This window comes from Rhyacophila brunnea, unplaced genomic scaffold (genome assembly GCF_057557595.1).
Source record: "Rhyacophila brunnea isolate RB1 unplaced genomic scaffold, BYU_Rbru_1.0 scaffold_134, whole genome shotgun sequence".
NCBI classification, from domain to species: domain Eukaryota; kingdom Metazoa; phylum Arthropoda; class Insecta; order Trichoptera; family Rhyacophilidae; genus Rhyacophila; species Rhyacophila brunnea.
Window position 1 is genome coordinate 204,968 of NW_028232790.1, and position 144,179 is coordinate 349,146.

The 144,179-nt window shown below is 34.3% G+C and overlaps 1 protein-coding gene across 1 annotated transcript; it reads left to right on the top strand.

The window, feature by feature from the left end:
* The first annotated feature begins 20,068 nt into the window (after positions 1-20,068).
* On the top strand, positions 20,069-77,752 carry LOC147076037 (cell cycle checkpoint protein RAD1-like). Its single transcript, XM_085941741.1, has 5 exons — positions 20,069-20,203; positions 23,474-23,715; positions 25,222-25,456; positions 31,023-31,186; positions 77,697-77,752. The coding sequence occupies exons 1-4, from the start codon at positions 20,090-20,092 to the stop codon at positions 31,167-31,169; spliced, it is 738 nt and encodes a 245-aa protein (XP_085797867.1). The 5' UTR covers positions 20,069-20,089; the 3' UTR covers positions 31,170-31,186; positions 77,697-77,752.
* The last annotated feature ends 66,427 nt before the right edge of the window (positions 77,753-144,179 follow it).

Here is a 144,179-nt window from a genome sequence, read left to right on the forward strand (position 1 = left end):
TAAAAAGCCAACATAGTGCAGGGTCCCATAGACTTTTCGTATACATAATATGCGGAACGAATTCTGACAATTGGAATAGGTTCTAGGGGTCACCAAGATATATAATGTCGATGTTGCCAGGCGATATTAGTGGTCAATTTTTTTTTATTGAGGTTTTAATTTTTTTTCTTATAACCCACCAAAAATTGTTCTGAGTTCTTCAATAAAACCATGACCGAATCAGTAATTGATTGAAAATGCAATAATTGTACCATGCCATCGGCATGGTCGTAGAACGGTTCGTCCCATTTGAAAAAATAAAAATAGCGGGTACTGCAATGTGTTCAAAATTATCGATTCTTAGGATCCTCCTTGGCTTAAATTATTTTATTTAGTAGTATTTTTGTATAGAATCACCCATATTGCTTTTTTACCATATTATATGCATATGACATTAGTTTTAGTATTATGGTTAATACAGAAACTTTGTAGGTTGCACATATAGATAGGTAGGTGAATAAATGAAATAACGATAACCACTTACCACACTACGTACACATTTATTTAAAAAAAAAGATACAAGTCAAGTGTTCAAACTGCTTTAAGTATCATGATCACAGTTTTTACAAACACTACTTACACATTTGCACAATGATATACATGTCAAAGCCGATTTCTTATAACTACATGATAATGTACGGCAGTTAGAATTACATTTGCATGGCCTAACTAAATAATTTGGTAGAGGTTCATTCGTCATTTTTCTTGGATACGAATTATTTACTCGTTACTCAAAGCCAAGTTGTAGGAAATCAGTAGGCTCAATAGTGTATCAGATGAGCTTTTCCATAAATAAACTTGTGTTGAAGCCCTTAAACAGCGTTAAAGATAAAGAAAGATCCTTGAAGATTTTCCCTTAGATGTTGTGGATTAATTGCAAAGATTATTTTGTGAGCCCTCAAAATAAATTACAGCTTGTTAAATTTATTTGCGAAAATGCTCCCACATTTGCAAAAATCAACGAAGAAAGTGAGCTGTAGATTTGTGGTGGATTTGACGACCCCACACAATGGTTTAAATTGTAGTGATCAATTTTTAATGACGCCATTGATTTAAAATCAAAATCATTAGATTCTAGAATGAACTCTAGATTCTAGAATGTTCTGTTATATATTTCATGCTGTAAAAAATGCAAAATTTGGAGATTAACACACTCCCGATACAGATGTTTTAATCTTAGGCATTTATTTCTGGAATAAACTTGCAACGATTGGTTGCCGTGGATTATGGTTTGAGGGATCTCAAAAGAAATCCCGTGTTTTAGGATGCCATTTGGCAGCTGAATCTCTTGGTGAAAATATTTGTAATATTTTGCCAGTATTACATTCTTTAACCGGCTACTACACCACTAGTTGCATAGGTACAAAAAAACAAGCTTTAACCATCTCGTCAAAGAGTTTTGTTCAGGATGCACTTTCAGCTTTAGGAAATGGTTTGTTGGAGACCACAGCAGTTTCAAGACCTGGAAAAAGTTTGCACTTACTTATTATGTAAACAAAAAACAACAGCGGATGAACTTCGATATAAATTTATTTCCCAAAATATTGGATTTAGTTTAAATTTGTCAAGAGTGATATGCACATATGATTCATTGTATTTACACTGTTAGGCTTCAGCACAAGTTAATTTATGGAAAAGCTCATCTGATCCACTATTTGTAATTCTAACAGCCGTACACTATCATGTAGCAGTCAGAGGTCGGCACCATGCCCAGAATTCATACCTATTTATGAAATGAGAGGTGAAATAGAGTATTTTAAATAAAATTGTCCTATATGGTATGTCACAATTATACACGTTGGTCCTTTTCTAACGCATGTTACAGTATTGCATAAGTCAATGAAGGAATAAGACAGAGATACGTATCGATGAAGAAATTTTCAAAGTCGAGTGTGAACACATGACGCATAACAGATAAGACGGGGTAACAAAAAAAGTATTCAAACCACAAAATTTATTCGTGTCTATCAATATAATATATTTAACTGCAAAATTCTTAAAGTAAAAAAAATAATTTGTCTGAACAAAAATTTATGTCAACAGCACTGGATCCGAGAGTATAGGTGTGGAAAACGTAACTTTTTCTGTCAAAAAAGCGAAATCATCTTATTTAAAACATATTCGCAAGTATTTGATATTGAATATACGTATTTGTTGTACCATAAAACTTATGTAGTTGCACTAAAAGCCGGCTGACAAGAACATGTTCAACTCGAAATTTGACGTAAATGAAAAATATTTGTCAAAATAATTGCTTATACTTAAGATTTAATATATAATTTTATTAAAATTGTAATTCTGACTTCCAACATTTGGCACAGAGGTGCGGAAGAAGTTCCCCAAGCTGGTCCAACTGGTAAGAAATAACTTCACATCGATTCGATATCTATTCATCATACAATCAACTCAAAATAAATTTTGAAGTGAATTAAAGATGTATAGCGAACAGTATATTATACTTGATACTCCTATATTAAAATTTGATACAACCTGTTCTATAATAATCGCTGTGCTTGATCGTACTTTGGTATATTGAGATTGTACACAATCTATTTTTGAATCAAAATCTTTGTCCACCTTGTCTTTTAAGGTGGTGCAATTAATCAACTACAAAAACTGTCAGACGTACACACGGCAATAGACCATATTTTGCTACCATCTTTAAGTAAAGGTTCACAGATCCCTGTAAAGTGAACAACCTTCTACAATACTGACACACTTTGCATTTACCTCAGGAACATCATTGTATGTTTTCTTCAACAAATAATGCACAAGAATTAAGAATGTAGTAATCTTTATTGAAAGTACAACATTGCGGGTGAGTTCATTTCCCACCCAGTATAAGTATTTTGTAAAAATCGTATGTTTCTAATTCTAACTCAAATTACGAAATTTTCAATCTAGAAAAGAACATAGGTAAGTAACAATGCCGTTAATACTTTTCGTTTTTATACTGCGTACTCTTGACTAAAAAAGCTGCAGCAGTAGCTCATTGAACATTAAATTTGATGAAACAACTTTACGAGCTCAAATAGTTACGCTAATCTAGAAATTGTCCACAGAATTTTCAGTAAACAAAATCATTCCGCTTGCAAGTGTTTAGTGGAGAGGGAAAACTGAAGTTGACAGTATTAGATGATTAGTGAGGTATCGAAACACAAACTTCTTTTAGATTCAATTAAAATTGTCATTATTCACATTTATAGCATCACGTTAATATGATTGTAATTACTTATTCCGTGTGATTCCTTTATAATGTTTTATTTCTGAGGAACATTATAGTATTTAATTATAATAGGTAGGTATACTAAAATAATTATAACAAGTATACGAAATACCGTAATTAAACATCATAAAATAGTTACCAAACAAAATAAATATGTATTTATTAGTTAGCACATTTTTTTTGTATATCGTCGCCACGCATATTCATTTTTTATGAGTAAGACATAAAATTTAAGTTAGCCTAAGAACAAAAGAAGTATTGTGTATTGAAATAGGCCAAATAGGGTAACCCCCCAGTGCAAAAATATATTGTTTGTGAGCAGTTCTGTTAAAAGTTAAATTCAGTTTATTTATACCGCATGTTACATAATCGGTATGCACTAATCCAGTGTTTCCCAACGTGGGGTGTACGCCCCACCGGGGGGCAATTTGAATGTTTTGCGGGGCAATGTGCAAATCATTAAATATTTGGTACATTTTTTTTTTGTTAAAAATGCATTTTCGAAAATATTTTTTTTATATTGCAACCATGACTTCTCGCGAAAATTACTGTTGCCATTCCCATCATAATATTTAGTTGAATGCGGCGCTTTAGCGCGGTTAATCATATGTTACCGAAAAAAATCGTTTTTTTCACAAACTGTGGAGATTTAAGATTAAAATTGACCAAATTAGTCCTCACATAAAAACTCTTTGCAGCTCACATCAAGCATAAGGATCGCACTATTTTTTTTCCGAGTTGTACATCTAATATAATATTTATTATACATAGGTAGGTACTTCCTTACGAAAGTAAAATTGTAAATAGTATTTATTACCTATGTGCATTTTTTTATTTTAAGCAATTCATTTTTTTCAGAATTTATTAGTTATAGTAACTATGAAATTTTGATAGGGGGAGCATGGAGATTTTTCGTATTTCTGCATTGAACGCGAAAACAATATAATATGTTTAAAATGTACATTAACAGTTATTTTAGGCTTTTAGGGAGTGCGTCCTAATAAACCATTACACAAAAAGGCACCCAGAATACGATCAAATTTACGCATACGCACAACAAACATTCCAGTACAATTTGAAACTTTAGGTTAGGTTAAATTGTATTGGTCTTAGTTAAGTGCATCTTTAAGAATTAATGACAGTGAATGAAATAGGTGTGGGGTTAAAGTGGTTAGACTCGTGTTAGATTGTTCGAAAAATTGGGATCGCAATTATGTAAGATATTATTGTGTCATGTTGTTTAATTTCGTGTGGTCACCAGAGTAATTATTATGTCCTGTATAGATTGCTCTGTTTGAAGACGGAGCGTTAAAAATACTCTCTTCTATATTTTAGAAGTCGAAATCTTGGGCATGATGCCGACCCTTGAATTGTAGCTATAAGAAATCGGCTTTGACATGCATATCATTGTGCAAATGTGTAAGTAGTGTTAGAAAAACTGTGATCATGATACTTAAAGCAGTTTGAACACTTGACTTGTTTCTTTTTTTTATTAAGTGTTTACTTAGTGTGGTTAGTCGTTATCGTTATTTCATTTATTCACCAACCTATATGTGCAACCTACACTATTTCTGTATTAACCATAATACTAAAACAATGTCATATGCATATAACATAGTAAAGAAAGCAATCTGGGTGATTCTATACACAAATGCTACTAAAAATATAATTTAAGCCAAGGAGGATCCTAAGAATCGATAATTTTGAACACATTGCAGTACCCGCTATTTTTATTTTTTCAAATGGGACGAACCGTTCTACGACCATGCCGATGGCATGGTACAATTATTGCATTTTCAATCAATTACTGATTCGGCCATGGTTTTATTGAAGAACTCAGAACAATTTTTGGTGGGTTATAAGAAAAAAAATTAAAACCTCAATAAAAAAAAATTGACCACTAATATCGCCTGGCAACATCGACATTATATATCTTGGTGACCCCTAGAACCTATTCCAATTGTCAGAATGCGTTCCGCATATTATGTATACGACAAGTCTATGGGATCCTGCACTAACAGGTTCAGTTGGACTTCTTCTAACCAGAAACACATATTGTAATATTCCAAGTTTGCATTAGTAGGTATACGAGTAAAAGTGTTGAATGACTAACGTAGAAAATAAAATTTTATTGTCTGATTCAGATAAGTACCTATGTAAATAAAAGAGAATTCAACGAACGCACATGTTTAAGATTATACTAGCCGTAAATTAAAATTCAATCGAATTATGTAAAAAGTATATTATTTATTATTCTTTTGAATGTTTGATGTCGCTAGGTGTCCTTAACAGGGCTCGAAATGGACAGGAGCGCACCGGAGCGCCGTTCCGATTCATAAAATCCTCAAAATTATCGCTCCATCTCGTGAGAAAAATAAATTGACCGTCTGAGCTAGGTAGGCCATATAACGAAAAATCAAACAAACTAATTTTTATAAAATACATATAAAATTAGATAACTCTGCTGATATTTTTGTAAAATTATCACGCGCTCCGGTTCGTAAAATTTTCCAATTCGAGCGCTGGTCCTTAACAGAAATGTAATATTGGACTGAAGTAACACAATTAAACTGATACGAAATTGTATAAATATACTTGAATAATAATATACGATTGTAAATTCTGCATTTTAACTGTTTTCAACATTAAGTACCTAGGTACTTATATAAATCTGTAAGGCCTTTGGACTCGCACGTAAAAACTCGCGCACATTAGTATTACATGTGACCTCATTGAGCCGTCCATAATATGTAATCACAGTGTGTCACTTTTCGCGCGCGGTTGAGGTGCAGGTGACCTCATTGAGCTGTCCACGTGCACTCTAAGCGAGACACGCGTCATCTGGACAAGCTCTAAACTAAACGAAGCCTCATTTTTAGATAATCTGTATTAGGTATTATATAATAATATGTATTAAATATTGATATTTCTGTGTATAACATTAATGTATTTAGTGACTGGGGCAAGTCAAAACATTCAAATCACCTACGGTTGCTATGAAAAAATACTTAACTACATTGAGAATATGTTTTATCATAAAACTCCATCTATATTTTATATATAACATATTTTATCATAAAACTCCATCTCAGAAATATCTCGATTCAAACTAACGTTTTCAATATTCAGGACTTAGCTTTTGGGTGAATCAAAAATTATCGTGGTAGATACCTACCTATTTTAATTTTTAAATAGATAGTGATTATTTAACCCTTTAACAGCCACTGACGAGTGGTTCTCGTCATGGGCGTCTACTTTCGTGCGCCCGTGACGAGCGAAACTCGTCGCGCCGTTTTTGAGCCTAATATGAGTCATATATTTATTTTTTCAATTTTAATACGTGTATTGACATCTATGGGCAAGCTCTGCAGGCAGAAACGTTTAAAAAGTCAAATACATCGCGAGAATAAAGGGGATTCCCGAGAGGCCCATTCAGGGTTATCGATTTCTTCCCATGTACTGAGAAATTGTTGACTCATTAGTTCGCCCCGCGATCGCGTAATAATTGGTCGTCGGGATGATAGTCTGATTTGCGTTCTAATTGAAAGATTTTGCATTTTTTCTAATTGAAATTTAATTTGTGTTGAGTTACGAAGTGTTGTGAGTATTTATATTTGTATTTTGCGTACGATTTGCGTATACAAGTGTTATATTTACGAGTTTACTTTTAGATTGAATTGAAACATTTTCGATATTTTCAGATTGAAAATTTTATTTGTGTCGAATGACTAAGTACTGTGACTATTTTTATTTATATTTTGCATTCAATTTGGACAAACATAAGTGTTATATTTACGAGTTTAGTTTACCAATTTTTCCAATTCAAAATGGATGAATATCGTGAAGATGGTGAAATTGACAATCTTTTAGAAACGATTGAATCTGAAGACGATAGTGATGATTCCGAAGTTGGTGAAGTTGACGATACTTTGGAAGTTGAAGAAAATGAACCAACTACATCCGAAGCTACTGAAAGGCCGACATTTGAGTGGAAATCGGATTTATTTGACCCGCGCGCATTTTTATTCGATGATACTGAATCGGGATGCAAAGCAGATAGTTTAGCTTCGGATGGTTTTATCCACATTTCCTTTATTGAAATGATAGTGCGAGAGACAAATAAACAATTTAAATTTGCTACAAAAAATATCACGGTTCTGAGTGGGTAGACTGCACAACCGATGATATATACACATTTTTGGGAGTGTGCATGCTCATGTCACGTAATTCTCGCAACAAAATTACCGAACACTGGTCTATCAAAAATATAATATCAAAAATAATACCGATATTGCAAAAAAATGTGTATTTGTAAAATTTATAAATTTTATAATTTTTTTTTTTGAATTTTTTAAAAATATTTTTGAACTATTTCTTGTAAATTCGCAGTGTTGTGATAACCCTAACCTTGGTGCAAATTTTCCGACATTTTCATGAAATTATGAATGAAAAACGCTTTCGATGAACTTCAAATGATGTCTCATCATATGTAAGTGCTAGATATAAAATTTTCCACTGGTAATTTATTTTTTTATATATTATTTAATTCTTGGGCCCTGGAGATTATACCTAGTATTATCAGCTGGGCTGCTAAAAGGTTAAGATAGTTTAATTTAAAAATCGCGATATGCTATTATTAAGAAGTGTAAGTAGCTTAATTATATTACAATAAACACATTTAGGTACAAAATTAGTTCATGCGTTGCTTAGCAACAGCTAAATTGTTTTCATTTTCAATACCATTACAAAACTGACATGTTGTGTATGTTGTCATGTTAACCATGGCCCCCACATCCTGAAGCGGGCCCTCAAACTAGGATCTTTGGTGGACCCCCTTACCTATGGTTAAGGATAAAGGCAGTGTGACGCTCTACAGTAGCGTTTTCCAAAAATGGTGTACGCGGTAAAATTAATATATTTAGTGTTTTTTCTTGTATATTTTAATACATCCATTTGAATTATGGAGTTGTCGGGTATCGATACTCAATTAAACATTGCGTCGTCCAACCACCTTATTTTAAATAATAACATTATTGAAGGAAAATAGCAAGGCAGGCTACTTTTTTTACTATTAGAGCAAATTTGAGATGTGTGTTTATCTCACTTACTTGGTCGACTTGCCACGCCGGGCCCCCAGACTAGAGCCCTGTCAGCCCCCCCACCCCTTGTGGGGGCCATGATGTTACCTATATATCCACTTTGAATTGAAAATCGCATGTCAATGTTGGTAATATTAAAATCTAAATTTGTTTAGATTTGTTTAGTTTGTTAAAAAAACCGACAAGAACCGTGAACCCAAAAAGCTTGGACGGTCATATATTTCCGATAGAACATTTCACGTTGAAGTGTGTGATACGGCGAACTGCATACGTACAAGTATCCGGATACGAAATTTTTTATTCTATAATATTCAATCAATATTAAGGAAATCAAGTACTTAACTATATAATAGTTCATTACTAACGCTAAAAGAAGTCGAAGTACACAAAATCATTTTGTAATGGTCACCCTATTCAGACTGCACACTGCAGTGTTGCCAACTAAAATGTTCAGAATTCAGTAGATTTTTTCTTCGAAATATCGGTAGATTGACAAAAATGTATGAAATTCAACGATTGTTTTTGGTGAAAGCGTGCATATTGACATAATCTCACAAGCGTCTTTTAAAAGATCATGTAAAAAGTGATCACAAATATCATAATCTCTTCTTTTCCTGACCAAAATTTCAGTAGATCTACTGAAATTTCAGTAGACATGGCAACACTGTGAGTGAGTGCACAGCGGCGGTCTATCCCCTCCCCATAATTGCAAATGGCAATAAAAAATCCTTAAAATATTTAGTTGCACTACGCACTTCGGATTGGTTGGTTGTTTTTGAAAACAAATTTTCTTTTCTATCATAGAACATACTAGAAGCCTACATACATTTTTTAATTTGTGTACCGAACAGGACAGGACCATCAATCCTTCGGATTTCGATAAATCAGTTACTGTGCCATCGTTTGTTTGTACTTGTGTGTGTTTTTAAATTGATGTACCTATTGATAATAATATGTAGGTATTGTTACATTGATTCCTGAATTGCCTCAGGAGCACAATTATTAACCAGAAACGAATCTGAATAATGTGACAGGCCTAATAATATGTAGGTAGGTACTAAAGCTTATTACTAATTCGCATTTTGATGCAGAGTATTAATATGACCCACGGTGGCCGCGCGGCTTAATCGTTGAACTATCACGCCGTGGGTCCCAGGTTCGAATCCTGGGTCTGTTTTTCAATCTGTGGGTGAGTCAGGGTATGGACCTAATAGGTCGAGCAAGTGGCTGACATCCATTTCTCGTAAAAAACAAAAATCTGTTAATACAAACTTCTACTCTGTGGAGGCCCATATGATCCTATTAGGATCGGACATGGTCGGAAAAAAAATGATTAGCACTAAGCTCTTGCAAGCTAGCTTCAAATTTTTGCTATGTTCTGGAAAACCTCGGTACTTACTTTTAAATATATCAACTATTTATCATCGTGTGGACATAATACTTTCAATTTTATTGTCTTGGTTTACTGCTTGTGTGAAATTTTCAAAGGCGGGAATTATCCATAATCCGGTTAATAAACGATTTGCGGTTTGTATTTGGATGTTAATTCCGCTTATTTTAATATAAAATACTTTAATAATTCATATATTATGATAATATATAATATTTAATACAAAATATCTCGTGAACTCTCTTGTAGGACTGTTTTTAAAATTCTGGATTGTCACATGTTCCTACTATTTTCTTTCATATACCTACCTGCATATTAACTGTCTGGGTATGTTGGTTTTGTACAATTTTGACATTTAATAGAAGGGGCCTTAATACATTATTTGAAATTATCTCATGAAGCATGGTAAAGTTGGTAAATTCAGCTATCAATATGGCCATCGGTTCAGTCGCCATTTCGAGTTCTTTTTATACAAAATGGATGCCATTTTGTAAAGTGTTGCCAACCGTACTATAATTATAGTATTTGTACTATAATATCGTCACTGTTCTGGCAGAAGACACTAATTCGAAAAAATGACATATTGAGTTAGTTATACCAAAACGTTCCCTATGTAAAACTTTACCGTCTGGAAACCTTCTTAATAAATAAACAGTCTTTATTTTAAAGTTATCCTTTTTACGATTACTTAATAAACTCACATGATAGACCATTTCAAACATTTTAACAACTTCAAAGTCAAATTACTCAAAACTAGTATTCTCCAGTTAGTGTGTTCTGCCAGAACAGAGACGATATTGGTCCGCGTAAAATGTACAGGTACATAATATATACAAAATACTATAATTTTGAATATCGGAAAAAATATATATATATAAGTACTAAAATTTCGATATTTTCATTCGATAAATTGCTGCAAAATATGTACTATAATTTCGCAATATGAGAAGATTTAGAGAACTTGGAAAAAAAATGCTTGAAAAACGTAAAAAAAATCCCTTGACTTTGCCTTAAATTTAAAATGAAATTTCTTGAATTCTTCGGTAAGCATTTTTGATTGGAAGAGGTACCTAAATAAAAAGGGGACTCGGGAGTTTCTCAAATTCTCCATTATTTTTTTTTCTGGGAAACAAAAAACCTATACATTTTCAACAGATGCCAAGGCATACTATATTTTTTCCCCAAATACTATAATTTTGGAGGCTCTACTATAATTCCACTTTGAAAAGATGGCAACGCTGTTTTGTATGTTCATTGTGATGACCATGTCTCCCACATCCTGAAGCGGGCCCCAAGGCTAAGATCTTCTCGGGCCCCCCTACCTATCGCCAAGTATAAAGGCAACGTGGCACTCTACAGTAGCGTTTTCCAAATGGCGTTCACGGTTTAGTATTTTAATACTTACATCAACTTGAATTTTGGAGTTATCAAGTAATGAGATAATTAAAAATTACACCACAGAATCACATATTTTAAAATATAAACCAAAATTGAAGGAAAATGGCGCCGCAGCCGACTTTTTTACTTTTAGAGCAAATTTGTGTGTTTATATCACTTATTTGGTCGACTCGCCACGCCTGGCCCCCAGGCTAGAGCCCTGTCAGTCCCCCTCTTGTGGGGCCATGCAGATAACTATAAAGAATCTAATGCCATCGTAATGCAAAGGCTCTCAATTGCTGCCATTTTGTTTCATCTGTCGCGCTTGTTTTAAAATTGAAAGTGCACTAAAAACCCATGCGTCGTTTGCTTCAATTTTTGACTTGATGTAAAATTATACACAAGATACTTTGTTAATTTTATGTTCTTACCTAAAATGAATTTCCAGGTCAAATAACACTCAACACATAATATTCTGACATTCCAAATCTGTACCAACAACGGTTTCTTCAATAAATTTATTGTATTTTTAATAGGATCCATAATATGTACTTATTACTAATTTACATATTTCCTCCCCAAATTCTATTCTAAGAATTAAGGCTATACCTCAGCTGAGGCATGGTCTAAAACTCTAAAATGATCATGATTAGTGCAAATGAAGCAAGCCAAACGAAATATAATTTGTCATAAAAATTCAACATGCGTCCTTTTAAGTTGTGTTTATTATTATATTCGTAATAATAATAGTATATTCATATGTTTTCTTATTCAAGTACATGCGGAACGTTTTTTAGTCATCTTTCACGATTTAATAATATATTCCTCTGACGCCATCACAAAACAAATTGACGTGCTCGCAGGTCGACTATCGCTCTCCGACTGGCAACGCGGCCGAAATTACCTTGAAATTAAATTACGTTGAAAATTATTTGCCGTTTTACTTATGTACGCTCTTAATAAAATAGAGAGCTTGAAAAATCGAAAAACCTATACATAGGAACGACAATCCATAAAAGATCTCAGTATCCATGGATCCACAAACTGACAGCATATATTATGTAATTCTATGATTCATAAGTAGGTTAGCGTTTCTATAAATAAAGGCGACTTCGATGAATCTAAATAGTCATCGACTATTATAAATAAACCAACCTGCAGAATTTAATACAATAATTTATATTATAATCATTTTGTAAAATGTTACCAAATTTTTTAAACATTAAATGCAGCTTTGGAGGTAGAATTTGTATTGGCAATATATTTTTTAATTTACTTAATTTAAACCGAGCACAAGGTTGGTATTAGGTAATATTGGTAAAAAAAATATAGTCTGCACGATACTGTCATATAATGCTACAAAGCGAGACAGGCATTTACCTACCTTTAGAGAGCCAACGAACTTCTGTGTGTAAAAGTAGCCTGATTAATTGCTCATCATTGTCCTCGCACAAAAGTCAAAATTGCATTAGATTTAATCTTATTAACCGCCTTAATTATTATATTTAACGATGAGTGTAGACTTGCACTTAAATTCTTAGCCACAAGATGTTGTCTGTGCACCACACAATGAACACATAAAAACGTTTGTCACTTCTTTCTTCTTTATCATCGTATTGAATTAAGGAAGAGGACAACAAATATTGCCTGGTCGAAAACAGCTGCACATCTGTGGGCATTATCTTAGCACTTTTTGCAAAGATAAAGCATCATTTCAGCCTGCATTTGGTTCCCAGAATGAAATTCTAAGAATTTGCAATTAGGCAAGTGTTACTTTCTAAATGCAGCAATGAAAAAAGTTAATCCGATCACAATGTGTTTAAAGCTATGCCGAAAAACAAAAATTGTGAAGCCAAATTTTCAAAAAAAGCAAAAATCACCCACCGCCCACCACGGAAGCCTTACTGCCCACTAGTGGGCGGTACGGACCCGGTTGACAACCCGTGCTACTTACTGTATAATAAAAAATAGTTACAGCTAACTCCCCATTATCCGGTTTGCGGATTATCGGTGCATGAATTTTATTTAAAAAGAAACGCTCGCTTTCGTTAACATAAGGATTGGTTCAAAGCTCGGAATTTAAACAGGTATTAGAAAATCATTAAAAGAATCCGGTAAACAAACTAAAATCACATATTTCTTTAATAAATAATCATCATCCATCAGCCTGAATCTATCCACTCCTTCCACTTCTCTCGGTCCTGTGCGTTGCGTTGCCATGTACTTCCGCAGAACTTTTATCATTTCATTGATCCAGCGGCCTCTAGGTCTACCTTGCGGACGTTTTGTACTTCTTGGATGCCACTGGATGGCTAGATTTGTCCAACGATTGTCTCTTCTTCGAGCTATGTGTCCAGCCCATCTCTATTTAAGGCTTTTAATAAACTCTATTACATCGCAAACTCTCCTCAAAAATTCCTCTTTTTGTCCTTTCGCGTTGTGCTCAGCATTGAGATCCTCCATACCACGTTGTGCTACTCTAAGTTTCTGGATCTATCTTTTACTTAGGGTCCATATTTCATACGCATACGTGATCACGGGAAGCACACACTGGTTGAACACTTTGCGCTTTAGGCACAGTGGAAGGTCACTTTTGAAGACCTAATTCAGGCGGCCAAAAGCACTCCAGCCTAGTTTGACTCTGCGAACAATTTCATCAAATATACATCCATATGTAGACACTTTTTGTCGCAGATAGATGTAGCTTTTCACCTGTTCGAGCTGAGTGGCATTGATGAGGATCTCTTTTTGGCACGCAAAGCCGTTGAACATGACTTTCGTCTTTGTTAAATTTATTTTCAAACATACTTTGTTGCTTACTTCAGCGAGTTCCTGCATTCTGCTTTGGAAGTCTTCTGAGTCTTGCGAGAAAATTACTATCTCATCGGCAAAGCGCAGATGACTCAGGTATTCTCCATTTCCAAAAAATATGTAGCATTGATCTATGCATTACATTATTGTAGAAGGTGTGTTTATGCTAGTGTATTATGTATCATGTATCACTTATCTATTCAAATCAAACCATTCCCTGTGTGAACATGACAGACACGTCAGGATGAGCACTCTATACAATAATGACAAGCAATGAAGCAACAGTTCATACATAGACAACGGGAGGGGCTGAAAAAGTAGGACCGGTCATTGTAAATGTATCGGCTTTCTACTTGAGTCAGCAATGGTCTGACCCATATCCTATTTCTGAGATCAAAGAATGTTTCAATGAGAGTAAATATAACTCATACTTTATCATATTTAGAAGTATTTTTATTAACATGAAAAGAAGGCTTTGAATTTAAAACTTATCTAATGTGAAGATTGAATCTGATACGTTTCAACAAGTTTGTTTAATATCAGGCTCGAATTAACATTAAAACAGCAAAACAGCCATAAGTCGCCACATTCAGTAACTTGCAGCCGAATTCTCTTTTTAGTTAGCAACGTTGCTACATCACTAAATCCACGTTCACACAAATACGACGATGGGAATGCTATCAGAAATCGTTGGACAACCGACCATAACCCAGGGTACAGAGAGATTCGCTTCTGCAGCCAAAATTCTTGGTAGCCATTCTAGAATTTAATTTTTAATTCTTCGTTTGTTATCAGTTCTATAAGTTCTTCTAACTGGGATGATCCTGCTGTGTTGACATTTGAAAAAGGATCCAACATCCAGTCTGGTATGTATCTCAAGTGGAGTCGTGTCTAGATTCCGTCGGATTTTTATAGATAGAATTTGTTTGGCGTCGCCCCTCTAGATTTCCTTAACGCCCCCTAATTTTCTTTGAGCCTTCTACTGCTCCCCTGAAAGCCTCCAGCGCCCACTTTGAGAAAGAATGGTCTAAAACGTAAACTATTTATAGGTATATTAACTTCTAATAAACCCAGTTTAAATGTAAATATGAGAATGATCCCGCCTGTACTGTAGACTGTAAACAGTTATTAGTGCCAATAAATCCGTGCACGTGTACAGGTGCTATTAAAACCAGCACATCTATTCTATACACAAGACTGCTATCGGCAGCTATCGAGGGTAGTTTTTCATGTTTGTATTAGGTAGGTATATCGAAGTATTATAATTGTTAGAATAAGTTAGCCTTCTTCACCAGGGGTACCCAACCCAAATGGTTTTTTGACAATTTTTTGGTAATACCTATGTGTATTCAAGAAAACACGCATTCATAATTTTTATTTATTACATATAATGAAAAGAACAGGAATGAACACGTGAAAATAAATAATTTGTGTGATCTTATATTTTTGTGAGGACTAAAAGTATGCTTAAGTTTATCTGGTTTTGATTTCAAATAAGAATGAAATTCTTTGCAGAACTTCTTAAAATCTACCTACTTTGGTAATTAACATTGCTTTAAGAACTGCGACTTGCAATTGTGTTTTTTTTAATCATCCACAAGTTATTTATAAGACAAAATACTCTTTCTACCAGTGCAGTAGTGCTGGGCGGACATAGAATGTATTAATAATTATACGAAAGTTCTTATGATTCAAATTATTGGTGGGAACGTGTTTGAGCAATTCCACCCAACGACTTCCGGTTGAAACGTTCCCAGTGTTCCATTCTGTCACTTTTTGCGGTGTAATGTAGTTAGAAATAAGTGAATAAGCGTTAAAAACTTCTTGTATCTTGGATACAATAGTTTTATTAATAAATCCTTTTTAAATCAAGACATCCATTGGTTAAATTCGCCTATTCAAATATGTCCCAATTGTTTCTGTGGGTTGCTCTCTTTCTTAAAATGGGACATTTCGGATTCCCGAAGCTGTGCTTGGGGACAACGGGATGGGCTACCTAAAAACGCGACGTATGGTCACTTAGGTAGGTAGGTATATCAAGAAATTTCAAGCAGCAAAGATTGGTTTGACAAATTTATACTGAGGCATTCTTTACAGGTATAAGTAATATTAAATTCCGAGTAAACTGCCCATGCAGATAAAGATGATGCAATTGAATTTATTTGTTCATAGTCTCTTATCTACTTTTGTATATTCAACATTCTTTCATATTTTCTGGAGACAAATTATGTACTATGTAGGTAGGACTGCTTGTATATTTTTTATTCATAATTCATTCAAATTGGTTTGGAGCATATTAATATGTTTACATTTATGTAGGTACATGTTCTTTCACTCTTTTTCGAGAATGTTCTTATTTTATTTTGAAAAAACAATGCTTTCTCTGCTCAGACCATTCCAATGGGTATAAGTAAAAAAAAAACGGCAAACTTTAGTCTGAGACCTGCATCACATCTATAAATAGAACATATTGTTTGGAATTCATTTCAATGATGTCATGCCATTGTATAAAATGAATTTGTTTCAATACAATATACCTAGGTGCCTATTGGGTTTTTAAAATAATTCTAGTACCTAATCTGTATTATATTATAAACTGGCATCACACAGAAAGCATTGTGCCATCACATCACCTTCAACTGTTGCAAGTTTTCAATGGGAGGGAACGAGATGGATGCTGAAGCGTGGGGGGGGGGAGAATCGCACGCCAGTTTATAGAAGATGGACTCTAAGAATTTCTAATGCCAATACCACAATCAAAATTATTCCACTGTTTACAAATTCTAGAACATAGGATTAAGGAACTTAGGATTAACTAGGATTAGGTACATGTAAATTGTATACCTACATTACATTTCGCCAGAGCACAGTTCACTGTGAGCTGTCTTACCAGAAAGTGATGGAATTGAGACTTTTATGCATTCTTCTTATGAGTATTGCACAGTTGCGATTTTATTAGATTCAATAAGAACATTAATTTATTATTTATTTGTAGGTAGGTAGCAAATATATTCTGATACACTGTCATTATCAGATATTTGATACTCAAGTACAACTTGATACTTATGAGCACCTACCAGAATTTTATGTAAATTTATGTATTATTGTACAGTACTCTCTCAGTAATCCGCCACCTCAAAAACCAGACAAGTGCCCAATTAGTGAAAGCAGCGGATTATAGTGCATACATACAAAATATGGTAACAATTAAAACAGGTAGGTATTTCGTAAAAATAGTTTTTTTTTAGAAATTTCTACTAGCAAATTACGGTTTTATTTATAATCACAATCAAGTATTTACTAAATTATACATATTTATAAACTAAGTTTATTAACTAAATATTAAACAGTAAATCACTTGACACATCCAGTTGTTCAGTGAGGCAGATATTCTTGAATGACTTTGGATTCCTGTCCTTCCCTATGACCAAAAGCTTCATTTTGTGTGTCCAGTTTGCATTGGAGCACGGCATAATTATTGTAATGCGGTCCTTGGACACTTTCCTACCTGGTACATTACTTTCTTCGCGATAAACATACATTTTACAAAGGAGAAGTTTCCAAAATAAACCCGTCTCATCTGCGTTGTATACTTGTACGTGGCGGACTACTGAATTTGACAATCGAATACCGGCGAATTATAGAGCTTGATTTTTGCTTTCAACTAGTAAAAATAACGGCGGATTATAGTAGTTGTCGGATAATCGAGTGGCGGATTACTGAGAGTGTACTGTAATCCGACATCTACTTATCTACCTATTTTCTTTTGTTTTTCCATTTTATTACAGTTTTGATCTTTACTATAGTCATCTATTTCCGATACAATGCCGGGTCCACACTGGCAACATGTCTCGCGACAACCTCGTTCAATTTTACAATAATTATCATAATTGCGTAAGAAATTTTACGATAATTATCATACTTATTGTAAAATTTAATGAGGTTGTCGCGCGACATGTTGCCAGTGTGGACCCGGCATAATATCTCACAGTAAATTGCGATACGGCCAACTGCATACATAAAAATTTCCCAATTGTGTGTAGGTGTGTAGAAGCTAATTTGGATTTGTTTCATTTTTTTTCAGTATCTGATGACGATGTCCTTCTGTGTTCTATTCAACATTCGCAAGCATATTTGAACGCGGGTGCGAGATCATCGATAGACCCGACGCAATCACTTTTTATTCGCTAGAAGACAGCCTACGTATCGCTGCCGAAATCAAGGGACACTCAGACCAAATCTACCGATTTGTTCCGAAGATAAACAACTGTCCGTGTCCCGCGCTTCAATACAAAGTGTTGACGTCTGTGCTCGCCTCGAGCCATTCGCTGACTGGCACTCGCCGAGACCAGTCGCACGACAAACGCTCCTGACCGCTCCGTGTGAACTACCAAATCACTCTGACTCGACCGACATTTCGCCCTCGGTCAAGCTGCCCTCGCACCATTCTGTAAGCAGCTCCACCACAAGTGAAAAATCAGCCCGATACTTCGCTCACTGTCTGACACCGCCTTCTTCGATCTTCCACCTGGATTGAAAGGCCGCTCAATACACAGCGACTCTACAAAAAGACCATCACTACCAGTGAACCTAACTACCACTGACCACCAGCCGCGAATCTTCTTCCACCTACCTACCATGGATCAAACCACTACCGACATCAGGGCGGAGCTCCGCAAGCTGTCTAGCAAAAAAGCGCCATTGCTCCATGAATACCTGCCGCTTCATATCTTGTTTGCTGGCGGCGTTTCAAGAGCACGCTCAAACAGTCTTGAAAGCCCAAGCCTCCGCCCCTGCCCACGCTGACGACCACAAAGCGAATGAAGATGATGAAGACCTAGAAGCCCTCAGGGAAATGGCCATCAAATCAAAAGCGCCAAAAACCCCAAGCAAGGATATACAGCCCCAGTCTCATCGGTCGGCGGCGGGGAATGCTGACTTTCAATCGAAGAAGGTACCCTCGCTGCCGCCCGTCAAGAAGGAAGCATACAAGATCCCAGCCCTTCGCAAGTCATCAGCCCTGACACCTAAGGAAGACAAATTTCTGAAGGTCTCCGTCAGGGGTATTCCGTCTCATGCTAGGACGGATGACATCACTGACGACCTTCTCGAGAAAAAACTGCCGATAATTTCAACAACACGCATGACCCAAGGGACGAGCAAGCATCCAATGCCTCTAGTCCTTGTTAAGCTCTTATCAACCGACAAAGGGCTGAAAATATTTGCAACCCAACGAGTCATGCAGATAAGGGTGTCAATTGAAACACCTCGACGCAATTTCCCGGATGGACAATGCGTGCGCTGTCAGAAATACAATCACCTGACACGCGACCGCCCAGCCCTATCAAGACGTCAAACCCAGATGGAAAACCAGCCCACACTGCCAAGTCTCAACCCAGACTAAATAAAACCACTTGGAATCGAATCACCCAGACTCCAAACAAGCCAGACACACCTGAACCATCAGAGGACATCAGCCAGATTCAACATCAGTCGACCATCGCCGTTGATCTGGCTAACAAGAAAATGAAGATCTTCCTCGAAGAGCTGCTCGCCCAAGCCAAAGAGACCCTCCAAAAAACCGAAGAGATCTACATGCGGATCACTCTGCGAGAAATCGCCGCCGAATCGGGACCGAAACCCTCCCCTGCCAACTGCCAAGAAGCAGAGTTTTGAGCCGTGATACTCAAAACTCTTCCAGGCTATGGCGGGTGCCAGGAAGTGAAGACAACGGACTGAAGAGGAAGCGAGCCGGCCGGAAGTTGACGGACGCGTGCGTAAAGTTTGATCTACTTTTTTATACCACTCCAGACCACACCCCTGAGATCTCCAACCCGGCCTCGCTCAGTCGCGAAGCCACCAAGGCCGGGCCTCACAGACAAAATCATGCTTACCTACAGACAGCTACTCCATATAACGGGAATAGGCCACAAAGCTCGCCTAGGAGTCCCAAATCTGTAAGCACATTACCCCAAGTAAGTCGCCTCCAGTATTTCGCGGGTGCTTGGGAAGTGCGTGGAGCAGAGCGTTACGCAGATCCAGTACGGTACCATAACGAATTCTATATATTATGCAATTGATGATTTGCTTCAGAATTAAATAAAACACTGATAATAATAATGGACAATTAATTTATAAAACATCAAGATGGTGTTTGATACGCAAGATGAATTTCTGGGAGGTTCTGAATACATTTTTACTGCGCTTCTCAACAATGTGAAGATGCTCTGCTCTGTTCTGAAGGTCATCAATTTTCAAGAGGTCAGTAAATATTCAATATTATATTACAGTCGAACTTGGTTATTACGAGAAAGATGGGACTGACTGAATTTGCTCATTGTAAGCGTTACTCATTATATCAGAGAATAGTTATTTTTAAATGAGGGGTCACATTACACAAAAAGTAAAAAAAAGTCGAAAATAAAAAATCCCCGAAACAAGCATGGCATTCATAAACTACAAAAGAAGTTTATTGCACCTACTGACTTCACAAACCTGGGATTTTTTTACTTATTTCAACATTTTTGTCAGCGAAAACACCATTTAGGTAGCTAATTAGACACTAATCTAATGTCATAAACGTAATGCGATCCCGGCAGCACCTTGTCAGTTTATATTTTATTGCTTAGGGTCGAAATGTTTTTAAACGATTGACACATTAACAGTTTGAAGAAAATTTTTGACGATATTTTAGCTCGGTATAAGCTCCGATAAATTGCTCATTATAACAGTGAACCAAAATGTCAACATAGTTTCCTCATTACACCCGAGATCTTGCGATGTCCGAGATCGTAATAACCGAGTTCGACTGTATATTAAATGGGCAGTTTTCATGTGTGTATTGATCAGGATTCAAACATTAAACTGCTTTGTATGAAAGGATATAGGTTACTTAGGCATTTTAGCTACCTTGGAGTATATCCTATGGACCATGTATTATAAGTGTCATTACTATTTTCATAAAAACAGGTTGGACTAATTAATGGGTATAAATTATTGTTCCTCGTAGAAAAAGTTTTAATACAATCTCCAACCTGTGGAGGACCATTTGCTCCGCTTAGGATCTATCATGGCAATTTATTTTTACTGTCCTTTGAACAAAACTTATCAATAATTTGTTCGGGAATAGAAATAAATGATCATTTGTGAATGAAACCTCATCTGCCGAATATTGAATATAAGGGGGGTAGGCTTCTGCGTGTGACTGTAAGTAGGTGCGATTCTCGAGTGTGGAGAAATTTAAATACGTGTTAGAGAATATCATGTTATTTATTTTCAATGCATTAAAGTCATGTCACGTAAATGAAACTGTATATTAGTAATATTTGAAGACATTCGCGTTTTATGGCCGGATTGTCATAAAATAATAAACCGAATCTGGCTTCAAACCGTTTCACATTTCTGTCATATTTAAGTTGAAATTTTACTCAACTTAGTCACCAATGCCCTCGTATCTGTTCAATTTTCAACACTCATTTTAAAGATAAATTTGGTATTTAGTGAAGAATTAGGACTATCATGGAAGGTTGGCCGTTCAGCAAAATGCACTAGAGCCCCGATTTTATTATTATGAACTTAACTATGTAACGTTATACCATTGTGTTGCTTCTCAGTATGACTACCAAATTTAAACACATTATAGTAAACCATATTTTCTACTAAAATAACTAAAAATGTATACCACCAACTTTATTTTTAACACAAAAACAATAAATTTCAGCAACACAAGCTCGCAGTTTTTAAATGAATGTAATCAGTTAAATCTATATTTACTGGCGACGTTTACAAAGAATATAATTCAGCCTTAGAAATTCTACCTTACTCTAACGCATTATGCGGAGCTATAAGCATGCTGAATGCTTACTCACTCGCACTTATGGTTCGTTTTTGTTCAGGCCTTGATTCCAATTTTAGAAGATAAAAAATACTAATAAAATTACATCCATTTTTCATCAGGATCAATTTTAAGTAGGATGTTCATTGCTTTGAAATATGCGGTTATATTTTTAGAAATTTTTCAATTACATCCCATTACAAAAATAAATTTATTTCTCTGATGCCAGAATACTGTTCAGTGGTTTCCAAACTTTTATGTTACTACGCCTCCCTTTAAAAAAAAACTGATCTCGGCGCCTCCCCCCCTTTTGTTTCATTAAATAATACAGACACCTTTTTAATTAGTTAAGAATGTACTAATACAAAAATGAAATAATTACAAGATAAAAAGAACTTTTTATAAACAACGTTTTTAATTTTCTGTTGAATCATATAAACTTGACTTGACTAGCTTAAATGATCAAAAAAATTTGTACTTGATAAAAATAATACTGAAATGTCATTTTGATATGTCATATTGATTTCCATAGTAACACACGTATATATTAATAATTTAGTTGCTAGGACCCCAGACCCCTAGCAACCAATAATAGTGGATTGGATTACGGATTTCTTCCGAAATAACTTTTCATACAAAACAGAATTGACTGAAAATGAATTCAATTCTACTTAAAGATGGCTAAAAGTATTAATAGTATATAAAGCATTGGCATCGTGTTCTGATATATTCAAAAAGTTTCAAATGTCTAGCTAGTCGGGAAGTTAGTAAAAACTCGATTGCAAGATTTGTACTAAATAAACAACCACCGGACAAATAAGAATACGACTTAATAAAACGTAAAAAGATAATTATAAAAATAAACAATGTTTTACTAACTACCTATATTATATGAATTTTTAAATTAATTTGTTTTTCATGCGATGAATGTGCGTGTTCATTAGCACAATCAATTTCAATCGAAATTCATCTTCGTTGACAAATGGATTCTATCGTGGGCCCCACATCCTGAAGCAGGCAGCCAGGCCAGGATCTTTGGCGGGCCCACCTACCTATCGCTGAGGTTAAGGGCAGTGTGGTGCACTAATGTGTACCTAAATTATATACGGGAGTTATCATTTAAGTGTATCATTTTTACTATTAATGAAATAATGTAAAAAGTGCATTAGAAAATTAACCATGAACTCGGTAAATAGATTTTTGTTTGCTTCAATATATCTGGTGCAGAAATCATTTAAAAGTGGAAACATGGCGAACTTATTTTTTCGAAAGCTCCATTTTTTTATGAATACCTTCACTTTGTCTTTTTAATTCAATGAAAGCATTAGTGGTCCTTTCATTGATTTATATTTATAACAAATTTGCCTCAAATTTCAACATTACGATTTGACCCTTTTATTTCATTTTATCACGAAATAGCCAGCGCGCTTCACAATAGTATTGAAGTGAGCTATTATAAAATTAGATTCCATATTTTCAGACAGGTTTGCAAACAACCTTTTATAGGACTGTTTTTTATGTAGTTTATAACTAGCGGCCGTTTTATAAACTATGTATTTGCAAACTGCAAGCCTGTGGCTACATTAATTGTGTTAAACTTTTCGCGCCTCCCGTTGCTACCCTCCGCGCTTCCCAGCTTGGAAATCGCTGGTTTATGCCATTAACACTACAATAATTATTTTTTTAATCCTCTACAGTGGGCCACGTTCTGTGCTTCGCAACAAGGCCTCAAGTTCACGGTCGAGCAGAGCAAGTGCGTGCAGGCCTCCGCGTACATCTCTGTGGCCAACTTCAGCCAGTACCGAGTGCCCGAGAAGTACAATGTGGACTTCAAAGTCAACGTGACAGTGCTAACGGAATGTCCCAACATCTTCGGATCGTCCGAGGACTGCAGTCTCAAGATGTACTACAAGGGCAACAGGGAACCTCTCTTCCTTTTGTAAGTCTTCTTCACCGATTCTTTGGCATATGATTTAACTAAGAAAGATTTCAATTTATTTACATGTGTGAACATATATCAAGATAGAAGTTTTAAACGTTCGACATTATATGAAACAATATACTTAACTGAAAATAAGTTATCTTACATTGGTGCAATTAGTGAGGTTATACGGAAAGTATACAATCCAAAATTTGGGCAAAAATGAATCATGTTTGGCGATATTTTTGATTGGACTCTATTATTTGAGGAAGCTGTAGTTTTGTGGAGAATAGAGAACACAGGGATGTATTCTAGGCACTAATATTTTCATGATTGACTGCTGGGTTACAGGAGCGCTCCCGGTGGATACCGAATCACGCACTCGTACTCTTGTTTTGATTTTTGTTATGTTTATCGCTTTCGCGGCGAGTCACCCTGCACTTGTTTCTGCCAATTGTTAATGAGTTTATCTTCTTCTTCGTGTCGGGTCTTCACTAGCTACAATGTGTCGCTCCAGAAGTTACCAAAGGCAACACCATTTTCTTCGGCTTGTAGGATCTCGTCGAAGTTGTAGCTTACAGGGCAAGCCTTGCATGAAAATAGGTGCTCCACGCTTTGCATTTCACCTCACTCGCTGGTTTGATCATCAAAGAACCCCCATTTCACCATGTCTCGGGTGCGCCTTACCATGGTTCTCAGTCTGTTCTGAGACTGGCTCCAGGTGGAATATGATGCTCTTCTGGCTTTACCCAATTTTCGAGGCCGTCAGATGCTAGGTTCGCCTCCCATGCGGATAGTCTATCATCTACGGGTGGGACCATGGCCCCCATAAGGGGGGGACTGACAGGGCTCTAGTCTGGGGGCCCGGGCTTCGGGAGGGCCCGGCCTGGTGGATTGATCAAATAAGTGAGATAAATATACATTATAAATTAGAGTTAATAGTTTTAAAAAAAAGTCGCCATTATCGTTCATGGACATTAACATTTTAATTTATATAATTGTGTGATTTAATTTTTAATAGTGTGTGTCGATACTCGACAACTTCATGATTAAAGTAGATGTAATAAAAATCGCTAATAATACACTGTAAAAGTACCTTTAATTTGACCTAAAACACAATTTGAAAAATGTTAATATAGTGCGTGACACTGCTTTTAAGAGGGTAGGGGTGCCGCCAAAGATCCTAGCCTGAGGGCCCGCTTTAGGATGTGGGGGCCATGGGTGGGACAGTCAATGGTGTAGATGTCGCCATAAAGTTTTTTCTGGAAAAAACATGCAATGAGTTTATGATTGAAAACTGTAAACGCGGCAGCGGTTGAATTGTAACTAAACAATTATTGGTGATGTGTCTTTTGACATTAACAATTGGAGGGGTATATGGTCGGGAATGTTTGGTAAAAGTTTTATGAGAATATTGGCGCAAACAATGTTTATTTAAAATTTTGCATAAATAGTCGAAAGTCCCTTTTCAAAAAAAAGAATATAAATGCCAATCTACATGCTAAGTAAATCTTGTTTGTTTAGGTTGGAACCTCTGACCGGTGACGATGTGGTGACAGACTGTGAAATAAAAACGCAAGAAGCGAATGAGTTGATGTACTTCAAAGGGGACGAGGACGTGTCAGAGCAAGCCACTCAGCTGGTGAAAGGACCACAGCTGCTGGTCGTGCTCAGCGACCTGGAGAAGTCTTCCGAGGTCATCCAGATGCGAATATCTTCTGACTATCTGCATTTCACCTTTACCACAGTTGAGCCTCAGGTAAGAGATATTTTAATTCATCTAATTCAGGAATCGGGGAATGAGGTAAAAATTTGATTGCCCAAAACAATGCAAATTGACGTCTACTATATAGGTATTGGAAATATGTATCTGTCCAACTTTTAAAGTTGTACGTGTCATGTGAAAATGACTGAGATGCTGCTGCCTTTTGCAAATAACCTACCTACCTCTGTATACAACAGAGGCGGGCAAACTTTTTGGATGGAGGGCCAAATTCAAGAATTCAAAATGAGCGGCGAGCCGCAAGTAAAATACGATTTTTAGATACACACTATTTATTATCACGAAAAATAAACATTACAAAAAATTAATGAGATGAATGAAACTGTTGTACATTTTTTAACATTTAGTTGATATTCTCAAAACTGCTTGTAAATGAGCATCGGAGATATTTGATCGTAAAGAATTTTTATTGAGGTTCATGATCTAAAATGTTTGTTCACATATATAGGTAGATCCAAAAATAACGAACATTTTTCCTGCATAATCTTTAAGTTGGCCGAATTTGTCTGAATTAAGGGCATTCCAAAATTTGGAGATTTCTTCACGACGATGCGATTCTCTTAAATCAGTGTCACACTGCAGATCAATAAAAAGGAAAATGGATTGCGTACTATTGCTAAACTTGTCTCAATTTTTCGGAAGTCACCAAATCTTTGTGTCGTCATTCAGAGCTTTAATAATTTTACCATATTCTTTAAATTTATATTCTGGTATATTCAGAAACTTCAAAGTAGGAAAGTGGTCCACGTTATTATTCGATATTTGTCGAAGGAATAACTTGAGTTTTAATTGAAATCCATTCAAACTTTTTACCATATCATGTGCATATATTTTTTTCCTTGCAACGTGGAGTTAAAAGTATTTAAATGTGTCACGATGTTCAACGAAGAAAATAGTGGTTACATAGTATGAGACGAGACGCAAGGAAGACGTACTGAGATAATACATTTACGAAACAACAAATTCTTCAAATTTTAATTTATTGTCAATATTTTTTAAAAAATATATAAAAAAGTTATTCGTAATCAGAAGTACAATTAATGATGGCGGGCTGCAAAAAAATACCCGGCGGGCCGCAGTTTGCCCCCCCTGGTGTACAATATCTTTTCCCTTTGAAAACAAAGAACAGAAATCGCTAGATCTCGAAGACAGCATCCGAGTTGCAACACATAAAAACCAAAAACTATAGATACATATTAATATTACTGTATCAATGTAGTTTTTATCAGACACTATTCTTCAAAAGCCTGGAGTGAGATGTTTCTGGAGTTTATAATATCTAGTTTTGTGAAAAATTGATGACGCCCTACAGAATATATTAGTATTAACATTGATGATAATTTTGTCTCGTTTCCTTGATATCGGACACATTGCACAGTTTTTTCTGCGAGGTTGGCGAAGTCGTCAACCTTCTTTATAAGTTCTCTCACCTCCAGGTCATCATGAGGGCCCTCGATGGCTTCCCAGGTTTGTAATTGTACTTCGATCTACTTCAGTGGCGAAGGGTGGAGGTAGGCTGTTAAAATCTGACATAAATAGTGCACACTAAATTTTGTCAGTCATATGTATGTTTTCATTACCACAAATTGCAAATAGTGTTGGTCTTAGACTATATATACATCTAGACGCCACCCGTTGCATTGCTAAATGAAGCCGCGTGCCTTGCGTTTGGTTTGTGGGCGAGCGAACGCATTCGTCTACAATGTTCGAGACCATAGACCATTTCGCTAGTGCTCGCCCAAAGTGCTCGCACTAGACGCTCAGAATAAAATATAATTTTCTTTTTTTTACGTTATATAGTATTTTTAAGCGGTCAAAATGCAACCATTAGATGAAGATATCCATAATTTAAGTTATTTTAAAGAAACACTAGGTCACTGATATTAAAATGTATAATAATATACAAATAAATTATCACGAACATGTATCAACTTACCTATGAAACGTAATACCATCTTCTTGCTTATCAGTACGGCTACCACATTTTAAGACAACACACAGAACCATCTTTTCTACTTAACAAAAAATAACAATTTTAGCAACACGAGCTCGCAGGTTATCGACGCTATGTGATGCGTTTCGCCCCGATTTGCCGGCGATACTTTTGGAAACTAGCTCACACATATGTAGACCTTTTATCTTCCTCTAGCGCGTTTCGCAGAGATTGTAAGGGTGCCGAATACGGCTCAATTTACCGAGAGTACACCGCAGTGAAACGTCAGATTTTTTTACTCAATACTTGAAAGCATCTAAGCGACACTTTTTGAGCATAGACAATCATCGGAAAAATTGCTATTATATGGTTTAAACGCTATTATAAGCATAGACAATAAGAACAAATATAAAAATCTTTTACAATGAATAAAATTCAAACATTTTCAATTACCTAATAAAATTCGCCATTTTCAAAAATCAGTATAGCATATTAGAGTTCGCCAATGCATTTCATAAAATTTAAATAATTATAAAGTAACCTTTGAGACAAAGACACTCGTGCTTAAACCTTCGTATAAAAACGCTCTAAATAGGTAGGTAAGTATGCGAAAATAAGGAACATTTTTCAAAATAATGTTATAGATAACAATATTTTTTATATAAAGCGATATTGTTATTATTTCAGATAATTCCGACTCAAATTTAATCAATAAAATAAGAAATACGAGTGAAAATGGCTTGAATTGTTCTTATTTACTCTTTGATTAGTGATTGTTTTTATAAGATAATAATATTTATCCATAGTCAGTATTCCGTATTTATTTTGTATTCATTTAATTAAATGTATAATAAATAAAACAGGCTCCAGTTTATGATATTTAACATTTCGCTTCCACAAACAAATGGCCCGGTCAAATAGCCTCGATAAAACGGCTCACACTGATTGAAATTAAACGTCACTGGTTTTCATTAAAATGCCACTTTTCCTACTTAAAACTTACCTTTCGGCATAATATACATATAATAAATATGCATGAAGCGTGTTATCTTTCATATTAAATATTATACCAAACTAACCTCGTATTTTTTTTAATCTTAATTTTCTCGGTTACGGAATACTGACTATGGATATAAATATTACAATCTTATAAGAACAATCACTAATCAAAGAGTAAATAAAAGCTATTAAAGAAATTATAACAATGTCGTTTAGTTAACACGGCTCAATTTTATATATAAAATATTGTTATCTATAACGTTATTTTGAAAAATGTTCCTTATTTTCGTATACCTACTTACCTATTTAGAGCGTTTTTAAATGAAGGTTTAAGGCTCGCACAAACCAACGCGAATATTCACCAAGTACTCCGTCAAAATATCCCGAAAAAAGCACCCACCATCGGTACGGAAGGTCCGGTCAAAAGAGTCTCAAAAAAAGCCAATGCCGCTGTAATGCTCCCTACTTACGTGTTGTTAATGAACAAACGTAACATTTATTCACGCAGAGGATCAAAAGATACAATGAAAGCCATCAATTTGTCATATATTTGGCTATTTTTTGAGACTCTTTTGACCGGACCTTCCATATCGATGCGGGTGCTTTTTTCGGGTTATTTTAATGTGGTAAATGCGAATGGATGGCAGTGTCGGAGACAAATAATTGTATCAATGATAATATAAAATTATTGATATATTATTTGAATGCTCGATACCAAAACGTCAAACAATCGCAGCGCTCCATATTGAACTTTGTAAGATAATAACTTAATTCCCTTCCGAAATCTGAACGTCGCGTGCTCTTTCCCGTAAGCCAATACGAGCTTGATTGGCGAATATTCGCTGCGAATAGTTCGCTTTGGTGAGTGCACGAATGTCTTAGGTTACTGATACACCCCTGTTACAGGCGGGCTTCTCCCGGTGTAAAATAATCATTTAGTAGCTCAAGTCGAAACGTAACCCTGACCTCTAGAAACGGCTTCATAAAACATCTAATCTGATTCCTTGCTCAACCACGTAAGTATTTTTTTTAATTTAAAAAGTAAAAATGATGATGGATGAAAGAGATAATTTTAAGACTAAATATAAGGATTCAAAAATAATAAATTTTGCCGCGCTTGTCGGCAACGTCCAAATTTCGACGCGCCTGCGCCAGGGTCAGGCTCGTGATTCGCCGAATCAAAGATCACGCGATAAAATTTGGCCAATCACGAGAGTCCTTTTTGCTGGAATGGCGTGGGTACGCGAAGTTTGAAAAATAAAAAAAGTAATTAGTAAGCGTCCCCTTTCCGATAGAATAGGACCTGCGAAACTTATTGTTAAAACAAAATATGTAAACGTTTAAAGAAAATGTAAAATATAAGAAGACCACGTTACGAGCACGAAAGACCGTGTTTTATTTACACTCCAACCGTTTGAATTACTCTTGTTTTTTTTGTGAATCCGGGGTTCGATGGACTCCTGAGCTAGCCGCTGGAACCCCGGGTTCTCATTACTTTATAAATATTTAAAATTTATGAAATGCATTGGGGAACTCTATTATGCTATACTGATTTTTGAAAACGGGGAATTTTATTAATTTAAAATGTTTGAATTTTATACTTACATTGTAAATAATTTTTATATTTTTACTTATTGTCTACGCTTATAATAGCGTTTTCGCCATATAATAGCGGTTTTTTCGATGATTGTCTATGCTCAAAAAATCTTGCTTAGATGCTTTCAAGTATTGAAAAAAGAAATCTGACGTTTATCCAGGGTGTGCGGTCGTAATATAGAGCCCCAAATACTTTCTCACTCGCACTCATGCATCGTTTTTGTTCAGGCCTTGGTGTTGGTTAATTTTTAAAATTCAATTAAACCTGCCTTAGACAAAATACGTAATTCTAAAAATATTCGTCTATTTACAAAATATCTGCCAATAAAATTATACATAATTTTAGATATTTTATAGATTCAAAAATATTTTTTTTTTTAATCTACTTAATGAATTTACAAAAACTAACTATGCATGTACCATCTGTAATATTATGTATTCTTAATTCAATGAAAACAAATAATTACGACTGAAAAAATGTGTATTATTTTTGTCTGATTGTCCATAGCGTATCCAAACTGTTATGGTTTGGTTAATTGAAGAGTGTGAACGAACAACGATGAATAGCACATTTGCAAAATGTTAAGGAATAAATAAAGCAAATAAAATTATTATTTTATTTCAAAGATGTAGTTATTCATACAGGGTACACGGTTGAATAATAATTTATTATAAAAATAATCCTTAATTAAAAAATCAATAAGCAATAATTCCTGTAGGATAATAATGATGAACAGCGTAGCATGTATGTGCCTTATACCGTTTTTCTTGCGAATAAAATTTTTATACGAGAACAACGAAGAACAGCATGTGCCGTACAGCATTGTTCTTGTGCATGATTAATCAACTAAGAATATTAGTCTAAGAAAATAGGTCATGTATTTGTGCCATTCATCATTATTCTACTCTACTTTTGGCGGCTATATCCCTGGAGTTGACTTCTTTCTTAGAAATATCTTGGTACATTATATCTTAGTATGTATCCTAGTCTTTGAGCTTTTTGTTTACTTTCAGGTGGCTATGAAGTGTGACTCTCGAGGAGTGTTGCTGGTGCAGGAGATGATTGAAAAGGAAGGGCAGCATCAGATGTTCATCCAGTACCACATAATCCCACTCGTTCTGGACTGCGATGACGACACAGAGGAAGCAGAAGCGGACTAATGCATCTATTCATACAAGTTTGTGAAATAAATGTGGATTTAATGTCTGACTGACGATATTGTGTCACTGCTTTGGAATTACAAGGTTGTATAGTACCTACCCATGTCATGTTGGTTCAAAAGGTTATGTAAGGATCTTTAGGCGATAAGATTAGTAATATTGCTGATTACAATGATACAAGCTGATTGCATTCCTCTCGGTTGTGTGCGTTGGACTGGCGCTTATTTAAGCAAACTATCTTGTTGATCGTTACGTCTAGCTTTCGAAGAAGTAGATTTGTCTAATGTTTTTTCTTCCTGTCCTGCATTTATGATTATTAGTAAATTTACATCAAACATTCTTGTTTGTCGCCTTGTCCACTTATTTCGTTTTTTTGTCCTCTACGGGCTATGCCCACCATGCACCTCTCCATACCGTGGTGTGTTATCTCAAGTGTCTGGACTTCTTGTTTACTGAGAGTCCATATTATTTTTAATGACTAGATCCTTTCATTTATGTTCATATGATAACGCCAAGAAAAATGGGAGGTCACTAATGAGAATTGGTTCATACAATCTTGTGATATATTCCTTGCAGTGAAACTAGTCTAAAGTTAATGAACACCTTGTGCGCCTAACATGTTTATAATATATGTTTTTGTCATATTTTCTTATGTTATCTATATATATATATTTATGTAAACCAGGGGTTGACAAATGTTTTAATAATTGTGTGTTAAGCTCTAATGAATAATCTGCGTTGTCGTATTTACAGGTTGTTTTACATTCAGAAAGACATACTTTTTTTAAGTTAGTCAAGCCTACCGATTATGTATCATCAATCTCTGTTTTCATTATTATCCGAAAAATGAAGGCATCATCATTATCAGTTTGTAAAAGAAATCGTAATGTATAGAATTTACTTTGTATGGCTGTCTAGGCCGAGCTAAATGCATTCTCGCAATGTAATCGGAAGGTGAGAAAATCGGCGGCTTAAAATAATGTTCTAAAGTTTTTTATTTTTTATTATTGGGGAAATTACAAGTTAAGGAAGTTGCCTCATTTACAACGGCAACATTAGTTAGAACAATAATAATTCTCCTTAAACAATATATTCATTATTTGGTCAAGTCCAAGTCAAGTTGAATGCACAGCGTCTGCCTCTATCTCTATCATTGTGTGCCATTTTTCTACAACTGTTTTATCACTTTATTGTAGGATTTTGCGAAATCGCTCAATGCACTCCCGAGAACCTTGTTCCTATTTTGATAGTTACAACCGTCCGATATCATTACAATTTCTTTGTATTCGTGGGACAATTTTCTTAAATAGTCAATAATTGTAAGATGTGAATTCATTGTGTGACCGTTATATACAAATGTTCCATTTGGGTATTTTCTGGATTTCGGTTAATAAAGAATATCCTTGGATTTCCGACAAGGCTATCGCAGTTCAGCTCCCATTTTATACGACATATACCTCTATTTGAGCAACTTTTTTCAACTCAAGCTATAATTAAAAATGATAATCAGTCATACTTGACGGGTGATAAGAACTTCGGGTTTCTCTTTCGTCAAAGCTCTGGTCTGGGGGGCCAGGCTCAGGGGGGGCATAGCAGATCAACCATATAAGTGAAATAATCACAAATTACAAATTTTCCCTAATGGTTAAAAAAAATTCGCCTGCGGTGCTATATTACTACGCTAATACTAATATTTTTAAATATGTGATTGTGGAGTGTTTGTATTAATTAATACAAAAAATAGCTAAACATACAATGAATACCATTAATTTTATCTCGAACACCATTTGAAAAACACTACCTACTTAAGAGTACCACACTGTCTTTAACCTCAGCGATAGATAGGGGGCCCGCTTCAGCATGTGGGGTCAGCATATTTTTATGTATAGATTGTTTTACCTGTGATGTGCCGCGGAATTCTGGGAATACCTTTGGTGTGCCATGGGTGAGAAAAGGTTGCGGAGCACTGGCGTAGGGCACCCAACATTTCTGAATTGCTTTCCATTCAGCTTATCCAGTAATGTCCTCCTGTCCCCATCAATTCAATTTCATCGGCAATATATTCCTGTCAATTCAACGTGAACGTGCGCCTAATAGATAATTAAATACTTATTGAGTGAAAAAATAAACATGTATTGCTCTTACATAAATGCATCAGAGTAACTGTTCTGAACATGATCATTTCGTGTGTCAATCTTTGGGGAAGCAGTCCTGTCTGTTATTCTCATCAGTACTCTTCTTCGCTTTGGGTATTTTAATCTTCGAAGCGGAGCCTTTTTTATTCACTTGTGATGTTTTCTTCTTGGCTTGAATAATTTTAGTCTGGCTGTATAATGTACAGCCATTATGTCATAATATACAGTCGCACTCGGTTATTAGAATCACGTATATAGCGAGATCTCGGATGTGACGAGGAAATAATCGTTGACATTTTAGTTTATGATTTTCTTCATACATTTATTCACCTTTGTAACGAGCTACTTATCGGGTATACTGAGCTAAAATATCGTCAAAATTTTTCTTAAAACTGTTAATGTGTGATCGTTCAAAAGCATTTCGACCATAAGCAATAAAATCCGACCGGACAGGATGTCACCGGAATCGGATTACGTTTATTACACTAGTTAAGTGTCTAAGTACCTACCTAATTGGTGTTTTCACAGACAATATTGAAAAAGTATACACTCATATGGTTGAAATTGCTTGTAAAAAATCTAAGGTGTGTGAAGTTCGTAGGTACCTACCAGCGTTCATTACAATAAACAACTTCTTTTGTAGTTTATGAATGCCATGCTTGTTTCGGGGAAAAATTCTAAGTGTGTATTTTTGTTTGAATTGCTCAGTGTTGTTGCTGAATTGTTCAGTGGCATTGTGCAGTTCGATGCTGTTCTGTTCTTCAATAGTATTACATTGTTTAATGGTATTCTAGCTACAGGTAGCTCGCGAACGACTGTTGGCGATCGCTGCCCTAATGTAATCATGCGGAGTATACATTCTCTTCTGGTGTTTTACTGAGCTTTCAATGTCACTAAAGTCCTTATTATCTGGCAAAAAACTGTGGCCGGAATATAATTTTAATTATAAGATAAGATTAGAAGTAGTACATAGAGGTACCAGCCGTTGACTGATTTCAAGGAACTTTACAAAGAAAATCCATTCACTACGACCAGATTATAAGCACTGTTCATTATATCATTTTCATGAATTCCATGGCTGTTGTATTGATAAAGTCAATTCCATCAACTAATAATCACTATCGTTAAAACTACTGTCAGATTGATAAATATTATTTAAATCTACAGAAACTTCTTTTGAAAACATTTCTCTTATCATAAAATTTTATGAGTTTATAGTCAGATACAACTATATGACCTAAAATTAAATGCCGAAGGTTTTGATACATGAGAAGTGTATCAAAATTTCGGAGAGACATATTATCGCACATTCTTAAAGTGTTCAATAGTGGAAATCTACTGAAATCAATCTCTGCAACATTAAAAAGCAAGTTGCCAGTTAAAAAAGTCAACTCTTCCAAATCACGAAGAGAATGAATATTGTGCAATATTAGGTTATCTCTACGTAAAAAACCACCAGTCACAAGTTTATTGATTTTAGGACAGTTGCTAAAAATATATTCCATGTGTTTTACATACGAAATCGTGTTGAATTGAACGAATCTAATAAGATTGAAATGGCCTCTATATTTTCTTATAAATTTTTGCAAGTGGGGTTCATTACGTCTTTCAAAAGGATCCCAATTGTAATTGATCAGCATCCGATCCCAAATTCCAGGACTCGTGCTGACCTCTTTCCATCGCTTACAAACTTGTTCTACGCAAATAATATCATCGAATGAGAGGTAAGTGAAGATCTCGATTAATATTTCTGGTGGAAGACTATTAATATCCATGGTATACTTGTTTGAGGTGTAGATCATATTTGAGAATTGGAGAAATCTGGAAAAACAAAAAACCACAATTAATAATAATTATCAAAAGTCACATGAGCATTTCAAGAATGTATGATGGCTGATTGTTGGATCAATGATCTCCTGTAATGGGTTTGTGCAATGACATCCCGTAAAGCAGTTACGTCCTGTGGGGGTAGACTGGTCATGCGTTGCATAGGGGGGGCGGCAAATAAAGAAACAAACACAAATACAACTTTTAAGAGCAGTGGTGGTTATACATGAGGCAGACGAAGCAGTTACTTCAATTTGAAGAACAAAAATCCCGACAACATAACTATTTTTGTAATATATATTGTTATGGCGGCATATCGCATGGGCAAATGTAAATGCAAATACTGGGTTTCTTATCCTTTTGATTGATGAGGACTTCATCTTTAATCTTTTGGCCAACAACTAATTTTAATTTTGGTAACTTAGCAGCCGAACGCTTAGCAATAGAAGCTTCAAGATCAATTTTGAAAGGTCTTGCGGTTATTTCAGCAGCTTTCTGAGCAGTTCGCTTATTTTTGGTCCCCTTATTCTTTGGAATAGGAAAATCTCATGAATTGAGACTTGAAAATCTTTAGTCAATGTTGGTTGCTTGGATGTAGATAGAGTCAGGTCCGATAGTTGCTCTAATGATCCAGGCAATGCTCCTGGCTGTGGTTCTGAACTACTTAAAGCTTCAGATGCAATGAAGAGGTGGTCTTGAAGGATATGTCTATTTGGTGGCCAAATACCCGAACTTTTGAAACCATTAACAGCATTTCCAATAGTTGCTGAACGTTCGTAGCTCTCGTTTAGTAATTGCGAAACCTGGTATTGTGTTACTGGCTGTCCAGCCAGCATTTGCCCGCGGCCATTTTTCCATAGCTTGTGTGTAGTAAGCACTCAAAGGTTCATATGGATAAAGGAAAAAACACAAGTAGGCGGTGCGGCATGACATTTGTAGGTATTTACTCGGCAGTTCTTAGTAATAACAGATAATGAGTATAATTTAGATACATTCGTAATAATCTTACACACTTTTACACAATTTCAAAGATTGAAACAGATGAGGAACATCGCCAAAGAGCATATCATTCTTCACAGAGACAACACAAGATGCTATCAATCCGGCTCTCCGTTGACATCATAACGCAGAAGAATGAATTGTAGGAAGATCGATTGAGGTGATATAGTTCGCGTTCGCTGCATCAAGTTCCTCTCTTCCAAAGTGAAGCAGCTCGGAAAGGAGTACATCAACAAGGAGACAGAGGATTATATAATTGCTGAATGCAAAAAAGTTCTCGAGGATGTAAATGCGGAAGAGTTTGATCAAATAATGGATTTCTTGGGCTGGACACGTTTGGGACGGACATGGACCGGACACCGTGAGTTGATTGACACCGTAACAATACTCCCTGCAGGCGCGCCTTATTGAAGCTGTGGATTCATGCGCATTCTTTTAAAGATAATCATTGGTGGAACATAATGACCAGCAGCGCTAACAGCACAGACCACTGTTGTGTTGACACCTCGCTCTGCGCTTGTAATATTGCCAATTTGTTTCTTACCTCTCTGCCCGATAATTTTCTGGGGCCTTTTCTGCTCCGTGGAAAATCCTGATTCATCCATATTGTAGATGGCACTGGCGGTAATTTCATTTTCATCGATGACTTTCCAACAAGTCGAAGAAATGAGTAATATTTTCTCGATTAAACCCTTTGGCCCGGTTTAACGATGTCGATTCTGGCTGTCGGATGCTCTATTCTGGATGGCGTTTCATAAATGTATAAAACCAACAATTACCTGCCATTTTATTAATTTTGCTGAAAGTATGTGAAATACCGTTTTTCTCAGCAACTTGATAAGCTAATCGACGGACATCACTGATGGTCAAACCAAGCATATGAGCCTCAAGTGCCAGTAAATGTTCAACAAGCTTATTTTCAAGCTCAGGTATAAAAATCATTTGCGTATAGGTACATTCCGTTTTTGCATATGTCTCTTGAGTGTAGGTGTAGAAACTTTAAATACTCGCGAAGCCTCATTTGGTCCCATTTCATTATTTTTGATTGCCGAAATTGCTGCAAGGAATCTGTATTAGTCCATTGGTAGTATTTTCTTGTCGATGTCATCTGAAATGATAACAGGAACACAGTTTTGTCACTAAACAACAACTAATGGTTTTATCGTGGTAAGGTAAATCGTACCGGTACGACTTAACAAACCATGGGTGGTACGATTTATCCAACTCTGAGTTTTTTAGAATTAATATCACCAAAACATAACCTATATGTTTGAAACATTTTTACCGTGACTCAATATTAAACTGTATGAACATGTTAGCAAAACTTTGTTTGAGAAAAAATTAAAAGACTTACCTTCACCCACGAAATCACCTTACGCAAGATACGAAAAAGTTATATGAAGAATGCAAAAAAGCGAAATAACTCGATAACAAACGCACGCGTGCATTAAACATAACACAAACATGACAGTAAAGTTCAACTATGAACTTGGCTACGCTTCGCCGAATGTTACTAGTCTTAGAAAATGTTGGCTAGTTTTAGAGATATTGAGGTGGTACGATTTATCTGACGTTACGATATAGCATACTTTCCCCTATATGTAAAGTTCCCCTATATGTGACATTCATTCTTACCGGTTTATCAAAATGACGCATGTAGACCAGCTGGCGCTTCTCAGGAAGGCATACAACACTCCCACAAATATTAATTATTCTAAAAGATTTTTTTATTCTTCTTTGTCAAGTAAAACAAATACAAAACATGTCTCTGAAGTTATATAATATATTTAATTATATACAATAATAATAATTAGCAGCTCGGAAAAGCTGAAAAAAGTTCAGCTGGCGCTTCTCTGAAATTCTCGATGTACTATCTGGGTATGCCTAGTTGATTTTTTTGCCCGAGATTGATGGTTGGGTCGCATTCAGGCCTGGAGGAGGTGACACTTGGCGTGGGTCACCACCTAATATTATTTTAGAAAATATTTACTCCAGATGCATTCATCGAATATGGTATGTAAATTATTACAGGTTCAAGTACGAAATAATTCTTGGATACATGGATGTTTTGATAGACTAAACCACAAATTTTCAAAAGCATCCCCCATCTCAGAATCCACTGTACCATCTCATACACGTGTCAGTTTCCAGCTGCTTAGTTAGCTGTTCGATTTTTGTGCTCAATTTAGGTTTTTTCCTTGCGAGAGATTAGACCTTCTCTTTACAATCAATTGAACTCCCTGTCCTCCACGAAGACGTGGTAGAAGGCTGTGAGAGGTACACGATTTCAGTGATGCTCTGAATCATCATGAAAACTGGTGATGTCTATTATAATAATACCAACTATAATATTAGGTATGAAATATGACACTAATTATAGTATAAGCTATATTTTCTCATGAGTATTTTCAGAATAACGTAAAATTTTGTGAATTATTCATTGAATAAAAGAAATAGTTTACGTATGACTTTACATCTACTGGCTACCCTAAGCGATACAAAGTTTATTTTATTGTGAATATAAACACATCTTGAAGAATGTATTATTTTCTATATTTATGTACGTCTGGATACATTAAAATTTGTCACGTAAACGAAACGCACCTTCTAATTGATTTGAAGACATTTCTTGGGTTTTATCATCTGATTTTCAAGTCATAAATGAAATCCCACTTCAAATTCTCAGTCCACGACGACCGGCTTGACATTAGGTACTATTTATTGATCTGTCATGTGACATTCATTCTTACCGGTTTATCAAAATGACGCATGTAGACCAGCTGGCGCTTCTCAGGAAGGCATACAACACTCCCACAAATATTAATTATTCTAAAAGATTTTTTTTATTCTTCTTCTTTGTCCATATCCGCCCCTTAACTGGAGCATTTGGACACCACGCGGCGCCTCCAAGAATCAATCCCTGTCGCTCGCCAGTGTTCTTGCTTCGTTCCAGGTCAAACCAGCATCCCAAACTGCTCGATTTGTTTCATAATCTACTGTGGCTTTTATTCTTTGTTTCGCAAAAATAAAACCAACTTTCTGCGACCTGGGGATTGTTTGACTCAATTAAATTTTTTCATTTGATCCACGCTTTCGATTTGTTCAGTTTTACGTTGAAATAATTAAACTTTTAACCTTTTTATCATTGAAGGAACATTCATGTTATTAAACTATTATAAATATAATCATTATATAAAGATAATTAAAAAAGCTTGTATAAAGATAATTGTTTATACAGGCTTTAGTGAGAACTAAGTGGTAGGTATGGCAAATCATTACCTGAAATGTATAGTACCTCGTAAGTGAATATACGTAATGTAGAACTTCTACTAGAAGGACCCAAGTGGTGTGCATATGTCATGCATAAGTAGAGATTAAGCCCCTTTTTTCAATATGAATACTAAGAAATTTATGCCGTTGATTATGTTTTGATTTGCGAGATTTGCGTCCTGTATGTCTTCAATGGAGGTCTTTCTGCCATCATTCAGGCTGATGAACACGCAACGCTATGCAGGCGCGCACAGAGGGGTTTGTTTTTGGGTCCGGACCCTACTCCAGAAACGAAAAATACAAATTATTTAGGTAAATGAAATATTTCTTCTTCGTCAGGATCTCATGACTGAGGATCGTGACGCGGGTGAATAAGACAGCCACTTCAGCCAAAGTCAATGAAACATCGTGCATACTTTTATGGTACTTCAAAATGTTTCCAGATGAAAAAATATATAACATACGATGCATACAACATTTCTGAGATAAAATAAAGTTCTGTTTAATCTCAGGCGGACTTCTTTTGCAGAAGCAAGCGCGACTTCTCTTTTGATGTCCAGTTCGTGAATTTCAATTTTATAAAATGGCTGTGCGGATTGTCCCTCAAAGATATTGTATTGTGCAATATTATGTGGAAAGAATATAGGAAAAGATATAAATTATAAGAACTGACTGGCGTTGTGCAGAAAGCAACCAACTGAAACTTTATCGCGAAATTAATAGCGTTATAATTTTTCATTTTATAATTGAACTGTTGTGTTTGTTCTTGAATCTCGATTCTTTTCTTAAGTTTTTGGACAAACACACTACACATCTCTTCATTGCTTTAGCTTTATCCTCTTTTGTAGGTAATTTACTCATAAAGTGCTGTCTGTGAGACGTGATGGCAATTCTGAGGGCACATCAGGTTTGTGTTCATGTATAAGTTGCTGAATTACTTCCAACTGAAACTGTGCTAGCGGCACCCGTTTTCCTGTTTTCTGACAGTGTATTATATGGGCATCTAATAAAGAAAGGTCCAACAGGTGGAAAAATATTTCTTTGTACTACCTCATCTTATAAAATTATAAATAAAAACATAATCTCTGGATTTTTGAAAATACCATAGGAAGTTTTTCGTAAACAAATTGTAATAAAATCATTTAAATCGGTATTATTTTACTCACATAATGCTTGTTATATCGTACATAAATGCATCAGAGTAACTGTTCTGAACATGATCCTTTCGTGTACGGTCAATCTTTGGGGAAGCAGATACAACAACCTGTCTTATTCTCACCAGTACTCTTCTTCGCTTTGGGTATTTTAATCTTCGAAGCGGAGACTTTTTTATTCACTTGTGATGTTTTCTTCTTGGCTTGAATAATTTTAGTCTGGCTGTATAATGTACAGCCATTATGTCATAATATACAGTCGCACTCGGTTATTAGAATCAGGTATATAGCGTGATCTCGGATGTGACGAGGAAATAATCGTTGACATTTTAGTTTATGATTTTCTTCATACATTTATTCACTTTTGTAACGAGCTACTTATCGGGTATACTGAGCTAAAATATCGTCAAAATTTTTCTTAAAACTGTTAATGTGTGATCGTTCAAAAGCATTTCGACCATAAGCAATAAAATCCGACCGGACAGGATGTCACCGGAATCGGATTACGTTTATTACACTAGTTAAGTGTCTAAGTACCTACCTAATTGGTGTTTTCACAGACAATATTGAAAAAGTATACACTCATATGGTTGAAATTGCTTGTAAAAAATCTAAGGTGTGTGAAGTTCGTAGGTACCTACCAGCGTTCATTACAATAAACAACTTCTTTTGTAGTTTATGAATGCCATGCTTGTTTCGGGGAAAAATTCTAAGTGTGTATTTTTGTTTGAATTGCAACTTTTTGTGTTATGTGACGGGTCATTTAAAAATACCTATTCTCTGATATAACGAGTAACGCTTATAATGAGAAAATTCAGTCGGTCACATTTTCCTCGTAATAACCATCATGTGAAGAATAAATTGTAAGCACTCCACTGCCTATTTGAAGCATTATTATTGTGCCCTACCTGTTAGGGATCTTAAATTTTATGTAAATTCAACATATTATTTTATTATATTGTATTGATTATAATATGGAGCATTTTTTTATATAATAATATATACTATAAAATAATATAAAACATAAAGTTTCTACTGCATTTGGCTATGAAACGACGAGCTGTAGAGTGAAGATTACACGACTAAAACACAGATCAACAGAAGAAAGATTAAATGAATGTGTAGTTTAATTCATGAGATATTAACAATAATTTGAAGTAGCTATCCTATATAATATAAATTGATAATATTATTATCAAAATTTGAATTTATAGACATTATCTACCTACTTCATTTTATATTTGTAATGTAATGTAAACCTTGGTAAAGGAACAAAATTCTGTAAAGACATTGTTCGATTAAAAATATATATCTAGGTTTTGATTTCAATTCAGAATTCGATGATTTCTACAATTTTACAATCAAGTACATAATAATAGATGACTATAGTTTATATGGAACCCCAATGTTTCCTTTGTCCCCAATGTCCCTTATTTAGAAAACCACACATTAATAATTATTGTCGATACGGAGAAAATATGTGTCACCCGCAAAGAAGGTCTGTTTTGGGGAAAATTAATTTTGGGATTAGGTACTTTCAAAAAAAAAGTACAAGTCGGTTATTATTTTATTATTATTATTTTATTATTTTTTTATTAAAACAATGCAGTATTTTAATAGTTACAAAGATTACTTTAATATCAATATCTCATAATTTCTTTATCAATTTTACCTATGGTATCATTACGACAAATTTCTCTGAACATCACCACCAGTATTCAATAATGGCAACATTGATCCCTGAACGTAAAATAGTTGTCAGAAATAGCGTCTTGTAAAAATAACATATCGGAGTTTTTTCAACGTGGGACAAATCAAATCAAATATGCATCACGATATTTCCTTGTTTATAAACATAGAAAAGCAATTAGTATTTATCTTAGCTTCTAATAATTTATAAATCACAGAAACGTAAGTGTAAGGGGAACTATTATGTAATCCACTAATGATAATTTTATAGCGTAAAAACAACTCATTCAGTAAATGACCGACTATCTTTCAAAGAGCTGCCAAAATTACTTTAAACATAATAAAAGTAAATAATTGATTGCATTCATCAAACAATTAAATTTAATAACCACTGCTCTAGGATTATTTTTCATTATTAACGAGATTCACTTTTTGTTATTTCAAATCCACACATATAGGTAAATTTACTATCATTCGGATCGTGTCCGGATACTTACGCAGTTCGTCGAATCACACTTCACTGTAAAATGTTGTATCGGAAATATATGGCCGTATATTAAAGACCTTCCAACCTCTTTGGGTTGATAAATTAATGATCGCTTGCTAATTTTGTAATGTCGCTATGTCTTACACAACAAATGTTATTCAAGACATGCAAAATAAAGTCCTAAGGCAAAGTCTAATCTAAGAATTTATTACGTGAAAGAATCCAAGGACGTGGTTGTTCGGTGAAGTCATACAAAAGGTGGAGATTACTTTGACAATAATTGCCGATGTTCGTAAAGAACACGGCACTTAAAATATGTAAAACAAATCCAACAAAAGTAAATTCTACATATAAATATTGGTGAATTATAGAGATGTATTCTTTAATTATTGTTACATTAATAATAATTTTATTATACATCCCTGTATCAATTGAACATTCAGATTAATTTTGGAATTACTTTCAGAGTTTAATTTCATTATTTAAGTCTATGATATGAAACCTTATCTTCCAACGTCAGTTGTAAAAATCAATGAGATAACAAAGATTTGTTCCAATATCACACATATGAGATTTAGAAACAGATTGTTTATGGTTTTGCTCAATGGTCATTATAAATTAAATACATACAGTTCAAACAGAATTTATCAACGGCTTTTTTTGTTTGGTGATTTACTATAATTTCTGAGCCCTGTATAAAAATACTTATTGTGTCCACTACATTATTTTACTTCAAAGTATACTAAATTTTGAATCAATAAACTGTTTGGAAAAGGACATAGCTTTGTCAATTATATAATAAATTTGGGTCCTTGTAAAGATAGTCAGAATTTGTGGACAGAATATATAAAAATTAATTATTTTTATGCTTCAAAGTTGAATCAAAGGTAAACTAGTTTTATATACCTGGTTATGTGGTTATGTGGAAGCCAGCAGCAAACACATTTTGGAAATAGACGGTATACTGGATTTTAGGTTGGGTTAGGTTAGGTTAGGTTTTCATTCTTGAATAATTCATGAATTTTGCCAAAATCGGCTATGAAAATAATTAGCGCGGTCCCGCCTGACTTCCCCATAACCGATTTGAACCGATTTTGTAATAAAAAAAAGGAACGCTATCAAAAGATCTCGACTTTAATTATTCTGGATGTTCAATTCAAGAATTGTACGGGAAAAAAATAATAGGTACATACAGTTGGCGGAGTATCCTCATTTGCTGTGTTTGCATGTGTTTTGAACGGAATCACGAAATTAGGCATCTTGGCGCTTTACTTAAATTTATAAATATGATAAAATATCCTAACCGAAAATGCCGCCGCGAGCTACAGGTAGCTCGCGAACGACTGTTTGGCGATCGCTGCCCTAATGTAATCATGCGGAGTATACATTCTCTTTTGGTGTTTTAACGAGCTTTCAATGTCACTAAAGTCTTTATTATTTGGCAAAAAACTGTGGCCGGAATATAATTTTAATTATAAGATAAGATTAGAAGTAGTCTTCTTACGTCGAGCAAAATTTTCGCCTCTACTGGGTTTCTTATCCTTTTGATTGATGAGGACTTCATCTTTAATCTTTTGGCCAACAACTAATTTTAATTTTGGTAACTTAGCAGCCAAACGCTTAGCAATAGAAGCTTCCAGATCAATTTTGAAAGGGCTTGCGGTTATTTCAGCAGCTTTCTGAGCAGTTCGCTTTTTTTTGGTCCCCTTATTCTTTGGAATAGGAAAATCTCATGAATTGAGACTTGAAAATCTTTAGTCAATGTTGGTTGCTTGGATGTAGATAGAGTCAGGTCCGATAGTTGCTCCAATGATCCAGGCAATGCTCCTGGCTGTGGTTCTGAACTACTTAAAGCTTCAGATGTAACGAAGAGGTGGTCTTGAAGGATATGTCTATTTGGTGGCCGAATACCCAAACTTTTGAAACCATTAACAGCATTTCCAATAGTTGCTGAACGTTCGTAGCTCTCGTTTAGTAATTGCGAAACCTGGTATTGTATTACTGGCTGTCCAGCCAGCATTTGCCCGCGGCCATTTTTCCATAGCTTGTGTGAAGTAGGCACTCAAAGGCTTAGAAAAAGACACATCCAAAGGTTGAAGTCGATGAGCGGTATGTCCAGGCATATTCAAAAGAATTATACCATGTTCTCTTGGAAGTAAAAGTGCATCTAAATTATCCTGGATGACAGACAGAATCAAAAAGCCCTGTTACTTCTTTAATTAGTAAATCTATATTTTTCACCCTTGACACACTATTGTATAACTCATAACGCTGAGGAATTATCACTCTCCCTGCTGCTGTATTATTGCTCTGGTTTGGAATGAATCTGAAATGTAAAAAACGCATGAGGAACGGAAGATAATAAAGGGAATAGCAATAGGAAATGTTACCATTAAGGAATATGGATATAGGAAAAAACACAAGTAGGCGGTGCGGCATGACATTTGTAGGTATTTACTCGGCAGTTCTTAGTAATAACAGATAATGAGTATAATTTAGATACATTCGTAATAATCTTACACACTTTTACACGATTTCAAAGATTGAAACAGATGAGGAACATCGCCAAAGAGCATATCATTCTTCACAGAGACAACACAAGATGCTATCAATCCGGCTCTCCGTTGACATCATAACGCAGAAGAATGAATTGTAGGAAGATCGATTGAGGTGATATAGTTCGCGTTCGCTGCATCAAGTTCCTCTCTTCCAAAGTGAAGCAGCTCGGAAAGGAGTACATCAACAAAGAGACAGAGGATTATATAATTGCTGAATGCAAAAAAGTTCTCGAGGATGTAAATGCGGAAGAGTTTGATCAAATAATGGATTTCTTGGGCTGGACACGTTTGGGACGGACATGGACCGGACACCGTGAGTTGATTGACACCGTAACAATACTCCCTGCAGGCGCGCCTTATTGAAGCTGTGGATTAATGCGCATTCTTTTAAAGATAATCATTGGTGGAACATAATGACCAGCAGCGCTAACAGCACAGACCACTGTTGTGTTGACACCTCGCTCTGCGCTTGTAATATTGCCAATTTGTTTCTTACCTCTCTGCCCGATAATTTTCTGGGGCCTTTTCTGCACCGTGGAAAATCCTGATTCATCCATATTGTAGATGGCACTGGCGGTAATTTCATTTTCATCGATGACTTTCCAACAAGTCGAAGAAATGAGTAATATTTTCTCGATTAAACCCTTTGGCCCGGTTTAACGATGTCGATTCTGGCTGTCGGATGCTCTATTCTGGATGGCGTTTCATAAATGTATAAAACCAACAATTACCTGCCATTTTATTAATTTTGCTGAAAGTATGTGAAATACCGTTTTTCTCAGCAACTTGATAGGCTAATCGACGGACATCACTGATGGTCAAACCAAACATATGAGCCTCAAGTGCCAGTAAATGTTCAACAAGCTTATTTTCAAGCTCAGGTATAAAAATTGTTGGTCTTCCCTTTTGCAAGATCAAATCATTTGCGTATAGGTACATTCCGTTTTTGCATAATGTCTCTTGAGTGTAGGTGTAGAAACTTTAAATACTCGCGAAGCCTCATTTGGTCCCATTTCATTATTTTTGATTGCCGAAATTACTGCAAGGAATCTGTATTAGTCCATTGGTTGTATTTTCTTGTCGATGTCATCTGAAATGATAACAGGAAAACAGTTTTGTCACTAAACAACAACTAATGGTTTTATCGTGGTAAGGTAAATCGTACCGGTACGACTTAACAAGCCATGGGTGGTACGATTTATCCAACATCACAACAACTATATGTTTGAAACATTTTTACCGTGACTCAATATTAAACTGTATGAACATGTTAGCAGAACTTTGTTTGAGAAAAAATTAAAAGACTTACCTTCACCCTCGAAATCACCTTACGCAAGATCCGTATAAGTTAGAATTGTTAGATGAAGAATGCAACAAAGCCAAATTACTCAATGACAAACGTACGCGTGCATTGAACAAAATCAAACATGACATGTCGACTATGAAGTTGGCTATGCTTCGCTGAATGTTGCTAGTCTCAAAAAATGTTGGCTAATTTTAGAGATATTGAGGTGGTACGATTTATCTGACTGTACGATATAGCATACTTTCCCCTATATGTAAAGTTTTTTAGTCATCTTTACATGATTTAAGAATATATTCATCCGATGCCATGACAAAACAAATCGACGTGCGCACACTTGACTGTCGGTCTCCGATTGGCGACGAGTGCCAAATTTCATCGTACTTACTGTTGAAAATTATTTGCCGTTTCACTGAAGTACGCTCTTAATCATTCTTAAATGTCATATTAATAATAATATTTTATATTATCGGCGAGCATAATTTTATTGTATGAGGATTTGAATAAAACAAATAATTTCCTATGTTCGCGGAGAATTGGTTTGCTGTTCCGCGATATGATGTCATGTTTGTTAGGCGAGGTGAAAGGCTGGAATTTCATGTTTTTGACTTTTGGACATTATGAGTTTATTTGAATAATACTTAGCCTTTCTTCCATGTTGTATCATTCTTATTCGCATTTTCATAAATTTTTCCATTTTGGATGAAAAATGGCAAATGCCGATCCTACGTTTTGGGTGAGGCTTTATACCTTACCGTAGCACGGGTATAGGCGCGTTTGTGGTCTACGTGATTTGGTTATCGTTTGTGTGCTACAGTCGGCCTGTAAGCATTTTTGTGTAGGTGGATTGGATATTTCTTGGCATTTATGCTGCGATGTACGATGGAGATTATACGATGTATTACGATGATAATCCTTGTGCTAATCTAGTATACAATTATTTGTTATACTATTTTTCTGTCTCGATTTGCTATTTGGATCCTATATGCCTAGTTGATATTTTTGCCTGAGTACTACCGGAGTGATAATAGCATTCGAGAAAATAACGCTAGTCAAATGCTGGCGTTATTCATTGTCCTCATACACAAATAGGTGTTTCAGCGTAATAATATCTATGGTGAACAGTGTGTGTTGGGCGGCTTGCCTCGAGCGTGTATTGGCTGACGTCATGTCGTCGGGTGACTTGATATCACTAGTTAGAACATAGGGCTGCAGAACCTAATACTATTTTAGAAAATATTTACTCCACATGCATTCATCGAATATGGTATTTAAATTATTAAAGGTTCAAGTATGAAATAATTCTTGGATACATGGATGTTTTGATAGACTAAACCGACAACCCGGTGTGGGTCTTGGCCTCCTTCAACAGCTCTCTCCACCTGTCCCTATTCAGTGCGGCCGCTTTTCAATTCTGTACCCCTAGAACACGGCAGTCACTGGCAGCTCCATCCAACCAGCGAATCTTTGGCCTGCCTCTTCTTTTACGTCCCATTGGATCGCCGGGCTTCACTCTCTTTGCCGGTTCATTGTCATCCGTACGGTGCACATGACCTAGCCATCGCAGTCTCCCAATCTTAATTGATTGAACTGCGCTGCAATCTTCGTATAGCCCATAGAGCTTAGCATTATATCTTCTCCAATTGGTGCCGTCCCTGATCGGTCCATATATACGGCGGAGAATTTTTCTTCCAAAAATGTTCAGGGCTCGTTCATTTTGCAGAGCTAATGTTCAGGTTTCCGATGCGTAGGTGAGAACTGGCTTTACAAGTCGGCCCCTTAGAGTCAAAGAAACGCATCCCATTTTCCTCTACTCTACAGGAGAGCCCAAAAACAGGTTTCCCCAGTAATCTTCTTCTTCTTCGATGGCTCTACAGCTCAAGTCGAGCCCTGGCCTCCTCCACCGATGTCCTCCAGCCGGAACGGTCCTCCACACGTCTTTTCCAGTTCTCGATTAGCAGCTGCTTCCCCAGTAATCAAGTTACCTCTTTTTAAATAGATGAATATTTTTTAAATTATCTTTTAATACCATTAAGGGGGGACATGCTCGTCGAAGGTCGAAATTGAGTTTTTATTGTATTTTCAAACCATGATCCTGGACACTCCTTAAACGTTGTAGATAATCTATTTATATAATTTTGAAGCCTTATTATCCTTTATAGTTATTTTTAACATTTGATGACTGCATAAAGTATTTTTGTTACATTAAATAGTATTCTTTTAAACCTCTCGCTCTAATGTTTTAGAATATAGTCATATTTCGGTACATAACTGTGCAGTGGTGTTAAGATTTTTTACATTTATTAATTTTTAAACGCATTTATAAAACCATTAGCTTAATTTATTACGAGATAATTTTTGTAAAATATTCACGATAAAAAATTATATTAATAATCTCTGTGATCCCAAATTTGACAAGAATTAGGCATTTTATTATTCAAAAAATCGGCAAGATTAACACATTTAAAGATAATTCTAAAGATACTTATTATAAGCTATGTTTTTGATCATTCAAGTGTGATAAACATCTTATGAATAATGATTGCTTTATAATAATTATTGACCTAAGAATAAGGTAATGTTTTTTTGAAATATGCCATTTCTTTTGTCATTCCCTAGTGGTTAAGCTACAACATACGGCCGTAGCCATAAATTGACAAACTATAATTAAAGTAGGAAGTAAAATTATGTTAACGCGCGTGTTTGAACATGTACCTAACCGATTTTTTTTTTTATTTTTTTTAAACGGTACATGTTCAAACACGCGCGTTAATATCATTTTACTCCCTACTTCAAATATAGTTTGTCAATTTATGGCTACGGCCGTAGGTTGTAGCTTAACCACTGGGGAATGACAAAAGAAATGGCGTATTTCAAAAAAACACTACCTTATTCTTAGGTCAATAATTATTATAAAGCAATCATTATTCATAAGATGTTTACCACACTTGAATGGCCAAAGACATAGCTTATAATAAGTATCTTTAGAATCATCTTCAAATGTGTTAATCTTGCCGATTTTTTGAATATTAAAATGCCTAATTCTTGTCAAATTTGGGATCACAGAGATTATCAATATAATTTTTTATCGTGAATATTTTACAAAAATTATCTCGTAATAAATTATGCTCATGGTTTTATAAATGCGTTTAAAAATTAATAAATGTAAAAAATCTTAACACCACTGCACAGTTATGTACCGAAATATGACTATATTCTAAAACATTAGAGCGAGAGGTTTAAAAGAATACTATTTAATGTAACAAAAATACTTTATGCAGTCATCAAATGTTAAAAATAACTATAAAGGATAATAAGGCTTCAAAATTATATAAATAGATTATCTACAACGTTTAAGGAGTGTCCAGGATCATGGTTTGAAAATACAATAAAAACTCAATTTTGACCTTCGACGAGCATGTCCCCCCTTAAAGGGCAGTGCTTTGGTTTTCTGGACACTTTTTAAAATTAAAAATATTAGTTTATTTTCATGTATTTTTTAATATTAAGTTCAGCTATGTCTGAGTTAAGTTTCTTTGATCCTAATGAAAGGATGAAATCAATAGATGAATCAAGTTCTAGTGACATGCATCAGTATTTGATTTATTTTGACAATTGATGATTGATATGGGTACATTAGAACATGATAGTGGAGGATGAGTAATAATTTTATTGTATTGCAAGCACAAAAAATATTTATTGATAAACTTTTATACTTCTTCTTCGATGGCGCTACAGCTCAAGTCGAGCCCTGGCCTCCTCTACCGCCCTCCTCCAGCCAGAACGGTCTTCCGCACGTCTTTTCCAGTTCATGATTTTTAGCAGTTGGCATCTTTTGTAATGTAGTCACCTTGTGGCTTGTTGTCATTTTATAGCACTATCTGACAGGTCGTATTGAAAATCGCTTAAGCTCAAAATGAGTAGTTTGTTTTTTTACGGATATGTTCACCAATATCGCTCTACCGTTTTATATGTTGCCGAGTAAAATCCACCATGTGCACTTGGTGTATTCTCTTTGAAATTATGTACTAATTTTGTGAAAGAAAATACACCAAGTGCACTTAATTGATTTTTATTGTTAACATTTCTGATAACATACGGATAGTGTGTTTTCATTTTCTTGTAGCGACGTTATTGAGCCCCTCAGCACATAGTGGATTTTACCTGCACTTGGTGGTATTATTAACTATAAATAAGCCGACGATATATGCACGTGTAAACGGGGTATAATGTTGCATTTTCTGTAACACTTTGTGCAATCTTTTGTATCTAGACACTGAAGAACTACTAGTTCTTGTCCCACTGAGCTCACACATGGTATTCCGGACTGTCTGGATTTTTTTAAAACATTCTTTTTCCATCTGGTTTGGCAATCTGTGTACAAATCAGCGACAAATGCACTTAGTGGATTTTAGTTGTAAGCCGACGATATATGCACGTGTAAACGGGGTATAATGTTGCATTTACTGCAGTGACGTTCCTAGACAAAATGCCGCCACATTTTTTTGTACAGTATTTTTATCATCCTTTCATGACTCCAATATCTAAGAAATGTGGTATATGGATACATTACTAAAGGTATACCACTTAATCTAATTTAAATGCCATTTCTGATTCTATAGACAATATTGCGAGTCTACGATTTTAGATAGGTACACTTAAAAATACACCTGACAACTTCCAAAACTCACTAGTGACTGGCAAACCTATTTGGTGTCATTGCTGTTCACGTGACGTCTAAGGACAACGAAAGTAAACTAGACATCGCGAACCCGATTAAAAATAAAAAATCCTGTTTAAACTTTTATTGTAGGTACCTAATTAATAGATATATTTTGTTTCCAACCAGTGAGCTGAATTTTTTAATGGAAAGACATTTCTTTTAAGATTAAGCCCCTTTTTTCAATATGAATACTACGAAATTTATGCCGTTGATTATGTTTTGATTTGCGAGATTTGCGTCCTGTATGTCTTCAATGGAGGTCTTTCTGCCATCATTCAGGCTGATGAACACGTAACGCTATTCAGGCGCGCACAGAGGGGTTTGTTTTTGGGTCCGGACCCTACCCTGGAAACGAAAAATACAAATTATTTAGGTAAATGAAATATTTCTTCTTCTTCTTCAGGATCTCATGACTGAGGATCGTGACGCGGGTGAATAGGACAGCCACTTCAGCCAAAGTCAATGATAAATCGTGCATACTTTTATGTTACTTCAAAATGTTTCCAGATGAAAAAAATATATAACATACATTGCATACAAAATTTCTGAGATAAAATAAAGTTCTGTTTAATCTCAGGCCGACTTCTTTTGCAGAAGCAAGCGCGACTTCTCTTTTGATGTCCAGTCTCGTGAATTTCAATTTTATAAAATGGATCTGCGGATTTTCCCTCAAAGATATTGTGTGCTTAGAATCCACGTTGCGGGTCTGTCAAAGTTTCCGAATATATCCGCATGAGAAATAATATGTGTTGTATATTTTTTAATATTACGTGGAAAGAGTATAGGAAAAGATATCAATTATAAGGACTGACTGGCGTTGTGCAGAAAGCAACCAATTGAAACTTTATCGCGAAATTAATAGCGTTATAATTTTTCATTTTATAATTAAACTATTGTGTTTGTTCTTGAATCTCGATTCTTTTCTTAACCTTTTGGACAAACACACTACACATCTCTTCATTGCTTTAGCTTTATCCTCTTTTGTAGGTAATTTACTCATAAAGTGCTCTCTGTGAGACGTGATGGCAATTCCGACTTCCTTTTCCTCAGTGCGGAATTGGAGGGCACATCAGGTTTGTGTTCATGTATAAGTTGTTGAATTACTTTCAACTGAAACTGTGCTAGCGGCACCCGTTTTCCTGTTTTCTGATATGGGCATATAATAAAGAAAGGTGGAAAACCTTTTTTCGTACACCTCATCGTTTTTGCAATGAGTGTCTACTTGACAGAGCCATGTCAAAAATTATTCAAATATCGGTGTCAAACAATATCGGAGTGAAAAAAGATATACAGCTAAAGATATACATAAAAAAGATATAAGCAATAAGTTGACAAAAGTTTTATCGCAATCGGATGAACGGTATGGCAGCGCATAAAATACGAATAAACAAACAAACAAATATTGATTTTTATAATATAGATTTACTGAAACGTAAACTTTATATATTTATGATTGTGTTTGTAGATTTTGCAAATGTTAAAATTACAAAACGTACTTGCTTTTCCAATAAGCTCAGCGATATTATATATTGTTATTGCCTTCCCTGGGGCGTGTCTCTCGCGATTAAGGCGCGTGGCATAGGAATCCTTCGGGCCGTGACGGCTGATTTTTGCCTATCCGAAGTTGCATTGGACAGATATGATGTTTGATATTCAATTCTCTGCAACACTTTCAATCTGTGCTCCAGAAAGTCAACCAATTCCACGTAGGAGGGGACCCGACGAGTCATCTCAAAGGACTTTGTAGTGTCCGGATCTAGTTTTGCCAATGCGAGGTGTAGGTTTATAAAATCATCCAGTAGTCGTACAATTTAAAAATTTTCAATGGTAATTGGGAGCAAAAGTTTTTCCTCGACTTTTGTACATGACTGGTGCCTGAAAATATGTACGAATGTTGAATGTACTGATACCGGCCATTCTCTGTCGAAGAGAATGGTGAAGGCCGTATTACTAGCCAGAAGCGGGGTGGAATTGAGAGAAACGCACGTTGTCGATGCTGGCAGGAGTTTATTATATCGTTATGCAGGGTATTGTCGTTGGCAGGGTTGGAAGGTTAACCTTTTCCACTCTGATCATTTTTTTTCAAAACGTATTAGCTACTCTGATCTAAATTCGGAACTTTCTTGTAGAAGTTTAAAGTAGAAAACTTGTGATGTTTATATTCAATAATAACTTAATACTGATACAGCGAGTGAAAATGTCAATAAATTTGTCTGTAGTACCTGAATATACAAGAAAAACTCATTTTTCTAAATTTGATATTAAAAAAAAAACTTCATTACATATTGGACACCGTGTTTGACGATTCGTATGACCATTACTGATGCAATGGGTTTTTGGTACGATTCGCAAAAAAAAAATGCTTTATTGGACTTAAATTTACTAAAAGTAATACGTATGCTTTAAATATGTTGTATAGTCATCTATTAATTACCAATATATTATGTTCATAGTTCAGAACACAGGTAATATAACCGTAAATGGTACTTAAATTCTTGGAGCAGTTTCTTTTTATTTATCCTGTGACTCATTGCAAATTTTTTCGCATGCAAACTATTTATTGGCTGTAATATTCAAAATGACGTCTGGTATTGATTTGTTTATAGGCTACTTACGTAAAAGGGGCGTATCTTTGGGTAGAAAGTATAAACAAGCTATTCCACTAGTTTTGATCACTGTACACGGTGTTTAACACATAACATTTACAATGCACTTAATTAATGATATTTATTTTGGGTAGAAAGTATAAACAAGCTATTCCACTAGTTTTGATCACTATACACGGTGTTTAACACATAAAATTTACAATGCACTTAATTAATGATATTTATTTTAAATGTTGTTATAACAATGAAAATAGTTTACGATTTAAACTTTAAACCAATGTAACTTTGCACTAATCAGAATATTTTTTTAAAGTATGGTATTTTTCAAAGCATTCGCCCACATGAAGTGCCGGTTTGTTATCGCAAGTTTTACAATAATACATTGTTCGTTTTCTTTGATTTTCTTTCCTATTAGAACCGCAAACAACGCAATCCCTATATTTTTTCTGTATATCAGGCATAATGACATGTAGATTGATGTGATTTAACCGCTGTTCTGGATCTATTGAATGTCTTCCTCTTCTTGTTTTTAATCCTTCTCTATGATTTCCGACCAGCTGATTAATTAGCTTATCTACAAACTGAAGATGACTCAATGGTTTTTCATTGTTTTTGTTCTTATTTTCTTTGTATAAAATATATGAATTGACCACCGAAACTTCTAAACCCCAAAAAAAGAGCTTTCGCCACCATTTTAATGTCTTCCTTAGGAAGCAGTATGTTGAAGTATAGTGATCTGCTCTATCTACACCTCCCATATATTTAGTATAATCAATAACCACTTCTGGTTTAACAATCTCTTCTTCTATTCCACCTCTTTTGATTCGGTTTACTAGGCGTGTTTCGTTAGAATGCCAATTGCTTAACATTGTCACAACTCTTTTATCTCTCCACGCAAGAACCATTGTGTCATCACTTCCATATGATAATACTTCACTTTGTTTTAATTTTGGTTTTTTTATGGCTGTCGGCAAATTTTTCCTATTCGTCATTATCGTCCCTGTTAAATGTGTTTTCAACTTTAATAGTTCATCTGAAAGCGGTAGGCTGGTATAAAACCGATCGGTATACATGTGATAGCCTTCTGCTTCCGGAATAGTTTCCAATAGATTTGTATACAATTGTAAAACTATTCTGGATGTAAATTGAAGATCAGGTCTAATTAGTTTCTCCGTTGTAAGTGACCCGTAATATGGAATAAAAGAATAAATATAACCACAACTCGAATCAGCCAATACGTATAAACGAATACCCCATTTAGTCGGCTTATTTGGGTTATACGTCATGAAACAAATTTTCCCTTTAAAATTCACGACAGATTCATCAACAACTATTTCTCTTCCCGGAAAGAAGTGTTCACGGAATCTCTCATCCAAATGTTTCATATACATATCCACTTTGTTAATTCTGTTTTGAAGACTTCCATCCTCGCGGTTGATTCCCTGGTTGTCATGTAAATGTAACATCCAATATATCTGAAGAAACCGCTCTCTCTTAAAAATAGATCGAAAAAATGGCGAATACGCTGTAAATGCCGTGGAGAAATAATCTTGTAGCGAAGGATGCGGTCGAATTCCCATATTTATAATAACACCTAAAAAGGCTTTAAATTCTTCATCGCCCACATTTTCCCACGAATTCCACATCGAATTATTACCTGGGTTAATTCTTTTAATTTTGGAAGTTGCATATTTATTTGTTTCTTCAACAATTTTACTTATTATGGAATTTGTAAAAAATAACTGAAAATAGTCTATGGGCTCCAAACAATTTGTTGGTATATTCGGCCCAACTATTCTATTTCCGATAGAAAAGTTGATTTTTTTAGGTGAAATGATAGTAGACAATGAGTACCATGTATTCGTTGAGTTACATGGTGTGGTAGGATTAACGGGTGTTGGGTTGGTGGTATCTGGATTGATGGGTGTCGAAGGTCTTATATCTTCTTCATCACTATCATCGCTGAGATATGCACTTCTCCTTCTTTTGGGCGGGATGATATCGCTTTCACTATCTGTATCATTATGATAATTAACGGCCCTCCCGATCAAACTCTCTTCTTCACTTTCTTCGCTGGACGATCCATTATCGCTGGTTCCGATAATGACACTTCCACTATCCGCGTCTCTATGACTATTTTCGCCATTTCCTGAATTTCGATTATATACACGTTCAACGTCATCAAAATCAATATTATCAAAAGTATACAAATCTTCGTCGTCACTTGTATCGAAATAATCACCATCGTTATTTTTGGTGTTTTCCATGGTGATTGTTATTTAATTATTTTCTTAATCACGTTATTTACTGTAGATATTTATGATTATTATTAATAGGTACTGTTATGGAACGGCGAGATGAACTTCATTAAACACGAATTTATATTAATTAAACTGGATTTATTAGAATGTAATAATAATTACAATAGATTATATTCTGTTGGACAATTATTTCTTAACCGTTCTAGACGCACGTATTTACGATCATGGTCGAGACAATACTGAAGTTGAAAGTTTTAAGAAGTAAGAAAGTACCTACTAAGATTATAAATAATCATAATTCGACGGCCCCAGGAAAAACCGGTGTAAGTCTAAAATCACAAATGTTCAGGAGAGCGAAAAAACTAAAATATTTACGCTATTAAATTCATCATATAAAATGAGTGAGTTTTTTCTTATCTTATTTAAGTAAATCAGATAGACCATTTTATGGTCTATATTCCTATCAAAATTTAATGTTGATTAATTAATAAACAGCTGATATAATGTCAAAAAATCGTTTTTATTTGGAATAATATTACGCGCTTGGTGTTTTGACTTGATTCAACATGCTTTTGCGCGGACGAAATAGATTACAGACTCCGCGTAACAGACTCATACTGTGAGATTGAACCGTGTTTTACGTCGTGTTTTTTTTACTCTATACGATTTTATTTAGTACAACTATATTTATAATGCTCTTTTACGGAAGAACCATCATTGCGCAATGTTTAACTCAAAATAATACAGCGTGTCTATAAAGTTTTAACAAAGAGTATGAGGATATATTGACATATATATTTTTTTATACGGAGTTTTTATAATTTAAAAGTATTTAAGTATGATTTTTTTAATTTTTTTGTAAATTATTATTGATATTTTTATAAATAATGAGAATATGTACATTACGAAACAATAAACATTCAGAAAAAATGTTAATAATGGAATAATAAAGAAGTTTTATAAGAAATTAGTACATAACATTGGTAACTATTAGATTTAAAAAATAGCTAAAAGAAATGTTCTTTTATTCTTTACAACACAATTTTTATTAAAACTGTTCAAAAAACATAACGTCAATCGCCATGTAAATCACTAAGACAATTTTAATTTAATAATAGTAATTGACTTAATAAAAAAAAGAAGAAGATTAACAAAATAACTAATGCTATGTATACCTAACAATTATTAATGAAAGAGAGATTTAATACTTTCGTTCTACCGCAGTCAACTGTTCATCATCAGAAATCTTTATAAAAAAATTATAATCAATATAATTATTAGGTTTGTATTACAAGCCCATTCGATAATTATGATTCGGTACCTATCTCAAATGATATTCATACAGTATCTGTATAAACAAGAGAAATTCCTTTGTCAGTACCTACCTTCTATTTTTTTAAGAGTATCTTTATTTGTGCATCTAATTTTATAATACCTTTCTATAATTAAACAAGTAGGGACACTTACTTATTAGATTATAAAATTTCATATAAATTATGACCATATTAATTATCGTTTGTATTTTTAATCTCTATCGTTAAAATGAATGTTATTGCCAATTATAATTAAATATAGATTGATTATATTCTATTGTCAACATAAATCATGAAACTTCAGTAAGTATATTTCTTAATTGAGCTCAGTTACGTTAATTAATATGAGGTTTTATGATTTTTATTATTTATTTAAAAGGTTGAAATAAATGTGTACTAACGCTCTCAAATTTAAATAATCAAATTTATTTTGTTGGTGTGGATTTGCATTTTTTTTATAAACTGAAAAAAAATTAAATAATTTGCATTCAAGTAGTATGCTATTGAAATGTTCTATTGTTATTTAATTGATTGCGTAGAGTTTTAATATATATTTTCTCAAAGAAACAGTTTACTATATCAGTTGTCCATTCATACCTATTTATTTTGATAGTTTTACAAAATGTATAATTCAGACCGTTTTAAATTGGATGAAATAATAATTAGGTAGTTACTATTTAAAGTGGTTTTCATAATTTATAAAAATCATAGTCAATAGGTGAATAGGAGGTAAGTATATGCATTTAAGTACCTACTTACCATTACAGACTTTTCAAATCCAATTGATATTTTAATTAAAATCTACGAGATACCGTGTACGATATCACCATTTGACATGATTTATTTGAGTTTTTCACAAACTATAGATACATAATATTTATGTACTTATCTATAATATTAAAACTCAAATAAGCCATGTAAAATTGTGATGAAGATATTATAGAAATGTTATTGTTAGTTAAAAGCAACACTGTATATTTATTTTGAACAAATTTAACTAACATCGAAAATTATGTCACCACTCACCAATGCTAAGATTATAATAATATATATCTTTAATTAGTAGGTAATATTAAAAATTCTCAATCACCAGCGATGGGTTTGTTTACAGAATACCTACACATCATTTTGTTTACTTTACTTCATCCTTTTTCCAAAATATATCTACTTAGATAACCATAAAATGCTTTAGCAATTATTGACCATTAAAATTTTATTTTTACTTTCAAATTGTATTGTCAACAATGGATAACTACACTTCTTCAAAAATCCCAGCTGCTTAATCTCTTTCGGCGAACGGCATGTAATAAAATAATATAATCCTTTGGGTAATTTCTATCTTTGAGGAATATTCAAAATACAAAATTATGCATAATATACATAATGTGTACCCTTTTATATTTTTAAAAATACTAAGAACTGACGCACGTGTTAATAATATTTAGACAAAGTTCGATTAGACACTGTTGAAATTATTGTTTGTAATAAATAACAATAACAATATCTAAAAATATGAATATACTTACAAGGCGAAAAAATTAGTCCCATAATACAAACAAATATGGTCACTGTAAGTGGGAAAAGCATTAAAAGTCCGCCCCTTATAGGATATTACGACAGACTGTCTCAAAAATATTTGACAATGAAAATATTTAATCAGGTGAATAGATACATCAATTTTTCCATGAATTTATTCAACCCAACGGTTGATACTAATGTAAAGTTGATGGTTTATCCTGCATGTTATAATGTTTAACTACATTTGTTGACAATAATATTTTGTAGAATTCGCTTGCGCTTTTGATAAATCAGGGAGTAAATGTATACCTGCTCTGGGCCAGACCCCCTGGCCACGTGAGCTCCCTACTAGAATCGTTCGGGCCAGACTGTCTGGCCAAGAGAGTGCTAAGAGTTAAACATTACCGTAGCACGAGTATAGGCGCGTTTGTGGTCTATGCGATTTGCTTATCGTTTGTGCGCTACAGTCGGCCTGTAATCATTTTTTTTGTAGATGGATTGGATGTTTCTTGGCATTTATGCTGCGATGTACGATGGAGATTATACGATGTAGATTATACGATGTATTACGATGATAATCCTTGTGCTAATCTAGTATATGTTTGTTATACTATTTTTCTGCCTCGATTTGCTATCTGGATATGCCTAGTTGATATTTTTGCCTAAGATTGATGGTTGGGTCGCATTCAGGCCCGGAGGAGGTGACAGGAGGTTTTAAATGGTTAATTATTAACTTTACATCATAACATCAATCGTTATTTCTGAATACTGTATCATGCTATCTTGGTTTTCATCAGTTGTGGGTTGTCGGCTGCCATCCGTATTGGGACACTCAGTGACACATCGCTGGGTAGAAATCTACAACGTCATAAGATCAATATTATATACCTATATGTATAGAAGAAATATGATCTAGAGTATTATAAATCCTTGGCACACTTGGACTCTTGAATCGCCCTTGTAGAATTTTTTTTTTTTAATGTAGATGACTACATTAAATATTTGGCTATTCCCCATCTTCAATAATTTTTAGATGATGAGTGATGGCAAGCATTAAAATAATCATTCTCGATAACTTTACTATCAGTCTGACATTCAAAGCTGGACGTCAATGGATATTGACAAGATTTTCTTTTGAATTTTCCATTTGGTTTCAATGTCGGGGTTGTTTGGGGTCAACTGTTTGAATCTCTAAAGTCACTCCTTTAGATGTTCTGTGAGGCCTAGCTACCTAAATTTTCCAGACTTACACATGTCAATTTCCAACTGCTTAGATAGCTATTCCATTTTTGTGTTCAATTTAGGTTTTTTCTTTGCGAGAGATTAGACCTTCTCTTTACAATCAATTGAATCTCCCTGTCTTCCACGAAGAAGGCTGTAAGAGGTACATGATTTCAGTGATGCTCTGAATCATCATGAAAACTGGTGATGTCTATTATAATAATACCGACTATAATATTATGAAATATGACACTGATTATAGTATAAGCTATATTTTCTCATGAGTATTTTCAGAATAATGTATATTCAATAATTAGAATAGTACATTCTCGAATTTTGTGAATTATTCATTGAATAAAAGAAATAGTTTACGTATGACTTTACATCTACTGGCTACCCTAAGCGATACAAAGTTTATTTTATTGTGAATATAAACACATGTTGAAGAATGTATTATTTTCTATATTTATGTACGTCTGGATACATTAAAATTTGTCACGTAAACGAAACGCACATTCTAATTGATTTGAAGACATTTCTTGGCTTTTATCATCTGATTTTGAAGTCATAAATGAAATCCCACTTCAAATTCTCGGTCGACGACGACTGGCTTAACATTACTATTTATTGATCCATCATGTGACATTCATTCTTACCGGTTTATCAAAATGTCGCATGAAGACCAGCTGGCGCTTTTCAGGAAGGCATGCAACACTCCCACAAATAATAATTATTCTGAAAGATTTTTTTTATTAGCAGCTCGGAAAAGCTGAAAAAGGTTCAGCTGGCGCTTCTCAGAAATTCTCGATGTGCTATCTGGGTATGCCTAGTTGATATTTTTGCCCGAAATTCGGGATCCTGGGATTGGAATCCCTAGTCACGACTCAATCATTGTCAAGCACGCGTAACTCGCATATTTTGAATATTTCTGACGTAAATCTTTCTATAGTATTTTTGTATGCTGCCTTTTGTAGCTGCCTATAAAAATGCCGTAAAATAAATCGATCATTCGCTCTTGTTGACAGACTAACACCGTCGTTTGATTATTTATAGATACTCTTATATGTGTTGGAATTAAGGGTTTGCAATACCGGAATCCCGCGATTTAACATTGCTAAAAACTCCGGGATTTTTTTATAGATTAGCTTTGATGTAATTTTTCATAAGCTCTATTTAAACTATGAAAATGTTTATGAAAATAACTAAGGCTTTCACTCAATACTGGCATTCGATGTAGTGTGGCTTTTAAGTTATAAAACATTATACACATCATTATTTTAATTATTTACGGGAATTTATGTGTTGGTAAATGAAATATTATTTTTCTGTGAATATTGCTAAATTAGTTAAATAATAAAAAAAAACATTTCCCTAAAAATAAAGGTTATAGGTATAGTTTTTTTGAAAATTTCATCGACAATTTAAAACTCCTTTGCCATATTATTATATCAAGGGTTTTTTTTTAGTTTTTATGTTGTTGAAATAGGGTTTATAAAATATGATTTTATTTATTGTTGGTACATTAGTTTTCTTATTATGTATATGAATCTTCAATATATAACTCGTCAGTCATTTTAACAGATATTTAGTTAAAATTGATAATTTATATACAAATAACATTTTTTTATTTAATTCAAATAATATAGAAAATATCACCTTCGGCATAACTATGGGGCGATACATTGGCTTAAAGAATATCTTACCACAGGCATGTTGATTATTAATCGTGATCGCGGTTTTTCAGGATATTGACAAAATACGGGTACCAAAATAATATAAAGTATATTTTTCATGTGAAACATGGACCCTAAGTAAAATATAGACCTAAAAACTTAGAGTAGCACAGCGTAGTATGGAGAGGTGCATGTCGAGCATAACGCAAAAGGACAAAAAGCGGTTTGCGATGTAATAGAGTTCGCGAAAACCATCAAATGGAAATGGGCTGGACACATAGCTCGAAAAAGGGACGATCCCAGGACAAATCTAGTCATTCACTGGTACCCGAGAGGTACAAAACGTCCGCAAGGTCTTGAAACCGCTGGATTGACGAAATGGTTAAGTTCTACGAAAGTACGTGGCAAATTTCAAACAGAAATTATTAATTTATATTTATAAGAGTATTTTTTTCTGCACTTGGTGGTATTAATAACTATAAATCAGCGAAAAATGCACTTAGTGGATTTTAGTCGTAAGCCGACGATATATGCACGTGTAAACGGGGTATAATGTTGCATTTTAGGAGGGGAGGGTTGAAACAAAAAGAATCTTGGGTGTACAATGTTTTTTTATTTATTATAAAACAATTTATAACGGGACATAATTTTATGTTACATTCATCATTGCTATGTTATTGACGACCATTCTTTATATATATATACATACATAGTGAAATATATAGATAAATTCGCCTCATTACAATTTCCATAATTTGCCACTATTTCTGACTATCCCACGGAGTACCTAATATTTTTTTCTATAATTATACAATGCTAATACGTTTGATAATTATCATAAAAATTATAACTGTTCACACTTATGGATGACTTTCTTGAGGTTTCATCGCTGTTGTCGAAGAATAGCTGAATGTTAGAGCCAGTGGTCAGAACGCCCACCTATTCTATTATCCTCATGAAGGTGTACCTTAAAAATATACCAATCAATAACGTCTGTATCCATTTACAATGCCCAAAAAAAATCTAGAACTATAATATGTAAGGAAGGCGGCTCTCGTGGTGCAGTAGGTAAGGCGCTGGCCTTCCACCCGGGAGTTCTGGGTTCGATTCCCGGTCATGACAAAAACATTTATGTGTTTTTCTCAAAGCCAGGGTGTTTGGTGATTGTTCAAAATTACTAACAACCACCTTGTACGAAAAAGCAAGGACATGGTTATTAATAATTCTAAAAAAAAATAAATATGGTAACGGAAGAATTTTATTAAGTTACTTTCACGATTTGATTTGTGCTCGAGTATCAGGCAATGGTCGATTGTTGAAAAAATTTATTTTTCGTATAAATCGATGTTTTTTAGATTGAAAAAAAAAAACATTTAAATTATATTTAATTGACAAAAGAGACATGCTAGTTCCAAAAACACTTATTAAACAACATTAAATCGATAATTTTGTTTCAAGAAATTACTTGAAACAATAAATGTATCTTGATAGTAAAACCCTTGTTTTTAGTCGTTTTTTTAAGGGTATCAGGCAATGGTCGATTGTTAAAAAAAATTATTTTTCATATAAATCGATGTTTTTTAGATTGAAAAAAAAAAACATTTAAATTATATTTAATTGACAAAAGAGACATGCTAGTTCCAAAAACACTTATTAAACAACATTGCACTGGATGACAATGGATTTTCTTTTGAATTTTCCATTTGGTTTCTGTAACGTTTATTTAAATAGAACTGAAAGTTCTATTTAATAATGTTCTAGTAATAAACCATTAACTAAATGGCTATCTGATACTTACGTATATTGCAGCTAAAAGAGGATTACTGACTTTACCTTTATCGGACTTATAATTCTGGCTCTTCAGACCACCTCCACTTCTATGGTATCCTGACCGATGCCAGACCTAGATGTAGCTTCAGCTTCCCATTCTAAAAGGAGTCTATCCTTCTTGAACTGGTACTTTTGAGATTGCCGCTGCTTCCTCCCACAGCTCAAAGCAAGCCGATTGTTAATGCAACTTCTTCTCAGCGCTCGAGAACCTAATTCTCAGCGCTCCTTCTTCCGCGTCTGAGGTATGCCATTTCGGGTTCCCTCATGTTGACGTCTAAATCGCTTCTGGAGTGACCAACGTACGATGTCGTGACGTGAGCTTCTCCAAGCTCATCTTGTTTACTATCTGAATCTGAAAATAGATGGTTTACTAGACCATCGGATGCTTATCGTGGCGATTAAGCGGTGACGATAAGTGTGGTACTCTGAAAGACATATGCACAAGTGATGCAGTTTGAAGGGGAACCGCGCGAAGCGGGCCCGGACCTCTCTCTGACAAGGAATTTATTATACAAGAAAATACCATTCACTGCCACGTTGGCTTATTGAATTACCATTAAAATAATAAACTTCTGATTGGGCGCGCAGAAGTTTACATGTATCATGAATCTATAACCTATAAACTTCGATCAGCGTTGTCTAGACGTGGTGTTGATAAAAAAACAGAGCTCTATCTTCATCAGTACTCTATCCTTGTGTGTGTTGTGTGCTTATAATCTAGTTTATATTCTACTCCACTCTGGTTCCCACCAGACCACATCAGACAATCTGAGAGTTGCTCATGTCCCTTTGAGGCATATGCCCCCCTGTCGCTGCTTAAAACTATCGTGATCTTACACTAGTGCGTCAAGGTCACAGATGTCTCAGGGCAACATGAAGCTGTAGGGAATTTACTCAGCGATTAGCCAGATCCACCACATCACAGCTCATCTCCAAATTTGCATCTGCCTCTAATGTTAAATTTTGTGACGTGTTGAGTCACACATCTTGATGACCGGTCTTTATGCCGAGTCGTTGTTTCCGAAAATTATTAATTCTAAATGCTTCCAGCTTATCGTCGTTGAAACTAGAAAATTGTGTAACTCCAAAAACACTACTTTACAGGAGAGACAAAAAACATTATGGTTTCCTATACAAATGTATGGTTTTGGAGTGAAATCATCCATGATTTAACAATGATACAATTTTTCTGGAATTACAAAATTTGCAAGAAGGATAGATATTATCAACGGCCACTAGATGGCATTCAAAGTCAATTTTCGATTAAAACGGAGTTACACAATTTTCTAGTTTCAACGACGTTATGCGGAATAAGTAACCACAAGCGTTCATATGTATTAGACAATATGAATTACTAAGCTAGTAAGAGTTGGTTCTTGAGGTCCCCACTTGAGTTTGTTTGGTAGCGCACCCTTAAAACTTGATAGAATGGACTTTTCCAGTACCTTCCTACCAACAGTCAGATCACAGCGCCAGGACACACTGCTTTTCCCAGCTGGATTGACCCTCTCCCAATTACACGACTCACAACACAGAGTCCGGTGTGTAATTAGAGAATTGACCAAACAAACAGAGCAAGTGAGATTAGACCTCGCAGTTGTTTTTCTCACAGCTGCCAAGCTCTTATACTAAATGCTTTAATTAAGCTATATTTACAAGTTTACAACATCTTAGTGTCCTTCATATCGATTTCATCTGTATCGTGAGATCGGGTGTACATCTCTGGTACAGATCTAGTTGCGTGTTCGCAACATCAAGGTTACATTGTTGGAAGAGACACACTCTTTCTACGGAGTTGTGTCGTAAATTCCATATGCATGACTTACATGCAAGCTCTACGTTTACAATATTTGGGAAACATTACAAAGAGGTCAACTTAACTTTCATCTGGTATTCACAGCACAGGCTGTGACGCAGCACGTCTCAGACCAGCAGGAGTTCAAGCGTATTTCATGGCCGCAATGCCACTCATTATTTGCTGTCTATCCCCTGTGGATCTCTACGTTACTGCTAGCACACAAAATCATCGTCCAGATGTAACATTTTGTAGAATACAGCAATTCTGAAATTGATAACAAACTTATGTATGCAAAACAAACAACATTTCTTACATTAGTTAGGCTTATTTTGTTACGTAGAAACGCAACTATAGTAATTCTTAACAATAATATGAGAATTCATATTTTTTTTTATAAAAATAAAATCTTATACATTTTCATCGTGCATACCGCACAATAATTTTCACATAGTGAGTACAGTTTTTCTATGGTATTCCCATCAGGTATGAATGTCCTTGAACAGACATGTTTGTGCTCTTTCCATATTGAAAGAGTTTACATTTTGGTTATAAATTACTAGCAAGTATGATCATATTGTGATTCAAGTATACTTGTTAAGACATAAATATGTATTTTAACCATAGTTTGTGTGGCACAGACTGCTACATTACTTTTGTAAGTACCATGACCAGGTGATGATGGTACGTTCGCAGTTGCATTTTAACTACATTGTTAAATGCTAAATTATACTAAATTTAAATTATATTGTTAAATACTAGGGGGACGGCACATGTTACCCTATGTAATAATAACTAAATCCCGGTAAGGTAGATCCTTCATCGATACGATGCAGAACGCCATATTGCGGGTGTCTCTCAGTGAAACATAATGAATGCCGTGTACCTTGGAGGGGTACATAACTTTGTAAGTTGCAAGACAACCATTCGTGTCATTCATTCACTGATGTTCCAAGAGACGAGACAGCTTTGGTGCTATCATGTTTACTTTGTGCGAAGGGTGGCTTACGCGCTATCGCTGTAAAACATGAAAGTTTGAACACTTATTTAACTATACTTATTATCGAAATGACAATCATATATATATCACAAATTTATGCTGTTGATTATGTTTTGATTTGCGAGATTTGCGTCCTGTATGTCTTCAATGGAGGTCTTTCTGCCATCATTCAGGCTGATGAATACGTAACGCTATTCAGTCGCGCACAGAGGGGTTTGTTTTTGGGTCCGGACCCTACCCCGGAAACGAAAAATACAAATTATTTAGGTAAACGAAATATTTCTTCTTCTTCTTCATGATCTCATGACTGAGGATCGTGACGCGGGTGAATAGGACAGCCACTTCAGCCAAAGTCAATGAAACATCGTGCATACTTTTATGTTACTTAAAAATGTTTCCAGATGAAAAAAATATATAACATACATTGCATACAAAATTTCTGTGATAAAATAAAGTTCTGTTTAATCTCAGGCGGACTTCTTTTGCAGAAGCAAGCGCGATCATCTCTTTTGATGTCCAGTTCGTGAATTTCAATTTTATAAAATGGCTCTGCGGATTGTCCCTCAAAGATATTGTGTGCCTAGAATCCATGTTGCGGGTCTGTCAAAGTTTCCGAATATGTCCGGACAAGAAATAATATGTGTTCTATATTTTGCAATATTACGTAGAAAGAGTATAGGAAAAGATATAAATTATAAGAACTGACTGGCGTTGTGCAGAAAGCAACCAACTGAAACGTTATCGCGAAATTAATAGCGTTATAATTTTTCATTTTCACAAAAAAAATGAAAAACACAAATTTGCAAAAATAATAAATTGAATAGGTAGTTAAAAATATCAAACATATGTTATTTTAATTCATACGGTTATACATACTTATTTATTAATGTCGACTTCAAGCCGACGGTACAAATTTTAAATGAATAGTTTTCAGGTTGATCAGAAAGAATATGTATATTATATTATGTAGTGAATTTGCCATTGAAACTTTGAGATAAGGCATGACGAGCCCTGCGTTGAAACAACTCAGTCGCGTGATGATTCGCGCTATATTTTGTGAGGACCAAATGCCGGTTACCTGGTGTATGACTGTGAGATGTCCATATCTGACCACTGCTCGAGGTTGTAGCTTTATAGCATAATTCGCATTGATACGTGCTTCTTTTTTGATTAGTTTTTGAACTATAATACCCACATGGGCGGCTATGTGTGATAATATCATTGATTTCTTCAGGGCTAGATTGCGGTTTGTGTTCTAGTATTGGGGTCGGAGGCTGATGTGGTTCTGTTGCCAGTGTGGGCAGCGTTCTGTCAGCGGCTGTAAATGCCATCCTCGTGTGTTTGGGGTGCTTCAGGCATCCTCTATAGTTGGCCGGATCTGTCCTGTTTTTTTTTGTGCTGTCCGGTCCTGCGCATCGGACGCAACTTGGACTAATGTGGCAGCAGCTAGCCGAGTGTCCATCCCCTAGACGGCGGTGGCACTGTCCCCGGCATGTCCGGCGGCTTAGCTGTTTCACTTCTATTTTAAATTGGAATATGGATACTGATATTATTTTGATATACCGAATTTCCACTGAAAATGTCCTGTATTACATTACTAGATCACCGGTAGTGCCACTGCGATTACTATTATAAATGCACGTTCGACTAACGAAATTGTATCTTATATGCTTGGTATTTCTTCAATAGCTAATATAATATACATTATAGATGTCAGATCTTCAGTTGTTTCGTATGTGTAGATCCAACATCTATTATTTGTATGTAGAAGGTTGCGTCGCGCGTGTGATGATATGTTCAGGGCACAATTGAAATAAGACGCAGCATTGACATTGTTTGTTGTATATTCTGGTAAAAACATTTTGGATTGTACACGGCATTACGAATAAAGATACATTGATATTGAAAGTTGATTACGTAGGATTTTACATTATGAATTTTGATTGAGTTTGGATTTTCACGGAGTCACGAGTGAATATCTGACTGTACTGTTTAATGCCTAAAATGCGACTAACTTATTGGCTCTTATTTCTGCTTAGTATTATTGTCTGTGCTACACGAATGACCACAGACAATAATACGTCGGTTGTGGAGTTGGGTAAACCTCTACAGGAGTCTCCCTGCTTTTTTAAAAAGTTGTGGGTGAGATGACATTTTGTAAATTTGTGAGTTAGTGAGTTTGGACTTACCTAGAATCATCTAAACGCGGAGCTGTGCAGTCTAAATTGTGAGTACATATTGTGCATGTACTGAAGGTGGATTGCACGGTCTTTGTTTGCTTTGTTCTACATGTTGATGATGATGCTTGATATGCTACTATATTTGCTGAGGTCAATACCTAGTTTGAATAGTGAAAGATTGTTTTGACGTTTGATTGTAAACAATAATGTCGATTGTTATGACAGTTGAAAGAATTTGGTTTGTTGTTATAAAATGTGGTCATTAGTTAAATGCAAGATTATTGTTACCTTTAATTCGACTGATTGCCTGCGCTGGCGAAGTGATGTAGGTTGAGTCTAATTGAGTAATTTGCTGCGCTCGGTTTCAAAAACATGAATTTGTAATGCGATTTGGTGTGTACCTACATGCGTTGATAGAATGATAATTATTATTACGAATATAAAATTTAATTTTGAAATATTTTTGCATTCTGCGAATAACAATTATTACGTATTCTAGGAAGGATGTTTGCGATAATGATATGGTTGGTAAATGCAAAATATGATATGTGATGGAAATGAGTGAATCAAGCCATAACGTGTATATTCAAGCACTTTGTTTTAGGCCACACTGTTATATTAATAACAATTTTGAGGTCAGCCAATGAGGTAGCTTGACTGCACATATCTGTTCTAGACTGTTCCAAGTCATTCCAGATTTCTTTCCATCACTTACATACTTGTACATAAATGGGCCAAAACATTCCATACAATATAACGCTACTTGGCATAATTCGCATTGATACATGCTTCTTTTTTTATGAGTTTTTGAACTACAATACCCACATGGGCGGCTAGTAGTTTTCTTTGGGAAATGGTGTCTTTAAGTTGTGCATAATGTCTTTGATTTCTTCAGGACTGGATTGCGGTTTGTGTTCTGGTTTTGTGGTATTGGGGTCGGAGGCTGATCTGGTTCTGTTGCCAGTGTGGGCAGCGTTCTGTCAGCATCTGTGAATGCCATCCTCGTGTGTTCGGGATGCTTCAGGCATCCTCTATAATTGGCCGGATCTGTCCCATTTTCTTTTGTGCAGTCTGGTCCTGCACATCGTACGCAACTTGGACTGGCGTGGCGACAGCTAGCCGAGTGTCCATCGCCTTGACAGCGGTGACACTGTCCCCGGCATGTCCGGTGGCTTAGCGGTTCCAATTTTATTTTAAATTGGAATATGGATGCTGATATTTTTTTCATAGAACGAATTTCCACTGAAAATGTCCCGTATTACATTAATAGATCGAGTATTCGAGCATATTCTAACGAAAATGGTACCGCATGAAGTCAAGCGATGCATCACTTTCATCACGGTTATGATAATTATTATTGGATGTATCGGTGCGCGGGCAAGCTTAACTAATATTGATATTTTCTTATATACATAAATTTATGTGTATAATAATATTACATTTTTCTCAATTTGCTTGGGGGTGCTGCAGTTCCGCAGTGCATACGGACGAGCCGCCACTGGTTAAATCACTATTCCGACCATATTTTGAACGAAAATTGCGACTAGCTGCCAAACCTTCATTATTTTTAAAATATTGCTCAACAATGAAAACGCGTTGTTCTTTTGTGTAGCGCTCCATTTTTAATAACCCTGAACTGTCAGCTGTCACGCTGTCTTTTTTTCGTTGTCAACACTTGGTGCAAAATTGTGCAAAATTCAAATCTTACGTGAATTGATGGTCATCCTTTATATTTTGTCTATGTATAAATTTTTTTACATACATTATAATAATATGTTGTTCAAACATGTACATTTCTATTTTTGCCAACATAATGTACGTCATATATGGCTCCATGATTGTCATTACTACACTGCCTGACATATCTATATATTATTATGTTATATTGTGTTATATATTCTGTCTTGTTTGTCCAGTATAATTTTATTATTAACCTGCAGTTGCCATGAGCGAGTTAAATTGCAAAGTTTGTATAGCGAGGTAACTCACATTTTCTTTTCAATGTTATGTCTATTTTCTCTCTTCCTCTCTCTACATGTAATTCTCAGATCAATATTTTATCATTTTAGTGTGAAAATATCAATTTATTTTATTCAAAGCATAGCTGACCTACACTCACCTAATAAAATTGACAGGGCAGTGAAAAGGTTGTGAGTTGTGTAACCTATTACAATATTCATTCATTCATTGTCATATCATAAAATAATATTATGTATGTATATTGCTAATTGAAGAATTATTGTACCACCTTCAAATAAATAAAATGCCATGTTATTGTTACAAAATGTCTTCTCATTTATATATCGACCCTTAATCGGCAGAACAACTTAAGCGACAATTCATAAATTTTAGAGGAGAAGGTTTTTTCTTAATTATTTCCGTAATTAGTTCTAAAAATGAATTCTGTTAATGTGGTTACTAATAATTGGTTACTGCCAATACGGAAATTATAAAATAATTGCATTAATGCTTTTAGTTTTCGAGATAGTGGCGGTAACGCTGTTTTGCTTATGTCTGACGCGATATTTTTTCCAGGCATGTCGCTTACGCTATTTGGCGTAGTTGTTTTTATTTATAAATTTCATGCTAATTATCATGCCAGGGCATTAATAATTAAGTATTAAAATAAATAACATAAGTACCCATTTATTTTACGAAAGGGGACGTTGTTAAATAAATTAAAAATACTTTTTAAATTAATATTTTTGCTTGTAGATACTTAACCATATAGGTAAAATAAAAATAAATGATTGGGACCTACTAATTATGATAAAATAAAATTGTAATCTTACAAAAAAATTATTGTCCCTTATTTTTTAAGCAGTAATCGCTGTATTATCCTCATTCGCATCTTCCTGATCGGATTCCGGTAAAGTATCTTCCACTGATAATCTATGTGGCAGTTTCATAAACTCATCCGTCATCTCTGAGGGATATTACATTTATCACGGATACTTTTAAGATCGTTATACTCGATCTCCGATATTGGTGATTTAGCACTATACAGCAAGGGTGGCTGGCGTTTAAAGCATCACAGCATTTGATCGGGATCTGATGACATTTTCTAGGTCTAACGGTTTAGTCCTACTGTCACCAGAGTAGGTACAATATTTGGTAAGTTTTTTTAAATTAAGTATGCCTTTTGTAATTCACCAAATTTAATTTTGAACTTTGAAGCAATGCAAGAAGCAGCGAGAGATTTCCAGTCACGGAATTCTGCATATGAAATGATGACCTAGCGTTGGAAATGATGGTGGGTCATTCTGATAGTGCCCAAACTACTCTGATTATAAATGACTCAATTCTCGCATGAATGGAATCGACCAGCATCGTAGTACGACCAGTGGGTCTATTCTATACTTTATCGACCGCTAAAGTGATAGATATTATCAAACTTAGGGTAGGTTTGTATAAAAGTATTAGTACTTATTGCAACAATTACAACCAACGTATTACGTAAGTAAGAGAGGTGCTGTTTAAATGTAGCGCTTATTGCAACAATTACAACCAACGTATTGTAATTGTTACAATAAGTGCTAATTCTATGATACAAACCTACTCTAAGTTTGATAATATTTATCACTTTATCACTTTAGCGGTCGATAAATACAGAATAGACCCACTGGTAATAGAAAATGTATTTCTATCAATTCAATGAAAGTTGAATTTTTCATAATATAAGATAGCATAGCCAGTGTTGCCCGGTTCTTATTCGGACCAATCACAGTATAATAAATCCTTGATTTTTTCCCGCTTTGTCAGTCCTATCCAAAGATTTGTGCATTATTTCGGAGATCTCATTACTGCCACGTTTACCATCAGTTTCACCCCATAAAAAGCAGTATCCATTATTTTTTCCACTTTCATAGATACTTTCATTATAGTATGCGTATTTTCGACTACGGAGTTTTTTGCACCTTCTCGAAGTCAAAACTTGCGCACAAAACATCATTGTGATTTTTGCTTTTGGCCAGATCATTAAAGAACATCTCCTTGCATTTATCCTTTATGGTAAGGGGACATTTCTAAGTATCCATTTCAATTAGCCGAAGTCTCTTGTCACCAGAAATATTTGTTATTTTCTCGCAAAAAGAACACTATTATCTTTTTTGGTAGATGAAAACCCAAGTTGAACTTACTGTCTATTAAATACGTTTCTGAAAACATTCTGAATCACGACATTAGTGGATTCATTCAAAGAATCCAAATTTTCAGTATAAATTTTATATATATTTTCAACATTTCAAAAATCTACAGGAAGATACTATTATTCGTAGATTATTCCGACAGTAGTGAGATGAAACGGCGGGTAATTATTGTTTAATAAACTCTATTAGCAGGTTTATTTTATCTCAGCCAGTTTTACTGGACGGCGCGAGCTTTGCTCCCAAATCGGTTTTCGCACAACTCACTACCAGACGGACCACCGAATAAACCGTACCGTAGCTTACACTATCAAATAACGTCGGTTACGTTGTTTTGCTCTACTTTATAATGCGGTACAAGTTAAAACGCTAAAAGGCACAGACCCTAAAAAAATGTCATGCGAATGAGATCGGGCTCTAATATTTTTGTCACTTACGCGCTAGGTGATATTGAACGGTTCTCAGTTTAAAACGCAATTTACCAAAAAGTGTCGCTTACGTTGTTCTGCCGATTAAGGGTCGATATTATTATTTTCTTTTTACTTTGTGTATTCTTGAAGATATCATTAAAACTCCTCTGACTAATTCCGTACCCTAAGGGTTTGTTTGCACAGACTCAGTGCTAATCATTAGTACTCGAGACTTAGGGAAGCTTGGTATGACTTGACTGGTGTAGTCACTGGCACCCTTCTGCTCTTTCGCGCGGACTTTAGCGGGCCGATGTTAGCACGCTGGCATTAGCGCTCCGGAATAAGCACGCAATACAACCCCAACTTCAGCACGCGGGACGTTAACGCGCCGACAGTAGCGCGCAAAATAATATTATTTTGTATTGTTGAGTACCTAACCTAACCTAATCGCTAATAATATTGAAATTTAAATTTGTATTTATATGTATGTGTGTTTTAAACAGTTTATACTTATGTATGTTTTATTTTAATATCAATTTTTCGTATGTTTTTTTAATTTGTATTTTTTAATTTTAATTTATTTTGCGCGGCGATGTTTGGGTGTTCTAAATGCTGGAGGTTTGTAATTTTCAGCTGTGATATTGAGGGCTGTGGCCTGGGCCAGTTGAGTGAAGACTGAATGTTGCAACTTTTATTATGATTTCATTTTTCATTTCTGTCTCAAGCGTACATGCGCATAGTCATTCAATACAACCTAGTAAACAGCACGTTTTGTAAACATAACCAATATTATGTCATAATAAATATATATATAAACAAATGCGTTCACATGTATGTTTTCTTTCACCTTACCCCTTATAATGTTTTCTCCCTTTCTCACTCTATTTATACACACAACTACACATTTACATATTATCTTTTCTCTCACGCCATACAGATAGATTCAAGGCAAATTTATACTAACGATAAATTCAATTACATAAACCAAAGATGTTGAAAAAACTTTCTATAGAGATGGAGCCTAAATGAATGAAATTTAACCACCACTGGACGGCTGATTAAGTTAAGCTACAAGTGACTTTGCATTGCAGGTTAATTTGTGGAGAACTTCACACCACTCCTATGACATTTATTTGGCAATTTGCAGAATGTGTGAAAAGACAATTCGTTACAATGATTAGATAAGCATCTAATAATATTACACTTTGGCATTACGATGTAATTGAAAAATCCATTAAAATTTCTATAAAACTGTTTATTACTGCAGTTAAGTAATCTCACTGAACATAAAAAAATGGCAGCCTTTGCATGTGTCTGAAAATCGGAATGTCAATTGAGCGATTTTAATATTTGTGAAGTTTACCTACTTAACTAAATGTCAAAACAGATATACTCGTATTATCCTATAAGACTCCTGTTAAATTTATAGTCCAAATTATTGGGATCGGACTAAGAATTCCAAACATAATTTTTACTTAGATGAATATTGACATGATAATTTGTAATTAACCCATTGATACAATTGGAGTCAATTTGGCGCCTCTTGTCCATAATAAAAATAATATTTTTAGTTTGTTTTCTTAAAACTCTACATGAAAAGGATCATGAAATGAAATGTGTTAATACTTGTATAAGTTTTAAAAAGATATTGAAATAGAACACAATAAAAAAGTTGTAACAGTTTTAGTAAACTTTTTTCAAATTTACTAATAAAAATTATCCGACTGTTGGTCCACTATTTTCTCTCTTTTCGTCTGTATTCAATGGGTTAAAAGAAACGAATAGCAAACCGCATTTAAATTCTTAGGAACCTGTATTTTGCTTGGGGTCAAATAATTTTACAACTTGCTGTAGTCGGAATTTTTTAACTACAGTGCGAAATCTTTACAGTGATAGGCGGCGGTTTGGTGAACTACATCCCCTCCTCTCGTTTTTCAGTACTTTCAATACTTATAAATCGAAAACCATAGACAAGATACAACACGAGCGCCGCCGCCAGGTCTCACGTTAAAGTGCCGAGGTCAATGTTGATGGATGAGCCATAATGCACCAGCACCTATGCCACGTACGCTCCACGAAAATAACTAGGATGCCGTCTGAACTGAGAGAATCTTACACTGTTTAACACTGTCATGAGACTTGTAGTTCTATAGCACACCGGTGCACCGTGAGACATTGTTAGGTGTGCCGCGGTGCATTGCTTGCAAAAAAAAAAAAACAAATAATTTTGTATATTATACGATAATTACTTAATAGCCAAATTTATGTACATGGCTGGTAATATATTTTAGCATCTGCATGAACTTAATAAAACAATGCAAAGTCAGAATGAAAATAATAGATTGACGTGCTCTGATAAATTAGAAGGAGTTGAAACAAGGATCTCTACAAATGTACCAAAGGACCTGCCAGACCACCATTGAAAACAAGCAATTAATTTTGGATCCGTCTCAAACACAATTAACTTTGCTGCAAAAGAAATTTCATCATTACATTCATTCAATCAATACGACTGGATTCGAAATCCTTTCACAACCTATGCCGAAAGTTCTTTAGAAGCGCTTTCTTTATAAATTTGAGAGGAATTAGTTGAATTGAGAAACGATGGGACTTTAAAACTAAACTTTGCCGATGTTGTATTGGCTATTTTCTGGATTTCAGTTAATAAAGAATATTCTTGGATTTCTGACGCCGCTATTGCAGTTCAGCTCCCATATCTACGATATATATATATGTGTGCTTTTCAACAATATGAGTTTTTCAACTCAAGTTATAATTAAAAATAATAAGCAGTCTTTCTTGAAGTGTCTTAACCAAGAACTTCGCGTTGCTCTTTCAAATATCAAGTCAAAAAATATATAAAACTTTTACCTTCATTGTAAGATGCTCAGGTATCACATTATTTTGTTATTATATTGATAACACAAATACATGGAAATGTACATTTAGTTCTTCTCGTGTATATTTAATTATATATCAACTAAAAAAATATAAATTAATGCAATTTTGGTGCATGGCCCCCACAGGGTGGGCGACTGACAGGGCTCTAGCCTGGGGGACCAGGCTTAGGGGACGGGACAGCGTGGCAGGTCAATCAGATAAGTAAGATAAACACAAATTACAAATTTGCTCACATACTAAAAAAGTCAACTGCAGCCCTATTTTACTACGCTGGTATTAATAATTTAAAACATGCGATTGTAGGATACAATAATTATTTATTATGATTGTGTCAATATTCGACAAATAAACCATAATTCAAGTGGATGTATTAATGAATACAAGCATTCTCTAACATACATTCAATACCATTAATTTTACCTCAAACACCATTTTAAAAATTCTATTTTAGAGTATCACACTGTCTTTAACCTTAGCAATAGGTAGGGGGGGGGGGGCAAATATCCTGGCCTGGGGTCCATATGTTTTGGTGTATAAATTGTTTTACATGTGGTGTGTCACGGAATTCTGGGAAGACCTGTGGTGTGTCGTGGGTGAGAAAAGGTTGAGAGGCACTGATTTAACATATCGGTACAAGTCATACAAGTACCTATCTTTTCTTGGTTGGGATTTGGGCAAATCAAACATTATTAAATGTTATAAGAATGCCACTTTTTCTTCTATTATAAAACACTATATAATAAAACTCGATGATAGGATTGATCAGATACAATAAGTAACATATTATTATAGTACATTTAATACCAAGTAGCTATATGCATTTAGGTTACGTATACAATACATGTAAGATTGGAATAAAATATTAAATTATCTGCAACTGTATAATAATATTATATATACGTATATATATTATATATACATATATATATTATATTTAACTATACGGCCTAAACTTTTATATAGCGAGTTTTATATAAGTACTGTGATTTTTAGTTATTCTCGTTCTACTTCTTTCTATGCCTTACCATTATCAGACGTTTTCTCGGTATGTCGCTGATTCTTGAGCCGAGAGTATGACGTTCATCGTATACCAGAGCGTCGCTTACTTACCTTCACTTGAAAGGTCGGTGGTTCGAACCCACCCGAGCGCGTTATTTTTTCATGTGAAAAACATATCTAAAATTATTCCATAAATAAACAATACACTATTTTAGATATTTTATAGATATACTTAATAATATTTTTTATCGTCAATTATTATTTAGTCTAAGCTGATCTTGATGAATTATATCATTAACATATTAATAATAAAATGTCAAAATGTTATTTTGCATATTACAAAAGCGGCCACCCACCCAAGTACGCAATGTCGCTTAACTTCGGTGATCGGACGAGAACCGTCAGCCACTTGGCTGGTAAAATTCTGCATTAATTGCATTGAATTTTGTGCACAGCATTTTATTTTAATGCCTGTGTCACGGCGAGCGGTAAAACATATACATGTTAAAAAGGTTTTATTTTGATTTCAGCATATCCTCAGAGTAGAATCGTCAATGGAACTCTGTCTGATGATCATGAATTCCCATTTATGGTGAGTACCTACTAAAGATCGCAAGCCTGCATCGGTTTTTAATGCCGAGTTCATGTAGAATATTAAATATTCACTGGTTATTTTCTACATGCACTCAGTTGTAATGAAAATGTTTTGCATTCAAAACACGTTCTGTACATACCAAAGAGGGCGGACAGTTTTCAATCTCTTTGCAATACACAGTCTTGAATAAAAATAATAAAATCAGAAAGACTGATATTTACCTACTTTTACACCTGTATGAATATTCAGACGAATATTAAAATATATACTTATTGAGAGGAATTGTTGGGTGAGTCAATCATTCCTTAATTGTAACTGAATAGTTATTCAAAATTTTCTAATTTAAATCATATTTTACTAAAATGAAAATGTGTCAAGTAAATTAAACAATCCACATTTAACATGATCATCAGTTGAACGTCTATCATTTAACCAGTGGTTCTTAACCTTTTCGAAGTCACGGTGCACTTGTCTTTTGATCATAAGAAAAAAATGCGGTGCACCAAAATCAAACGGTCATAAAACAAAGAAAATATGCGAACATAACTGTTATTACAAAACAGTCAAAGAAAAAAAATATTAAAGAAAAGATATATAAATACATGGAAAAACTGTAACTAAAATTACCCGTAACAAAATGGAATTTATTTGATCTGAAAATCAATTAATGTGATACCTGAGCTTGTCTGATTTTGCAGATTTCAGAAATATGAGGTCGATATTTGTCATAGCTACCCTCAATAATTCTTCGTCTATATTCGCAAGTCTTTGTCATTTATTAGTTTTTATATTAATTATTGTTAAGAAACCGAGCTCCGGTTAGGCTAAACTGGGCAGGCCATGGCCACGGATACCAAAGAAGATCCTCGAAGGAAAGCCAGGGGGGAAAAGGCCAAGCTACGCACGCGATGGGGTGATTACATTACAGAAGATGCTAACCAGCTGCTAAAAATCAGGAACTGGAAAAGACGTGCGCAGGACCGTTCTGGGTGGAGGAGCCAGGGCTCGACTTGAGCTGTAGCGCCATCGAAGAAGAAGAAACTCTATGGCGTAATATTATAAATGAACATAACATATTAATAATAAAAAAATGACAAAATTTTCAGATCATAGTTTATAACAGCTAAACAGTGGTTTCCAAACTTACTAGTTACTACGTCCCCCTCATATAATAAAATCTAATCTTGGCGCCTCCCCCTTTATTTCATAAAATAATACATACACATTTTTAAATGGTAAAAAAATATAACAGGTATTTAATACAACAAAATGAAAAAAAAACGTAATTGACAGAATAATAACAAGATTTTGTGCGATGGATGTGCTTGTTTATTAGCACAAAGTTTATCAATAAAATGCAGCTAATTCAGAAAATCCCATTTCGCGCAAATAATAATAATTATGATGTTACGAATGGCAGCATTATTTGTATTGCTTTGCTTGACAAAGTATTATATTCTTCACTTCGAAATCATTGCATTGAAATCAAAATATAATGCGTCATTTGTGAAGCGTAGACGGTAGGTAATGCTTCAATTTTATTAGATTCAATAAGCACATTAATTTTACATTGATTAGTGTTACATATCTGATAATAACGCTGTTATTAACGGCCCACGTGCTCGTCGTAGGTCGAAATTGAGTTTTTATTGTATTTTCAAACCATGATCCTGGACACTGCTTAAACGTTGTAGATAATCAATTTATATAATTTTGAAGCCTTATTATCCTTTATAGTTATTTTAAACATTTGATGACTGCATAAAGTATTTTTATTACATAAAATAGTATTCTTTTAAACCTCTCGCTCTAATGTTTCAGAATATAGTCATATTTCGGTACATAACTGTGCAGTAGTGTTAAGATTTTTTACATTTATTAATTTTTAAACGCATTTATAAAACCATTAGTATAATTTATTACGAGATAATTTTTGTAAAATATTCACGATAAAAAATTATATTGATAATCTCTGTGATCCCAAATTTGACAAGAATTAGGCATTTTATTATTCAAAAAATGGGCAAGATTAACACATTTGAAGATGATTCTAAAGATACTTATTATAAGCTATGTCTTTGACCATTTAAGTGTGATAAACATCTTATGAATAATGATTGCTTTATAATAATTATTGACCTAAGAATAAGGTAGTGTTTTTTTGAAATACGCCATTTCTTTTGTCATTCCCCAGTGGTTAAACTACAACATACGGCCGTAGCCATAAATTGACAAACTATAATTAAAGTAGGGAGTAAAATTATGTTAACGCGCGTGTTTGAACATGTACCTAACCGAATTTTTTTTAATTTTTTTTTAAACGATACATGTTCAAACACGCGCGTCAATATCATTTTACTCCCTACTTCAATTATAGTTTCTCAATTTATGGCTACGGCCGTATGTTGTAGTTTAACCACTGGGGAATGACAAAAGAAATGGCGTATTTCAAAAAAACACTACCTTATTCTTAGGTCAATAATTATTATAAAGCAATCATTATTCATAAGATGTTTATCACACTTGAATGGTCAAAGACATAGCTTATAATAAATATCTTTAGAATTATCTTCAAATGTGTTAATCTTGCAGATTTTTTGAATAATAAAATGCCTAATTCTTGTCAAATTTGGGATCACAGAGATTATCAATATAATTTTTTATCGTGAATATTTTACAAAAATTATCTCATAATAAATTATACTAATGGTTTTATAAATGCGTTTGAAAATTAATAAATGTAAAAAATCTTAACACCACTGCACAGTTATGTACCGAAATATGACTATATTCTAAAACATTAGAGCGAGAGGTTTAAAAGAATACTATTTTATGTAACAAAAATACTTTATGCAGTCATCAAATGTTTAAAGTAACTATAAAGGATAATAAGGCTTCAATATTATATAAATAGATTATCTACAACATTTAAGGAGTGTCCAGGATCGTGGTTTGAAAATACAATAAAAACTCAATTTTGACCTTCGACGAGCGTGTCCCCCCTTAATATTATTTATTTAAATATATACCTATGACATAACTAGATTTTTAAAAATGTTCAATTTTATTTCATTATCTTATATACCGGATTTTTTATTATGTATTTTTAAGTGTTTTATTAAGACATGAATTTGACCTTAGTACTATACGACCATCTATTTCCGATACAACAGCTCACAAATGAACCGCTATGCCCACGCGAATTCCATGTTCTTAACGATTATATATATATTGTATGGAATTATAGTAATATTTTTATTGTAGGTTTCCATAAGGAACCGAAAGGGTATGCATGACTGCGGCGGTACTATTTTGGACGCATCAACAATTTTGACAGCTGGACACTGCGTATGCAGGTAAGAATATATTTTATGTCAATAGTATAAAGGCTGTGGTTAATGGTGATGATACACACCCCTGTTACAGGCGGGCTTCTCCCGGTGTAAAATAATCATTTAGTAGCTATAAGTCGAAACGTAACCCTGACCTCTAGAAACGGCTTCATAAAACATCTAATCTGGTTCCTTGCTCAACCACGTAAGTATTTTTTATTCATAAGTAAAGGCCTTCGTCCGGTGTGTGAAGATCACATATTGGGCGGAGGTGTAATTAAGATAAATTTAATTTAATTTAAAAAGTGTAAACGATGATGGATGAAAGAGATAATTTTAAGACTAAATATAAGTATTCAAATATAATAAATTTTGCCGCGCATTGCGCAACGGTGAAATCCTCGCGCGCCGGCGCCAGGGTCAGGCTCGTGAATCAAAGATCATGCGATCAGATTTGGCCAATCACGAGTCCTTTTTACTAGTCGGCGTGGGTACGGGAAATTTAAAAAGAAAAAAGAAAGTTAGTAAGCGTCCTTTGTAAACCGTGTACGGACCTGCGAAACTGATTGTAAAAACAAAATATGTAAAAGACTACAAAATAACGTTGTCCAACTAAATATTAAAATATATAACGCTAAGACCCGCACAAGAAAGACTTAGTGTTTTATTTAACCTAACAAACATAAATATATTGTTCTTTTTTGTGAATCCGGGTTCGATGGACACCTGAGCTAGCCGCTGGAACCCAGGATATCTCAGTGAGTGAAATGCGTCTAGGGACAGTATATTAAAAGTGAACACAAAAATGGACCCCTCCAAACCAACTCACTCAACACTCGGTCTTAATCCGTTAATCCTTAATACGTTTGGATGTGGAGCATCAGCAGTTAAAGTTTCAGGAGCAGATACACAAGGCTTGGAGTGAGCTTTGATCAGTGGCAAAGGGTGGAGGTAGGCTGGTAAGATCCGACATAATTAATGGATACTAAGCTTTATCAGTCAAAAGTATTTGTTGTCATTAAACTAAGACTGTAATGTGTAGAAAATGTATGTTATTTTTTTACATTCCATTAAACCCAGCCTAATCTAAGCCACATATTATCTATAAAATATCTAAAATTATGCCATTAAACAATACATAATTTTAGATATTTATAGATAGAAGAATATTTTTTATCGATAGTTTGGATATGCAGGGATAAATGATTTCAAAATAACTAACAACATCTGTAATAATATGTATCTTAAATTAATAATATTATAATAATATTATAATATTAATAAAAAAAACAAATAAAAGTATGAATAAAAAATTGTGCACAATTTTGTCGGATCGCCCAAAGCATACCAAAACTATTATGATTTGGTTTAGGCAGGGTTTGATTGATTTTTAAAAAAACATTATAAACTGTAAGCCTAATTCAATAAAACCAAAAAATACATATTGACTGACACAGTTTAAATTGCACTATTTATGTCGGATCTTAACACTTTTTGCCACTGGCTTTGACTGAGTTTACTGAAAGACAAATAAATCTTCGTGATCATGTTCGCAATAAGACGCCACTATTTTTTAAAATGCAATATGATTATTGATCTTTGTGTCAACCTGGTCGGACGGCCCGACGATGGGCGCAACAGCTGGTTGGAGCGACTTAAGCATCTCTTCCCTCTCGGAGCACATTCTCGGACATTCCCAGAGGATGTGGTTTGCACCCTATTGTTTTCCGCCACATGGACATGTTGGCCGGGTAACAAGTCTAAGCCCGTAGAGCTTGGCAGCGAATCCACCATGGCCCGTCAAAAACTGACTGGTGTTGTAGTGGTCAGGAGTCAATTTGGTTATCTCCAATCGCCATTGTATATTCGGAAAGAACAAATATGAAAAGTACAATTTAATACATTTTACTAATAATTTACGCTTTAAAAGATTAATCATGAGGATATTAGCTTCAAAGTCGATAGCGTTCATATTCTGCCATTTGGAAATAATCTCAAATAACTGTCAAGCATATTTTTTCTTTTTTCATTTGACCATGTCCGATCCTAATAGGATCATATGGGCCTCCACAGAGTGGAGGTTTGTATTGACAGATTTTGTTTTACGAGAAATGGATGTCAGCCACTTGCTCAACCTATTAATTCCATACTCTGACTCATACACAAATTGAAAAACAATATGTGTACTTGTCAGACCCAGGATTCGAACCTGAGACCCACGACGCAATAGGCCAACGCTTAAGCCGTGCAGCCATCGTGGGTGTGCACATTGAAGCACATTTAGTTAACGTTAATAGCGTTTAGCCGTAAAAAATAAAACATGGTGGCTGATGCATATAAATGTCTTTGCAATCGACCTACGGCTCATTTCTAATTTACCAACACACGGAGCTGGATTTGATATTTTTAATTATTATGGTAATTACATAATGATACAAAAGTAGAACAACCAGAATTAAGTTACCACTTTTGAAACTAATAGCCACACAGAGTACATCACCATACTCAATTCCAAATGGTATTTTGTGCTTGTTGACAAACTACAGTTAAAAATTTGCTACATAAAAACCGATGTAGATTCTATTCATATACAAATTATTATTGAAATAATTTTATATACGTCCCGAATTTTATGTTAATATGGTTAACCACTTATGGTCCTCAAAAAAATTTGTTTGAACCTCCGGTTGCCGACCACTGATTTAGACTATATACCATAAAAAAAGTAAATCTGGTTATTGAAGTGATATAATGAGTTATATATATAATATTTTTATGAATAAAAGAACTTAATTAACAATAACACAAATAATATATAACATTTAATTCACATAATTCAATTCAGTACATAAAATGATCGATGTTCATACATTTTTGTCATCTACCTACTGATATTTTGAAGAAAACTACCAGATTTTTCACCTGAAAGACAGTCGTTGAAAAAGTGATAAATCAGCTTCAAACCCATTAGGGAGAATGAAAGTCCGTCCCAAATAAAGAAAACATGGAACCATGCCATCAACTCGCATCTAGATTTCTTTCATATATTTTTTAATAATCAACCACTATTTGGTTAGGACACCAAGCTTTCTGTTGCCAACTGGCTAGTAATGATTATTAATATAGTTGATTTACATATAATACAATATAATATATACTTCACCATATTCGATCCTTAATACTTTGGACGCGGAAGACGCACACGGCGCGGAAGACGCACACGGCGCGTAATGACCAGGCGGCCGATCGATGTAATTAACGTGCATTTTAAAGGGGGCAATTAAAATCTCATTATCTATTCAGCAGCGAATGCGTTAAAGGATCATATTATGGGACTCCAGTGGGTCTATTCTATACTTATCGACCGCTAAAGTGATAACGTGATAAATATTATCAAACATAGGGTAGGTTTGTATCAAATAATTAACACTTATTGTAGCATTTACAAACATCTTTTTGTAATTGTTACAATAAGTGCTAATAATTTTAATTAAGACTTTAATTAAGAATTTTACAAGAAATGAATTTTAGCCACTTGCTCAATTTATTAGGACCATACAAGCACAGATTGAAAAACAACATGTGAATTTACCAGATTTATTAATCCACGATATTATAAGCCGACGCGTTACAGCTCGGTTATCATTGGCATCCGAAAAAATCAATACATAGGTATCTAAAAACATTATAATAACTTGAAATACTTTTTGGTAATCAGATTTGGTGCGGTCTCGTTCAGTACAAAAAATACATTTGTGAAATGTTAAAAAATCTTCCTATAACTTCCAGGAAAACTAATTAAACTGTTGTTTAATGATAACAATTACCATAAGATATTAATATGCAATAATAAGTTGAATTCATTTAACTAACGTATATTTTATACTTAAAAAATATACCAATAAATATTTTTCTTAAGCGCTTTACAACATCTTGCCGCAGCAACTCGCTCACATAACAGTAAAACCATAGCATACCACATCCTTGACCAGATCGATGCCAAGAAAAATAGAGGAGGAGATCTATGCCTTCAATGGATCCCATCGCGGCGGAAAGGGCGGATGATCTGGCAAAGGAAGCTGGCCATTCGGGGGTTTCAATACCAGAAAACCTGGACTGGAATGAAGCTATAAAGAAAATGGGCCAAATTATGTGGATAGATTTTCACCATAGGGCATCATTAGAAAATGGAGTAAGTCTATTCTACCATCACCACGAGAGGTGCCCTGGTTTGTAGAGTCTCCTTTGACGAGGAATGAGCTTAAGTTAATACTGAGGTTAAGAACAGGGCACAGAATGGGCAAAAGATTGTATGTCCTCATGGGAAGAAGCGTAGAAGGTAAGACGAAAGAGCTAGGCAAAATTGTAAAGTTATTTAACAGAATAGGAGTGAGGACCTGATCGACGGATCCCCTTCTAGAAGAGAAGAGGCAATATGACAGCGAGTCGCAGTCAAAGCCTCGGTAAAATCACAAAAAAAAAATATTTTTCTTTTTATTGTATTTAGTAAATTGTGAGTAAATATCTATAATACCTATATTAAATTGCACTTTTCGTATTCTGTCGCTAGAGGTATTATCCTCACCCAAATACCGCTATTATAATATGCGACGACGGAGGTTTCACTACCGCAAAGTGTCGAGTTGATGGCCGCACAAAATATTACACTCGAATTCACTTAATTTAAGTAGGTACCACAGACCTTATTAATAAGATAAAAACGCTCAAACCTGTTGCCATAGACAAAGACTTAGAAGCCAACATTGGCTTAGGACTTAATGATGGTAGAAATTTATTATTTTCGTTATTTATGTTTTACGTTTAGATTATTTATTTTATTTTACCACGTTTTTATTAGCTAGTATTCTTGTTTGTCCGGTACAGATTTTTTCTTGTGTGTCCAGTAAATTTTTTTCTTGTTTGTCCAAGATTTGTATTGGACTATTGAAGATTTTTAACTAACTTCCCGACGAGCTAAACATTTTAGAATACGTCAGAACACGACGACAGTGCATTATTTTAATATTCTTAGCCATTTTTAAGCAGAATTGAATTCATTTTCAGTTAAATTCTGTTTTGTATGGAAAGTTATTAATGTTGGTTGCTAAGGGGGTCATAACAACTAAATTATTAATATATATGTGCGTTAGTATGGAAAACAATATGAAATGTCAAAACGACATTTGAATATTCTATAATATTTATTCAGTATCTCTATCAAGTACAATAAAAAGTTTTTATTAATACTAAGAATTGTCAAGTTTATATGATTCAACAGAAAATTTAAAAACGTGGTATATAAAAAGACCTTTTCACCTTGTATTATATTGAAAATAATATAAAGTATATGTTATTACACCTGTTTAAATTTATCCCATATTATACCACTCTCGAAAATTGTACCTTCTTACAGCCACATCCGGAAGGTAACCCAGTCCCTTATTTTTGTGTTCCATGGTAGGTAAATTTTAAGGTACTGCAATACACGAAGTATCCAGAGATACCAAAGTATATCATATAAGCCAAAAGCTCAAAACACATGGGTCGTGAAAGAAGGTCGCATGCTGTTTTATAATATAATGTCACCAAATACTAGATAGTAAAATACGAAAAAATATTGACTCTAAAGTAAACTTCAATATCAAAATTAAATTTTAGTTGGTTCTCGAATAACAGAATCTCGATTGTGGAATTTCTCCGGGTGGAATTTCATATTATTTGCATGCAGTTATTGTGGGTAATATTATTCATGCATATGTCTGATTCTATTTCTATTTCTCGGAAAATCTACAATAATTTCCATGACCGAGAAGCAGAGAGCTTTAGCTGTAAATGGGAACAAATAACACTTCAGTTAATAACTAATAAAGTTCAAGGATCAATATTTATATAATACGTATATTATATCTTTATCACAGAATAACTCTATGACTATTCCAGATTCATTACCTTGAACTGCAGATATCAGGGCTTAAAATCCCGATAAAATATGCCAGAATTAGCTTTCACGTGATTCTCATCTGAGACGATTAGAAAACGAAAATACTCATTCCAATAATAATAAGGCAACAAAAACACTAAAATAGATTTGTAATAATCACCCTTATTACAATGTAGGTAGAGTTTCTATTTCACCAACATTCATCGATGTCTTTCTGTTTATGAATTTCTTATGAATAGATCCAGACGTTAATGACCAGAATCGTTTACTTTGTTTCTTTTAGTCTTCAGTTGTAGAAAGTATTAGTCAGTTAATGGTGATGAGTAGGCTTAGGATTTTTAGGTGCTAAAAAATAAATAAAATGTACCTAAACTATGTAGATATAATTGGAAAATATGTTATTGCAATTTCATAAATATGTACTAAAAATAAGTACCTATTACAGTAAATCATATATATTTCAACAGTGTAATTTATTATTTATTCACAAACAGAAAATGATTTATTACAATAAATAAAAAAATAATGCTTAAAATTTTCAAAAGTGAATCTTCGACGATTTGATCTAAGATAAAGAATTGATCTTAAGATAATATGATCTTGGATTGGAAAAACTTCTTTCCACTTCTACAGATGTTATTATTGCGTATGAAAATGAAACTATTTCTGAAGTACAAAAAATTTGAACATCTGAGGAATCTGACTTGAATCTGAATCGGAGCTTTAACGCTGCAGAGTTTGAAGTCCAGTATTTTTATTTAAAACTGAATAAATATAGAATACCGAAATGTCATTTTGACATTTCATATTGATTTCCATAGAAAAGCACGTATATATTAATAATTTAGTTGCTAGGACCCCCTTAGCAACCAATAATAAATAGTGTTTTACTTTTTACGATTTTTTTCCAAAATAACTTTCCGTACAAAACAGAATTAACTGAAAATGAATTCAATTCTACTTAAAGATGGCTAAAAGTATTAAAAGAATGTATTGTCATTGTGTTCTGATATGATATATTCTAAAAGTTTGAAATGTCTAGCTAGTCGAGAAGTTAGTTAAAAATCGATTTGAAGATTTGTATTGGACAAACATAAATACGAGCTAATAAAAACGTGGTAAAATATATCAAGTTTTATTTAAATTTTACTTTCACTTTAATAAGTATTTCTTTAATTTTATTTAAAATTGGAAACGCTCGTTTACAGTAAAAATTTATTAAAACATTGGTTTTCTTCTAAGTAATAAAAATCAAAACATATAAATTCTTCCTATAGTATGAATTCGCATTGAAGCCGCTGAAAAATATTGTTTTTTTGAAAAAAATATCAATTCTAATATCGCGAATTCGAGATCGTAAATACAAATCTCGGGACTGAATGTTCAGTACGGGATTGCAGCCCTTATATGACACGTGCCGCTATGCAACTGGTATTCGGTGGCATGGAAAATTAATGATGCAATTATCTTGACACAATTCTGAGCCTGCGAACGGAAAGGTCAAGGTCAAATAAAAGATCGTCTCCAGTTCGCAATAGCATCGCGACTGAAGGAAATTGCCTACCGATGTAAAAAGTTGAAGCCTCTGTAATATGGACTTACGGACGGATATAATTACGCCGTAATTAAAACTGAACTGACGACAAGATTAATTAAAATCAAAGTGATTACTGATTAGATTACCACATAGCCTTATGTCAAATAGATTTTATTTAACTTTTTGTATTACGACTCTTGACGGCGATTTCACTAAGGCTGAGGCCACATAGGTAGCCTTGCTTGGTGGCTACGTGCTAGGTGACATATTCTGGCGAAGCATAGAGATATCAAATAAAAAGAATGACAAGGAATTGGCTTTCTCAAAGAACTGAATGAAGCAGGCCAACAATAGCCGACAACTTACGAGAAATAGCGACGTGATAAAAAAAAACCAAACCGCGTGCCTCTTTCGGCATTTTCGTGCACTTTAACAATTTTAATTGTACTAAAGCGGTGCTTGCTTGGGTCAAAATATCATCTTTATAATAATTCGTCGATTTCCAAGCCCTATTGATATTATAACGGAAAAAACACTTGATATGGTACCTTAGGTACGATCTGCTAAAATAGTGTACAAACGTATTCAATGCTTTAGATGTCGTCAGCCTGATAAAATAGCAACTCTAGCAGCGGGTCTATTCTATACACAAGTCTGCTTTTGGTCCGTTACGGCAGCTAAATAGGATAGGAAAGTATCGAATTATTAACATGTATTGTAACAATTAAAATAATTTAGTTAAAATTGTTACAATAATACTATGTTTTAACAGCACCTCTTGTGGCTGTGATAAATTTTAGATCGAGATAGACAGTTTTGACAGTTCAGACAGTTAACTTATTGTAATTGTTACAATAAGTGTTAATAAGTCGATACTTTTCTACCCTATTTAGCGAGGACCGAAAGCAGGCTTGTGGATAGAATAGACCCGCTGGGGTGCCCGACCCAATTCGTTGGGTGGGCCAAAACATATTACTGAGCTTAGGTGGGCCACTCATATAAAAAAATAAAACAAAGAACTTACTTATTCAAAATATTTTATTACCTTATAATTAATGTGACATTTGTTTTTGTATATGGTGTGATATCTTTTCGTATTGACTGGTAATTTAGCCGACGCGCATCGTAGTAGATTGGTCGTGTTTTCATCGGGCAACCTACTGAGACACTTCGCTTTTATATTTAATTTCAAAAAGAACGATTCGCAACGATTTTTATAAAAAATATAAATGTGTATAACTTGAAATCCTTTTTATTTATATCAAATTCGAGCTTAAATATTGGGAACATATCTAAATAAGATTTCATATAAATAAAAAGGATTTCAAGTTATACACATTTATATTTTTTATAAAAATCAATGTTTTTCTCTGTTGCCATATATGATCCCCCTTAAGTACGGAGTGTGGGGAGCCGGCATAAGCATAAAAACAGGTACCAGCACGCATCACAACAAGAAAGATTCAATTTCATAAAGTATAATATAAATGTGGTAAATTTACGAGATTTTTTTTTATTGTAATATGAATACTAAAATGGAAAATATAGAAAGCTGAAAACCGCCGCAATGGGGCACAAAAAGTCTTTATTTGAGCCGCAGGTTGGCCATGCCTGACTAGACAGTATACAAATTCGCCCTAAAATTGGTGGAAAAAAATTACAAGATAAAAAGAACTTTTTATATACGTTTTTAAATTTTCTGATGAATTATTATGCTCAATATGCTCAAACTTGTAATTGATATGAAGTAAATAAGAAATAAACAAACAAACAAATATAGAATACTGAAATGTCATTTTGATTTTCATAGTAACGCACGTATATATTAATAATTTAGTTGCTAGGACGACCCAGTTAGCAACCAATAATAGTGGATTGGATTGTGGATTTCTTCCGAAATAACTTTTTATACAAAACAGAATTAACTGAAAATGAATTCAATTCTACTTAAAGATGGCTAAAAGAATGCATTGGCGTCATATTCTGATATATTCTAAAAGTTTCAAATGTCTAGCTAGTCGGGAAGTTAGTTAAAATTCGATTGCAAGATTTGTACTGGACACAAAACCACCGGACAAACAAGAATACGAGATAATAAAAACGTTGTAAAAAAACTAAAATATTATAGATGATCATGATGATAGAAATATAATATACGTATGCGTGTAAATAAATAAATCACCTCATATTGTATAAATGAAATAAAATATTATATAATATCAAACAGTATATAGGTGGTATTAATTAATTAAAATATTCAAACTGAGTAGGTTGTAGATAATGAATTCGTATGTTTTGCCAGTGGCGTATTTTATTTCCACTGAAATCTATTGTATTAAAAACAAAATTAAGATAAAATCGATATCGGTGTATCATAACTCACTGGTACTCCACACAAATTAATATTCGATGATGGATTTGATTTTAATCAAACATAAACTTTTCCATTGCCGCTTTTCAAAATAAACTAGGGTGACCATAATATAACAAAATCGAAAATTAATCACCAAATCGGACGCCGCACCGTTGTAGACACGTATACAGAACGAAGACGAGGGATTTTAATCAGTTTCTATCTACTACTTAATATTTTGGTACTGTTCGGTTATACGGAATACAGCCGAAAACGCATTTTGAAAGTAGTTGATAAACTGGATTATTTGTTAGGTTAACCTAACCTTTTTTTTTTTTTTTTTTTTTTTTTTCGGCGGGGGGAAATCTTCTTAAGACACCACCAGCAGTCAGCGGCGACTGACTGGTGGTAGTGTGGGATTCTTACCCACTAAAACCCCCCTCCTCTTCTCAGCTGCCCCCCCGGAATCCGCTTTTGTGCATTACTTCAGGGTCCTTATGTCCTTATGTCCTTATGTCCTTATGTCCTTATGTCCTTATGTCCTTATGTCCTTGCCTTTTGTTAGGCCACTTCTACCTGTTCTCCTCGCCGGGTTCTTTCGTCTTCTTCTTTGGTCTTGAGTACGCACAATGCGAATTCTGCCCATGCTGACCATGCAGCTGTGCTTTCCAGCATTGAGGGAACCATGTTCGTCAGCGACATTGCTTCCTCGCTGACAATCCTTTTCAGGGTGCTTCTGGCTTCCTCCCAAGCTGGGCAGTCAAACAGCGTGTGTGCGGGGTTATCGTCATGGCCTCCACAGTGATGGCATTCGCGGGTCACTTCTTTCCTTATCCTGTGAAGGTAGTTGGAGAAGCATCCATGACCCGTGAGCATTTGGGTCAGGTGGTAATTCAGCTCGCCGTGTTTCCTTTCGCACCACGCGTTTAGGTTTCCGACGAGCTGATGTGTCCACCTGCCCTTTGTGGAGGCATCCCACCTTTCTTTCCATTTTTGCATGGTCAGCTCCTTAGCGTCAACTTTTTTTTGGCCGTTGTACACTGCTTGCCTTTTTCCGTGCGGTATGCCGAAGCGACTCTGAGTGCACTACTTCTTTGCACCCTTGCCAGAGTGAGCCTCGTCCTCTCTATTTTCGTGGCATCGGCCCATATAGGAGGACGGAGTGGACCACTTCGGAGTAGAGTTTCCGTCTTTTTTGTTTTGGTCCACCGATGTTGGGCATCAGCCTGGCAAGGTCTTCTGCAATTCTCGTTGCCTTGGACGCCGCCTTTTCTGCGTGCTCTGCGAATCGCAGCTTGTCGTCGATCTGCACTCCGAGGTACCGTAATGATCTAGAGAACGGCACCTCGAAGCCGTCGACCTCAAGTTTTGGCGGCGCCAGCTTTCTACGCCTTGTGAAAAAGACGGTTTCTGTTTTATGGACAGCGAGTTCGAGCCCTTTGCTGTCAAGCCATCTTCTGACTTTTCTTAGAATCTCCTCTGCAGCAGAGCGTAGTAGCTGGGTTGTTTTGGCTGTGACGAGGACGGCCACGTCATGGGCGAAGGCAACCAGAGTCGCTTCTCCGGGCAAGGGGATTTTAAGAAGGCCATAGTACATCGCATTCCACAGAGCTGGCCCAAGGACTGAGCCCTGTGGAACACCCGCCGAAACATTACGTTGGCACTTCTTGTCCATGCACTTGTACTCGAGTACTCGCACCGTGAAGTAGCTCTCGACGAGCCTGACGCGTTGAGGGTTTATTTCCAATTCGCCGTGTTGAAGGCGTTCTTGACATCCAGTGCAATCAACACGACGTGCTTGCTTGCCTTGACACTTCCTTGCCAGGCAAGTCGGATTGTCGCTACTACCTTCGCTATTGCATCGATGGTAGATCGACGAGGACGGAAACCGTGCTGGTTGTGTGACAGTCCTTTGTCTTCGTCCTCCAATGACTCCTGGAGTCGCTGAAGGATTAGTCTTTCTAGCAGCTTTCCGGCTCCATCGAGCATGCAGAGTGGTCGGTACGAAGATGGGCCAGGTGGCGTCCCCTTGCCCTTTGGTATAAGGACTAGCTTTTGCCTCTTCCAGGGCGAAGCGAAAGTTCCTTCCCGCAGACATGTGTTAAAAACCGCCAGCAGCAGCCCAGGGTCAGTCAATGCGATTCGTTTGATGACCGCGTTTGGAATGCAGTCTGGTCCTGGTGCATTCGCGGTTTTTATGCGCTTGGCAGCTATAAGCAGTTCTGCTTCGGAGAATGGGCTGATTACCTCGTCCATCGCAGCACAGGAACTTTCTCTGGGCTGGTGCTGTGGAAAAAGGGTGCTTATTACCGACTCCAAATTGCCCGGGCCCTCGAGGTAGGGATCTACGACTGCAGTCCGGAGCCTCTTTCTCACAATTTTGTAGGGCATGCTCCAGGGATCTTCATTGACCGAACTGCACAGCTCGGCCCAGCATCTTGCCTTGCTCTCTTTGATGGCTCTCCGTAGCGCCTTCCTGTGGTATTGGTGATTCCGTTGGAGGTCGTCGTTGCTAGGTCTCCGTTGAGCCCGGCGTCTGGAGGAAAGGCATTCGCGGCGGAGCTCAGCAATGTCTTCGTTCCACCAGTAGACTGGCCACTTACGCATCACAGGCATCGGTTGTGATAACGGTTGTGATTATTCCGTATAACCGAACAGTACCAATATTTTTAATTCATTTTACTCTTAACATAACGTTTTTTTTATTGCGGATTGAGAATTACCACGCCTAAAAATAAAAACTCTTTTTTCGTTGGAATTTAAACATATGCACGATTAAATCATTATTTACGTGTGCAGATTTAAATTCTCACCAACCATTAAATCATAATATAATAATCTAAATATAAATAATAATGTTAAATATTTTTTTTAAAGTACCTATAAGTACCTAACGTCTTTTTATTTTCGAATTGCATGGCGTCCAGTTGTCCCAGCGCCAAATCCTCCTAGACCCTTACTCACCCGGTCGAGGAAATGTCGTGATGAAGAATCCTCTTCTAAACGATTGCTGCGTCGTCGATGATCGAATGAATTCTGGACGCCACGCCTCGTCAGCATTACAAAATTGAGACCTTCGATATTATTAAAAAAAAGATTTCTTAAGTTATACATATTTTTAGTTTTTTAGATAATTTTATAATTAGAAATATATATTTCATTGTAACTAGATATTATGATTCAAAAATCTTTTTGGAATCTCCAAAATAACTTATTAAACTAGATTCCTATGGTAAAAACCAGGGCTTCTAACTGATATTTTTTTCGTTTCGGTTCAAGAAAAAATATATATATCGGTCCCTTCAAAAACGTAAAACGGGGTTTCACTGTATTAACTAATGAAATAAAGAACAATTAAAAAACGATTTTTATAAATGACATAGCATTGGTAATAAAAAATGCCATGTTTTTGTTGTTTGAACTCTTTTTGAAAGTTGTCACCTTGGACGATTGTCGTAGCTCTAACTTGATATAGATAATAATATATTAGATTGGGGCAGGCGTAACAAACTAGAATTCAATATTGATAAATGCAATCTTTTGTCGTTTACCAAAGCCTCAAAAGTGTTGTTTTTTTCCAATACTCTATGCATGGCAGAGTTCTGTCACGAATATCATCTGTAAGGGACCATGGCATTGCGTTTGAGAGTAAACTGACATTTATTAGCCATATACCTAGTTACCATTTGTAACAAGGTGCTTAAGATGTTGGGCTTTGTTATGTGTACTTCCCGGGTTTTTTCGGATGTTACGGTATTAAAACTTTTGTTTAATTCTTTAGTTCGAAGCAGGTTCGAGAGTGGGTCTATTGTTTGGGCACCGCATCAGTTGAAGTATGGCCTTATGGTCGAGAGTCCGTGGCTTTATCCAACTGACTTTTTCTTAGGTATGCTTACATACTGCAGTCTGCAATTTAGAAGAAATCTTTGTTTAGCTACGTATTTTTTTTCGAACTATACGTGGTATATATGAGAACTCTGCCATTCTGGACAGTGTTGACCTGTATGTCCCTGATAACTATCTTAGAAATAGAGAGCATTAGTTGTTTATTCTCCCAAGCCAACCTGCCACTGGTAATGCCAAAATTGAGAGGGCGATAACTATGTTCAACCAAATTGCTTCGGGTGTTGAATATTCCTCTTGCGTGAGGGTGAGTTTAGGTGGACGCTATTTTATAAATTCTTAAAATAGGGTCTCCTTAGCAAACTCGGTGTATGTACTTCTTTGAACTTCTATAATATGTATAATTGTATGTTTATATTATTATGTTCTCTTTTTATAATTTCATTTTTATCGTTTTTATTACTTTTTCGGTACAGTTCGGTTATGAGGAATACAGCGGAAAACACATTCTGAATATACCCGATATACTGGATTATTTGTTAGTTTGAGTTTGTTTAGGTTAGATTAGGTTGGGTTAGGTTAGGTTAACCTAACAAATAATTCAGTATATCGGCTATTTTCAAAATGTGTTTTCCGCTGTATTCCACATAACCGAACTGTACCACTTTTTCTTTATAATTATATTTCATGTCATGTTGTGAACGTCTTGAACTTATAATTTATAATGTCCACAATTTGTTAAAAAACAAAAATTGAATTGAATTGAATGTTATTACGTACCCGTCGAGGAAAATGATATGGCCACCGTAGAAATATTTTACATAATATGTAGCGCAGCCTTCTGATTTGAATGATGGATTGCAAAATCAATCAGAGCCATTACGTAATTGCATTATACCGCATCCTGGATTCTATTTTATGCAGCTGCATTTCAATATCGTTGCACAACGTTCAAGGCCGTATAAAATCGAAGGTTATGAAAACATCGATATCTCTCTCTGCCTGGGGAAAATTTTTAATGGAAAAATATGTTTCAATAATGAGTTAAAATAACTTGTTAAAAATAATATAATAAAATTTATTTGAAACAGTATCTACTAGTGGTGAAGACTTGATACGAACCGATGATTTGACGTTTACTTTGACTGAGGATTATCTTAGCAAGTGCATTTTTTAGAATATTTTTTTACACACAATACCGACAAACAAAACGACGCTAATAGTGCAAATTATTATACCATCCATGAGTGACGATGATGGGTGGTATACATGGCCTCCACAAAGTGGGGGCTGATAGGGCTCTAGCCTGGGGGCCCGGCGTGGCGAATCAACCAGATAAGTGATTTAAACACACATCACAAATTCTCTCGAATAGTAAAAAGTACACATTAATTTTACTGCGTACATCATTTGGAAAATGCTACTGCAGAGTGTCACACTGCCTTTATCTTTAGCGATAGGTAGGGAGCCCGTCAAAGATCCTAGCCTGGGGGCCCGCTGTAGGATGTGGGGGCCATGGTGGTATGTATGACATGATTGCATGCAGAACCAAACTGGCATAGAATGCATTTGGGCGCCTGAATAGTATCTTCAAAAGTGACCTCCCATTGGGTCTTAAGTGTAAAGTGTTCCACCAATGTGTGATACCAATTCTATGTGAACATGGACTCTTAATGTAAGACAAATCAAAAATAATTACAAGATAAAAAGAACTTTTTATACACAACGTTTTAAAATTTTCTGTTGAATTATTACGCTCAATATACTCAAACTTGTACTTGATATGAAGTAAATAAAGAACAAACAAATATAGAAATACTGAATAAATGTCATTTTGATTTTCATAGTAACACACGCTAGGACGACCCAGTTAGCAACCAATAATGGTGGATTGGATTACGGATTTCTTCCGAAATAACTTTTCATACAAAACAGAATTAACTGAAAATGAATTCAATTCTACTTAAAGATGGCTAAAAGTATTAAAAGAATGCATTGGCATCGTATTCTGATATATTATAAAATTTTCAAATGTCTAGCTAGTCGGGAAGTTGGTTAAAAATCGATTGCAAGACTTGTACCGGATAAACAACCACCTGATAAATAAGACTACGAGCTAATAAAAATGTTGTAAAATATGAGTAGCGAGCGCAACCTGCCATGGAAAGGTACATGTTGAGCATTACGCGTAAACATCAAAAAAGAATCCGATGAATAAGAAAGAAGACAAGAGTACGCGATGTGATATAAGTCGCTACGTAGGTGAAATGGCAATGGGTTGGACATGTCGCTCGGCGAGTGGGCAACCGCTGGACAGATTCCGCTATACAGTGGTACCCAAGAGGCACTAAATGCCTACGGGAACGCCCTAAACCCCGCTGGCTAGACGAGCTCATAAAGTTCGATGGATGTACGTGGCAGCAAAGAACTAGGGACCGAGAAGAGTGGATATACATAGTGGAGGCCTTCATCCAGCAGTGGATCGACCCTGGCTAATGATGATAAATTAATGAAATTACAACGTAAGTAACTAAGGATACCTTTATTATAATGCCTACTATAAAATATTGGGTATGTAATCGTTGCACCTATCCGATAGTCTAATTGGTAGACCGTCCGTCTTTATGTATTTGATCCGACGCAGTTCGGTTAGGTGAATGGCTGAAGCTACTCCACGTAAAAATGTTTTTATAATACAATCTCCACTATGTGAAAACCCACATGCTCCCCTTGGGTGGAATATGGTTACTTTATGAATTGTAACGAAATATATATTTCCGATATGTCCGATCCTTATATATTAATAATTGCATTAAAATATATCGCATATATTAGCGTCGCATTTACTCCAAATAAAAATCATCAGTTTTTGTACAAAAATAATATTTAAATTTAATATAATATAATATATTATCTTATTGTGAAAATGTTGTGTTAATATATACAGAAATTAGCTTTAATATAATAAACTATAGATACATTATAAAAAAATGATCAGTAGGTACCTAAGTGAATATTAAATTTCATCATATTATGTTCTAATCGTTTATTGTACCCACAGTAGACGAGTTGTATCGTGTCCGTTTGTACAGTCATGCGTCTTTTGTTCAAATCCCGGATCTGGAAAATTCACATGTTATTTTTCGATGTATATTAATTGGAAAGCATAATTCTATTTGGTTAAGTAAGCGACTAATATTTAATATATTATATTTATCTTTAAAAAATATAGACAGTCATAGCCAATGTTATCTAAACATGCGTTCTTTACACCATCCGATACATCACGTATACCGTGTCTTAAAAAACTAGCGCCGCAAGACAGTTGCACTATGATAAACACAGAAATAACTTCCTAGAAACTAGCTATAGTGTGGATAGCGTTCAGTAAAATATGCATAACTCCTGATTAAATAATTACTATTTCAGTGGGGAATAAATGAAAACAGATATTCTAATGCTAATGGATCTAAGTTTTGTACTATTGTAATTCAAATTCCATCAAGTAAGTACCTTAGGTCGATAGTGTTAATATGAAAATAGATATGTGTTCTGGCCATATAATTCCACGAATTTAAATTTAAAAAACTAAATAAATTTCCGCCAGTTCACACTCAGTCTTTCCAACTGTCTGTCATTCACAAAAATAATATACCCGATAGGGTATGAAAATAAGCTAGATGGCAGAATAAAATGTTGATTTTTTCAAAATTGAAAACTTGCTTTTCAAAAAAAATGTGTCACAATTATTATTATCATAAACATCATTTTAACAAGGACAAAGATCAAAAAAGAATTTAGTATTTTACAACTAATAGAATAGGTCACAAAATTTAAAAAGAATGCAGGTAAGAAATTTCGTCGTCATTTTGTAAGTAATATTTAGTGTATTAATTATTATAAGATGTATTTACCTATATTATATCAGTGGCGAAGGGTGACTTTTGGAAAGATATAGGCTGTGGAGATCTGAGAAAAAGAGCACACTTGTCAGGTATATTTACGGGAAATAAGAAGATAATACGATATTACTACTAATGAATATGTACACACTAATGACAATGACACACCATTTCAATGAAACTTTAAAAATTCACTGACGACATAAAAATTGAGCGATAAGTTTCAATTACGTATTTTTCAAAACATTTTTATAAGTACATAAAAAATATTAGATAAAATTTGTTTTTATTTTTAAAAACAATCTATATTTATTAATATGCGATTAAACGCCATAGATTTTTTTTTAAAGTTATCTAATTAATTGTTTTGGACAAAGTGCAGTGCAGTCATGACAACAATATTAAGCGCGAAGGTTTTAAGCTCTGCAATAGGAGCCTAACATAAATATGTTCATAAACATAAACATACAATTCGATAGACTGGCTGAGGTTACGTGATGTAAATTACATACGAAGAAATATCACAATTTCTTGAGAAATAATCCGACATTTATTTTATTTTCGTCAAGATAGATGTCGCGCTGTGGTATATATATTTTTAAAACCTTTGCAGATTGTTTTGTTATCTGTAAAATACATTCCAACATGTTATACGATATCTTATCGTTCATTTTCTAAAAAACGTATCGCAAAAAATACAACTTTTCAGGAGAGGCAAATAACAAGTTTATTCTCTCAGTTTTCAATCCAGAAATAAACTTTCTTCTATGAAATATCCATTTAAAATAGTTACACATATTTTCATGAAAAAAATGTTATGTCTCTTCAATCTATCGCATTATACTTTTGACCGATCAATCATATTATCAGAGATACGAGAATGCGTTGCAACTTTACTGTGAATCATTCCACAATATTACTGCAGTAAACACGTGTCTTGACTTACGAGAAAGTGGTGCTTCATTATAATCATCTGTCGCAGTTCAGTATTCTGCATACTTACAAACACGTAACTCACGATACGAGTTTCTAATATTTATAAAAGTCTTTTGTAATTGCATAAATCTATTATGTTATAACGTATGTTTTGAGATACGTGTTAGTGGAATATGTGCGTATTCAAATTCTGAATTCATTGAATCAAACAACTCAAAACTGACAAAAATTGAGATACGTGTTTGTGGAAAATTAGCTTTTATATATAAATAAACTATTTTTATAGAATATAAAATAATCAAAAAATATTTTCCTTAAGAAGGAAGGCTTTAAATAATCGCCTTGTATGGAGCCTTCGCCACATGTATTTATTCACCTGTCTGTAACACAGCGCAAGACTTGCACAGACGCACTATTTTCTAAAATATTTTTTATTTTTTCAATGAATATTTTTGTAGGTTTTAATTTTTTTTATGTATCCAAATTGAACTTACATTAGTTTATATCCAAAGCATTTCAATTTACCTGACTATAATATATACATGTATATATTATTATATATCTACTAGCTGACCCGGCAAACGTTGTACTGCCATATAAATTATTTCTAGTGAATATTTTGGTTGTTAAATAAAAAATAACGAATGTATCGTAAGTGTGTGGGGATGGGATCTATGACAGAAAGAGGAATGGAGCGCTGTAGATGATGACTGCCGATAAAAACAAAAAAACACCAACCATTCATTTTCTCAATTCAAAATGAGTAATGATGATCATAATGAATGAATTACCTGTGACAGGATCTCGTTGTTTAATGTTTATGCAATATCCGTCTTGTCCCTTCCAGAAAATTAGCGGATATTGGAGAGCGTCGTATGAACGGTGTGTGTCAGCGATGAACTCCAGATTATTGTTTCTTCTTCGAATCACGATTTCTCGCGTCGATGTGCGATCGCCAACCATGATTCCAGCAATGTCGTCAACAACAGTCGCATTGAATCGACGTACGTGCTCTCCAGCTGGTGTTTTATCAGGATTGATGGCAATAGCGTGATTGTCACTTTGCAATTCGTGCATGTGTGCTTTGAAGAATTTCAATAATTCATTGTGCTCATTCAACAGGGCGTCCAGTTCGCCGACGATGCGCCTGTTATTAGGCGAATTGAGGCTATTGTAGCCGCAACGTGCATCCACATGATTGATGTCCTCACCGCCGCGCCGCGCCCATGAAGTAGATTTGTAAAAATGTATGTGGTTCGTTTGGCATTGGCAGCAATGAGCCTACTTTGTGGTATACTTGGCCTTTGATTTTGAACGTAGAATGGAATTGTTGACCATTTGCCGCAGTATTGTGAACTATTTCTGTTGCTCCGGACGAAGTCATTTGGAAGCATGAATTGAATGTGCGAATGGACTTCAGGAACAGGTTTGAATCTGGAACCGTGCCGATGAGCAAGCCGTTCAATGGTTCTGGTGGTATCTCAATTTCTGGTAGTTGCACTTTTCCTGATGCGCAACACATCCCGGCTGACTCATGTTTGAATTTGAGCGCATAATAATGGGGATATTCTTTGTCCATAGCACCAATCAGCACTTTCGGATGAGCGGAATATTCAATATCTGGCTCGTACTCGAATGCGAGACGAAGGAACGAAGCGGATGTAAATGTTCGATGTACTTGTTGGCGTTGTCGGTCATTTTCTCTGCGTGTGTTATCTACAAACCGGTGCGCTTGGCTCCGTTCCAATTGTCGTTGTTGATTTCGTTCACCTCGTGCCTCTTGTGATTGAGATGCATGCAATTGCGACATGCTTACACGCACGTTTTTGTTATCTTGTTGGATTTGTTCGTCTGTTCTTTCTGCTCTACTATTTTGCATGTTTGTTGCTTTAATCGTTCGACGGCCCAAATGGCCCCCCTTGCGTCTTGCTGGCATTGTGCACTGTAATACACGCACATAAAAATAGATAAATTAAAATAAATCGTACAAAATTTTGCACGCACTGTGTTGTGATATGCCGAATGAAATGTCAAAATGACGCGATGCTTCTCTTGAATTCTTCTCGGACGTAGCGCCATCTGTCATTCAACAACATAAATAATTTTGTTCTGTTTGAAATACGAACGACGGTTAAATTTGTTCATACAAAAATAATAAAATCGTGATTAAAAAATGGGAGGGTGGGGGTAGGAGGGTGAAAATTTGGGTTTATAGGAATTTTTTTATGCCAAATAATAAAAAAAATACAAAAAAAAAATTGTCTAAAAAATAAAAGAAAATTTTTCTGGATAGAGATACCCTAATCACCTAGCAGTATGAAATATACTTGTTGACCTATTCTCATACCTAACAAATATACATGAAAAAAATTCATAAAAATCGGTCGAGCCATTTCGGAGGAGTTCGTCCACAAACATCGTGACACGAGATTTTTATATATATAGAGATAATTTAATGATATTTTATCACGTTATGGGGCACATTTTTTTTCTTCAATATAATAATAACCTAACTTCACTATCATAACTTTTTCAATAGATTCTAAATATTCTGTTTCAACATTTATGATATTATGTTTATTTTAACATATTATTTTCAGATTCCACGTTATATCAATAACATCAAGTGTTCTTAAACGAAGCGCATCATTATTACCACGTATTCTTGTTTGTCCAGTACAATTTTTTTTTGTTTGTTCAAGATTTGTATTGGACGATTGAAGATTTTTAGCTAACTTCCCGACTAGCGAGACATTTGAAACTTTTAGAATATACCAGAACACGACGACAATACATTCTTTTAATACTTTTAGCCATTTTTAAGCAGAATTGAATTAATTTTCAGTTAATTCTGTTTTGTATGGAAATTTATTTCGGAAAAAAATCGTAAAAAGTAAAACAATATTATTGGTTGCTAAGGGGGTCCTAGCAACTAAATTATTAATATATACGTGCGTTTCTATGGAAATCAATATGAAATGTCAAAATGACATTTCAGTATTCTACATTTATTCAGTATTTCAATCAAGTACAAAAAAAGTATTTATTAATACATAGAATTGTCAAGTTTATATGATTATTTCAAAATGTGGACAGAAAGTTAGACAGAAAATTTTAAAATGTGGTATTTAAAAAGTTGTTTTTATCTTGTAATAATTAACTAATGAATGTGGCATTTTTTTACAGTTTGAAGGAGCCGTACCCAACAGTGCAGTATGGCGTCAGAAACACGTCTGTCTCCGGACCTACCATTGTGAAGATTAGCAAGGTCATTTGCCACGAAGACTACGCCGTCTTTTCGGACATCTACGCCCACAATGACATTGCATTGGTCAAGGTCAGACTTTGCCATTATAAAGACATTTTCTTTTTATTGCTTCTGCAACCCAGTGAGGACATTGTCCGTTTCCTGAGAAATTGTTTGCACAATAACAGCAATTATTTTACGGGAAGGAGAAAAATGTTTGTTGGTAATTCTTTCCAACTATATTGGGTCAATGGACAATAACATTTGAATTTTAATCTGTGATCCATAAAATAGCGATTTTTTTAATCAACATAGTTTTACACCCCGTTTACACGTGCATAGATTTACTGTGCACAGAAAGAAAATTTATGGAGAAACATGTATAATCCTGCAGTTGGCAAGAATGCGTGCATAAATCAAACAAGATTGGAAGCTTCCAAATCGTGATGATTTTTTCCGCGCAAGTAAGATCTGCGCCTGCGCACTAGAACGATATTGGCGACCCTGCCGGTAAAAAAACGAACTACTCTTTTGAGGTTAACTGATTTTCAATACGTCCTGTCCCGTCAAAATAGTAGTATAAAATGACAACATCGCGTCTCGCTTACTCTTGAAGAATGAGATTGTAGAGACAGTCAGCACTTTTACGTGTAAACAGTTATTGAAACAGATAGTTTAAAATAAGCACGATATAATTTAAAACAATGCATAAGGGAGACTAACAACAACACTAATAATAGAACAGATTTTATTAGAGGCTTTATCAGATATTAGGGGCTGACAGGGCTCTAGCCTGGGGACCCGGGGGGCAGGCGTGACGGGTCGACCTGACAAGTGAAATAAACACACATCACAAATTTGCCCTAATGAGAAAAAAAGTCGCCTGCGGCGCTATTTTATTTGTAGAATCTTAACATTTTAAAATGTCTAGTTGTGTGACGTCCACGATGGCCGCGTGGCTTAAGCGCCAGTCTATAGTGTCGAGGGTTCCAGGTTCGAATCATGGGTCTGGCAAGTACACATATTGTTTTTCAATTTGTGTACGAGTCAGAGTATGGACCTAATAGGTTGAGCAAGGTTCCCAATAGCAAGAGCAAGAACCCAATAGGTTGAGATACAAACCTCCACCCTGTGGAGGCCCATATGATCCTATTAGGATCGGACATGGACAAAAGAATAAGAAAAAGTTGTGTGATGCAATTTTTGATTACTGTATGTTGATGTTCGACAACTCCATAATTCAAGTGGATTTATTGAACAATACAAAAAAATCGCTAAAAATACACCTTATACCTACCCTTAATTTTACGTGAAACAACATTTAGAAAACGATTCTCTAAAAGTGTCCCACCGCCTTTAACTCTAGCGGTGGGTAGGAGAACAGACAAAACAGAACAGTGACAAAACAGAACAACGATAAATATAACTATGACCTTTCAGGAAAAAATATATTTTTAATATTGAAATTGTCCTATCTCTATTATGTTGATATATTTTTAATAGCACAGATTTTCAATACGCCATAATAAATCAAATTATATACCTAATTTCTGCATTACTAATCGCTAGAAAGCTTCAAATAAACTTAACTCGGTGTTGCCGGCAAGCTTAGGATATCTCATCTTAATCAATACAATATGTTCAAAATGATTGAGTGACTAGGTACAACGAAATAATGACCTAACCTAACCTAACATAAATAGATTCCACGAAAATGAATGTTTCATTTTACTTCTGGCTGTTCTGTTTCTGTCACTGTTGACTCATTAGCTCTGAGGCGTTCATAAACATAATACATAAGCCCCTTTATTCGAATACAAAGGCCTCCTATATTATATCGAGCACGACACCGGTGTCCCGTCTGAAACGGGCCTAAGAAACGGCGCTATAAGTTGCACTGTTCGCACCACGTTGATGCGGCCATTAGGTCGGCATTTTGCGAGACAACGCAATGCACATCTGGCATAACCAGGGAACATAAAAATAATGAGAAGTAGGTTGTCTTCTCCATCGGTTTAAATATCGAGTGTGGGAAAATATAGATTAAAATAATTGTTGTTTGATTAAATAAAACGTATTTTTTTGTAGTACCTATTCCACTTTTAATCAATAAATTAGGACCGGTTTCGTCCGCCTCAGATGGACATTTTCAACTGAATACATTTTTAAAAAGAATATTTATCAAACAAAATTCAAAGCGACAGATATAATATGACAATAGGTACATAAATTATCCGTCCAATAATACCTTCCCAATAACAAATTAATTTAAAATTTCCCAACGGCAAACCGCCGCGCAGTATGGCGTAGACGCGCCTTTATAATATCTCGTCTGAAAAGTACCAAGTATAATTATATTAATTTAATTAAAGTGAAACAAACCCTCCGACATAAACCCTTTCATATCAATACACATTATATAACAATGAACGATGATCAATAACGACAAAACAAAAGTTTTATTCGGTGATATATTATTATTTGTTATCTACCTAAAATAATATATAGGTACATATATTGATATTATGGTCTTTTAGGTTGCGACTCCAATAACGATAGATGGAGAGATTGTAAGTGCAGTAATATTGCCTCCACCAGACCTTCACCTCGAGACAGGAATGCCCACAATATTACTAGGGTGGGGACTCAATGCGGTAAGTAATGTATTCAGATTTTCTTGGGTATTATTTTTATGGTAATTAATATTTCACAGATTTTTTTTCTTATTTAGTACCTACCAATGTTTCTTTTGAAATATCAAGGTTTCAAATTTCCGCTCGGTTCTCTGCTGGCATGCCACTTTCCCTTTATACATGGAATTGTCAAGTTTAGTTTATATGATTCAACAGAAAATTTAAAAACTTGCTATATAAAAAGTTCTTTTTTATCTTGTAATTATATTATTATTTTTTCCTAATGATAAAAATACTTAGCATTTTTTTATTAAATCATCTATAAACACACCGCGTGAACTTCAATAGTTTTGGCAGAAAATATAACGTAGTTGGAGCTACGCCGAGCAAAAGAAATCAATGTAATAGGCTTCGTGTAAAAGCAGTTAGAAATAGTGTCGGTGACAATAATTAAATTCGCCCGTATAATTAGTGCGCACTACCGTATCGAAAAAACAGATGTGCATTTTTATACTTTCAAATTTCCAAATAAAATACTAATTTGCAACTAAGCCAAGAATATGGACCCTTAAAGAGTTGGAATAAAAATATCTTAAAAGAGGTTTTATGATAAATAATTTTCATCGTGTCATCGTGTCATTTGTCCAATCTAATGTAGACACCACAATATTAAAAAGATTCAAACTCGTATCCGGTGTTTTTTTATGAAAATTCGTAAATCTTGTTAAAAATTCAGTTTGTGAGTCTTCAATAATACTAACAAAAGTGCCCTTTTGTGTTTTCCATTTAACTGTAGATCATTGGTGGCCAACCTTTTCAGCAGCCGGGCCAGATTCTAAAAATGAGATTTCCTACCGGGCCGTACAACCGATTTTTTATTATACAAAACAAAAAAGAAATATATATTATATTTTAGGAAATAAAATAAAACAAACATGAGAATCAAACATATTTATTAGATTAGACTTTTTTTTAAATAATAAAAAATAAACAAAATAATATAAAAATAATAAATTTTAGTGAGAAGTTTGATTTTGTGTGGCAGAACTAAGTGCATCAAGATCGATATCGAGTGAGGTTGTTCCTACACGCAAACAGTTTTCCAAATGCACATCATTGATTCGTGTTCTCACTCGGGATTTGATATGCTTCATCCGACTAAAAAGCTGTTCACACGTGTAAGTGTTTCCAAATAGCGAAGTCATCATTAGAACATGTTTGTAAAATGTAGGAAATTTCTCCTTATCCAAATAAACGTTTTGTAAAACTCTTCCAAACCAACCTGATGGAATTTCTCCTTTAACTGTTGATCACAACATATTTCACAATGTTCCATTTGTAAATCTCCCGGTAATAAATTCACATCTACGGAGAATGGCGTTGCAAATGTAGCAAAAAGCACACGGTGCTTTTTAAAATCTTGAGCTAATATCGAATATCAATTTTCGAAATTAGCATATCTAGCGGCAGCATTTGATATTAATTTTATTTTCTCACTGCTCCACGGGCCACGAGTTGACACCCAGTGGACCGCGGTTTGGCCAGCCATGCTGTAGATACAATAATTATTATACAATATAATATAAAAGTATGTAAGTAAATCTTCTTCTTCGATTATTATGCTTACATATTATTATTCATTAATTTGCAAATTATTACATATATTACGAACAATACCGTATGTTATGTTGGTATGGTCAACCATTTTTATGGGCGCTAAATAACCAATTAGGTTTCATTCAGCCCGCGCGCCCCTGGTTTCCGACCACTACCCAACAGAAATATTATTGTCATTTATAGAAAATAATTACAAGATAAAAAGAACTTTTTATATACCACGTTTTTAAATTTTCTGTTGAATCATATAAACTAAACTTGATAATTCCATGTATAAAGGGAAAGTGGCACGCCAGCAGAGAACCTAGCGGAAAAATACGAATTATATGTATTAATAAATACTTTTTTTGTACTTGATAGAAATACTGAATAATTAATATAGAATACAGAAATGTCATTTTGACATTTCATATTGATTTCCATAGTAACGCACGTATGTATTAATAATTTAGTTGCTATGGCCGCCTTAGCAACCAACAATAATAACTTTCCATACAAAACAGAATTAACTGAAAATGAATTCAATTCTGCTTAAAATGGCTAAAAGTATTTTTTTTTTTTTGAATTATTAATAACCATGTCCTTGCTTTTTCGTACAAGGTGGTTGTTAGTAATTTTGAACAATCACAAACACCCAGGCTTTGAGAAAAACACATAAATGTTTTTGTCATGACTGGGAATTGAACCCAGAACTCATTCCAAAGTTTCGCAATACTTAAATCACACGGCAGGCACAATTTGGTAGACTTATTTCTAGAGTAATGGGAATCAATGGGATGCATTGTTTCAATATCTGTGTTCATTATACAAATAATTACAAGATAAAAAGACTTTTTATATTTCCTTTTATCGATCAAAATGAAACTGTTAGCTCTATAAATCATAAGTAAAAATAATTACAAGATAAAAAGAACTTTTTATATACCACGTTTTTAAATTCTGTTCAATCATATAAACTTGGCAATTCTATGTATTTATAAATACTTTTTTTGTACTTGATAGAAGTACTGAATAAATATAGAATACTGAAATGTCATTTTGACATTTCATATTGATTTCCATAGTAACCCACGTATATATTAACACTATACGGTCCGCGAATTTTCGCGAAGAACCTACGCCAATATCCGGTATTTTTTAATGAAAATCAACAAATTTCGATCGCGAAGTTAAAAATGATATAACTTTTGAACCTATTGATATATTTCAATAAAATTTTCAGAAAATACTTAAAATATATCAATGCATCAAATTGCGTCATTTATTCAACACTTGTCAACCTCTGGCCCGCGTTCCATAAAGGTAAAGTATATAATTTGTAAATTTTCGTATATTATTTATTATATGTTATTAGATTAGTTCAATTTGTTAAATATAATGTAAAGGAAACAGCCTATTGATATAAAGCATCACAGTATATTATTTTTTAATTAAAAAATTTAATAAAATATTCAAATACAAAATGTTTTACACCGCTATAGAATACGTATCAATTCATTTTTAGCGCTAGCTACTCATATCTCTGATTATCAAATACAATAAAATAACAAAGACTTCACACAAACTGTGAAGTGTTTAAAAATAAATGCACATTCATTCCCGAACTAACACTTACTAGTGATTTATTGGTTTTATGATTTTTATGGCCTAGCCGATAAAGGCAGTGCAGTGGCGTGCATATTTTCGAGTAAATTCAAATAAATAAAATGCACGCATATGCATTCCCACCGCTTATTACAATTTGGTATTATTGTAGGAATCGAGACAATCCAATAACAGTGCAGAGGCGTGCGTAAAAGTTCATATAACAAAATCTATGAGCAATAGGATTGTAAAACAAACATCTACATTCCACAAAAATATTTGAATCAACACTCAATCTTATGGATAATACCTTTAGATAACTGGCTAGGCACGAAATAATTATTATCACACCAAAGCTGAAATTATTTGAAATAGTTTATAAAACTATGAATGTAAAATGAACTAACAACTAATACACTTTTTTTTAAATTATACGAAGAAAACCAATTACCAATATGTAGATGTAGAGGTACTTTACACTCTTTGGACATGTAAATAGTTTCTTTTCGAAGTTTATGTGAGGAACACACTTTACACTTTCTTCTTAAACGTTTATTAGTTGCGGAAATCCCCGGAAATATTTGATTGTGATTGAAAATTACACTAAAATCTCCGATATCTTCAGTCACTGGGAATATCTGACATACAATCCGCATAGTTTTCCTCTGTTTAAAAACGAATGGTCCTCCATTTTAAAAGTTTTTTTGGAGATAAAACTAATAAAAAATATATATCCTAGCTAGAATATACTTAGATTAATTATTTTTTCAATGAAATTAGTGCAATATAAATAATAATAGCTATTATTTATGCAGTTACACAAGCAATAATCTCCCGAAAAAAGCGAACGAAAATGACAACGCGATACAAGTTCACATTTATAACTGTTCTCATTTTCAAGTTAAGATTTCTATCATGGATGATGAAGCATGGTGGATGTTTCATGGGTAGTAAACCATTGATGACAAATTATCAAATAGGATGCAATTTCATAGCTAAAAATCGCGTTCATTTAAAAAAAAAAGAATGCAGGTTCATAAATGGGTGACTACCACTGAAAAGGGTCGACAATTAAATTTCGAAGTTGAAGTGAGGACACTGGAATATAACATTGAGTGTTTTTTACCTTTTTTGTTTACGTCTCGTGATTCACCCGTCTAGAAATGGGCTTGTAACTAATAAAAAAAATGGTATAGGTACAAAAAAATACTGAATGGTATTACGTCCGCCATCTCTGTAAAAACCCCGAAATATTTTTTTCCATCATGTTTTTACTTCTCTTTACTTTTATGTCTTTACTTTACTATTACTTTACGATTGTATTTACTCATGTCTTTACTTTTAGCCATATTTAAGTATAATTGAATTCATTTCCAGTTAATTCTGTTTTGTATGAAAAGTTATTTCGACACCATTATTGGTTGCTAAGCGGATGGTCCTAGCAACTAAATTATTAATATATACGAGCGTTACTATGGAAATTAATATGAATGTCAAAATGATATTTCAGTATTATTTCAAGTACAAATTTTTTTGATCATTTAAGCTAGTCAAGTCAAGTTTATATTCGTCACTGTTCTGGCAGAAAACACTAATTCGAAAAAATTACATATTCAGTTAGCACCAAAATGTTCCTTATTTCAAACTTTACCGTCTGGAAACGTTCTTAATAAATAAACAGTCTTTTTTTTAAAGTCATCGTTTTTACGATTATTTAATAAACTCACATGCTAGACCATTATTTCAAACATTTTAACAATTTCAAAGTCAAATTACTCAAAACTAATATACTACTAATTATGATTCAACAGAAAATTTAAAAACGTTGTATATAAAAAGTTCTTTTTATCTTGTAATTATTTAGTAAAAATTAGCGCGATATTAATAGATTTTTTTTTATTTTTGATTCTTGCTTATCGGTAGTTAAGTACTTTTCTTTGATTGATTAACTAAATATATTTTATGTTTTCGTTAGATGTTTGTTATTTCACATTTTTAATGGAATATTATTCTACAAACCTCATTTGAATACGAATGTTTGATTATAGACTGAGAGTGTATCGTGTTAATCGAATACCTCAAAAAAAATCACATGCAATAGTATACTATACGTACATTATAACATCATGTCAAAACAAGTCTAAAAAAATTATAAAAATTATAAAAAAGAATTTACAATCGCCATCTTTCAATGTGCCAACGTATAAATTATTAATCTTTATGCTGCTACCACTTCAGACACACTAAAAACGTGGTAGAATTGCCAAAAACATTACTTTCTGGCAGTGGCGAAGGGTAGGCTTTTAAGATCATCCATAAATAGTGCACACTAAACTTTGTCAGTCATATGTATTTATTTTCATTGAAATATAAGAGTACAATAACATTATTTACAATTTTGGGTTAATTTTTAAAATTCAATTAAACCCTTCGAAACCAAGCCATAATAAATAATATTCAAAAATTACTCGACTATCTATTATGCGACCCACGGTGGCCGCGCGGCTTAAGCGTTGGACTATCACGCCGTGGGTCTCAGGTTGTAATCCTGGGTCTGGCAAGTACACATATTATTTTTCAATTTGTGTGTGAGTCAGGGTATGGACCTAATAGGTTGAGCAAGTGGCTGACATCCATTTCTCGTAAAAGACATAATCTGTTAATACAAACCTCTACTCTGTGGAGGCCCATATAATCCTATTAGGATCGGATATGGTCGGGAAAAAATCTATTATGCAATTAAATCATACATAACTTTGGATATTTTATAGATAGAATAATATTTTTATCTGTTATAGGTTGGTTAGGCATGGATTATTGAATTTTAAAAAATTAACCATCAATATGTAGAATATGTATTCTTAATCAAAAGAAAATAAATAAGTATGAATGAAAAAGTGTGCACAATTTTGTTGTATCGCCCAAAGTATACCAAAACTATTATGGTTTGGTTAAGGCAGGGTTTAATTGATTTTTAAAAACTATCCAACACCATCTGTAAATTGTAGTCTTAGTTCAATGAAAACAAATACGTGTGACTAACAAAGTTTAATGCGCACTATTTATGGCGGATCTTAACAGCCTACCTCCACCCAACGCTACTGCCATCTAGTAATTTTTATTTATTTAAATATAATGCGCGAAATATGTTAATGTTTTGAAAATGATAATTTTATTCTTAGAAAAGTGTGACGCAAAAAAGGTTGCTATGCAGTGCCATAAATGCAATGCGGAAATGAGATTTCACTCTCTTTCCAGCACAAATTTTCCGCGAAATAAAAATAGTAAATTCCTGCTCAGGTTACATTTTCCCGACCTCTAAAAGTCTATTTCACGGGCACACAGCTGATTTCTGCGCGGCAGGGCGTTTTGTTGTGACAGTGGTTACAGAATGCATACAGAAAACCATCTTAAAATAAATTATCTTATTAATTAAATTATTATTTTATGAAATATTGAAGACACTTAAGAGTGCAAGATTATTTGTATTGTACAGACCTACAAACATCTGACATTCGAATGACATTTTCAAAATGGCGTCCAATGGTAGTCCGTAGTTCTATTTTTAGCCATTCTACAAATAAGTTTGTAGGTCTGTAATATATTTGAATAAGTAGGTGCCATGTAGGAGTATTATTGAGTTTTGGTTGTTTAGCCAATGATTTCTAAAGACTAATATCTCATTGGTTAACTGAGTTAACTCCATTAATTTCCAATACGATATCATTATTCCTAGAATTGATGATTTACACCTCTAGAGTGTAGTATTTTTTTGTTTATAAGTAGTTATGATCTATTATTAGGCTTTGACGATTTATTATAATATGCTTATCGAGTGTATTATTATTAATAAGATAGGGGTTTTTACTAATTAGGTTTTTGTTGTATTTTTTTATTGTTGACCCTTGACTTGATAGGTAGGTAATGGAGTTTTTATCTAATTTATTGTATTGATTTATTATAAGCTAGAGTTAAGAGTGTTCGTTGCCAGTGTGTGTTTACCTTTGGTGATTGTACACAGCTCTTGAAGATGCCGAAAGGCGAAACCCGGGTCGCAAAAAACGACTCAAATGGAATAGTAGGAAACTTCATTCCATTAGAATTTAAATTCAAATTCCATCATGGTCATTGCATTACTTGCACCAAAGGAAAAATAATAAATTTAACATAACGTATTGTAAAAATGAGTTGAAAAAATTACATATTGTGCTCGAAAATGTATAACTTTTACGTAGTTTAACTTAACAAATAAAGTTATGACACATTTCTACCGTGAAATAGAATATAAGGGTCAGTGGCGCAAGGGGCCCTGGCCCCCCCCAAAATTATCAGAATGATTTTAAACATTGAAATTGAAAGCCGATAAACTATACCTTTGGGCTTAGACAAATAAAAACATGGCAAAAAAATGATTTGTAATTCTCCAGCACCGTTTTTAGAAAAATTTCTTAGATTTTAATTTCTAACACAAAAATTTCGAAACACTAATGTCAGGTTTTTTTAGAAACCCAATTCCTAATGGAACTATCAAAAAATTCTCGGTGTCCACCCGAATTCCGGAGTGGTGTAGGTCATGGCTGGGGAGGGCTGACAGGGCTCTAGCCTGGGGGCCCGGGTTGTGGGGGGCCCGGCGTGTCGGGTTGACCAGATAAGTGACACACATCATAAATTAGCTTTAATAGCAAAAAAAGTCGCCATACTTCATGAACATTTTCAATTATATAATTGTGCAATATATTTTTTGATTATTATGTGTCGATACTCAACAGCTCCATTATGTATTAAAAATCGCCAATAATTCACTGTACGAGTACCCTTCATTTGAACTAAAACACAATTTGAAAAACGTTAATGTAGTGTTTCACACTGCCTTTAATCTTGGCGGTAGGTAGAGGGGCCGCCAAATATCCTAGCCTGAGGGCCCATTTCACGATGTGGGGACCATGGTGTAGGTACACCGAGTGCAATAGACAAAAGGCCGATAAACGAGAAATTAGGCTGTGAAGAAGAAAAAGATCCAATGGGACTAATTTACATTATCCGCCTTGCCCCCCCCCCAATATTAAATCCTGGGTGCGCCACTGAAAAGAGTACCGATTATACAACTGTCTGAATTTTTAATTCCTATTCCGACTGTAGAATGAGTTTTAGAACAGCTTCTGCGACAGTTGTCCATGTATAAATGTAATGATGAAAAATCATAAATATGATTTACATTACGTGTTTATTAATAAATGGTGATGTTGGGTTATGTGTTGTGTTAAAAATTTAACCAATTTAAAACACGTACATATTACATGTCAGTAAATTATAATATCGGTCGAAAATAATACATCTGTATGCCCGGTACACACTGTTAATCGGGTGGAACAGGCGTCGATCGCGGGATTTTTTGGTCGAACCCAAAGGCCTATAGGAATTAAGTCGTTAAAATGTAAAAATCATTCAGTTGTAATATAATATGATTTCATTGACATTTAGATGGGGAGCATTACCCACTCCAATTCTTACTTCCTTGACCAGCTGACGTGACGTCATTTTCATTAATCATGAGGAAACCCGCGTGACCTTTCGTATCACTTCATGAATCCTGTTATATCATTAAAAGCACTGCATATGAGTGAGAGAAAGAGAATATGTTAATTCCCGCGCTTTAAACCAGAGCGTAGTATCACACAGTAGACTCTTTGCACATTACGAGGATAATTTGACAGTGAGTGCCCAGAAGAAGACGAAAACTTATCATTTTTACGACTGATGGGAAATTAACTATTTATATCTAATGGTGAAAGATACTAATTGTCCTCAACTAAATACATATTTATCCAAGTTGAGCTCGTATTCTTATTTTGTCCGGTGGTTCTTTGTCCGGTACAAATCTTGCAATCGATTTTTAACTAACTTCCCGACTAGCTAGACATTTGAAACTTTTAGAATATAATTATTAGAACACGACGACAATGCATTCTTTTAATACGTTTAGCCATATTTAAGTAGAATTGAATTCATTTTCGAAGTTTGATGTTCATCTTCTTCTTTTGGGAGATATTGAATTTAAGACAACCCCGCAAAACCATTTATATATGTGCGCGCCTGCTATGGACAGTATTAATTTAAAGAATTAACATGTAGTTAAGTAATTTGTATACTTAACACCCAGCTATAATTTTATTAATTATGACATTATTTTTAATCTCGATGAAATAAAATACTTACCGCAATATGAAAACGTCGAAGTAAATAATAACTGTGATTGATAACTTTCTCAGTTATTTTCTCACGATAATTTATTATTAAAAGCTGAAACAGTAATTAGGTATTATTGCCAGAGCCGCGCATTACCTATACGGAACCTTCCGGTGAATAAATAGTAATTATTACAAAAAATAAGATCGAATCTTTATTAAACTTCTTCTTCTTCGGCGATATCCGCCCCTTAGTTGGAGCATATGGACACCATTAGGCGCCTCCAAGAATCCCTGTCGCTCGCCAGTCTTCTTACATCGTTCCAGCATCCTGTAGCTCCGCCGTATACACTCTATAGATAGTATTTAGCCTACAGTACCTACCCATTTTTAATACTTTTAGCCATCTTTAAGTAGAATTTAATTCATTTTCAGTTAATTCTGTTTTGTATGCAAAGTTATTTCGACACCATTATTGGTTGCTAGGGGTCTGGGGTCCTAGCAACTAAATTAATAATATATACGTGCGTTACTATGGAAATCAATATGACATGTCAAGTACAATTTTTTTTGATCGTTTAAGCTAGTCAAGTCAAGTTTATAATATGATTCAACAGAAAATTTAAAAACGTTGTATATAAAAAGTTCTTTTTATCTTGTAATTATTTTGTTTTATGTCAATAATTATTTAGAATATTCCGTTTAGTGTCCTTAATATCCAATTTCATTCATTTGAATTTAATTGTTATTGATATTGATATACTCGTACCTACTATTATTGGAGATTGGAGGGATAATAATTCAATGTATTGGTTGATTATTTGTCACCTTTTGAATTTGTTTTGAAAAATGCCTGTTGTATATTATAAACTTATTAGAGACTATTTAGTTCAAAATGTCCTTCTGAGGCGAACGAAACCGGTCCAAATATAATTAATAAAAGTGGAAAAAGTACTATGTATAAAAATTTGCGTTTTAAATTAAATTAATAATAGTAAGTAGGTACCTATGTCTTGTAAAATGTTCATAATTGACTATCATATTTGTCTATAAGCATAATAATTCTATATCTATCTATAAGATAAAAAGAACTTTTTATATAAATACAACGTTTTTAAATTTTCTTTTGAATTACCTATTATGCTCAATATGCTCAAACTTGTACTTCATATGAAGTAAATAAAAAAACAAAACAAACAAACAAACATATATAGAATACTGAAATGTCATTTTGACATTTAATTTTGATTTCCATAGTAACGCACGTATATAATAATTTAGTTGCTAGTACTCCAGACTAGCAACCAATAATAGTCTTTTACTTTTTACGGATTTTTCTGAAATAACTTTTTATACAAAACAGAATTAACTGAAAATGAATTCAATTCTGCTTAAAGATTGCTAAAAGTATTAAAAGAATGCATTGGCACCGTGTTCTGATATATTTAAAAAATTTCAAATGTCTAGCTAGCCGGGAAGTTAGTTAAAAATCGATTGCAAGATTTGTTCTGGACAAACAACCACCGGACAAACAAGAATACGAGCTAACAAAAACGTTGTAAAATAGTAAACAACATGCGTATGCCATTATTTACAATATTAAATAAGAAGAAACATTATGTATTGCAATTTAATTATTAATAATAAATATAAATATCATGAATTAATTACTTGTATTAAACGTCACATGAATTTCATTTAGGTAGATGCCTATCTGAATGTAAAAATAATAGAATACTGTATCAGTAGGTCTATTCTGTACTAATTATCGACCGCTAAAGTGATAAAGTGATAGATATTATCAAACTTAGGGTAGGTTTGTATCAAAGTATTATCACTTATTGTAACAATTACAATACGTTGGTTGTTGGTCGATAAGTATAGAATAGACCCACAGGATAACAATCTATTTTATATGGAAATATGTTGTACATAATATTATATATATATATTATATATCAGTGGCTGGAGGGTGGAGGTAGGCTGTAAAGATCCGCCATTAATAGTGCACATTAAACTTTGACAGTCATACGTATTTGTTTTCATTGAAATAATACTACAATTTACAGATGGTGTTGGTGAGTTTTTAAAATTTAAGTAAACCCTGCGAAACCGAGGCCATAATTTAATAGATAATAGTAAAAAAAATACTCGTCTATCTATAAAATATCTAAAAGTATGCAATTGAATCATATATATCTTTGGATATTTTATAAATAGAATAATATTTTTTATCTGTTATAGTTTGGTTTAGGCAGGGCTTAATGAATCTAAAAAAATGAACCAACAAATAAGTATGACTGAAAAAGTGTGCACTATTTTTGTCGGATCGCCCAAAGCATTCCAAAACTATCATGGTTTGGTTTAGGCAGGGTTTATTTGAATTTTAAAAACTGACCAGTACCATCAGCAAATTGTATTATTAGCTCAACGAAAACAAATAAGTATGTCTGAAAAGTTTATTGTGCATTTTTCATGTCGAATCCTAACAGCCTACCTCCACCCCTCGCTACTGATATATGTATGTATATATTTAATGTAATTTGTCTAAAATTATTAAATTTATTGATAGTAGTATTAAAATTCTCCTTTATTATTATTATCAGTAGAATAGAAAACTCATTTATTGAAATATGATTATTATTTATGCTAATGGCAATGCCAGATCATTTTTCGGTGTTATCTCCAATTTCCGCAAATTCTCATTTTGAAAATAAAATACAGACACATCATAATCTAAAGTATTGTAATCATTTATAATCGTTTCGGAAAGAAAACAAATGACAATCAGTATAATATTTGTTTTTACAGATAAGTCCCAGTGTCGTGTTTTCAGATTATATTTTCGTCGTAATTAGTGAGGAAATATGCATTTATGTATTGTTAAAAAACTCACACATACACCAATGTCACAATGTGCCGATTTTAGATTTAAAAAGTTTTGTAGAATAATAATTTTTATTTGTGATATCGATTTTCTAACAATGACACCTCGTATCTGCAATTCAATATTTTTGATAGGGGGTGGTTAAAATGTTATACAAAAAATATTAAATGGTATTAAAAATATAAACAAAAATACCATTATATTATTTTTGCACTACGCGTATTTTACAACGTTTTTATTTGCTAGTATTAAATAAAAACAAATAATTACAAGATAAAAAGAACTTTTTATGCAACGTAGTTAAATTTTCTGTTGAATTATTATGCTCAATATGCTCAAACTTGTACTTGATATGAAGTAAATAAAAAACAAACAAACAAACAAATATAGAATAACGAAATGACATTTTGACATTTCATTTTGATTTCCATAGTAACGCACGTATATATTAATAATTTAGTTGCTAGGACCACCCCCTTAGAAACCAATAATAGTCTTTTACTTTTTACGGATTTTTCCGAAATAACTTTCCATACAAAACAAAATTAACTGAAAATGAATTCAATTCTGCTTAAAGATGGCTCAAAGTATTAAAATAATGCATTGGCATCGTGTTCTGGTATAGATATTCTAAAAGTTTCAAATGTCTAGCTAGTCGGGAAGTGAGTTAAAATTCGATTGCAAGATTTGTACTGGACAAACAAGAATACGAGCAAATAAAAACGTTGTAAAATACGATTAGTGCAAAAATAATATAATGGTATTTTTGTTTTTATTTAATATCATTAATAGTTTTTGTATAACATTTTAACTACCCCTATCAAAAATATTGAATTGCAGATACGAGGTGTCAATGTTAGATCATCGATATATCGTTTCGTTTACATAGAAAGTATTAAAAGACATTATAATTAATTTGTGGTAGATGGACGAAAAGGCATGAATAATATTATGGTGACAGATAGAAAACGTCTCTAGACTATAAGAAAAAATCTCTGAAAATGTGAATTACTTTAATATGGTCGATTCAAATTGAAATCTCTCGAAATATGAAAAAATCGAACTGAAAATGTTAAGGCGATACATCAGTGAAACGACAAATAATTTTCAACTATAGGCGCGACGAAATTTTGGACTCGCTGGCATTCGGAGAACGAACGTCAAGGTGTGAATACGTCAATTTGTTTCGTGATGGCGACGGAGGTATTAATTCTTAAATCGTTTAAAGTTGACTAAAAACGTTACGCATTTACTTGAAAAAGAAAACATATCAATGAATATAATATTATTGTTACCAATAGAACAATAAACAGAACATTAAATGGACGCATGTTGGATTTATATAACAAATTATATTTCGGTCGGCATGCGTCATTTGCACCCGCAATCCGCGCATCGCCTAGCTACGATCTTTTTAGACCATGCCTCAACTGAGGTATAGCCTTACGGCTATACTTCAGCTGAGGCATGGTCTAAAACGATCGTGACTACGCGACGCGCGACGTGCAAATGACGCGTGACGAACAAAACATAATTTGTCATAAAAATTCAACATGCGTCCATTTAATGTAATGTTTATTGTTATTTAAGTAATAATAATAATACATTCATTGACATGTTTTGTTTTTCGAGTAAATGTGTAACGTTTTTAGTCATCTTTACACGATTTAAGAATTAATTCCTTCGACGCCATCACAAAACAAATTGACGTACTCACAGGTCGACTATCGATCTCCGAATGGCAACGCGTGCAAAATTACGTCCCACATATTGCTGAAAATTATTTGCCGCTTCATTGAAGTATGCTCTTAAAATATCAACAAAGTGTCGTTTAAATATGAAATTAGTGTGTTTTCCAAAATGTTTTAAGATAATAATATAAGAGATTTACATATTATCCTATATCAGGGGTAGCGAACCTATGGCACGCGTTTGAAAAGAAAAAATACCTTTAATAATAATGAATGACAGATCGCATTGTATAAAAATAGCAGGAAAATACAATTCAAGAATAAACATTAATTTAAATATGTATATTATAATTGGTGAGGTCGGTCCTTCGACTTTATGCGTCACATATAATATTATCACACTAACCTCATCAGGCGGCAGGGAGTGCCGCGCCGCAAACCTCTAATCTTGATCGATTTACAATGCTTGAAACCACTGTAACGAGTTCTTTGACGAGCAATTCTCGTGTCAATGTGTGCGATGAGAACCAAACCAATTAATACATTAACAAACAATAATTTGATTTCGAGCCACAAAAAATGACTTCACCAAATAAGAAACAAAAACTTGGTGAAGCTAGTAGTATTAATTTTTGGCAGTCAGTTTCAAAATTGGTGGACCGAAATGTATGGCGTAATTGAAAAAAGTGATAAAGCTATATGTCTGCTATTTTCTTTGAGTGGTATCTAGAACATCATCATTTTTGAAATAGGATTTTTAAAAACTTTTTTTTCCTCGTGAAAAAAAGCTCGGCACGTCAGAGAGTTGAAAAATAATATTTGGGAATTTTTGGCACGCGTATATAAAAAGGTTCGCCAACCCTGTCCTATATTATAGGATTGCGGTAAATAAATAAAATACTAGTACATAATATTATTTCTCACCTCTTTAGACACCTATGAAATACTAACTATACTTACAAAATGTCTTTATAAAATAGTAACAATTATTACTAACAGATGTCACCTTTGATAAAACTGTAATAAATGTATTTTTTATATGTTTGACAGACAGATGGTGTTGTGCAGATATCTTTACAAAAAGTTGATATCGAAATTATCTCTGAGGCATATTGTACAACAATTTACGAAGGAAAAATAATCGATAGCAACATTTGCGCTGGTATCATGGAAGGAGGGAAAGGACAATGCAACGTAAGACAAATATTTGTAACAATTTTCTACTTGGTTCTACCAAAAAAAACTAAACTGTATGTTTGCGGAGAGATAATTGTATTGTTTGCATATAACAATCAACTGACTGCGGTCTTATTCTTTTACTAAAGATCTACCATCGTAAGTTGGCAGCCGGTCGAATTTGAAACTAAAATTGTCTATCGAGGATAAATTTTTACAAATGCCATTTAATTTTACAACATGTTTCTCGAATTATGGATTGCATAATATTTGTACAGAAATCTACTACCAATAGAAAATTATAAATTACCATTTTTTTGTTAGTTATGGTAATATTCTCAATGTCATACTAGCGCCCTCGCTGAAATGCCAATTTATGATGGTAGATCTATAGCAGTGTTTTGTTTAATACAACAACAACAGACAGCTGTTATGATGTAAAATGGAAAATACAATTATTACCTTCTTATAAGGTAAATATGTCTACTAGTAGTTAAAGCATTATTTAAATATACTTAATTTAATATGAATGAAAATATTCCCACTACTTAGATATAATATATATCGGTACCATATTAGTAAATAAAAAATGCTACTTTAGTAGGTAAGTTAATACAACATGTGAAAAAAGATAAATGTAAGTATAAATAGGTACATAGTTCAGGGCTCGAAATGGAACGGAACGCACCGGAGCGCCGTTCCGGCTCGTGAAATTTGTAAAATTATCGCTCCGTCTCGTGGAAAAAATATGTTGAGCGTCTGAGTTAGATAGGCCATATAATAGAAAATCTGACACACTTATTTTCATAAAATACACATACGATTTGATGACTATGAAAAAAATCTTCAGAAAATTTGTCGAGCGCTCCGGTTCGTAAACTTTTCCATTTCGAGCGCTGACATAGTTACAGTAAAAACAAAACAATGATTCGGTTGGTTGATGATGTGCGTGCGGATGGGGTAGAGAACGTCCCAAAACGTTACTAGATTTTTAATGTTTTTAGCTAAAACACATTGATTCAAAATTAATAAGCATTTACTGATAAAAACGCTTTGTGACGATATCCAGTTTTTCCATCAAGAGTTGTTTGTTTGTTTCCATCTTCCTCCATCGAAAACCCACCGATTTTATAATCCCACGTAACAATGAGACTCCCTCGTTGAAATTTATGTAAATTTTTATTTGTTTATGCAATCTCGCCAGAGTAGGTAAATGTTTTTTTTTCTATAAATGGAGATTGTCGATCTTTCTTCTAATAATACCTTCTTCGAAATCATCTATGTTGATTTTGGTATTAATCGCTTTCCATTTCCTTTTGGGCGAAGAAAAAGCGGACTCTCCCCCCATTTTTTGTAAATTCGCCGCAATTTTTTTCAACAGTGCGGGAAATCAGCTTCAGGGCTTCTGCAACCCTTTTCGCTACATTTATCTTATTATTAATGTCTGCGTCTTTGTGAGTATGAGTTCTTTAGATTGGCCAGAAAGTAGTATGCCATGACCTAAATTTGTTTTTTCAACATCTGTAATTAAATAAAAAAAAATACGATAGGTAGGTACCAACAAGTAAGTTTCAATTTGTATTGTATGTCAAGTTTGTATTTTTGGTTACGGTGTACTTTTGAGTAAAAACGAAACATGCTGTCACCTCGAAGGTCGAGGCCATACTAATTACCGTTGCAGCCGATGTGCGCGTATTCGTAAAATATTTAAAATGAACCAAAATTCAACCTAGTCTCCTAATATTATTATGTCTGACCATGACGTGTCTATTTATTTTTTAACCCTCTCCAACAGGCGTTGTTTGGCAGTGTACTACTTTATTTTCAAATCATAGGAAATTGATTTTCCAGCTATACTATTTATTATTCCAGGGTGACTCCGGTGGACCACTGTTATTCCAGGGCTTTCAAGTTGGGATTGTATCATGGAGTGAAAAGCCGTGCGCCGCAGTGCCATTTCCAGGAGTCTTCTCAAGAGTGTCATCATTTGTGGAATGGATTCATCGTCACATTTAAGAAAAGGCAAAGCATACCTGATAATTTAGTCACCATGATAGTCCTGGTAAAAAAACAAATAACTTAGTATATGGAAGATTTGAAATTAATATCATTCTGTGTTTCATTAGTGTCTATTGACATAATAATATTTATTGTGAATCCGTGATATTCTCACGTGTGCTACGCAGGTCAAAATAGAGATTTTATAGTACTTATAGAGATTATGTCTTGTCTCTGATTATGTTTTAGGAAAATAGTTATAGTCATCTGTTTAATCAAAGATGGTCGAAATAGCGGTTTGCTAAATTTTTCAAACACAGGTTTTGAGAGTTTTTTCTTCTAAAGTAGGTAAATTCTGCAATAATATTATTTATTCGCATACATATTATTGCTGACGGTACCTATTTCGATAAAATACCCTTGAGACTGAAATGAATATAATCATAATAACACGCCAATAAAATTTGATTTTTTATTAATTTATCATGGGCACTTCTGAATCGATTATAACCGCTGTATGACAAAACAAATTTCTTGTTTTGTTACGCCAAAGAAGTATAACTTCTAACGCGCATACATAAGTACACACACCGATTTTTTTGTTTATCTATCTCATTTAGCTATTTCGTATTTTACTATGTACTGCACATTGGCCAATAACTTTATTGTAATGCCTAAATAATTATGTGTAAGGGGTCCTAGATATGTCGTGGTATATTATCGAGCACCGATAGAGACAACTACTCAGTTGGTCAATGCACTCCGTAGAAACATTAAATTTTATTTTCAGTGATGTGCTAAGTATTTTGTATTTTTATTATAACTTCATTGATGAACATGTAGTTCATTTTTAATCTAACTGTTGAACTGAATTAATAATTTGTCAAAAATACCTACAACACCTTTTTAAAATAAATAAGTAAGCATAAGGGAGAAGTCGATTGGACCGATCGGGTTCTCTTATATTATAATCTTCATTGAAAGATGGTGAAATGAACAAAAAAAAATATTTTTCTGGCTTCTAATGTGAGCCCAATTCAATTCCTTTTATTACTCATAAACAACGTAACCCTAGTTGTAAGATAGTATCTAAAGATTTCTTTGTTATTTTTCCATTTATTTGTGGTCCTTTGTTACCGATGTCTCATCTTCTCCAGCAACAGCGAAGACATTGTACATATTACATTACCCATCAAGATTAAAATAATGTATGTGTTAAAATCAATGACGTTAATATGGACGAAGCATCTGGAAAAAAAATGACACTCACTTTTTTGTCGGGTCTGCCGAATGACAGAATCTGTTCTAACGCCATTACAATAAAGGTGATATTGCTATAAATTCATGATGTTTTTTGTCGGGTTTGCCGAATGGTTTGATTCGAACGGGTTCGCTCAAATGAACATTGACACTAGAAACACTATTCTAACGCCATTACAATAAAGTGATATTGCTATAATATCACGATACGTGATATCACACAATGGAAATTGCGTGACGTCTACCTATACTTGTGCGAATGTCGCTATGCGCGAATTTACTTGCTAGCTACTGTATTGAGTGCATTGTCCATTAATAATGTCATTGGTTAAAATGCAAAAAAAAAGAGGTGAGGCTTTACACGTGTAAAAGTGATGTTTCCCTGCATGGAGGCATTTTTTGTTGATAAAATTTTATGATGTTTAAAAAATATTAAACACTTTTCCATTATTTCTGAAAGTTTTATTTAAATATGGGTGGGAATTAATTAAACATTGCAACAATCAAAATTCACAAAAAAAACTTTAACATTTGGAAAGTAGTTTTCACATAATATATTACTTAAATGATTCCACAAATAAATAAATGAAATCACATAAAATAGTTTGTTTCACAAAACAAAAATCATGTATCGCTCATTTTAAAATATAACTAAAGTTAACTGAATTTTGACAACTACACACATTGGTAAAAATATTTTCACCGATGAATAATATATCGCACAAAAAAAATGGTAGAAATTCACTTATGTCAAAGTAATAATTGTAGTGGCATTACATGGCCCCCACAAGGGGGGGCTGACAGGGCTCTAGCCTTGACCCGGCGTGGCGAGTCGACCAGATAAGTGAGATAAACACACAACACAAATTTGCGTTAATAGCAAAAAAAGCGCCATTTTCCTTCAATAATGTTATTATTTAAAATTATGTAATTGCACGATACAATTTTTAATTGTATCGATATTCGACAACTCCATAATTCAAATGGATGTTTTAAAATATACAAAAACACTAAATATACACATTAATTTTACCGCGTACACCATTTGGAAAACACTACTGTAGAGCGTCACACTGCCTTTATCCCTAGCGATAGGTAGAGGGGCCCGCCAAAGATCCTAGCCTGGGTGCCCACTTCAGAATGTGGAGCCCATGAGTGGCAATACCATTTACTGGCAACAATGCTGAATATAAATCGATATGATAATAATGATGATGATCAATAGATTGTGTTTTCGTTTAAAATGTATTGTTTCTCTTTTATTTTAACATAAAAGACCTCTTCAAACTATTCAATTTCTTTGGTAGAATGCCTATGTATAATGGCAGAACCAGGGAACACAGAATTAATGGGAACCGAAATACCTAACGGGTGTGAAGTAACAGGCAACCGATCTCGAGTGTGGAAAAATATGAAATAAACTCACATGTCAAGAATACGTCATTCTAAGCTTGTCCTTCATCTGACAATTAATAATTGCTCACGATTTATGCACTGATGCTTATTCAATATTACAATATTGACAATAACGTCTGTGACTGATAGACGCCATACGATACGTATTGTTGATGATTCCTAAAATAGCTCCCGAATAACTTTGTTTGGAGTTTTTCCAACAGGATGCCGTGATCGACTCTGTCAAACGCTTTTAAGAAGTCATTGTAGGAACAGTCAACCTGATGGCCTCTATCTAGTGCTGACGACACATAATCTACAAATACCATCAGGTTCGTTTCCGTTGATCGGCCAACTTTAAATCCATGCTGCTCATACATTATAAATGACTCAATTTTTGGATAAGTCATGTTATGAATGATCATCTCAAGAACTTTTGCGGGTGCCGAGAGAACAGCCACCGGCCTATAGTTCTCCACTGATGACTCGGTACCACTCTTATGGATTGGAGTAACCTTTGACATCTTCCACAATTCGGGAAAGATACCCGTCTCCATCACAAGATTAAATATATATGAAAGCGGGCCTTTGACAAAGTCAATACACTCCTTAAAAAAAATGTTGGGAGATTATCTGGTCCTAAAGATCGAGTGTTCCTTAACTTTTTAATGAATTTAAACACAATAGCATCATCAATTGGAAGGATATCAATAGATTGGGCACTGCGTGATGGTTTTCTTGACGTTGAGGAAGTGACCAAAAATCTATTACGATAAAAAACAACCGTGAAAGTCCTAAACATTTTAATGTGTTTCATTTTCGAAGGACACTCAAACATTCAAAACCCTGCACAACAAAATGTGGTGTATTGAGGTATCGCCTATCTGAATTATATTTATTAATTATTTGTTCTGTGGGCAGAACCCATGCAGTGTCGTGGTTTTTTTACAACCATAATTTAAAAATTTTGTGCATTCGTTGGGGTTCGAAAATATGCTCACAGAAAAGATAATTTCTGCGGTTGTAAATGCTTTGCCAATAATTGAGCACAGGCGCAGTGGCACAAACTTACCTCTACATACCTACATTGATGGGAGCCACAATCAAAAGCTACCTTACCGAAACTCGCAACTGAATAACGTAGGCACCTATTCAATATGCTGTCGTTGTTTCCGCTTTCTTTGCTCTAACGACAAGATTGTGGGACTGTTATCAAATAAAATAGATACGGTAGCTAAATATTTATAATAGCCCAAACGTAAATAAAAAATAAATATGTGTAATATAAAAAACAAGCTGATTTCTTATTTGCCCCTCTCGCATACCCCTTGTTTAGCTTATGCTCGCAGAGTTGTGGTTATAAATGAGTCTTTATTACCTTTTCTGTTTTGTTGTTGACAGCCCCTTCACGCGTTCTTTTGATGATATACTTACCTACATTCAGATCACATGTCGGTTCCCGGTGACTTAAATGATATATTATAATCAATAATGAAAATGTTTCTAAAATATTTGTATTTGACTTTTAAATTAGCGGAAATTGCTAATTTATTATACTCATTCCAAAGTTTCGCAATACTTAAATCACAAGACAGGCACAATTTGGTAGACTTATTTCTACAGTAATGGGAATCAATGTGACGCATTGTTTCAATATCTGTGTTCATTATAAAAATAATTACAAGATAAAAAGAACTTTTTATATTTCCTTTTATTGATCAAAATGAAACTGTTAGCTCTATAAATCATAAGTAAAAATAATTACAAGATAAAAAGAACTTCTTATACACCACGTTTTTAAATTCTGTTCAATCATATAAACTTGGCTATTCCATGTATTTATGTATTTATTTATTTTTGTACTTGATAGAAATACTGAATAAATATAGAATACTGAAATGTAATTTTGACATTTCATATTGATTTACATAGTAACGCATGTATTTATTAAAATTTTAGTTGCTAGCACCCCTTTAGCAACAAACAGGACCCCTTTAGCAATACAAAACAGAATTAACTGAAAATGAATTCAATTCTAAGAGTATTAAAAGAATGCAGTGTAATCATGTTCTGATATATTCTAAAAGTTTAAATGTCTAGCTAGTCGGCAAGTTAGTTAAAAATCTTCAATCGTCCAATACAAATCTTGGACAAACAAGAATACGAGCTAATAAAAATGTAGTAAAATAACAAGTGATTCACACAAAAACACTTAAAAATGTTTAACGTATGAATGGAATCTACCGACGTTTGCACCAATCTCGAACTTAAGCCATTAAAACTATTTGTTATGAGTGTTATAAGCTATAGGATACAACCGTATATACAATAGAAATTTATTATTATTAAGTCATTACGTCTTGTTTTGTAAGAACAAGATGAATATGGCGGATTCTGGAACTGTATCATCTTAATGCTTCACAACTTGTATATAATAAAACGATTTTCGGAAATGGACGATCAAATAACGGTTTTTGGAACCATGATTGTCAAGCATATGACGGATTTTGGAACTGGACACGTTTTTGAACAGTACAAATGGAGGTAAATAGCAGTTTAAGGAATGATATAAATGTATGGATCGATTCTTCTGAAGCAACACATTCGATTTTGATCATATGATTTTTCAAAAAAATGTAAATAACGGTTTTTGGAACCGGGCGCCTCATCTCTATGAGCTTAACGTAGTATAGTATATAATATGTAGGCTACATCTATCAGATTTTCTTAAATTTCAGATATACGTCAGTGTTTATAATCAGGTGCTTACTTAAACTATTTTTTTTATTCAATAATTAACACAGAAGATTTGAGAATGTAGCATTCGTAGTTCGGCGTCACCGATATTTTTTCTAATATATAATGTTTAGGAGGTGTTCTGAATTACTGCTTTCATTGATCAGTACTGGTACTAAAACATACATATTATTACAATATGTACAAAGTAGCTATTAATTACTGTTTGTGAAAGGACAGAATGTATAACCAAACAAAAATATTTAGATAAAAGTCAAACTCAGTGGCTACATACATAAACGGAGTTGTTTTCATTAAAACTCTATTTACACAAATTTCACTAAAAGCTTGAGGGGAGAATTATTAAAAGACAAATAATGGTTTTATGATATAATATAGCAGTTTATTATAATAATAGTAATATTAATATTAACGTACTGTAATTAAATAATAATCAACTGTAACAGTAATTACACAATATAAGACTATTAATTTCAAAGTCAGTTTGCAGTTAACTTAATTTAAAAAAAAAACTATTCAATGAATATACACGACATTGCAATCAACCTCCCGTTTAATTCTATTTTATTAAAAAACGGAGTAGGATATTCTATGAATATACCATATGATGGAAAAATACTTCAGAATCTAGAAAAATATCAAAAAAACAAAGAGTCACTGACTTTGAAACTAATAGCCTCGCCTCATATTACCGTTTTTGAATATGGAACAATCATCATTCACTATAGTGCAGGAGCCCATAGACTTTTCGTATACATAATATGCGGAACGCATTCTGACAATTGGAATATGTTCTAGGGATCACCAAGATATATAATGATATTAGTGGTCCATTTTTATTGAGGTTTTAATTTTTTTCTTATAACCCACCAAAAATTGTTCTGAGTTCTTCAATAAAACCAAGACCGAATCAGGGATTGATTGAAAATGCAATTATTGTACCACGCCATCGGCATGGTTGTAGAACGGTTCGTCCCATTTGAAAAAATAAAAATAGCGGGTAGTGCAATGTGTTCAAAATTATCGATTCTTAGGATTCTCCTTGGCTTAAATTATTTTATTTAGTAGCATTTTTGTATAGAATCACCCAGTTTGCTTTCATTACCATATTATATGCATATGACATTAGTTTTAGTATTATGGTTAATACAGACACAGTGTAGGTTGCACATATAGGTAGGTGAATAAATGAAATTTTAAAAATTGACCACTAATATCGCCTGGCAACGTCGACATTATATATCTTGATGATCCCTAGAACATATTCCAATTGTCAGAATGCGTTCCGCATATTATGTATACGAAAAGTCTATGGGATCCTGCACTACTACAAACATTTTACCACATTGCATTCGAAATATAAAGGAATCCTGACAATAGAGGGCCTTGCTTACATAATATATCCCCAAAGTCAACTCCAACAAAAGCGACAACAAATTACTTAGGACATTCCTGCCTCCACATTGAATTTTTTAGCACAATACAAAATCTGTCCTTGTGTCGGAGACTTGCGCGTCCTGTATTTGGAAAAAATCTTGTTGACATCTTCACTGATCTGAATCTAGTCTTAGCCCTGGAATAACAGTGGTCCACCGGAGGCACCCTGGAATAATAAATAGTACAGCTGGAAAATCAATTTCCTATGATTTGAAAATAAAGTAGTACACTGCCAAACAAAGCCTGTTGGAGAGGGGTAAAAATGGATAGACACGTCATGGTCACTCACAATATTATGAGACTAGGTTGAATTTTGGTTCATTTTAAGTATTTTACGAATACGCGCACATCGGCTGCCAGGTAATTAGTACGGCTTCGACCTTCGAGGTGACAGCATGTTTCGTTTTTATTCAAAAGTACACGGTGACCAAAAATACATTGGGCTTTTACCTGGAAATCGTCCATTGACCACTTACGGGAAATATAAATTAACTATAAATTCTTGTTTTGGTTACATGTAAATTGTACGTAAAACATTTCACCGTAGCACAGTTCGCCGTGAGCTTTCTTATTAGAAAGAGAAGACCGTATACTATACGGTCTCCAATTTTATTAGATTCAATATGAATATTAATTCAATTTTTTAGCTGATTTTGGCAAAATTCATGAATTCAAGAATGAAAACCTAACCTAACCTAACAAATAATCCAGTATATCGGCCACTTTCAAAATTTGTTTGCTGCTGGCTTCCTGTAAAGTGTAAATCGACAAGAACCGTGTTTTATTTAGACATGAATTTTATGTCAGTACTATACGACCTAAAGAGGTTGGACGGTCTTTAACATATGGCCATATATTTCCGAGACAACATTTCATGGTGAAGTGTGATACGGCGAACTGCATACATACAAGTGAATGGATCGTGACCGAGTGGAAGAAAATTAGTCCAGTGTTTATTAAAAAAGGTTTAAGAAATGTAGTAGTGCAATCCTAATAAGATCAGAATGGAGGTTTGTATAAACAGATTTAGTTTTTACGAGAAATGTATGTCAGCCACTTGCTCAACCTATTGGATCCATACTCTGACTTATGCACAAATTGAAAAACAATATGTGTACTTGCCAGACCCAGGATTCGAACCAGGGACCCACGACACTAGAAAAATATAACATGATAATACATAGAGTAATAATTCAAGCGATACTAATGAGACTGAGTATTTGGGTCAATACAGTATTTTGATAATTACTTACCTATTGGTGACTGCAAGTCGTAAGGATCATCAAAATTAATATATTAGTACTGCCAAGTGTTCTCGAACAATTCGAATGTTATAATATATATCGTCACTCATAAGGTATACTCCAAGAGACTGGTCATCCCTAAAAAAGGTGAAAAAGTGAGTTATCTCGTTCAACTTTAAACTCCAATTATTAACCACTGTCAATTGGTTTGCATAATCTAAAAACCCTTTAAATGCTGGGAGTATTAGAATGACGGTACACGGCGGGCCACGAATTTCTATGAAAAAATAAAACCTTAGAAATATATTGAAAGTATATCATAAAGACATGAAAACCGGTTAAGAATGTCACCATAATTACTAGAGATGGGAGTATATTGTGTATAATATATTTAAAACAACTGCCGGGGCTAATGTAGTGAGTGTAAAGTGCAGCATGTATACACGCTCATTTTCTATGGCCGGACTTGCAAGCACGGATTTGTAGAGCGCGTAAACGCACTTATGGCATACATCCGGTTAAGCACACTGACATCTGTTTGTATAATTATGAAATATTAAGCTACAAATTATCGGTATTACAGCGATTGTAGTTAAGAGCTTGCCCCACATTCCATGTATCGTTAAAATCTGCGGCCTGTCAAATACTGCCATAGTAATATCATGAGGCATAGAAAAGATCAAGGCCAAACTTGAGAACCTACGTGATCTGGAATCCTCCGTGGTGACTAAAACGTACCATGTCAAATACACAATATAATATGGTTTCTTAAAACACTAATTTTTGTGTACTAAATTTAAAATGATCACAATTAATCTCTTGCTGGGATAATTAATATTCATTAATGTTTTACTCACGAGAGCAAGCGTAAATCACATTTTTGTAATTTTACTATTACAATCACAAAGAAGAAAATTAATGCGCATAGCATCACTATGCGTCACCACGGATACTGGCGAAAATAATATGCACCTAATGATTCTATCATCATCATCATCATCATCATCAGGGGCGCGACAACCCGGTGTGGGTCCTGGCCTCCTCCAACAGCTCCCTCCACCTGTCCCTATCCAGTGTGGCCGCTTTCCAATTTGGTACCCCCAGAATACCCCCTAATGATTCTATACCATTTCTATACTCAATAGTAAATAGTTTCAGAACATTGTAATAATTTCTATATAATTTTTCTTTTTTTGAAATGAATAAAAAACAAAATTTCTATACATATATCTATACCTATATAATTATGTAAAACATATTTTTTTTTATTATAAAACATCTGAATATGAAACAAATATACTGTAGATATCTACAAATATTCATAAAATTTTGTTTTACATTAAGAATAAAATATAATTATTGCCGAACTGATTGCATCAATATCAAAATTATAAATAATTAGTGTATGACCGTCCTTACATTGAGGCGATAGTTATGCTGCCAAGAGTATTTTCGGCTCGACGCATGAAGATCTTGCTTTCTAGGGGCCACTCCTCTGTTACAGTCAATGCCGGCGGTCGTACCTGTTTGTTTAAATTCGATGTACAGTGTGTTAACATAATATATTAAATATTTTGGCAAAAAGGCGTGATTCTTGTATAGCTATATAGCCATAAAAAAAGATAAATTTACTCAACTCTAATAATTTTCACTAATTTATACCATTAAGTAAGATAAAAATGTTTAATTTATCATTATATATATCTATCTATATGTACATTATGCACAATGCATTTATATTGTTCTTTTTTTTGGTGCTGTCTTCTATCGAAGGTTGGCTACTAAAGGTTCAAATACATTATCATCAAGTTATGTGCAGTCACGTGATATGTATCACAGTAAGCTGCCACTACAGAAAAAAAGTGTGTAATGTCATTTTTCTTTGCATTTTCTTGGTGCTCCAACCCATAGCACATTTTGAACTCAATTAGCAAAATTTGCCAAAATCACCAGAACAACGAGGTTACCTCACGTGTACCGCGCTCCATCGACACCCGTATGACTGACTCAAAGAACGTTGATTTATCATTTTCTAAATGCCTATGCACTTTCGACTCATGCCAAAATCGCGTGTTCTTTAATTTTAGTGGTTTTCTATTAAGTTACTATCTATTATCTATGGTCTACAGGTTGGGTTCTGTTCAAAATATTATCTATCGATGCGATATCGCAAGTAATTTGAATGTACGCACACGTAGAAACTGTTAAAATTAATTGAAATTAGCATGAACAATGAATAATAATTCAAAATACTAATACATTAGAGTTGACACTCTCCATCATTGAATTTATAGATATAGTGATCATTTAAAATATTCTGCGGGATGGCGAAACCATAGACTAAATTTGTCACCGTATCAGCCATATGACAGTACGTGACGTGATCATAATATAATTGTAGCTTAACTAACCGACTTGCAGCACGCCTAAATGTACTGGACCATTCGAATTAGATCCCCAACGCCTTGGAGATTGAGCCACTCACGGAGGCTGCGCACACGAGACAATCTCCCACCTACACTTCTGTTGCCCTCTATCTTCGCATGCATTAGGGTAAATCATACTTCGCATTGCAGAAAATATAATAGCTATAAATTCTCTTGTCTTAAAACCTTCTCATTGGTAATGTCACCAGCGCACGATATATTCATGGTAGGGGCTTTATTTATAATTTACTATGCTCATTGAATAAGCTAAGGGTTATTATATTACATATAAACACAATAATCCCATTTCATTAGGTATTCCACTATGAGGGAAGTCCTGTAGCGGCACTTTTTCAACAAGTCTATCGAAAGCCTCGGGACAGAGCACACGCATATTACGCAGTCACGCACAACTAAATTAACATCTTTATACGATCGACTGAAATAAATCTAATATCAAAAGTGCCCTCACATGTTGCACTAATCATCCATCAACACAAATTCCAAATAATGCTAATACAGTCGAACTCGGTTATTACGATCTCGGACATAACGAGATCTCGGATGTAATGAGGAAACATTCGTTGACATTTTAGTTGATGATTTTCTCCATACATTTATTCACTGTTATAATGAGCAACTTATCGGATATACCGAGCTAAAATATCGTCAAAAAGTTTCTTAAAACTGTTCGATGTTAAATGTGTCGATCATTTAAAAACATTTCGACCCAAAGCAATAAAATCCGATCGGACAGAATGCCGCCGGGGTCAGATTACATCTATGACACTAGTTAAGTGTCTAACCTACCTAATTGGTGTTTTCGCCAGTTAATTTATGAATATAAATTAACAGTGTAGAATGTTATAATAGTTATAAGAATGAATAACTTCAACAAACGCGCCAAATAATAATCATAATAAATTGTGTTGCAACTTCCATCACACGCCAAATGCGTTACATCGGCGCGCGCAACTTTGTCACACGCTAAAAATACACTGATCTAAAAGATCTAAAAAGAAGTATAACTTCAATAATACTTACATAATTATAGCCTCAAATCTTGATACACAATCTTTACAATAAAAAATAAATATACACTACAATATAAATAAAGTTTTATGAATATAAGTTAACAGTGTAGAATGTTATAATAGTTATAAGAATGAATAATTTCAAGAAACGCGCCAAATAATCATGATAATTAATTGTGTTGCAACTTCTGTCATACGGAAAATCCGTTACATCGGCGCGCGCAACTTTGTCACACGCCAAAAATACACTCTGATCTCTTTTCCCAAACGCGCCAAAAGAAGTATAACTTCAATAAAACTTACATAAATATAGCCTATAAAAAAAACTAAAAAGTCTGTTCTTCCGTTGTGTCTCTGCGAGAGATGCGCCAAAAGTCTTGCCAATCACACCTCGGCTACTGTGATGGCGGCATAGTAAGAGCCTACATGTGGAATTCTTACACAACAATGAGCAGTCTCACCAAGAAAGGCTTTTATTGCCTTTTTGCTAAAACAGGCTCGATATTATATAAACCTCAAAACTATAATAATTATTTCATTTCATCCCATTTTATGATATTATGATGGAAGAAAATAGTGATATAAAAATCAACGTTTACCTGAAATAGGTGACAAGCATATGCTTGAGGTTTCAAGTCGTAGAACTGCTTATTTAAGAATTTTATTTTGCTAAAATGCATCCGGATATTGCAGCCCACATCAATAAGGAACATTTCAATATGGTCTGGTCCACCCTGTAAATGGAACAAATCAATCATACTCATGATTATTTGTGATAAATTCGAATTACGAACAACAAAATTTTCGAATTACGAATTTTATACTCTCGTTATACCCAATATTAACAGTACCTAATTATTATAACCCACACAAACTCGAATGTAATTTTCGGTGCTCATAGTATAACGAAACACGTGTCGTAGACACAATATCTATATGCGGTGAACACCGAGTGATAACCCATTTTATAAATTATGAACTCGTTGCATAGTTGACAATATAGCAAAACAATAAATAACATGACAACGCAATCGCTATTCACGATCGAAAGTGCAGTCATTTTTAAAATACCAATTTTCCATGTATTTTTTTAATTGACTGCACAATATATTATAATATTAAACTTAAGATAATTTAATGGTTGCTTTCTGTGGTCACCACGGATACAGTTACTCGCATTTTTCTTAATTTATTATTTATAAGGCAAGACATTCTCTGTGTTCATTATTAACATATCTAATCTATACATACTAAATGCATGCAAATTATTCATTTTGATTAGCATTTGCATATAATTCACACTCAATAAAATTTTGGCGTATCCGAAATGATATTGGAGAAATCCACGACATCGGTTACTTATTGAAGTAATGGGTATCTACTTTGATTTAATAAACAAAAACCGATTGCCAAATTAGCTTGATTTAGAAGAGCGCTGATGAGTAGGTATTAAAAAGGCCAATAGTTAAAATTTGTCGCAATTAGTATGTAACCTTGTAGCATAGAGGTAATGCACGGACGCGCTGTAAACCCAGGAGATGTAGGGTTCGATTCCCTGCCGGGGTGGGTATCTTACTTTTTTCAAAAAGATTTTTTCTATTGGTTATAACGTATTTTCTCAGAAGTGTTTTTCAAAATTATGTATGTTGAATAAACCACATATTTATATTTCTTCATATGTTATATGCAAGTAAATCAGCTACATAATGTGTATACCCACGTATCTATATAAGTATGACATAACATAAGGCCCTTCTAATAAGTGCTGTGTAAATAGTGTAACTCCGAGGATTGTAGAGGATGAAGATTTAAGGGTCCTGTAGAATGGAGCCATCGTTTTTGTTTAAGTTTGTGCGAGAGAGAGTCTTAGGTGAATTAATCTTGTATTTATATGTCAGCATATGATATTTAGAATACAGTAATTAGGTTGACAAGTGGTCCGCGCAGACTCGTTTATTTATTTGAAATACACAATTAAACATGGGTGGTAAGTTCTGACTATTATAGTCAACATTTAGCTCTAAGAAGTATTCGATTGTTGTAAGATATTCAACGTGTACGTTCGTAAGGAACGAATAATTCATTGTCTTAACTGATTGGCATGCCGTTATATAAAAATGCAAGAACTATATACATTGTATAGCATAGACCATGCTGCACGGTGGGCGAGTAGCCTTCACAGATCGATGGGGAATTTCAAACTGATTTTAGAGTATTCAAAAACTAACATAACGCAAGGGTAGGAAGATGTAGGAAGATGCGGGAGAGAGCGAGAGACTGCCCTTCTTTACTGTTCTTTTAAAAAATTTGGCGCGTAGCATTGTTTGGTGTTTGCTACCCAAATGCTTCAGGTATAATTATTATTGAAGATATATCGCAACTTGTCGCGTTCGCTTACCTTTGTAATTTGTATTTTCGGGGTTAAACGTTGTGACTTTATGATATAGCTGATGTTTTGTAAAAAAAATATTTGGTTATTTTAGATTTCACAATGAGATATTGGGGCATTCTGTATGGAGGAGTAGATTTGGTGTTAATAGTAATCACAGATTTCATGGTCGGTTGATGCTGCTGGACCGTCAATAAGTTTCAATTAAAAATTGTGTAAACATTCAATCAGTGACTAAGCTTCTGCAGAATCAAGATTGACATTGAAATCGCCACTCATAAGCATGGGAATTTTATCTAAGATAAATCATTTAAGTAAACAAAAATGAAATCACAAATTTTAAATAAACACAGTAATAATATTATTATAATGAAAAGTATGCCAACATCAGGCTGATTTTCCAGTCACGCTGACTGTCGGCGCTGACGACAATGTGTAGCTGCTCAGCCCAGACTCGTCATAGTCTCGTGCGGATCGCCACGAAGTACTGTTGGCAAAATGCTTTTCAAAATTGTTGCCGTGTATTATTTATGGAAAAAAACGACAACGGCTCATTTTGACTGTACTCATCGTAACGAACGCTCAACGTGACACTGCAACGCTCATTGGCAATTAAGCAGTGAAGGTGCGTCGGCATAGAAGGCCGACGCGCATTGCGTACGGTCAGCATAGACGCTACTCAGCGCTAAGCAATCAGCTTTATTAGGAAATACATATTCGTCGATCAGCGCTGACGGTTAGTGTGACTGGAAAATCAGCCTTAACTGAACAGATAACAGAACTGACATCTAAAAGGACCCTAAATCACAAGATTGTAACGCCACCCTTGGAGGGGTTTAGTAAAGTTTACGATGCACATTTTGTTATCCTCGGATTTCCATTATATACACTTGCACCAATTTTCACTTAAAATAATATACGAACTTGCACAAAGAACTGCACTCACATTTAGTGGATTAGAAATGATCCCCCGCATCCATACATCGTTGACATAACATGCATAGTAACTGCCTTCACAATCGAGTACCTCTCTCTTTGATAAATAGTTTCTGTTGTCCGTGGTGCAAACGGTCTCCAAATTTTTTATCATTGATAACCTAAAAAATGAGAGAAATTTAATTAAACGTACAGGATAATCACCATCACTTTATATTTTGTTTACATTTCATTGCCGTTGTTGTATTCCATATAAAAATTGGTGACCAGCACATTATAATACGTCTTCCTGTCCCAAGCAATTTACAGAAATTTCTTACTGACATGTTGCTTATTTTAGCACATTTTAACAAATTACTAAGATAATAATTACAAGATAAAAAGAACTTTTTATATACCACATTTTTAAATTTTTTGTTGAATCATATAAACTTGACAATTCTATGTATTAATAAAAACTTTTTATTGTACTTGATAGAAATACTGAATAAATATAGAATACTGAAATGTCATTTTGACATTTCATATTGATTTCCATAATAACGTATGTATATATTAATAATTTAGTTGCTAGGAACCCCCTTAGCAACCAACAATAATAACTCTCCATACAAAACAGAATTAACTGAAAATGAATTCAATTCTGCTTAAAAATGGCTAAAAGTGTTAAAAAAATGCATTGTCGTCGTGTTCTGTTTGAAAGTTTCAAATATCTAGCTAGTCGGGAAGTTAGTTAAAAATCTTCAATCGTCCAATACAAATCTTGGACAAACAAGAATACGAGCTAATAAAAACGTGGTAAAAATGCGAAAGCCAGCTGCCATAGATCAAGACATAATGAGGGGTAAGCTATTAAACGCAAGAAATACTAAAGCCCCCTGGACATCCACAAATATCACCAATATTGAAGGCACGTTGCGTCTTTAAGTGACAAGCTTAATGCATATTATGAAAGGCACATAAATATAAAAATATCAAATTCTTTAACATGTGTTTAAGTTTATCCCATATTTCTACACACCCAAGAATCATACCTTCTTACAACAACACCCAGAATATAACGCACTACCCATTATTTTGATGTTCCTTGTTTGCTGCATTATTCAGGAGTGGATAAAATGAATGAATCACTGGTATACCTTATTTAATTGGCTGTTAACTCGAACTATTTCAAATTTTAAATAACACTCAAATCCGTGTTATTAAGGCAAAGCACAGGGCTACTGTAGTTCTACTAGAGACATCTAGCTACAAAATATGAAGCACAAATCTTACTGACAATTTACTCAGTCTTTTAATTCTGGAGATATATTCCAACTATGCAACTCTATAAATCCATGACACCCAATAACATTTTGTTATATTTCCGACATCCGAGATAGCCCCAATGTGTTACGGATATAGTCTGTCCACAAAACGGTGGATATCTAAAAAGCAAATCTTTGTACCTGTGTTTCACCCTTCGTTCAAACTCGTGCGTGCTCTGTTTGACGTTGCCATAATGAATGACAGCTCAACAGGTTATCTGATTAAGTGCCCGGTGAGATCCATGTTAAAAATGTTATTTTTAACGTTTCATACTCAACACATAGAATACATAATAGAATTTTTATAACAATTTTGTGTGATTTCTCTGAGTTATGTTGGAATAGACCAGGGTTGGCAAACCTTTTTACGTATGCGTGCCAAAATTTCCCAAATATTATTTTTCGACTGTCTGTCGTGCCGAGCAGTTTGCCGTGGAGAAAAAATAGTTTTTCAGAATTCTATTAAAAAATGATTATATTCTAGATATCACTCACAAAACATAGCATACATAATATAGCGTTAGCACGTTTTTCAATTACACCATAAATTTCGGTCCACCAATTTTCAAACTGTCAGAAGTACCTACCAATACAAGCTCCACCAAGTTTTTGTTTCTTATTTGGTACAGCCATTTTTGTGGGTAGAAATGAAATTGTTTGTAACTGTATTACTTAGTTTGGTTATTTACACACTCGGTACACACAAATTTACACCAGAATTACTCCGATCAGATCAGGCATTCTCTCGTTACAGTAATCTCAAGCATTGTAAATCGATCAAAATCTGATATTCGTGGCGCTGCCTGATGAGGTTAGTGCGATAATATGTATGTGAAGTATAAAGCTTAAGGACATATGCAATCATATTTACATTAAACGTAATGCTTATTCTTGCAGAGTATTTGCCTGCTATTCTTTATACAATGCGATTTATCATTTATTATTATTATCATTATCAGTATATTTTTCTCTTCAAAATAAAACATTCATGTGCCATAGGTTCGCCACCACTGAAATAAGCCCTGCAAGGGTTTTTATTTTATTGGTTGTAATGCAAAATTGGATCGATTGGCATACTGAGTGGATAATTAGTAGGCACATTGTTACATCTGTATCAAAATCACATTACAATCAAAATTAAATCAAAACATCCTTATGAACTATCAACAATAAACTCCCCCCATATAATTAGTCCGAAATACAGGTGAGCGTATACATGGCATAGTGTTTTAAAATGTCTTACATTTTATGATGATTCTTTGTTAATGCAATGTAAAACTTCGACGGGCTGCCCACATACAGGATTACGCAATCATAGGCTTCTCCTATCTTAAAGGTGAATTGCGGCATAACTAAAAAAATATAAAGAAATCATTTTAAACTAAACTCATCACAGCATAATAAGTATTGAATGATATGTCAAACATTAGCATGTGGCGCCCTCACTCAACGGACAACTTATACTGGTGGATGTATTGTAAATTTTTACATTATTAGTGATTGCAGTGTTAGTCTAATTGGTAAAGCACACTGCCCAGGCTGTGATTGGTGTTCAAGTCCCATACAGATATTTTCCCAATAAAAAATTCTAATGAATATGTATTATGTTTCTGAGGTTGTTCTTAATTATATTGTATTTAAATCGTGTAATATTTGTTCATTGGAAAAATCACGGTGAACAATCACTCAAAAAAAAACAATTTGCAAGTAATTTAGCTTTTTATTTATTTAATTAAGCAAAATGTCAAAACGGATCGCTATTTTCTTTATGTACAAAACCATGCTACCAATGCAGAGGATATTGATTTTTATACAGTTACCAGTAAAAAAAATTGTTTTGGAATCACCATTCAATGATAATGAAATCATACAAAAAAGTTCATCATATGAAACAGTCAAAATTCTTTGAGAAAAGTTTTTTTATTATTAAACATGTCGTCGCTGTAGGATTGGTTTGTCGAATAGACCAAAAGTCAAATGTTCAGGAGACGAAAAACAAATATCATTATCCTATATTTAAATACAAAGAGGTATTTAAATTGTCGGTTTTACAGTATAAGAGTGCTGTTTTCATTACAAAGCAATTTAAAGAAAATGATAGTTCTGGTCCATTTAGATACAAAAAATTATTTTGCATTGAAAGGTCGATTTCGACAAAAACGGATATTCGACAAACCAATTCCATAGCGACGATGTGTTTATTGTACATACTAAATGGTTCCGATTGGTTACGTGTCGCTTTACTGCATTCTCCGGTCATTTCTATAGTCATGTGTTCATCCCGGTCACAGATCTCCTTCATAACGGCCAGATCATGCTTGAGCAGTTGAACATTGACTGATGTAAAATCAATTAGTAATAATACTTCATAAGAGTCCTTCTCACTGAAATAAACATGAATCAATTATTCACACTGGTTAAGTTATCAGGGGCATTCTTGCAATACAACCTATCTACAAAATTACTACCTTTACAGACAGGAGAGCCAAAAAAACTGAATGAAGCATGTATTAAAGTTAAACTTCTTTATGAGCGGTGCACAATGACATTAATATGGAAGAAGCATCTGGAACAAAAAATGACGCTCACTTTTTTGTCGGGTCTGCCGAATGGCATAATCTGTTCTAACGCCATTGCAATAAAGGTGATATTGCTATAAATTCCCGATGCGTGATATCGCATAATGGATATTGCGTGACGTCTACCTATGCACGTGCGAATGTCGCTTTGAGCGAATTTACTTGCTAGCTACTGTACTGAGTGTGTCGTCCATTAATAATGTCATTAGTAGTGCACCAAAATTCCAAGTAGAGTGAATCCCAGTGATCAGTGATAAAAAAATCGGTGTGTGTACTTATGTACACGCGTTAGAAGCTATACTTCTTTGGTGTAACAAAACAAAATATTATTGCAGAATGTACCTACTTTAAGAACAAGAAAATCTCAAAACCTCTGTTTGAAAAATTTAGCAAACCGCTATTTCGACCATCTTTGCTTAAACAGTTCTTGTCGGTTTACAGGAAGTCAGCGGCAAAAAAAAATTGAAAATAGCCGATATACTGCATTATTTCTTAGGTTAGGTTTTCATTCTTGAATTCATGAATTTTGCCAAAATCAGCTATGAAAATTAAATTAGTGTTCATATTAAATCAAATAAAATTGAAGACCGTTTAGTACAGACCAAAATGAAAGCTCACAATTTACATGTAACCAAGAAGTGAATGGCGAGTAATATGGACACCGCAAGGTAGAATGTCGATCATAATATAATGACTTACTAATCAGTAACGATAATTTTGCATGAAGAGCTGATATTTTTCATATATTCAATGGCCTTCTTCGACCATTCTCCATTGTCTTTTGGTAAAGGCTGGACCTGAAATGATTATTTTTTAATGAATAAATTAAATGCTTACATATCATCAACTCAGTTCTAATTTGACATATTATTATGGTGTAATTTTTTAGTTTCGAGTTTGTTCTATCTTGGCCACCCCTTTGCAAAATTCAAAAGGCTCTACTTCTATAACAGAACACATGCAAATTTTCTAGAACAAAAAATTGTAATTTATTTTCCCAGATAAGTAATTACATACATACAGTAAAACCTCGTTAATAATAACACTGATATATAATTCGAAATTCGCAGTAAATCGATATTTTCTAGAAAAAAAAGTCTTTGAACATTATTTTCATATAAAACCATACTTTTAATTCGAAGTCCTGGCATATAAAGATATTCAATAAATCGTAATAAAGTACACTATTTCATGAGTCAGTCATTGAAAATTGTGACAGACTTTTTTTAAAACATCATAAATTATTTATTTTAAAAAATAATAAAAATAATCCTGACATTTTATAGCAATAACTCATGTTTCAGGGCTGTAGGTATTTAATTTTTATTGTTTATTGGATTTTCACATAGTTTTACTAGAGAATCAATGATGCCAAACAATTGTGTTGACAAATTGGAAAAATAAAAAATATTTTGTATTTTTTTATAATTCTATACACGTGGTGGTAAATACCTGCCTACATCCCTTGGTAACCTCAATTATTAATGGATTGATGACGCATGGTATTTGCACAGATTTTAATTTGAAAGAATTGCATCGAATATTTGGAAGCTATGATCGAAAACAAAATAAATGAAAATCAAAATAATTTTCAAAATTTTTGTATTTTTCCCCCCATACATTTCATATTTCGGTAATTCGATTTTTTTTCGATTTTCGGTCTCGTGGAATTCGTATTAACGAGGTTTTACCTTTAATTTCATGACGTGTATGTAATTATCCTTTAAAAGTGTTATGAATGTCAATATATTGGTATTGTAAAGTCGCCTCTACATTCTCAGCGTGATGAGGCGGGTTGGTACATTCTCTTATCTCCTCGTTGCTCCTAAAGTCATACTACCGCACGCCCAGCATCCGGTGAATATTGAAAATATTGAGTGATTTGACTTTTAAAAACCGTCAAACTTTCACTTTATATAGAATTTATAAATAAAAACTGGAAAAAAATAGACTCCATACAAAACTACAATGATTCCTGGTATTTATGAGGTTTTAGTGATTGATTTTTGAAACGATTAGACTTATTACGGATACAAGAATCTTAAGCTAGGGTTTCCTAAGAAAGCGGTGCCGTTGTGTAGTGTTGGTTGACGTCACTAAAACGTTGTCTGTGCAAATCAGATAGCATTGGTTTCTTAGAGAGCATTGGTTGTGAGCATAATGTGAAATCATGGTGCCGCCATTTGAATGACGGCCGTCATAGCGGAACAAAGTTGTGGTGATACCGGATGAAGATCTCCCACAGGAAACCACCTCAAAGGGCGGACCAAACCATCATCTTTCCCATAACACCACAGCCTACGTCCACTCTTCGCGGTTCTCGCAACCCTCGGCCGAGCGGAGCCCGCCTCCTAAAAATTCGAATTCGTCCACGCTCCCGCCAAAACGCAGACGCAGTCTGCCGAAAACGGCCACTCGCGCCGCCACTAGAATCCGTCGGTAAAACAGAGAGCACGATGACGCCGCCTGACAGTTGGATGGCCGCGAAAAGACTCCAAACGAACAGCATCGACCGCCAAATCTCTCTCACATCGGACGCCGGACAGCGAGCATCGCCTCTGCTCGCCTCGGACGCGAAGCCAAGCCAGAATCTCCCGCCAAAAAGACTACATCGGCAGATCGCCAAGCCGTAAGCACTGACTCTCGCCTCGGATGCCAAGCATTAGCAGCCCAGCCCCCGACACCACATCTGCAGCCCGCCAAATTTCCATTACTTACCAACCCACCGCCAACGACAATACCCTGTATCAACGATAAAATAAACCAGCCTCAACAGCATACAATGTGCGTTT

Bases quoted from the DNA above. Each gene is read 5' to 3' on its own strand.
- LOC147076037 (XM_085941741.1), top strand. From the start codon at position 20,090: ATGGTGTTTGATACGCAAGATGAATTTCTGGGAGGTTCTGAATACATT. The intron at 23,716-25,221 runs GTAAGTCTTCTT...TTGTTTGTTTAG, and splicing joins AGGGAACCTCTCTTCCTTTT to GTTGGAACCTCTGACCGGTG. The intron at 25,457-31,022 runs GTAAGAGATATT...GTTTACTTTCAG, and splicing joins TTACCACAGTTGAGCCTCAG to GTGGCTATGAAGTGTGACTC.